The 128,501-nt window shown below is 49.4% G+C and overlaps 9 protein-coding genes across 15 annotated transcripts; 5 read left to right on the forward strand and 4 right to left on the reverse strand.

The window, feature by feature from the left end:
- The first annotated feature begins 28,967 nt into the window (after nucleotides 1-28,967).
- Slc46a1 (solute carrier family 46 member 1) lies at nucleotides 28,968-35,453 on the forward strand. The gene is made up of 5 exons (XM_028866886.1): nucleotides 28,968-29,275; nucleotides 29,618-30,470; nucleotides 32,137-32,220; nucleotides 34,306-34,462; nucleotides 34,926-35,453. Exons 1-5 carry the CDS (start codon nucleotides 29,048-29,050, stop codon nucleotides 34,981-34,983), a joined length of 1,380 nt encoding a protein of 459 aa, XP_028722719.1. The 5' UTR covers nucleotides 28,968-29,047; the 3' UTR covers nucleotides 34,984-35,453.
- A 1,599-nt stretch (nucleotides 35,454-37,052) lies between these two features.
- Sarm1 (sterile alpha and TIR motif containing 1) lies at nucleotides 37,053-64,402 on the reverse strand. Its single transcript, XM_028866887.2, has 9 exons — nucleotides 63,565-64,402; nucleotides 57,515-58,133; nucleotides 55,894-56,106; nucleotides 55,519-55,610; nucleotides 55,162-55,397; nucleotides 50,173-50,275; nucleotides 49,918-50,107; nucleotides 39,148-39,269; nucleotides 37,053-38,950 (listed from the first exon to the last, which is right to left on the reverse strand). The coding sequence occupies exons 1-9, from the start codon at nucleotides 64,029-64,031 to the stop codon at nucleotides 38,821-38,823; spliced, it is 2,172 nt and encodes a 723-aa protein (XP_028722720.1). The 5' UTR covers nucleotides 64,032-64,402; the 3' UTR covers nucleotides 37,053-38,820.
- Nucleotides 64,403-65,621: 1,219 nt separating this feature from the next.
- Nucleotides 65,622-68,776, forward strand: Vtn (vitronectin). The gene is made up of 8 exons (XM_028866888.2): nucleotides 65,622-65,904; nucleotides 65,996-66,115; nucleotides 66,195-66,551; nucleotides 66,635-66,774; nucleotides 66,938-67,094; nucleotides 67,230-67,382; nucleotides 68,010-68,372; nucleotides 68,584-68,776. Exons 1-8 carry the CDS (start codon nucleotides 65,712-65,714, stop codon nucleotides 68,691-68,693), a joined length of 1,593 nt encoding a protein of 530 aa, XP_028722721.1. The 5' UTR covers nucleotides 65,622-65,711; the 3' UTR covers nucleotides 68,694-68,776.
- Nucleotides 68,777-68,963: 187 nt separating this feature from the next.
- Nucleotides 68,964-71,646, forward strand: Sebox (SEBOX homeobox). The gene is made up of 3 exons (XM_037201178.1): nucleotides 68,964-69,015; nucleotides 69,976-70,108; nucleotides 70,175-71,646. Exons 1-3 carry the CDS (start codon nucleotides 68,964-68,966, stop codon nucleotides 70,935-70,937), a joined length of 948 nt encoding a protein of 315 aa, XP_037057073.1. The 3' UTR covers nucleotides 70,938-71,646.
- Nucleotides 71,647-73,491: 1,845 nt separating this feature from the next.
- On the reverse strand, nucleotides 73,492-78,759 carry Tmem199 (transmembrane protein 199). Of its 2 annotated transcripts, XM_028866889.2 has the most exons (6): nucleotides 78,473-78,758; nucleotides 77,153-77,226; nucleotides 76,034-76,123; nucleotides 75,170-75,212; nucleotides 74,855-74,967; nucleotides 73,492-74,359 (listed from the first exon to the last, which is right to left on the reverse strand). In XM_028866889.2, exons 1-6 carry the CDS (start codon nucleotides 78,681-78,683, stop codon nucleotides 74,264-74,266), a joined length of 627 nt encoding a protein of 208 aa, XP_028722722.1. In that variant the 5' UTR covers nucleotides 78,684-78,758; the 3' UTR covers nucleotides 73,492-74,263. The 2 variants fall into 2 exon arrangements, with proteins under 2 accessions (XP_028722722.1, XP_028722723.1); XM_028866890.2 differs by lacking the exon at nucleotides 76,034-76,123 and having other exon boundaries at nucleotides 78,473-78,759.
- A 56-nt stretch (nucleotides 78,760-78,815) lies between these two features.
- On the forward strand, nucleotides 78,816-90,330 carry Poldip2 (DNA polymerase delta interacting protein 2). Of its 2 annotated transcripts, XM_028866891.1 has the most exons (11): nucleotides 78,877-79,047; nucleotides 80,535-80,616; nucleotides 82,641-82,738; nucleotides 84,271-84,367; nucleotides 84,527-84,602; nucleotides 84,721-84,828; nucleotides 85,265-85,401; nucleotides 86,392-86,418; nucleotides 86,613-86,738; nucleotides 88,462-88,541; nucleotides 89,337-90,330. In XM_028866891.1, the coding sequence occupies exons 1-11, from the start codon at nucleotides 78,887-78,889 to the stop codon at nucleotides 89,449-89,451; spliced, it is 1,107 nt and encodes a 368-aa protein (XP_028722724.1). In that variant the 5' UTR covers nucleotides 78,877-78,886; the 3' UTR covers nucleotides 89,452-90,330. The 2 variants fall into 2 exon arrangements, with proteins under 2 accessions (XP_037057158.1, XP_028722724.1); XM_037201263.1 differs by lacking the exon at nucleotides 84,721-84,828 and having other exon boundaries at nucleotides 78,816-79,047.
- Nucleotides 90,331-92,743: 2,413 nt separating this feature from the next.
- Nucleotides 92,744-103,869, reverse strand: Tnfaip1 (TNF alpha induced protein 1). Its single transcript, XM_028866893.2, has 7 exons — nucleotides 103,714-103,869; nucleotides 98,205-98,523; nucleotides 97,057-97,226; nucleotides 96,591-96,680; nucleotides 96,462-96,514; nucleotides 95,546-95,741; nucleotides 92,744-93,465 (listed from the first exon to the last, which is right to left on the reverse strand). Exons 2-7 carry the CDS (start codon nucleotides 98,407-98,409, stop codon nucleotides 93,229-93,231), a joined length of 951 nt encoding a protein of 316 aa, XP_028722726.1. The 5' UTR covers nucleotides 98,410-98,523; nucleotides 103,714-103,869; the 3' UTR covers nucleotides 92,744-93,228.
- A 125-nt stretch (nucleotides 103,870-103,994) lies between these two features.
- Nucleotides 103,995-109,671, forward strand: Ift20 (intraflagellar transport 20). 5 transcript variants are annotated; one of them, XM_028866897.2, is made up of 6 exons: nucleotides 103,995-104,218; nucleotides 106,272-106,514; nucleotides 106,647-106,775; nucleotides 107,835-107,920; nucleotides 108,800-108,903; nucleotides 109,269-109,671. In XM_028866897.2, the coding sequence occupies exons 2-6, from the start codon at nucleotides 106,430-106,432 to the stop codon at nucleotides 109,348-109,350; spliced, it is 486 nt and encodes a 161-aa protein (XP_028722730.1). In that variant the 5' UTR covers nucleotides 103,995-104,218; nucleotides 106,272-106,429; the 3' UTR covers nucleotides 109,351-109,671. The 5 variants fall into 5 exon arrangements, with proteins under 5 accessions (XP_028722730.1, XP_037057160.1, XP_028722728.1 ...); XM_037201265.1 differs by having other exon boundaries at nucleotides 104,000-104,218; nucleotides 106,469-106,501; XM_028866895.2 differs by having other exon boundaries at nucleotides 104,001-104,218; nucleotides 106,272-106,501.
- A 97-nt stretch (nucleotides 109,672-109,768) lies between these two features.
- Tmem97 (transmembrane protein 97) lies at nucleotides 109,769-118,322 on the reverse strand. Its single transcript, XM_028866894.2, has 3 exons — nucleotides 118,122-118,322; nucleotides 112,157-112,301; nucleotides 109,769-110,808 (listed from the first exon to the last, which is right to left on the reverse strand). Exons 1-3 carry the CDS (start codon nucleotides 118,245-118,247, stop codon nucleotides 110,549-110,551), a joined length of 531 nt encoding a protein of 176 aa, XP_028722727.1. The 5' UTR covers nucleotides 118,248-118,322; the 3' UTR covers nucleotides 109,769-110,548.
- Nucleotides 118,323-128,501: the final 10,179 nt, after the last annotated feature.

Here is a 128,501-nt window from a genome sequence, read left to right on the forward strand (position 1 = left end):
GGATGACCAGGCATCAGCCATTACCTTCCGTTGAAGAGAATAGGCCCGAGAGTTTAACAAGCCTGGTTCCTCCTAAGCTTTCTTTAAGCTGTGCCTTCTACAGACAGAGAATGTGTGCAGGGGCTGAAATGTTAAAGAGATTAGTGCCCTTAAAGAGAAACCTTCCAGTCGGTCCTGAGATAACAGGAATGTGTCTTAAGGGCAAGACTCCAGTTGAAAGCTCCTGGGTATAACTCATCTGAAAACCTTTCATTTAAAGATATATCATTTGTCTTTTGATTTTGCAGGGACCTGGAGTTAAGAGATTGTCTTGAGTCTTCGAGGAGACTTTCAACTTTAGATTTTGGGACGGTGTTAGAACTATGAGACTGTGGGGACTTTTGAAATTGGGCTGGGTGCACTTTGCATAATGGAATGGCCACAAGCCTCTTGGGGCCAGGAGCAGAACACTAGAGTTGGAATGTGAGATCTCCCTGCAGGTTTATGCACTTGAATGTTTTGTCTCTAGCCGAGAGGACTGTTTGGGGAGATTGTGTAGCTGTGTGTGTATGACTAGAGGGTTAGAACTGTCCGACAGTCCTGGTCTGTCTGTTCCCCTGAGGGGTGGCAGCCTCACACTGCTGCCAGCCACCCCAGCTCCATGCCTTTCTCTCCTAACGGACTGAACCTTCTTCCCTTAAAAATGTCACTGGTCAGACATTTGGTCACAGCAAGGAGAAACTAACACATATGCACAGCGTTACTGCTGGATATTGCAGGAATTGTATTTTATGTTTTGCTGTTTTGTTTTGAGAGCCTTCCTATGTAGCCCTGGCTGTCCTAGAACTCACTGTGTAGTTCAGGCTGGCTTCAAACTCACAGCAATCCTCCTGCCTCAGTCTCCTAAAGGCTGAAATTACAAGTGTGTATCACCACACCCAGCTCCCATTTTTTCATTTGTTTATTTTTGTTTTGAGAGAAGGTCTCCTTATGTAGCCTTGAATTCATGTAATTTATGTAAATTTATTTAAATTTATGTAAATCAGGCTGGGCTTGAACTCATAGATCTGCTTGTCCACTATGTGCTGTGAATAAAGGCATATGTCAGTACACCCAGACATTTATTTATCTGACACAGGATCTCACTGTGTATCCATGGCTGGCCTAGAGTTCATTCTGAAGACCAGGCTGGCCTCAAACTCACGGAGATCCTCCTGCCTCTGCCTCCCTATTGCTGAGATTAAAGGTGTGTGTTATTTATTTACTTTTGGGAGGCAAACAGTGCTGTTTTTCACAGTGGCTGTGACACTTTACAATCCTTTAGCAGCATGCAGGGTTCCAAAGCCCCACATTCTCACAAATGCAGCATCCTTGTTATTTGATTTTAAAAACACCTTTATTTATGTTTATGTGAGGTACCCATGGAGGTCAGAAGAGGGTTTTGCATCCCCTGGAGCTTACAGTCAGTTCTGAACCACCTGACTTGGGTCCTCTGGAAAAGTAGCCAGCGCTCTTACCCTGTCCAGCCCCCCAATTTGACTTTTTTTTTTAAGGAGCCATCCTAATGTGTATGGGGAAATATTTCATTGTGGTTTTCTTTCAATTTCTCTAATGAGTAGTGGTGTTGAACAATCTTCCATATATCTGCTGGAGACACTTGCGTATCTTCCTTGGAGAAATGTTATTAAATACATAGAGATTTCTGTTGTTAATGTTAAACTGTAGGGGCTCTTCATATAGTTTAGGTATTAACCTCTTCTCAGATATACAAACAAAGATTTACCCTTGGTAAGTTTTGAATCCCCGGTTGCTGGGTATCCACTGCCACCGCCGCTGCCGCCGCCGATATAATAAGTCAAATCAAACCAAATTAATAAATCCATGTTTAATGAACAGAGCAAAGCAATCCAGGGTGACCCTTGGAAAGGCAGAGGAAGAGTCACATGGCAAATACGGCTACCAGGCCTTAAGCAGCCTGTAGGTGTGGTCTTGGGCAGCTCCAGGGAGGGGCTGGCTTTTGGTAGGCTTTGAGGGGGCAGGTTTGGGGAGAGAAAGATAGGGGACAGGAGTTGAGATGGAGCTTCTGTGGTGGTATTGTGTTCCCCAAAATATTGTGTACTCTAATAAATTTATCTGGGGTCAGAGAACAGACAGCCACTAGATACAAAGGCTAGAAAATGGTGGCACTCACACCTTTAATCCTAGCATTCCAGAGATAGAAATCCCTCTGGATCTCTGTGAGTTCAAGGCCACATTGGAAATAGCCAAGCATGGTGACACACGCCTTTAATCCCAGAAAGCCAGCCTTTAATCCCAGGGAGTGGTGGTAGAAAGCAGGAAGATATATAAGGCGTGAGGGCCAGAAACTAGAAGATTTTGGCTGGTTAAGCATTCAGGGCTTTTGAGCAGTAATTCAGCTGAGACCCATTCCGGATGAGGACTCAGAGGCCTCCAGTCTGAGGAGACAAGACCAGCTGAGGAACCGGCGAGGTGAGATAGCTGTGGCTTGTTCTGTCTCTCTGATCTACCAGCATGGACCCCAATAACTCGCCTCGGGTTTGATTTTATTAATAAGAACTTTTAAGATTCACGCTACAAGCTTCCACTAGAACATTCCAGTCTCTTTGGGTATATGGGTGCCAGGGGCTGAGAACAGAACAGCTCTCTTTCTTCCTTGTTTTTTTTCTTTCCTAAGACAGGTTTCTCTGTGTAGCTTTGGTGCCTGTCCTGGAACTCGCTCTGTAGATCAGGCTGGCCTCAAACTCACCAAGATCCTCCTGACTCTGCCTCCCCAGTGCTGGGATTAAGGGTGTGCGCCGCCGCTGCTGCTGCTGCCGCCGCCGCGCCGCCGCCGCCGCCGCCGCCGCCGCCGCCGCCGCCGCCGCCGCCGCCGCTGCCCAGCTCTCTCTTCCTTTCTTTAACAGGCTCTTACTGTAGAGGCTTCGGCCTCCCAGTCCTCCTGCCTCGGCCTCGGAGTGCATCAACACACCCAGCATTGCCTCCCCTCCTGCAGGATGTCTCACTCTGTTCACTGTTTCCTTAGAGACTCCTGCCCGGCTCTTTGGAGGCCTGTTTTCCCATTGAAACTTGCCTTTGATACTTATTTTAACCTAATCCCCCCCTAGCTTACCACAGTGAAAAGGCCAGGGAGCCGGAAGGACCTACGAGATTAATGTTGTCTTTCAGTCTTTGGGTCTGTGAGCCCGACTCGGTCCGCTCACTAGGCATGCGCACAGTTACTCCCTCATCCAGCGCTCATTCCGCCCAGGGACTAGCAGAGCTTCAGGATCCAGCAGGCTTGTCCGTCCGTGTAAGCGCGTGTGACTCTGGGCTAATCAGCCTTCCTGGGTTTCAATTCTGTCTCTGTGAGAAAGCTGACAGTGTCAGAGGCAAGGGCGGAGGACTGGGGGTGCAGCCCAGAAGAGAGCGCTTGTCTACCACACCCAGGGTATCTCCAGCACTGCAAAAAAGAAGAAAAGAAAAAAAAAAAACCCAAAAATCAAAAAAGCCTGAGATAGGCCCTCTGGGCCATCGGAAGAACCAGTCATGCCATGGAAAGGGTCTGCCAGCCTGTTTGTTTCTCAGGCCAGCACTGGGTAGATGCAAGCTTCCCCGGGGCCTTCTGACTGTCACGGTCAAGAAACGTATGCTAGGCTGGCATGTTGGTGCCCATCTGTGATCCCAGGGCTCAGAGAGCTGGGGCAGAAGGGTTGTGAGTTTGAGGCTAGCTTGAGCTAAACACTGAGACCCTACCTCGAAGGGAAATCCAAAACAAAAAGCCTTGATGTCTCCTGGAAATTCAATTATTTTTCTATGAGATCATCAGCTGTTGGCAAGGTAAGCAGAATCCTATCTGCTTTTGCCCTTGTGGCGATGGTGAGGAAGCGTCCCTCCAGTGAGAAGTTCTGACCTTGGCCGGGCGGTGGTGGCGCACGCCTTTAATCCCAGCACTCGGGAGGCAGAGGCAGGCAGATCTCTGGGAGTTCGAGGCCAGCCTGATCTACAGAGTGAGAGCCAGAACAGGCTCCAAAACTACACAGAGAAACCCTGTCTCGAGAAAAAAAAAAAAAAAAAAAAAAGTTCTGACCTTGAAGTTTTATGAAGAGTAGAGGGACTTTCCCCTAATGACAGCAGGCCTTGATCAGATTGCCCTGGGTGGAGGCAGAGATAAGACCAGCACTGCACTCGGTGAGGACAGGTCCTGGAGAGCTGCCGAGAGGAGTGGCCTTCCCCGCACTGCCATGTCCTGTGAGGAGCCTCTGGTCTTCAGTCTTTGCAGCCCAGGAGCAGACTCCAAGTACTCAGGCTGGGATGGGGAGTCCGGGGCTGAAGTCCTCACTTCTGACCTTGGCTCCGTGGCGTCTCAGAAGTCTCATTGGTGATACGAATATGAGAAAAATGCTAGGGCAGGTCTGCTGCCTGTGTGAGAAGATGCGAGAGGAGCATCCCACATACGAGGCTCCCGGGCATGCCGCATACGAGGCTCCCGGGCATCCCGCATACGAGGCTCCCGGGCATGCCGCATACGAGGCTCCCGGGCATCCCGCATACGAGGCTCCCAGGCAACGGCGGCCCCTTCTTCCTCCCTCCATCTCCTTTATTCTCAAGCTTCCGTTTACCGAGGTGTGCCCCCTCCAGCCTCCCTCAGGCTCCCGTGCTCATTACCACTGGCTTGAACAGGGCCTGGGCTTCTAGAAAATACCTCCCACCCGCTTTCCGCCGTGAAAACCTCCCCTCCCCCCAGAGCGCACCCTTGGCTCCCAGCCTCGTCTGACGTTCGGGCTCATCTTGACCGAAGTGTTTAGGACATACAGGCTGCTCTGATCTCTGGCACACACTGTCCTCTGGGTGGTTACATCTGTCCCTGGCATGTCCCCAATGGGACTGTGAGAGCCTGGGGAAGAGAGCAGGGCTCTGATTCACCTCTCTGGTAGAGGTTCAGTGTGTGCCGTAGCTCAGTGCCCTTGGAAGCCGAGTCTGGAGAATGTGGGTGCCAACTGACAGACGCACTGTGCATGGCCAGCAGATAAGCACACTGGACCTCCTCATCCACTGTCCTATACACAACACCCCCCCACACACACACATGCATAGTGACCTGCTTCCTTCAACAATAGTCAAAACAGGGCAAGAGACGCAAGTCGGTGCTAGAGGGCCTACCTATGAGGCATGGAGCACCGTGTTCAATCCCCGGCATCATAAGAAATTAAAACAGTATGGTTAAAGAAAAAGGATGCCCAAACTGGGTATGGTGGCTGACGCTGGTAATTCCAGCTCTTGAGAGAAAGAGGCAAAGAGATTATTGTGAGTTCAAGGACAGCCTAGTCTACACAGACATATAAAAATAAAGAAAAGAATGAGTAAAGGTCCAAGTGTAGCATCTTATTTATTTTGCAAAGCATATAGGTGTCTAGGGTAGAGGGCCTTCTTTCATCTGTGGGTCTGTCTCCAGCCTCGACACCCTTAACACCCTACACTCTCTGAATATGCTCTGAGAATTCTAGAATCCTGCTGGTGGGTGACGCCAGAGAGCATTTCCTGCCAGGGCTCGGATGATGAAGTCTCAAGGCTGTACGTTCTGGACTTGCAGCCCTCTCTCTCTCTTCTCTATTTTACGACTCGTGTAGACCGCGTCCCTGGTCGGGCTTCCTCCTCCCGGCTTCCTCGCCGCCCCGTGTTATATTGACTTCTCGCCGCCACAACTCTACAGTTTTATTGTCATCACGGAACAGAGAGGCCAACATGAGTGGTCCCGGGCCTCCTGCTTAGCCAGTGGCCTAATGGAGACTTGATCACCATTCTCCGCCATGCCTACAGCCTCTCCTGGGCGATGCCGAAGCCAGAAGGTAGCTGGGAGAGTCAGTTCCCACTCCTGGCCGGGAGTCCCATTGGAGATGGTAGGAGGCACCAACGCAGGCAAAAAGCCAGAACAGTGGCCTTCTGCCAGAATATGGCCTTGCTTTACACAGCATGTAAATAAGACCTCATTCTCCTAGGAATGCAGTAGGACAGCTCCCTGCCCAGAGCAATTGGGACCCAGCCTGGACACACCAGGGAGGCTTCTGCGCCCAGCGGGTTCCACACCCCAGCCTGGCACCGGATCACGCCCCCTGCTGGACTCCTCAGGCAACGCAATCCATCTACCTACTTTGAGAGCATGTTTACCTTCTCAGCACCTTGGCTGCGGGATAACGATAGTGACGTATATAAAGATTTCCCCCCACCTGAAACATCATTTTATGAATACCAAGGCGCTATTGAAATGCCTTTAAAGGGGATGGAGAGATGGCTCAGTGATTAACAGCACTTTTTGCTCTGCCAGAGGACCCAAGTTTGGTTCCCAGCACCCACATCTGCTGATTCCCAATCGCCCATAACTCCAGCACTAGGGGGATCAATTGCCTCTGATCTCCACGGTACTTGCACATGCATACACATCCACCCTAACCCCCACGAATAGACACACATGCATGCATATAATTTAAAATAACAAAAACAAACCGCACAATCCTTCATAAGAACAATTATTGCAATTTTTTTAAGACAGGCTCTCACTATGACTGGCTCACCCTGGCTGGCTGGGAACTCACTGTGTAGACCAGGCTGGCATCAGACTCAGGAGATCTGCCTGTCTCTGCCTCCCTGGTGCTGGGATTAAAGGTTGTACCACCATGCCTTGCTAAGATTTCTTTTTATTTCTTCCTTTTCTTCCTTTTCTTTCCCCTTATCTTTTCTATTTCCCCCTCTTTCTTATTTCCTTTCCTTTCTTTTTTGTGAAGTGCTAGGAATCTGTGTTAGGCAAGTACTCTACTATTGAGCTACCCCAGCATCCCTGGAAGTGAATCTCAGCATGTGTTTTAGAGGAGACATTCAAACCCTGGCACTTGGTACCAGCGTCACTCACATAGACCCATTCTCTGGTCCTCTCAGTGTTGACTAGCTGGAACACATTGCCATTTCTTTGATGGCCTTAGTTATATGCTTACATTTGGTGTGTCTGTATGTATGTTTAGACATATTCACACGTATGTGGGATTTATGGTCTGGGGCCATGTGCCACTTCACAATGGAGATATGTTCTGAGAAATGCCTTGTTACGCAATTCCACCACTGTGCAAACATAGAGCGTGCTTGCACAAACTGGGATGGCTATAATGTCACTGGGTGATAGAATTTTATAGGGCTGCTAGCTATAGATAACAGTGCCTGTTTGTAATCCCAGTGCTCAGGAGGTTAAGGCAGGCAGATTAGGAGTTTAAGCCCAGTCTGAGCTACAGGGCGAGAATTCTCAAACAAAACAAAAACCTTATAGGACTACCATGGTATACATGGTCCATCATTGACCAAGGCATCATTATGCACATACAGGGAATGGGTGCATGGCACATTGGTGCCCCCCCCCCCCGTGTGTGTGTGTGTGTGTGTGTGTGTGTGTGTGTGTGTGTGTGTGTGATGTGAATAGGAAGGATGTTTTTAATATGTTTGCATATGAGGATCTTTTTTTTTTTTTTTTAAAGATAGAATCTCATGTAGCCCAGGATGGCCTTGAACTCACTGTGTAATGAATTTATTTATGAACACTGGTGTCTATACTGTGTAGATACACGTGTATGTTAGATAACACTTGCATTTACTCATATATATTCTAGTGGCTTGACAAGTACTCTATGGGGACTCATTGTACTAAGGGAGAGAGAGAGAGAGATCCTGACAGCTTCCGGTGGCTGATAGGGCTGCCAGCGGCTCCAGTTTCCCTAGTTTTAGCATCAAAAGTCCTACACGCTGGGTCAGTCTTCAGTTCCAGGCAAACCTGGGTGGCTGGTCATTGTATATCTACACTGTTATGTTCTCTTATTGACCATGACAGAGTATCAGCCTTAGACGGGGTGACTCTGTGTCCACAACACGTCAAGGACACCGTGTATCTAGAACTCCCCAAGTGTCCTCCCTCTCGGCCAGCACAAATGACTAATGCGCTATGACCAGCGACAACTCCAACCCAGCTTTGATCCTCCTCCCTAGATAATAATTAAGGTGATCAATCATCAGATTGTCCTTGCTTCTTCATGATGCTCAGCCCAGAAGGAACTTGATTCCGGGAATATTTTTTGAAGTCACCCAGCACAATCCCATGCCCTGGAGTGACTCCATCCTAACTGGATTTTGCCAAGGTGTTCCACAGTTTATCATGCCCCAAAAGATGCAAAGGGCAAAAATGAAACAAATTCCCATATTTTGACAATCAGACCCTAACTTACCTGACCCTATTGACTTGTGGTACGTTATAACACCTTCAGAGCCTAAGTCCTGTGGACCCCTTGCCCCTCTTACCTGGAAGAACAGCCCAAGAAAGGCAACTGGTGTTGTAAATTTTACTACTTAATAAGGTAGTGAGATGCTCCCCTATCCACCCAAATATGATTCCACAGACAAGACCAAAGAACTTGCATTAACTGTGATTAAAAATAACTCCCATTAGCCTGCCCTCTGTGTCTGTCTTATAATTTTTTTTTTTTTGAGACAGGGTTTCTCTGTGTAGTTTTGGTGCCTGTCCTAGATCTCACTCTATAGACCAGGCTGGCCTTGAACTCACAAGATCCACCTGGCTCTGCCTCCCGAGTGCTGGGATTAAAGGCGTGCGCCACCACCGCCCGGCTCCATGACTTCTTATGTAGAAGGCCTCACTCAACCATTGGCTTCTCTGCTCGCAGCCACCCCTTCACCTAGAACTCTGATCCCATCTGGCTTAGTTACTTTTCTATTGCTGTGGTAAGATTTATAAAAGAAAGAGTTCATTTGGGACTTATGACTCAGAGGTTAGAGTCCATGACTGTCACCACAGGGAGTGTGGCGGCAGGCAGGCAGCGCAGTGTCAGAAAGGCAACTCATCAACAAGCCGGGGACAGAGACAGAAGACTGGGAATGGCACCAGTGTTGTGAAGCCCCAAAGCTCATCCCCCCCACGACACACCTCCTCCAACAAAACCACACCCCCCAATCCTTCCCAAACAGTTCCACCAAATGGGGACAAAGTAGTCAAACATATGTGCCTCTGGGGCCATTCTCATTCAAACCACCACACCATCTCCCCCATCTTCAACGTCTTCTTCTCCCTGTCTTACTTCCTCTCTCTAACCCACTCCTCCTTACCCAGATACACTCAGGTCATTTTATAAAACATTTTTTTTGTGTGTGTGTATCAGTGTCTGCCTGTGTGTGTACCTGTACACCATATGTGTGCAGTGTCCTTGGAGGCCAGAAGAGGGCATGAGGCCCTTTGGAACTGGAATTACTGGAGGTTGTGAGCCATCATGTCGGTGCTGGAATTGAACTTGGGTCCTCTGGAAGAACAACCAGTGCTCTTAACCACTGAGCCATCTCTCCAGCCCCTGTGCTCAGGTGCTCAGGGAACATAGAGAACAAGTGAAGCTGTCCCTCTCCCTCAGAAGACATTCTTCACCTTTGCAATGTGACTGAAGGAGACCCAGGCACCATCTAGGTACTTGTCTCCTCCCTAAGTCTGACCTGTCCCCAATATAATCTAAACTAGGGTTGATCCCTTCACCTTCATTAAGGAATCCAAGGGGTTCACTGTGACTTTGATTAAACTTGGGGAGAAATCTGTATCCTCCTAATAATTTGTCACATGGGAGGGGAAGTCCCACAATCTGGCCTTTAGTGCAAGCCTGGGCTGATGTGGTTCACACTTGTAGCCCAGGCTAGAGTCATTGTTACATCTGATAGGGAGTCCATCTTGTAGCCCAGGCTAGATTCATTGTATCCGATAGGGATTCCATCTTGTAGCCCAGTCTAGATTCATTGCTGTATCTGATAGGGAGTCCATCTGGTCATAGAAAGCCACTAACATAGAAGAATATTGGAGAAGGACCCTTTGAGACTACGTGTTTAACTATCAGAAGAAGTGGAAAAGTTTACATCAAACCCATTTGACAGTAATGAATCCTGGGAGTCATTACAGGGAGCTTCTAAGAACCCTGCTCTCTGCCATCCTAGGCTAGCTGAAACTGTGGCTAAGTGTGCTAGTCTGCACCCCAAGAACCAGGAATATTTAGCCATCCTGGCTTTACATTTTATATGCCAAGCCTCTCTGGATATTGGGCAGTGGCTTCCGAAACTAGGTTGTAGTCAGAAGTTTTCTCTGGTCCTGCCTGGCCCTGAGGCAGGACGAATCTCTCCCACCTGCATCCCGCAGCCAAGGTCTCAAATAAACACAACAGAGGCTTATATTATTCGGGTATATTATATTCAAACTATATGGCCTAATGACTCAGGCTTCTCACTAGCTAGTTCTTACATCTTAAATTAACCAATTTCTATAAATCTATACGTTGCCATGTGGCTTGTGGCTTACCAGTACTTTTACATCTTGCTTCTCCTGGCGGTGGCTAGCAGAGTCTCTTCTCTCTCCTGAGCCTCTCCTTTTCCTGTTTCTATCCTGGATTTCCCGCCTGCCTCTAAGCTGCCTTGTCATAGGCCAAAGCAGTCCATTTATTAACGAATGGGAACAACACATTCACAGCATACAGAAAGACATCCCCCAGCACTAGACTATGGACCCTGGATTCCTTTTCCCATTTTGTCAGACATGGTCTTCAAAGTCTTTAATAACCGAGAAGAACCTTGAAAGCCAGAAAGGTTAAACTAGAGACAGATGACAGGTCCAGTGTATGGCTACAGTAACCGCATGTTGCTTGACCCTCTCAGGCAATCCTAGAGTTCGGTCTAGCCGTCTCCCAGTTCAATCTGAGGGAAAGTAAACCACCTTTGGCTGAAGGACTATTTCCTTTTATTGTTGTGATCACTTGTAATTTCTCAACTGAGAAGGTCTCAAACCACCAGGCTGTAAGCCTTCCTGAGAGTCACATCCAGTATGCTAAGGGGAGTCCCCTGGAAGCCAGAATGTCCCCCTCTTTCCCGTGAGGGAAAGTCAACCTCCATCCAGGGTCCTTGCACTCTAGTCATTCCTGAAAAAGGACAGTTGCCCTGGACTTTGTTCCTAGACCATTAGGAGGTCAATGAGGAAGGAGATCCTCCAAAGTCTGGCAGAGCCCTGAGGCTATAGAGGGTCCCATACTCTCCATCTCTATGGATGAACCTTGAGTAACCTAGACGTGGTAAGGACCAAAGTTACATTCCTTATTGATGTCTCTCCTGAGGCCTGCTCACTGGTATTGGTGGCAAACCCCAACCAGCCTGCCTTACACTCCTTTTAACCTGTATTGTTGACAAAAACATCCTTATCCTTGTTCCTTTCTGGTCCCACTTAGATGCCCCATTCCCCTCCTGCATAGGAACATCATGTATAAACTTCAGGCTCATTTAAAACTTCCTGAGACTCCGAAGGTTCTTCTGTCACTCCCAACACCAAGTGCCCTGTCCTGTAGTGGCCTGGAGCTGTCTGGGGCCTCTTAGTCCCTCCCCATAGTGTCTACATCATCCATGTTACTCCTATGTCTGAGGCATCTCCAATCCTGGATGTTCATTTACAACCTCCTGCCACAACTGCCCTTACGGACCCTTCCAGCTTTCCTTGAAGACCCTGATATCAAAGCCTGAAATGTGGAAAGGCCGTGGCTGCTCTCTTGATCATGGAGATCTCTAAATTAACCCTGGGATATAGGATGACGGCATACCCATCCCATTAGGTCTTTGAAGCGCTCAACTTGAGGGCCTTTCACTAGGTCTCAGATAGCAGAATCAAGGCGTACCAGACGGTTCTCTTACAGACCCTAACCCAGTGGTTCTCAACCTTCCTAATGCTGCGGCCCTTTAATGCAGTTCCTCATGTTGTGGTGACTTCCCCAACCATAAAATTATTTTCGTTGCTACTTTATGACTGTAATTTTGTTGCTGTTATGAATCTTAATATAAATATCTGTGTTTTCTGGTGGACTTAGGCAACCCCATATGAAAGGATTGGTTAATCATCAGGGGTCATGACCCACAGATTGAGAACCACTGCTGTAGCACTTACTAGAAACCTTGACCAATCTTCATATCTGATACTTCACTTTCACCTATCCCTCAGCCCCCCTCCCCTACAGCATTACTATAAGGAGCCATTACTATAAGTTCACAATCCCAAAGGTGCTAGATTAGATGCCTTCCCAAGCTGAGGCTTCCTGGGTCACCAATAGCAGTAGTTTTATGGGGGCAGATAATAAATTTTTGGGGTATGCAATAGTTAGTTTCAGAGAGCATAGACTGTGGCATCATCCCTTTTCTGATGTTTTTGTGTCAATCTGAGAAGTAGAATTAATTGCCCTTACTGTGGCTCTCCAGCTAGGGACATGAATGAGACTCAACACAGATTCAGCTTATGCTCTCCATGGGACCTGAGAAAAGAGGAGGGTCCCTTCACTGTCCGCAATACACTAATCAAACAGGTCTCTGCAGTTTGGACCTTACCGGAAGGTAGGTATATATATTTATATATATATATATAACCCGGGTGGCCACTGTACACTGCAAGGCACCAGAAAGACCACTCTGATGTCTCTCCAGGACCCCTAGAGATTTGACAGGATAAACAGTCGCACAGCTTTTCTTCCTGGCTGCTTCAGCTCCCAATCCTATTATCCCATGTCCACAATATTCCCCCTAGTAAACACAAAAGTCCTTTTAGGTCAGGGCATCATAACCACCCAGAGGGACAATTATGACGCCCAGAGAACAAATTCTTTGGATCCTCCCAATGGAGGATTCTTTTTTCATCAGGCCATACACTTAAGGGACCAAAGCCCTCCAGATTATAACTGAGGCTCTCTTTTTTTTAAAAAAAAAAATCTATTTTTATGTGCATGTGTGAATACTTGCATGAGTTTTTTTTAATGCAACTATCATTTTTTACTATTATTTCGGGGCTTTGGTAACCCTTTTGCCCTTTGATTCAGTGTTTTCCTTTGTCACATGTTTTGCTTCAACAGCATCTTGAATTTATGCATATCAATTCAGTAATGGGCATTATCCCTTTCGGAATTCACACAGATGGACTTAGTTATCATTTTCGAAGACGCCTCCCAGGTCTTGAATTTCCATCTTGTGTGAAATTAATGCTTACCATGGTCTTCCAGCTAATCGGACGGACACCACACCGTCACTTCCCACCCTGCCTATATCCAAGTTGTAACTAGCAGTCAAACCCTCCCTGTACCTTTTAGGGATCTTTCTACCTGGGAGAGCTGTCCGGTTGATGTACCCTTCTATTTCAGTTTGCTTTCCAGTGCTACGATAAACACATAACCAACAGCAACTTGAGGAGGAAAGGGTTGATTTCAGCTCACAGGTTAGAGTCCCTCATGCAGGAAAGCCAAGGCAGGGACTCAAGGCAGAAGCTTGGAGCGGAAACCAAGGAGGGATGCTTTTCTAGTGTCTACCTCTTGGGAGCTAGCCAGCACTTTGGACAGCCCAGGCCCACCTGTCTAGGATGTACCACCGACAGAGGGCTGGCACTCCTACACCAATTAGCAATCAAGTAATGTCCTCATAGTCATGTCCTACAGGCCAGATCCTATGGAGGTAACTCCTCAGTTGAGGTTCCCTCTTCTCAGATGTATCAAGCTGACAACCAGGATTAGTCACTGTACCCTGCTTGTGGGAACAGGTATCATGGCAGGCATGGATAACAGAATAAGTGGACTCAGATTTCTATGTTTTGTTTTTTCTTTTTTCTTTGGTGGTGGTGGTGGTGGTGGTGGTTGTTTTGGGGGTATTTGATTGTTGGTTTGTTTTAGAAAGGTTTTCATGTAGCCCAGGCCGTTCTCAAGCTCACTAGAGAGCTAAGGATGACCTTGATCTTCGGATCCACCTGCCTCCACCTCCTAAATTCTGGGATTATAGATATGTCTGGCTTCAGATTAGCTTCTTATACTTCTCAAAAATTATTGGCTCAATTAGCTCTGAAACTAGACTGCATCTCAATAGCCTTCAAGACCCTTCAAGACCAGGCTGTGGTTCTTGTCTCAGAAGTACTCCAAAACTATGTGTTTTTGACATGCTTATGATGGGACAACATGTGTGTGCTTTTGGCATGCATATGGTGGCACAACATGCTACCTGCCTGGCCCTAGGAGAAGAATGCTGGGTCTATGCCAATCAACTGAAAACATAGTATGTGTAGTAGTTTGAATGAGAATGGCCCCCTACAAGCTCATATGTTGTAATGCTTGGTTCCCAGTTGGTGGAACTGTTTGGGAAGGATTTGGAGGTGTGTCCTTGTTGGAGGAGGTGTGTCCTTGTTGGAGGAGGTGTGTCCTTGTTGGAGGAGGTGTGTCACTGGGGATGGGCTTTCTAAAAGCCCATACCGTCCATGCCCAGTTAGCTCTCTCTGCCTCATGATTGTATCCCAAGATGTAAGCTCTCAGCTCCTGCTCCAGCACCATGCTTGCCTGCCTGCTGCCATGATGGTCAGAGACTCACCCTCTGAAACAATAAGACCCAACAAATTCTTTCTTGTTAAGTTGCCTTAGTCATGGTGTCTTAGCCCATCAGTAAAAAGGTAACTAAGACAGTACCAACTGCAGTTAAAAGACTAAAGATAAGAGAAAGCCTGTGAGGGAGCGTGCCTGAAAAAGGACACATAGAACAGGCTTTCCTGGTCACTGCCTCTCTTGGGTCAGCTCACTAGTCTAATTTTTTCTTTCAGCCCTTCCTGCATGATTGGCGTCTTCCAGGTTACAGGTCATTAAACTGCAGATCTCCAGTTGGTATTGCCTCAGGGATATCAGCTGTTCCTATCAACACTGGCGCCGTTTCCTACCATCTAGGAGCTCTTGACCTGAGATTGATGTCAGTCTTCTCTTCATCCTCTTAAGATATTCCCTCCCTCCCTCTCCAGAATATTACGCAAGCTTTTTATGACTGACAACTAACTGTAAGGCAGGGCGGCCATGCGGACCAGGGTCCTTCCGTGCTCTGAAGCAGCCACAGAAGAAAAACACTTTCATTGCTGCTCTGTCAAGGTAGGAGGTGGGATATAAAAATAAATAAATAAATAGATAAAAAGCTGAAAACAAGGGCAGAAATTTCCAAACTGTAATAATCAAACCCTGACACCGTGGAGCCTGACCCCAACCACTTGTCACATCTCATTCATACTCATGAAATACTCATTAGATACATCAATCTTTCTTTTCTTTCTTTCTTTCTTTTTTTTTTTTTTCTTTTTTTTTTTTTTGGTTTTTTTTTAGAGACAGGGTTTCTCTGTAGCTTTGCGCCTTTCCTGGAACTCACTTGGTAGCCCAGGCTGGCCTCGAACTCACAGAGATCTGCCTGCCTCTGCCTCCCAAGTGCTGGGATTAAAGGCATGCGCCACCACCGCCTGGCTCAATCTTTCTTTTAAAAAACGTTTTTTTATAGTTGCTCATGTGGAGGGGGGGTATGTGTGTGTGTGTGTGTGTGTGTGTGTGTAGGCCAGAGGACAATTTGCAGGAGTCAGTTCTCAGTTTCCACCACCATGTGGCTCCCAGGGATCCAACTCAGGTCATCAGGCTTGGTGGCAAGTGCCTTTACCCCCAAGTCATCTCATTAACCCACTGTCTCCTTCTTTCTTTTTTCTTTTCTTTTCTTTTTTTTTTTTTTTTTTTTTTTTTTTTGGGTTTTCGAGACAGGATTTTTCTGTGTAGCTTTGGTGCCTTTTCCTGGAACTCGCTCTGTAGACCAGGCTGGCCTCGAACTCATAGAGATCCGCCTGGCTCTGCCTCCCCAGTGCTGGGATTAAAGGCATGCGCCGCCGCCGCCGCCGCCGCCGCCGCCGCCGCCGCCGCCGCCACCACCACCAGGCTTCCACTGTCTCTTTCTTGACATCACTTTGGAAGACATCCTGGCTGACCCCGTTGGCTCACCTTCAAGGTTGAGTGGGTCCTTCTGAGCAGCAGGTCGGGGACTTTTTCTCAGATGGGCGTCACAAAGATGGCCACTAGGGGGCAGGCAAGAGCAGCTTGGGTAGGTCTGGCGTGGGAGAGCACTGAGCAGGAAGGAAGAAAGGAGGAGGTCAGGGAGGGGGGCAGTGGGAGGTCACAAGTCTCCTCCAGTGCCAGGATGGGGTCTGCCTTCCACAGACCACCTGCCACAGGGCCAGGGATGCAGGGTGTGGCAGACTGACCCGAAGTGCCCCAAATCTTCCATACTGTGGCTTCCTTCATGTCCAGAATTTGCTGGAGTCAAAACTAAAACTTTGAAATGAACATTAGTGGTTTCTTCAGTGAATACTCTTCTCACCTTCGGAAAACTGTGCCCTGCTGTGCCCACCACTCTGGAGAAACTGTGAGGAGACTGTCTGACAAGTCACTTGCCAAGGGGTGGCCCGGGACCCTGAGAGGCCAGCCTTCCTGTTCCCTGAGGACCAGGATCTCACAGCCCCTCAAGAGGATATTTTCAGACAAGTGTGATCTTCCGCCTTTATTGGAAGTGTGTCAGCACCAGAGTCAACTCCAGTGTCCCCCCTTCGCATCAAGTGTCCTTTTTTTTTTTTTGGTTTCTCAAGACAGGGTTTCTCTGTGTAGCTTTGCGCCTTTCCTGGAACTCACTTGGTAGCCCAGGCTGGCCTCGAACTCGCAGAGATCCGCCTGCCTCTGCCTCCCGAGTGCTGGGATTAAAGGCGTGCGCCACCACCGCCCGGCCGCATCAAGTGTCCTTAAGAACAGCATTTATCAGCCAAATGTCAAAAAAGCTAAATACATAGAAAAGCTAAAAATGGATGGAGGGCTGGAGAGACGGCTCAGAGGTTGAGAGCACTGGTCGCTTCCCGCCCACTCGAGGTCCTGAGTTCAATTCCCAGCAACCACATGGTGGCTCACAACCATCCGCAATGAGATCTGGTGCCCTCTTCTGACATAAAGGTGTACATGCAGATAGAGCACTCATACATAAAATAAATAAATCTTAAGAAAAAAAAAAAGATGGATGGAGAGGGCTTAGCAGTTAAGAGTGTTTCCTGGCGCACGCCTTTATTCCTAGCACTTGGGAGGCAGAGGTAGGCAGATCTCTGTGAGTTCAAGGCCAGTCTGGCCTACAGAGTGAGTTCCAGGACAGGCAGGGCTGTCACACAGAGAAACCCTGTTTCAAAAACCAACCCTCCCCCAAACCAAACCAAACAAACAAACAAACAAACAAACAAGAAGTGCTTCCTGCTCTTGCAGAAGACTTGAGTTCAGTCCCAGCACCTGTATCTGACGGGTCACAACCTTCAGGAGTTCCAGCTCCAAGGGCATCCTACACTTCTAGCCTCCTCATTAGTACACACCAACATGCAGATAAACACATACATATAATTTAAAAAGTATCTTAAAAAACAAAAGAAAAGCTAAAAGAGAAGGCACCATATACTACCCGGGTGCTGGTCCGGGCTGTGGTGTCTCTGACAGCTGTATGATTACAAAGGGGTCAGTTCTGGCTCTGCGGAGGGAGCCGAGGCCGGTGTAGAGACAACGGACTCACAGCTGTCCACTCACCAGCTGGGCTTGTGGCTTTGTGTCCTTTGCCTTCTTGCTATCTCTGGCTGGGTCTCAGCCTCAGAGATGCATCCTGAGGTGGCATAGGCAAGTTAGGCCTGCCTGTCCCTCCACACCCTCTCAGTCCTGCCTCTGGCAGAGGTGCTGATCTCAGCCTAGGCTGGGTTGGAGCTGCCTGCTGGATGCTCTCGGGGTGACCTCATGTGGGGGTAAGGATGGGGATCTTTAGCCCACTGTAATCTAATTTCTGTTCCTCCACTCCTCAGCACAGCTGCTGACACTTCCAACCTGCTCACTGGTGACCTCTAACCGGGTTTCCTTGGAACCCAGTCTGTCATTTCCCTCACAGGTAAATCCTTTCTTTGCGGCTTCTTCATCAATCTTTTCTTTCTTCCTCCACTCTGTCCATCCGGAAATGGCCCCCTGCCCAGGCTCCTTGTCACTTACCATATCCTTACAGGGCTCTCCGCTCACCGCCACAGCTGTACCTCGTATACGTAGACAATGCCTGCCCTGCCCTGTGAGCTCTAAGCACAGGTGACAGGAGCCCCTCCATCGGGACACAGCCCCTCCAACTATCACCAACAAACTAGGTTCCAAAGGCATCTCCTGGGCCCCCTGACCTCCTGAGTTCTCCAGCCTCACTGTCCCCTGGTGCTTTAAAGTATGGCAGCAGACCATGCTGGGCTGTACACCAAGGTGTTCCTTGGAGCTAATGAGAGTGACCTATATTGAGAAAAGGATGTTTCTTAGACCCTTGGAAGAGCAGCTTGGCATTATCAACAAAGCCCTGTCCAGCCCTGTAGATCCTTAAGAATCTATTTCCAGATCCGTCACAGCTCAGGGAAGGGGTGGTAGCGTGGCAGCCTGCAGTGAGCGGTCACTATATGAGTAGAAGCCAGTGGTGAAGGGAGGGCCCAGTGTCTTCCCAGCACCCACCAGCTATTGCTCCTGTTAATGTTGCCACTATTTCTGAGTTTTCAAGGGAATCCCTAAGGCTGAGTGTTAAAGGACTTAAAAAGAGAGAGATTGAAGGCATGAGCCACCACACCTGGCTCTGGGGAAGCAAAGATGGGTTGTAGCTGGAAGTTTTCTTGTGTTCTGCCTGGCCCTGCGGTCCCATAGTCATTTATAAAATAATCATTCAGAGGCTTATATTAATTACCAACTGTATGGTCTAACACAGGCTTCTTGCTAGCTAGCTCTTTCTTCTTAAATGAACCCATTTCTATTAATCTATGTATTGCCACGTGTTCCATGGCTTTACCTGTGTCCCATTACATGTTGCTCCTTAGACAGTGGCTTGGCATCTCCCCTTATTTTCCTTTTATTATCTCTCTTGGATTTTCTTGCCTGGCTCCATCCTGTCTTGCCATAGGCCAATGCAGCTTTATTTATCTCCTAATCAGAGCAACATATATTCATAGCATATAGAAAGATATCCCATAGCTTTTCCCCTTTTCTGTCTAATCAAAAAGGATGTTTTAACTTTAACATAGTAGTAAAATTATATATAAAAAAAAGTTATCAAGCAAAAATTATAGTTACAATATCTAGTCTATTTATATTTGCAAAATTAGAATATATTTTATCAGCTATCCTATTTTTGTGAGTCTAAAGTTTTTTCTTTTAGAAAGAGATTGGCTATGACCAATAACAATTTGTAACCAACCCCTAAACAAAGACAAACATCCATAATCCACTTTTTAAGAATGTCGGCATAGTCTTTTAGGCTACTTCCTGCTGATTGGGGCCACTGGTAGTCTTATGGGGACATAAAGAAAATTTTAGGATTATGGTCAAGTCCTTACTAGAGCAGTCTGTGAGGCTGTTTTCTCTGAGCTAGTTGCCTTAACGCTGTTCTGGATGTTGGATCATCTGGAGACATCTCAGGGGGTTGTCCTTGATGGAACCATATTAACCTGGAAGGAACCCACATCTTCTCATCTTCTGTAGAAAGAAAAGCGGAAACTCTTTTCCAAAGCAACATATCCTTAGACATAAGTTTTGAAGTCAAGATACCTTTAAAATATATATATTGGCTTAACTCAGCAGCCTTTACAATCAAATGTCTCTCTACAGTAAAAAATCCCAAAGACAACATAATCCAGACTCTCTGTAATTTCCATCTTTACATGGCTTATTACATTTTTGTATATTATTTTATTTAAGACTTTGTTTTATTTTTATGACTATCTATATCCCTTCTCTTTTCTCTCTCAAGCTTATGTACCTTTCTACGTATATTGTAAACTGTTTAGAGTTTTATTCCATCTGAATCTGTCTTATTGTGAATGTGTAATCATTGTTTGACCATTGATTTAAACTGCAGTGTGGCTAGGACCGAGGTGGTAGCAGCATTGGCTGCTGGCCCCTGTCCCATTAGGTTTTTTAACATGGCGCAGGTACCAACGAGTCAAGCTTATCTCCCCAATTCTGGGAAGCAGCAGTAAGTAGTATGCCTTGTTTTTAAGCCCGTGGCTGTGCTCCCAAGCTGGCAGACAGTGGCTGGAAGAAGCGTCTTTGTATCGAGGCCAGCCATGAGCTACGCGAATTAGGAAGCTGCTCTTGGCTTCATTTTATAACCTTTTAAAAAAAGCTTTCTCAGGTTTTTGGGTGGAAATTCTTGCTACCACGTTGGGTGCCAGATAGGTGGATCTTTGTGAAGTCAAGGCCAGCCTGGCATACATAGAGAGTCCCAGGACAGCCATGGCTGTGTAGAGAGACCCTGTCTCAAAACAAAGCCCCCAAACCACCTTTTATTGATTTACTAGTCTGTGTATAGCAGTGGTGCTAGAACACAAGAGGATGACATCTTCAGAGGGGGCAAAAGAAAACCGTTGCCAGCCTAGAACTTGGTACCCAGCAAAACCACCAAAGGTAAAATGAAAACAGCTTCAAACAGAAGCCAAGAGGATGCCATGCCGGAAGAATTATTCTACAGGACAAACGGAAAGGCATTCCTTCTTTAAGCTCAAGGAAGAGATTGTAGGTAGTCTAGCCAGGAGCTGAGAGGCAGAGCACTGAGGAAAGCTAGTGTGTGCAGAAGAGGAGAGGAAAGCCAAGTTGTTCATACCAAACCACAAGGGGCCAACAGAAAGGACCGAGTTGAGATTGACTACAGATTGTCAAGGGTGTATCATCTGGAGCAAGCACTAAAAAGAATTTTGAAAATGTCTCTGAGAAGCTAACCGAGGATGTACATAAAATGACAAAAAGTATCAAGAAACAAGAAAAGAGGAGTAAAGAAACAAAGAAGGTAGGGACCATTTGTCAAGCTCCAAGCCCGATGACATCAGTGATAAGATGTAGTTTATTCTGGAGCCAAATATTGGCCATGGCCCAAGAACACAGATTTAGATCACCCCAAATTCCGTGTTCCGACTTGGAAGGTGTTTCACACTTTTATAGTAACAGAACAAAGACGGTCACAAGTCAAGACAGTTTTTTTTTGTTTTTGTCTTTGTTTTTTAATACACTGGTGGACTCATCAGAGAGGTGGAGTACTGAGAAGATGGGGCAGTCCTCTATTATAGGTCTCAGATGCTGTGGATGACATCTTAGACTTGGCGTTGTTGAAGCCAGTGGTCTGCTGAGTTAATGTACTTCAAAAGGTTTGATCTGATAGTTATAGGATGTGTTAGATCGGACACAGGGGTGGGAAAGGGATGGCTAATAATGGTGGGTGGTGGTGTGGATAGCTAAAGATAATTATAGGCTCTGGATCAAATATGTAATCTGAAATTATATAATTAGGCTCTTGAAGTTCTGAACTCATCCTTGCAGACGTTTCTACCCCAGAACTTTTCTTACATTACAGTATTTCAGACGTGCACACAAGGTGAGGACTAATTTTGCCTAGGAGTTTTGTAGCAGGAATCTTAAATGGTCTTATTAATAAAAACAAATCCGGAGCCAGGTATTGGGGTGAATGCTGGAAGATCAGAGAAGCAGAACAAGCCACCGCTTCCTCACCTCACCAATTCCTCAGCTGATCCTGTTTCCTCAGACTGGATGCCTCTCAGCTGAACTGCTACAGCCTGAAAGCTTAACCAGCTCTAGTTCCTCATCCTCCTGCTTTAAATACCTTTCTGCTTTCTGCCATCAGTTCCAGGGATTAAAGGTGTGAGTCACCATGCCTGGCTGTTTCCAGTGTGGCCTTGAACTCACAGAGATCCAGGCTGATCTCTGCCTCTGGAATGCTAGGATTAAAGCCATGTGTACCACCATTTACTGGCCTCTCTATATCTAGTGGTTGTTCTGTTCTCTGACCCCAGATAAGTTTATTAGGGTGCACAATATTTTGGTGAACACAATACCACTACAAAGTTTGTCTTAGCGTTTCTATTGCTGTGAAGAGATGACCATGGCAACTCTTAAAAAGGAAACATTTAACTGGGGCTGGCTTACAGTTCAGAGTTTTAGTCCATTATCATCATGGCGGGAAGCAGGTTGGCACACAGGCAGACATGGTGATGGAGAGGTGGCTGAGAGTTCTGCATCTAGATTGGCAGGCAGCAGGAAGAGAGAGAGAGAGAGACACTGGGCCTGGCTTGAGCATCTGAGACCTCAAAATTCACCCCCAGTGACACACTTCCTCCAACAAGTTCACACCTACTCCAACCAGGCTGCATCTCTTAATAGTGCCACTCCCTATGGGCCTATGAAGGCCATTTTCATTCAGATCACCACAAAGCACAACCCAGAAGGGGGTCGCACTTGAAGGCTGAATGGAATCTAAATCGACCAAGCTAGATCAGATGGGTATTCCTGGTAAGGAGTTTGTGGTGGTTTGAATGAGAAACAGCCTCCATGGGCTCAGATATTTGAACATGGGTTTGCCCGCTGGTGGCACTAGTTGGTAGCACTGTTTGGGGAGGTAGTCCAGTCTAACTGGAGGAACTGAGTCATGGGGGGTGGCGGTGGGGGTGGGCTTTGAGTGTTTATCACCTCACCCTGCTTCCAGTTCTCTCTTCTTCCTGTTTGCAGTTGAAGATGTGGTCTCTCAGCTTCCTCTTCCTGCCCCTATGTGTGTCACCATGCCTGCCGGCCATGATGGACTCTCTCTGGAACCTTAAGGCAAAATAAATTCTTTTTCTCCCATGTGTTGCTTTTGGTCAAGGTGTGTTACCACAGCAACAGAAAAGCAGCTACTGCAGAGTCTACCACATACTAAAGCTTGGGATATAGAAAACCCTAAAATGTTTGTAGGGAGGCTACAACTGTACTCAGAGTCACTAAAAATCACTGTGTTGCGGAAGTCTCTCTAACTAGCGGCTGAAGCAGTCCTCATGCACCGGCCGCCTCGTTATACCGGGAGATCCCCCAGTCCCTCTCTATCTGCCTGCTGCTAAAACCTGCCTGCCCCCTGGCTCAAAAGCAGCATCCACTTCGCAAGGAAGGGTGAGTTCACAGCACTGAGCATGCGCGGTTGGGCCGGTTCCCTTCATTTGTCAAGCGACAGTTGCATTGGGGAGTCAGCTGCACTCATCTTTAGGTCTCTGAGCACGGGGCAGGCGCCCCAGGAAGTTCACAGTGATGTTCCCAGAGTCCACTTCTGCCATCCGGGGGCAGAGCATGTTTAAGAAGGAGGGCCAGCATCAGACTTTTAAAAGTTTGATTCTTTCCATGATAAAAACATGTTTACCTGAGAAGAATGGAAACTATTTTAAAACAAAGAAAATATTCTTACCTCACCTCCCTAACATTTCGCTGCTATGGCTCTGATCTCTATTCTGTACATTTTCTTTTTTTCCATCCTGGAACTTTTCTCATGAACAACTTCTCACATTTCCAAATATCATGTGTTACCTAAGTATTATTACAATCTCTCTGAATATATTATGTTTGAATATATCATTTTAATGGGACATTCTCTGAGTTATATATAATTATATCGGGTAGATTGTATGTGTTAGTGCATATATAATTATAATTCACTTGTCTCAGATAAACAGGTTGTCTGAAAAGTTTGTGTTATTGTTTTTTACTATTTATTTATTTATTTATTTATTTGAGGCAAGGTTTCTCCGTTTGTCCTGGAACTCACTTTGTAGACCAGGCTGGCCTTGAACTCACAGAGATCCATCCACCTGCTTGTGCCTCCAAGTGCTGGGATTAAAGACGTGCACCACCACGCCCATAAAGATTTATTTATTTTTATATGTGTGAGTATTTTGTCTTCATGCATATATTTATACCACGTGTGTGCCAAGGAGATTGGAGGAGAGCATCAGATCCCTTGGAACTGGAATTTCGTGTGGTTGTAGACGCCATATGGGTGCTGAGTCAAGAGGTCCTCTCCAAGAGCATCTACTGTGAGATAATCTTTTTGTATACTATAAAGATGTGTTTCTGCCTAAGGAGTTTTATGATTGGTTTAATAAAAAGCTCCATGGCCAATAGCTAGGCAGAAGAGGGTAGGCGTGACTTCTGGGCAAAGAGAGGAACTGGCTGGAGGAATCGAGGTGCACAGATTTTTGCCAGCCGACTTGAGCAAGTTGGACATGCTGTATCAAGGAGAAGTAAAGGGCCATGTGGCAGAATGTAGATGAAAAAAATATGGGTTAATTAAGTTATAAGAGCTAGTTGGAAACGAGCCTAAGCTAAAGGCCAAGCTTTCATAATTAATAATAAGTATCCGTGTCATTATTTGGGAGTTAGCAATACAAAGGAAGATTTGCTACAAGTATCAAGTGCTCTTAATCTCTGAGCCACTGCTCCAGCCCCGTCTACAAGTTTTTTGACTGCAATCATAGTGTTTTGGAGAATGTGGTATGTAAAGCCAACTTCCATGCTTCAGATTAATCCCCGTGGTTTGTGGAATCTGAGGATTTAAGAGTCTTGATGGGACACACACAGAAACCCTGTCTCAAAAAACAAAAACAAACCATGAGTCTTGGTGCAGGTTGGGCACCTTGTTTCTGGAAACATTCCCGTCCTTCAGCAGCATTTGTTCTGCCAGGGTCCTGGGGCCACTTTGGCAGTCTTGATTAAAATGAAGTTTTGAGCTGGACAAATCAAAACCTGCCTGGGCTACAGGAGGAGTGTAAGGCGAGCCTGGACAATTTAATGAGACTCTTGTCTCCAGAAACAAAGGGTAAGATGGAGGCTGGAGATTCAGTTCAGTGGTACAGCCCTGACCTAGCAAACTCAGTACTACCAAAAAAGGGGAGGAAAAATTATGTAATTTTGCTGATGTGTTGGATACAAAAAATAAAAGCAAAAATACCGTGGTTTCCATTCAGATGCTAGAGCATGTTAAGTCTCAAACCCGAGACAAATGGCTGAGGTACCAGGTTCTCACAGTCCCTACCAGTTACACACATGACTGGCATACCCCGCCCCCTACCCTAAACTTCTCCAGCCCACAGAAGGCTGCCCTTCCCCGAGCTGCCCTCCCCTATATAATCCAGCAGTTTGGTTACCTATCCTCTTTGGGCCTCCTGGCTGCTGTGCCTGGCTCCTCCTCCCCTCCCCCTCTGTCCTGTCGCCACATGGCTCAGGGTCAGGTCCACTCTGGACTCTGCCTCTGGCTGTGTTCTCTCTTTTATCTACAATAAACTTTCTTCTCCACCATACCTAGAAGCAGTCTGTTCTTTCCTTTTTATTTCTTTTTTTTCATTCAGGGTAGAGGTGTGTGTGTGTGTGTGTGTGTGTGTGTGTGTGTGTGTGTGTGTGTGTGTGTGTGTGACATATAGCACTGTGCAACAACCTCTCAGGAGGGCTTAGACTTTATTCAATTACTGGATAGGGAGAAATATTTTTTTTTAAAGATTTTTTTGGTTACCCCCTCCCTCCCACAATAGGGTTTTTCTGTGTCTGTCCTGGATGTCCCCTGCCTGCCTCTGCCTCCCGAGTGCTGGGATGAAAGGCATGTACAACCACCACCCGGTTTAGGACTTTTTTAAAAACATTTATTTTATGTGTATGGGTGTTTTGCCTGCATGTGTGTCTATGTATGTACCGTGTGCAGTGCCTGCAGAAGCCAGAAGAGGGCATCAGATCCCCTGGAACTGGTGTTACTGATGGTTGTGAGTCACCATATGAATGCTGGGGATTGAACCCCCATCCTCTGGAAGAGCAGCCAGTGCTCTAAACTGTGGAGCCATCTCTCCAGGCCCCCTATGGAGAAATCTTAAGACTGCTATCATGTACAGTTAAAACACCTGTCCTGCATCAGGATTTAAAAACAGTTTAAAAGGTTGAGTCCGTGTGTATGAGAGTTTACCTGTAGGTATGTCTACGTACCATGTGCATGCTTGGTGCCTGCAGCGGTCAAAACAGCGTGTCAGACCCCTGGAACTGACGTTACAGACAGCGAGCTGCCATGTGGGTGCTGGGAACCGAACCTGGGTCTTTTGCTAACTCTCCAGACCCCTTCATCACACTGCATGAGGAACATTTTGTGGGCCTGAGGACTTAGTTCAGTGGTAAGGACTTGCTGCTCAGCTAGTGTGAGGTCCCCTGTACAAGACATCGATAGGGGGTGGGGGACAGATGTTTTCGCACTATTCTCTTGTGTACCTTCTAACTATGGCTTCCAATTCTAACAGAGTCAATATGTAGACCTTCTGCTGCGTGATCACATCGTCCTTGCTCTGGGGATTTGAAAGGCAGGGTCATTTTATTCTCCCTGTCTTCCAAGTGGGTGGCTTCCTTCGAAGTACAGATTCTTGGACTCTGCCCTCCCCAGCGCAGCTCCACACCGACAGGTGTCTGCACGGCCCTGGGCTCCAGCTGGGGAGCCCTTTCTTCCTGACAACTTCAGAGCATCTACCATTCTGGTGGCTGGGGATACAGGCTGGGGATACAGTACCGAAGGACCCAAGATCCTTGCCGTCTAGGAAAGGGAGACAGACAGCAAACAGAGACAAGACAGTCATAACAATGCCATGAGAGGGAGTGACAGGAGGAGGGGGAGGGTGTGGCTGTCATAAATCACAGGGTCAGGTTACATTTTTAGCAGAGGTGGGGCAGCCAGTGACATGGACGTCTGGGAGAACAGCATTCCAGGCAGAAGAGGAGATGGCGGGTGCAGGAATAAGACTGACGGGCAAGTTGGAAGGGGACTGAGGAGGCCAGTGAAGGCAGAGTAAAGAGAGGCCAGAGTGGGGTGGGTGGAGCCGGGGGAGGGTGGAGGTGGCGCAGGTGGCTGTGGCTTGCAGGATGGCTTGGGTTTCACTAGTGAAGTGGAAACCACTGGATGGGCCTAGCTGTGTTCAAGGAATGTAGGCCATCCCCCATGGAAGGGATTGGTGAGGACAACCAGGCCATGGCTGAGATTCTGGCTGCTCCCTCCCTCTAGGCCATCTCCCAGTGGTTTGTAACTCTGCCCCCGCTGCAGGATGCCTCTGGGGGTGCAGGAAAACACAGGTTGAAGGCTAACTGAAAGGTGGACTCTGGCTAGGCAGCCACCAGGCCATCATCCATGCTAGAGTCAGGCTTTTCGGTGATCTGGCTGCCTCCCATGCTCCTGTAAATAAGTCCGCTAAACTCACCGGTTTGCCAAGCCAGACCTGGGCAGAATGGTTTACCAAGTGAAGCTTACCAAGAGTCAGAAGAGGCCTCCAGTCAACGGACGGACACATGGACTGAGACACACCCTGCCCCACTCTCAACTGAGAGACCCTGACCTCTCCTGACCTTAGCTCCTATCTAGGCAGTAGTTGCAAGGTTTTAGCCCAGTGGTTCCCCACCTTCCTAATGCTTTGACCCTTGAATACAGTTCCTCGTGTCGAGGTGACCCCCAACCATAAAATTATTCTCGTTGCTACTTCATAAGTGTAATTTTCCTACTGTTATGAATCATAATGTAAATATTTGACATGAGATCCCTGTGGGGCGTGACCCACAGGTTGAGAACCATTGTTTTAGCCAGTCTCTCTGTGCTGATCCCACTGGTAAAAGCTCTGTGTGGGCAGGGATATCGGGGAGCAACAGGATGGGGGTGCACACAGAGGCCTGATTATCTGAAGTAGAAGTCTCTCTCTCTAGAAGCCCACTGAGGGTTAGTTGGCACCCACCTATTCTGAGCCTTAGCCTCTCACTGGCCCAAAGATGAGAGTCACTGACTCTCTGCAAGCCCAGGCAGAGATGGAGCCACTCTCTACTCCAAGGATCAGGGCCCTGCGGGTCACACACGGACCCTGTTAGTTCTTGGGGACTTTGCTGACTCTGCTCCCAGGTCCCCACATGAGCACCAGAGGCCCCTATTCCTACCCTTTAAAGCGTCTGTCGTGGTTGGACTCTACACTGATCACTCAGTCAGGTCTGTGTCTCTCGCCCCCAGTCTAGAAGCTGCCAAGTCGGGGATTGGGGTCAGAGAACGGATGGGGGCGGGGCTTTGTCTGTTTCCCTCCAGGTCGCGTTCTCAGACCTCCACTGCACTCAGTAAAGACCCCAGATGAATGAACGAAGAAACGGTGGAGGAAGGGTGTTACTGTGAACTCCTTTCTCACAGGCAATAAAACAGAAGCCCAGGCAGACAGGAAGTCGGAGCGGCTCAGCCGCAGCGCAGGTGTCTGCTTTCTGGCCCAGTTCCTGCAGAGCACAGGGCTACCCAGGGACCTCACCCGTCTCCTGGTCTTGTCTCAACTCTGCTCCTCTAAGGGAACTGCAGAATCAGATGCCAGACCTAAAAGTGAAACTAGCACCAGGAAAGGCTCCCGGGCAGGAGCAGGGGCAAAGGACAACCTATTAGTCTTTAGCAATAGCTGACAGCTATTAAGGATATTAGCAAGTGGGCACACCTTTAATCCCAGCACCCAGGAGCCTGAGGCAGGAGGATCTCTATGAGTTTGAGGCCAGCCTGGTGTGTGTAAACAATAATAGCACTTCCGATGTACCAGAGCTCGCTGTTCTTTCCCAATACCTCTTCCAGACAGCTTTTCCTTTCTGTTTTGTTTATTTAGGACAAGATTTTACTATATCGCCTTGGGTGGCCTGGAATTCCCTGTGTATACAAAGCTGGCTTCGAACTCACAGAGATCCACCTGCCTCTGCCCCTGGCATGCTGGGATTAAAAGCCTGTGCCAACAGGCCCCGCCTCCACGCAGCTTTTCTTCCAGATAAAGTGTTCCAGCGCGGGCCATCAGGCTCTGGATGTCCTTGTACAGATGCCCTGTACAGCGCTCCAGACGCCACACGGCGGGCATACCCAGTCTTGCGCTCTAGTCCTGCGTACCCATTGATCTCTGGATTCGGATCACTGAATCGCAGGTCTATAAAGCTGCCATGAGATAATACACACTCAGAATTTCCGGGCCCAGCACAAAGTAAATGTTCGATAAATGTTAATTATTGATACTCTAGTTATTCTAGTTATTCTTATGAGTGTTCCTGGTTCCAGGAGGGACGGCTGCAGCAAGGCGATATCTTTGCGCTGTTTGAAGTGAGGTCACCCCACAGGGATTCTAACTCGACTACACCCAGCCTAGAGCACAGCGGGCCAAAGTTTTGGAGGCTGACATCTCATGCCCCGCCCCTCCAGACTTTAACTGGGAGAGGAGCAGGAGGCCTGCGCCGGCGCAGACCGTGCAGACCGGCCCGAGCCTCCCGCAGCTGGATCCGACGTGCCAGCCCCTCCGCGTTTGCGCATGGAGGGGCGCGTGAGCCCCGTGGGCTCGTCCCGCAGCATCCCCGCCGCGGCCGTGCTGTGCCGTGGCCCCGTGGAGCCTGTCGTCTTCCTGGCCAACTTTGCCCTGGTCCTGCAAGGCCCGCTCACCACGCAGTACCTGTGGCACCGGTTCAGCACCGAGCTGGGCTACAATGGCACCCGCCACCGGGGGAACTGCGGGAACCAAAGCGCGGATCCCATCATGAAGGTAGCGGGGACCAGAGTAGCTGTGAACGCGGAGCACGGCACGGGGCGGGGCCTGTGGAAGATGGGGTCCGTGAGAGGGGACGCACGTGGCGTGCTGGGCGGAGCTAGAGCCAAGGGGGCCTCCCCGGGCTGACTGCCTTGGGGTGCGGACCTAGAGAACGGCTGGCCTGGAGAGTTAATCTAAGTGCGGGGAAGGAAGGAATGCTTATCCAGGACCTGTTTTTACAAGTTCGAGTAACATTCCAAGAGGCTCAGGGCTCCAATGCAAGGCACCCTGTAGCTCCCAGGATGATGGTGGCTAACCAAAGTGAGCGCCTTCGCCCTGGCGATTCTGTCTTTACAGGAAGTGGAGACCCTGACTTCCCACTGGACCCTCTACATGAACGTGGGCGGCTTCCTGGTGGGACTTTTCTGGTCCACCCTTCTGGGAGCCTGGAGTGACCGCGTGGGTCGCCGCCCACTGCTGGTGCTGTCCTCTCTTGGCCTGCTGCTCCAGGTCGTGGTTTCCATCTTCGTGGTGCAGCTAGAGCTGCACGTCGGCTTCTTCGTGCTTGGCCGAGTCCTTTGTGCCCTTCTAGGAGACTTCAATGGCCTCCTGGCTGCTAGCTTTGCCTCTGTGGCGGATGTCAGCTCTAACCACAGTCGCACCTTCCGCATGGCTCTGCTGGAAGCATGCATTGGTGTGGCTGGGACCCTGGCAAGCCTTCTCGGGGGTCATTGGCTCCGGGCCCAGGGTTATGCCAACCCCTTCTGGCTGGCTCTGGCCCTGCTGATCGTCCTGACGCTATATGCAGCATTCTGTTTTGGTGAGACGGTGAAGGAGCCAAAGTCCACCAGGCTTTTCACGCTCCACCATCACCGATCCATTGCCCGGCTGTATGTGGTCCCATCCCCAGAGAAGTCCAGGAAGCATCTAGCCCTGTACTCATTGGCCATCTTCGTTGTGGTCACTGTGCACTTTGGGGCTCAAGACATCCTGACGCTCTATGAGCTGAGCACGCCCCTCTGCTGGGACTCCAAGCTGGTTGGCTATGGCTCTGCAGCCCAGCAGATACCCTACCTCACCAGCCTGGTCGGCCTAAAACTTCTGCAGTACTGCCTGGCGGACACCTGGGTGGCTGAGATTGGCCTGTCCTTCAACATCCTGGGCATGGTGGTCTTTGCATTTGCTACCACCACACCCCTCATGTTCACAGGTAAACTGAAAACGGGGTCATCCACTCATTGTCCTCAAATGTGGTTCAAGCCTTTGTCTTTGGACCCAGAGTTACACTCTCAGCCTGTACAGAGAAACCCCAGAAAAATAACATCTCTGATAAACAGAAAATATAGAGCATCAGTGGCCAAAGTAATTAATGCACGTTATCAACCATAAATATTGTCAGGAATGTAGAGCAAAAGACGAAAGCATGGCCCATAAGCTAATTGCTTTAGCCCTTGGCCTCCCATAGCTTATTTATAGTGTTCTTAAGCAAAGTCCATGCTACTAATGTCTTGCTCCTTGGCTCTTAGATAAGAATCACTGGGCCTCCCTTAAGAATCTTGTTTGTTTAGAAACAGTCTCAGACTTGGCCAGGTGATATTTTGTGTAGCTGAAGATGACGTTGAAATTTTGATCCTCCTGCCTCTACCTCCCAGATCCTGGGATCACAGGCATTAGCAACCTTACTCTGCCTTCTTTTTTTTCTCTTGTTTGTTAAAAAGCCAAAATCTCTAAAATTCCTGTCGACTCACTTCCTCTTCCTTCCCTTCCTTCCCCTTGCTCCTGCTCCCCTCCCTCTCCTGAGAAGAGGGGCAGCTGGCTAAGGAATGAAGTTAACTTCCTTTTTTTTTTTTTTTTAGAAAACTTTATTTTTATTTTATGTGCAGTAGTGTTTTCCCTGCATATCTGTGTGAGGATGCCAGATGTCCTGGAACTGGAGTTACAGACAGTTGTGAGCTGCCATGTGGGTGATGGGAATTGAACCCAGGTCCTCTGGGAAAGCAGTCAGTGCAAGCGTTGTACGCCTGTAGATCGCCGGATGCCACGGCCCTCGAAAGTGCTGAGATAAAGATGTGGCACAGAGGCTCGGCAGAATTGCAAATGTTGTACGCCTGTAGGTCGCCGGATGCCGGGAGCAAAGGAACTCACGTGCTATGTCATCAACAAGTGCCCTTCGCAGATGTCACTCCTTATCCCAAAGTGGCTGAAGCAAATTGTCACACAGGGTTAAACAACAGAGAGGTGTTCTCTCAGTACTAGAGGCCAGAAGTCCAGGATCAGAGTCACTGGGCTGAAATCAGAATGTCCCAGGGCGGTGCTCGCTCGGACACCAGGGGGAGAAGCTGTATCCCATCTGCTAGAGACTGGCCACATCCCCATCAGCTTAATGAAAAGGAGAGCTTCCCTTAAGGACCTTCCTGATTAAACCTGTAGAGACTCATTTCCCATAGAAGACAGTTCACAGGTTTAGGGCCTGCCTTCGAGGCTGTTAGTCAACCTCTCACACTGTAGAACCATCCTCCGCTAGAGGCCTGTGGTCTTCCTCTTACAGGCTAGGAGATGGTTCAGGGAAGTCTGTTAGACGAGGTCACACACACACAGTAAGTGATGGTAACAGGGTTTGAACTCAGGGCCAGCTCCAAAGCCCATATGCTCATGTTCTGAGTCCTGCTGTCTCCCTTCTAGTACCAAGTGGCCACCAGAGGTGTCTGGTAAAGCAGTTGGCAGGGCCTAGCTCTCATTTAGAAAGAGTGAACAGATGGGCAAGCCTGCAGAAAGCTGCTGTCTTTCCTCTTGGGTCCAACATCTGTCCCTCCTGGGCTGTCCCCCCCCCCCCCCGGCCTCGATCACTCTTTGCTGACCAGTGTTTCTCCCTGCAGGGTACGGGTTGCTTTTCTTGTCATTGGTCACTACACCTGTCATCCGGGCCAAGCTCTCCAAGCTGGTGAGCGAGTCGGAGCACGGTGAGTGTGTCAGGGTCAGTCTGTACCTGGTCCCTCATGTCCAGTGTTGCCTGGATGGGCTGTTCTGGTCAAGGATGGCCTGTCTTCTACCCTGGAGGAGGAAGTAGCCAAGACAGATGCGCTTCCACCACGTGCTCAGAGCTGGCTCGAGACAGATGCTGTGGATTTTTGTACCACAGAGCTAAGATTGCTATCATTAGAGCATGATCAAGTTTATCTCTTCAGACCTTATTTTTCCCATCTGTGAAGTGGGTGTGATGATACCAGGGTTTCCTGTTTTGCTGGGGTCAGAGTATCCAGGCCCAGAGGGAATGAGTGATCTGTGCCATAGGTTTTGTTGTTCCCAGCTGTCAGAAGAAGCAGAGGCCTAGAGAGTTACGTTGAGTTCTTCAAGGTTGCTCAGTAAATAATTGGGATGGGGATGCATGCATGTGTATGTATATGTACTCACAGACTTGTGACGTCAGTGTCTTAAGGAACATGGAGTCTCTGACTTGGGCAGTCTAGCTAACCACTTGGCCTGGTGGGTTTCCTGTCTCCACCTCCCAAGCACTGGGATTACAGGTGCCCACCACACCCACCTGGCTTTTATGTGGGTGCAGGGCATCCGAACTCTGGTCCTGGTGCTTTATCTACTGATCCAGCTCCACCCCACGCACGCACACACCTCCTGTTCTGTGTGTTTTTTTAAGAGCACTTGATCTTGTAGCTGGGCTTTCCAGCCCTGACTTGTTCGCGACCTGTTTCTTCATCTATGACATGAGACCTTTGTTCCCCTGGACGCTGGCAGGTCCTCATAGTCTGACAGTTGAGCCTCTGTTTCTATGAGGTTATCGCTCAGTGTGCAGCAGCTGGATGACAGAGCTGGGTTCAGGCTCGGGTGCTAAAATGCCTCCTCATTCATCCAGTATACTTTTGTTTTTATTTTGAAACAGGGTCTTGGTAAGTAGCCCAAACTGTCCTTGAGCTCAAAATCCTCCTGCCTCAGCTTCCTGAGAGCTGGAACGACAGTTGTGTTTCACCATGTATGCAGACAGCGGACTTTTTTTACCCAGCACATTTCACTGTACCCACTGTGGGAAAATAGCAGCCCCGCCCCTGCCCCAGGAGGCCTCCAGTGATAGGTACCCTTCATTTTTAAAATGACTGGCAGTCCCTGCAATAGCTCGTGTCCTCCGTTCACCGGAGGAGGAGCAGTGACCCAGAGACCCAGAAAGATAAGCTCCTCAGTGAGCACACAGCTGGGAGTGTTGGAACTTGGCATCGAATGATGCTTCCAAAGAGGGGAAGCCTGTCAGGCGTCCATTAGACTTCATCATGTGTAGAACTGGCAAGACTAGGCAGGCAAAAGCACTTGTCACCAAGCCTGATGACCAGAGTTCTCCATCTAGAGCCCACATGGGAGGAGAGAACCTGCCCCTGAAAGTTGTCCTCTGACCCCCACCCCCCACATGCTTGGCTCAAGTGACGCACGCACATGGGTGAATATGATAAAAAATACATTCTTAAAAGAAGTCATCATGGTGGTACATCCTCAAAATCCTAGCACTTGAGGCTGAGGCAGGAGGATTGCAAGTTTAAGGGCAACCTAAGCCACATAGTGAGACTATTTCTTAAAACAAACCAAGCTGGGGCTGGAGAGATGGCTCAGAGTTTAATAGCACTGGCTGCTCTTCCAGAAGACCAGGGTTCCGTTGCCAGCACCCACATGATGACTTACAGCCATCTGTAACTCCATTTCCAGAGAGTCTGACACCCTCTTCTAGTTCCCAAGGGCACCAGGCATGCACGTGGTGCAGAGTCATACATGCAGGCAAAACACGCATACACGTTAATGTTTTAAGTAAAAGGTACCACGCAGGCTTTTCTGTGAATTTAATAACAATCAACAGCTGTGTATCTAATAGCCCGTCTGCCCGGCGCTTCCCATGTATAACTTCATTGAGTCTTTACCACAGCACAGAGTAGGAGGCACAGGAAAGGGTGGCCAGTTGTCTCGCCCCAGGTCATCCAGCTGTGGGGGGTACTGCCCTCGTTTGACCCTGGGTTTTTCCAACTCTGAAGTGTGGTCTTGATCCCTCCCAGGTGCTCTCTTCTCTGCTGTGGCCTGTGTGAATAGCTTGGCCATGCTGACGGCCTCCGGCATCTTCAACTCACTCTACCCAGCCACTCTGAACTTCATGAAGGGCTTCCCCTTCCTCCTGGGAGCTGGCCTCCTCTTCATCCCGGCCATTCTGATCGGGTAATCGAGGGCCCTGGCCTTGCCTGCTCATCATGGTGTCTTACTTTCCTAGAGGTTTCCTCTTGCTCCTGCTCCCAACTCAAAATGGCAGCTTTGCTCCTGGAACCCTTGGCCTTTAGATAATGTCATCCAGGGCTAACCCTACCCCAGGCAGGTGGCTGCCTGGTCTTTTAGGAGCCATCTCCAGAGCAGTAGAGGGACATGCGGCGAGCGGTCAGGCTAACACTGCTGCTTGACAAGGCCTCTGGCTGCTTGTGGCTAAGCCCCAGGCTAGGCTGGACCCACTGAGGTCTTAGAGAGTTCTTCTCCAGAGCCCTCTGCCTGTGGACATTGTCCTATGCCTGTTGGCTTGGGGAGGGAGGCACCTGGAACTGCCCACCCATGTCATTCCCACGTCACCTCTCCAGACTGGGCTTGAGGGCTCCCCATGCCACTTCTGAACCATCTCTCTGGTCTCTCACAGGGTGCTGGAGAAGGTTAATCCACGTCCTGATTTCCAGCAGTTTCCTCCCAGTTCCTGATCTGCCAGAGGCCACGAGGAACAGTGGACCCACACCAGCCAGCCCTCTGAGGGCAGTACTCACTTTGGACAGGGTGCTCAAGCCGGTCGTGGGCACCACCTGGCCCCCCACTGAGCCAGACCCTGCGTAGGGTCAGGACAGGCCCACTCGGGGCAGGCTACAGGGAGCCGTTTGAGCCAGGGGTTTCTTCACCCTTTATGCCATTCAGCATTCAGCAGCCTCCAGAGTGAAGGAGACGGCACTTCAAGTGAAGCATGAGAACCAACCTCTGCTTACAGCCCATGGTTCTAGGTCCCTGATGTGTGCAGTGGCCTCCATTCAGCCCTAATGAGAAGTACGGTACCTGGGGGAGTATTGCCCCAGAGGGAGAAGCCTCGCCTGTGTTTGGGAATGAGCCCTTGACCCCAACACCCTTGACCTCAGCCATGTCACCTGTCACAGTAAATTGTCTGAGCCAGACTGAAGAGTCACGGGGCTTCGGGACTTTCTGTCTTTCTGCTCTTGGCCTGTTCGGCACAGCCCGGCAGCTGCTGGGCTGGAGTTCCTGAGCTGCCTGTGGGGTTGGTCCTGGCATGTCCCTCCAGGCTCCATCTTTCTAAGCTGCTGAGGGGTGAAGGGCTTGTGAGGCATCATCAGAGCAGCGGAGACACTTGGGGCCCAAGCCCTGGCTGCTCTTCCTGAGTCAGGTCAGGTGAGTCGCTCCCTGGCTGGTTTCATGGCTACGCCAGCCCCAGCAGGATCTCTCTGGGCTGCCGTTTTGCCGAGCAGGGCCGTGTGTGTGTGTGTGTGTGTGTGTGTGTGTGTGTGTGTGTGTGTGTGTGTGCTGAGACCATCCTTCCTGCTTCCGTGAGTGAATGGAGGTTGGAAAACCAGGACCCAGAGCTGAAAGGCAGACTCTGGCCCGTTGTGAAGCTGCTGTTTTTGGCAACTGGCAGTCTCCCCACCAAGCTGACCCAAAGTGTGTGTGTGTGTGTGTGGGAGGTTGTGATTCTTCACACTGGAACTATTCCTGAGAGCTAGATGCTGCGTCTGCACTTACCCACCTACCTACCCTGCGAGGCAGTTTCCTGGCTGGAAACCATGCAGGTAAAAGACAATTCTCCCAGGGAAAAATGAAGGCCCACTGAACTGTGGCGGTCCCTCCTTCCACACCCCTCCCTCACTGCCCCCCTCAGGCCCACTGAACTGCAGCAGGGTCCATCCTGCCTCACCGCCCCCTCTGGAGATGGAAAACTAAGCAAGAAACGTTCTTCCACGGACCCCACCACCGTGAGGCTGTGAGGAGGAAAAGGCTCCACTCTGGCACCTTGACCTTGAATAAACCTAGTGAAACCTGGGTCAGCACTCCTCCCAAACTGTCTGGTTACCAGGACCAGGGCCGTTCCAACAGCACCAGTAGCCTGAGCAGACCTGCACCATGGGAAAGAGGCGGGACCTCCATGGGATGCGTTAGGAAGCTCAGTTACTAGATGCTCTGAGATCCCTCCAGCTTCATGCCTCCCAGGATGAGATGCCTAGTGAAGGGATGAACCAACTATGGCTGGGTTTTTACCCTCTTAATGTCCCTGAGCAGCTCATTGCCCACGGGAGAGGGGTAGGTGGTGGAGGGTAGCGACCACCCTGATTCAGTCCCAGCTTTGGGGCAGCAGCTATATAGCCCAGCCAGGCAGAAAACCCGGAACCCACAGGCCGTGCAAGCTCGGGCAGCTTGAAGAGCCCCGTCTTGAGGTCAGTGTGGTCAGCCAGGCTTGGCAGAAGTTGAGGCCCAGCCGCTGCTCTGCCTGCCATCTGAGATGTGCCACACCGAGCACAGTGCCTAGCTGGAGGAGCCTTGGCGCTTCTGCTACCCTGGCTGGGACAGAAGGCTGCGCTCTGGTCCCCCAGGAAGACAGGAGGGGACAGGTTAGCAGAAGGCCAGATACTGGAGGCAGCGGTGACATAGGTCCCAAACAAAAACCCGATGCCCGGCGGTGGTGGCGCACGCCTTTAATCCCAGCACTTGGGAGGCAGAGCCAGGAGGATCCCTTTGAGTTCAAGGCCAGCCTGGTCTCCAAAGCGAGTTCCAGGAAAGGCGCAAAGCTACACAGAGAAACCCTGTCTCGAAAAACCAAAAAAAAAAAAAAACCCCAAAACTTCTTGAGTACTGCCCATGGGGACCTCTGGAGAGTGTGGACTGAAGACGACGTTTCCCCAGGGGGACTCATACACTGTATTGTCATTGAATTGGTCATCAAGGCCACCATTCCATCTGCCTCACCTCAGAATAGGATGTGGGGTTGGCACTGGTGATGGACCAGGACTACAGATAGTCACAGCCAGAGGCCAGCCACGACCCGTGGAAGAGGGGGTCTTTGGCAGGAAGGGGTCCCTAAGCCTGGAGAGGAAGCCCTTTGGCTTCTCTGACAATGGGGACTGAGAGCAAAGTAACCTGGCCACCTCCAGGAGAGGTGTGACCCCACGGCCTCCTGAAGGCAGTCGCAGGGTGGGGCCAGCTGACTCCAAGCTGGAGCCTGGGTGTCCTGCCCTCTTTGTGCAGTGGGGGGAGGGATACGGGACAGTCCTGCCCAGTTGTTTCTGTCTGCCCCTGGCCCAGCCTTTTCACTAAGACCCACCCTGTGCTGCTCAGTTCTTTGGGGCCAGGGAGAGGCTGCTACCCAGCTTGGGCCATAGCCTCTAGGATGAGTCTGGGGAGAACAGGTCTGGAAGCCGTGGTGCTGGGTCCCAGGACTAGGGCAGAATCCGGAGACTGCCACCAATGATTTGGGGACCTGGACCTATCATTCAGCCACTGCCCTCTGTAAAATTGGGGTGACAGTGGAAAAGGCTGCTGCGAGGATTAGGGACCAGAGTGGGGGTGGGGTTCGGAACATGGCAGGGACCCGTGAGGGCCTTGCATTAGCTCGCTTGGGAATCTGAAAACTGCAGCGTCTCGGGCACTTCCCAGATGGCCTGCTCTGAGTTTTGACAAGATTCCCAGTGGATGTGGACACACTTTGGCGGGAGAAACTGCCCCAGGAATTGGCCCTTGCCCACGGAGGGAAGGTCCTGCCTCTTTCCTGTGGTGCGGGTTCTGCTCAGGCTACTGGTGCTGTTGGAGAGTCTCTGGTCTCCTTCTCTGAACAAGAGGGTGAAAAGCCCCGTGTGGGTGACGAGCTGGGGAAGCCAGCTGGAGCAGGCTCGGCAAGAGCCTTAGGCACAGCACAGAGGTTTGGGCTAGGGTGGGCTCTTAGGGTCTCCCTGCACAAGCAAGGGGCCCCTTCTTGCACCAGAAAGGGCAGCGAGGCCAGGCACAGGGCCGGCTCAGATGCACCCTGACTCCCAGCATGGCAAAGGAGGCTGCCTAAAGAGGTCTGGCAGGGGTACCAAGTAGTTATAGAGCAAGGCCATGAGGCATCAGGAAGCCAGGTGAGCCAGAGGCCAGGCACAATGTGAGTGGACAACCTTTAGGGGATCCTCAACCCCAGATGCCTCCCGGGCCCATTGTCCTGACTCCTGCCAGAGCCTGCCAACCTCACCCTTCTCAAGCTGGCTGCTCTTGGGGCAGGAGATGGGAGAATGTCCTTCCCCTATCTTGAGGGTCAGGATCGAAGCAGGGACATGGCTCTGGATGGGAGTTGGAACAGGATGGCAGGGCCTGACAGAGGAATGTCCTCTCATCTCACCCCGTGCCTGGCATCTCTGGGTTAGAAGTGGGCCACAGGGAGGCAGCAGGGAAAGCCTTTCCCTGAGAAGAGCCTGGTTTGTCTCAGCCCAGGGCGGCTCCAGAGGAGGTACTCCTTTAGGGGTCGGGGGTCGAAGGAAGCAGGAGTCACGGCGGGGCGTGGGAACTGGGGCGGGTTAAGGCAGGCCTATTGGCGCAGCTCCCTCCAAACTGGTATCCGAGCCGCCAGAGGAGTCCTGAGAGGGGCGGCCCTGCAGGAAGCGGATGATCTTCTCGATGGTGGCCTCCTGGTACTCATGGGACCATCTGTGGACACAGAGGCCAAAGGGGTCAGAGGGTGGGCAGAGGCTGCTGTGGGCCAGTGCCATTTTCTTCACCCAGGTGCTGCCGGTGGTTTGGGTGGCACGTATGTATACACACACACACACACACACACACACACACACACACACACACACACCAGCTCCTTCCTTAACTCTCTCTCCCTAGGGCCCAGGGCTTACTTGATGCCGTTGAAGGTGAGTACAGCCTGCATGTCCTCAGGCAGTGCCTGAGGCTCGGGCCACTCGAAGCCATCAATGATAGGCACAATGTTCTTGCCACAGCTTAAAGCAGTCACAATCTCCTGGAGAAAGAATAAAAAAAGAGAAAGAGACTGTTGAGGTTTGATCTTGGATAACCCCCGAGAAAGCTCATGTCTTGGATGTTCAGTCCCCAGTAGACGGCGCTGTTGGGAAGTGGTGGAGACTTCAGGAGGTGGGGACTTAGTTGTATAAAGTAGGTCATGGGGGGCAGAGGGGTACCCCTGGTAGAGCAGGACTCTGCCCCTTCCCCACTCTGTGCCTCCCGGCCACTGTGAATGTCCTGCTTCGAGGTGACAGGGCCAAGTGGCCATGGATCCAAAGCTCAAAACCATGAGCTAAAGGAGGATATCCTCCCTTTCCTCCCTCCCTCCCTCCCTTCCTTTCCTTTCCTTTTTTTTTTTTTTTTTTTTTTGAGACAGAGTTTCTTTGTGCAACAGTCTTGGCTGTTTTTTTTTTTTTTTTTTTTTTTTTCTTTTTTGGTTTTTTCGAGACAGGGTTTCTCTGTGTAGCTTTGCGCCTTTCCTGGATCTTGCTCTGTAGACCAGGCTGACCTCGAACTCACAAAGATCTGCCTGCCTCTGCCTCCTGAGTACTGGGATTAAAGGTGTGAACCACCATGCCTGGCTCTTCTTCCCTTTTCTGTTGACTTTCTTGGGTGTCTCGTCATGTAATGGAGATCTGACTGACACAGGCCTCCATCCCACCCAACGGCCCTGGGGCCACCGTGTAGGAGAGGACCTTAGCTTGAGACTGAGTGTGGGCCAAAACACTGGTTCTGGAATGTACGCTGACTTCTCTCGGCTTTCCCGGAACTTCATAAACCTTTAGTCTTTATCCTAGGACAGGCAGGCTTAGAGTGCCTAAAGCTACTGGAGTCTCCTGGGTGTGTTTTTACTATCACAATGATCCTAGCCAGAGGCTGGATAAGGGGAAGTGGCCTAGAAAATTCCCGATGGGGGCTGGGCGTCAGAAAGATCATCCACAGCATGGGGCATAGGACTTTTCAGGGGGGCTGCGGAGTGAGTTCAGTGCCAGTAGCCACAGTTGCATCAGCCGTGCCGATGTCTACAACCTCCACACGCTCTCCTCAGCAGTGGGGTCTGAGGTTCAAGGATGGTACATAGACCATGGAGGTGGAGGCCCGCAGTCATGAAAGTTCCACCAGGCCCGCCTGCCCCTCATTTTGCCTCTCTTCCTCAGACCACTGTGGAGATGGATTTGTTTGTTGCTCATTTATTGTGTGTGGAGCCCAGAAGATCAAGAGTCCAAGATGCTGATCACTGGTTCGATTGTGACGGCTTCTTCCCTCTGAGAGTAAAAAAAAGTGTTTAATTTATTTTACAGGAGCCCTCAGTTGAGAGACTTGGACTTCTAAAGAGGTGCTGATGTTTTCAAAGAGATTGGACTTAAGTTTTGAATTTTAGGCAGTGGAATTTTAAAAGTTGGAATGTGACGCCAGGAGGCAGCGGCGGCGGCGGCGGCGGCGGCGGCGGCGGCGGCGGCGGCGGCGGCGGCGGCGCACGCCTTTAATCCCAGCACTCAGGAGGCAGAGGCAGGTGGATCTCTGTGAGCTGGAGGCCAGCCTGGTCTACAGAACGAGATCCAGGACAGGCTCCAAAACTACACAGAGAAACCCTGTCTCAAAAAACAAACAAACAAACAAACAAAAGTTGGAATGTGTTTTATACTATGATAGTGATATTAATGAGAACCTGGAGATAAACAAGAAAAGTTAGGGTTTTCTAGTGATGTACGACTGTGTGAAGTTGGCAAGAGCTAGTTGTCCCAGCTAGTTTGTTGTTAACTTGACACAAGTTAGAGTCGTCTGGGAAGAGGAGCCTCAGGTGGGAAAATGTCTCCATCGGCTTGGCTGTGGGCAAGTCTGTCGGGCATTTTCTTGACTAATGGTTGATGTGGGAGGGCCCAGACCACTGGAGCATTCTTCCATGGTCTCTGCCTCAGTCCTTGCCTTGGTTTCCCTGACGATGGACTTTAACTTGTAACCAAGTAAACCCTTTCCTCCCCAAGTTGCATTGGAGCAAAAGGTGTTTTGTCCCAGCAACAGACAGCAAACTAAGACAAATGCCACCACCCCTATTTTATACAGAGTCTCTCACTGGCCTGGAACTCACCAAGTAGACTAGGCTGGCTGGCCAGTGAGCCCCAGGGCTCAATGTAAGGAAAATCTGACGTCTCACTTCTGGACTTGACCTGGCTCTTAGAATTGAGTTCTATATCCTTAATGTGTTCTGCAAGGCCCTGCGTGTCATCCACAACCAGCCTCTCAAACTCCACCTCTGCACTGTCCTCTCAGCCAGAGCTCTCAGCCCCTTCCATTTTCTATCTCCTCTCCCTGCACAGGACCTTTGCACACGCTGTGTCCTCAGTCTCAAACAGGGTTCCCTCCTCTCTCACCTATATCCACTCACAGTTTTGGTCTGAGCTCAGTCAATACTTCCCCAAGGAACTTGCCTTCACATCTTGATCAAGTCAGAGCTCCCATTCGAATTCCCATGGGCTTTGCTGCTCTGTTGCAAACTTCAACTAATTTAGGGGTGATTTACTTCATATTTTTCTTCTCTGTGGTGCCACAGGTGATTAAGGGCAGGGGGTCATGCCTGTTTCTCATTAATCATACTTCTCAGCATCTTTCATAAAGCCCTGCCCACGGTCAGCTCTTCTTGACTACTGACTGGATGGATGAATGGGTGAAGCAATACACATAGCAGTTGGGGATGCATTCTGAAATACAAAGATTCAGGTTCATTTTGAATGGTAAGTCTGATTGTTGACTTTACTGGATTAAAAAAAAAAAAAACACCCAGTGGGTCCAAGGCCAGCCTGGTCTACAGAGCGAGTTCCAGGACAACCAGAGCTGTTACACAGAGAAACCCTATCTCAAAAAATAAAAAAATAAAAAAATTTAAAAAAGCAAAAAACAGAGGGCCAGTGAGATGCTCAACAGGTAAAGGTGCCTGCCACAGAGCCCGATGGCCCGAGTCCAGTCCCTTCCATGGTGGACGGGAAGAACTGATTCTTGTGGGTTGACCCCCACTTCCTCAGTGTGCTGTGTTGCATGCACTCATGTGCGTGTGCGTGTGCGTGTGTGTGTGTGTGTGTGTGTGTGTGTGCACATGCATGCACAAAAGCAATGCATTTTTAAAAATTACAAACACCCAGGGCATTAGTGAGGCTCATGCCCCATATTTATTCAATATAGTACTAGAAGTTCTAGCTAGAGCAATAAGACAACAAAAGGAGATCAAAGGGATACAAATTGGAAAGGAAGAAGTCAAACTTTCACTATTTGCAGATGATATGATAGTATACATAAGTGACCCCAAAAACTCTACCAGGGAACTCCTACAGCTGATAAACTCCTTCAGTAAAGTGGCAGGATACAAGATCAACTCAAAAAAATCAGTAGCCCTCCTATACACAAATGATAAAAGGGCTGAGAAAGAAGTCAAAGAAACATCACCCTTTACAATAGCACAAATAATATAAAATACCTTGGGATAACACTAACTAAACAAGTGAAAGACCTTTTTGATAAGAACTTTAAATCTCTAAAGAAAGAAACTGAAGAAGATATCAGAAAATGGAAGGATCTCCCATGCTCATGGATAGGTAGGATTAGCATAGTAAAAATGGCAATCTTACCAAAAGCAATCTACAGATTCAATGCAATCCCCATCAAAATCCCAATACAATTCTTCACAGACTTGGAAAGAAAAATACTCAACTTCATATGGAAAAACAAAAGACCCAGGGTAGCTAAAAGAATCCTATACGATAAAGCAACCTTTGGAGGGCATCACCATCCCCTGGCCTCAAACTCTACTATAGAGCTATAGTAATAAAAACAGCTTGGTACTGGTATAAAAACCAACATACGGACCAATGGAATCGAATTGAAGACCCTGACATTAATCCATGCACATATGAACACCTGGTTTTTGACAAAGGAGCCAAAACTATACAATGGGAAAAAAGAAAGTATCTTCAACAAATGGTGCTGGCATAAATGGATGTCAATATGTAAAAGATTACAAATAGATCCATATCTGTCACCATGCACAAAACTCAAGTCCAAGTGGATCAAAGACCTGAACATAAATCCAGTTACACTAAACTTAATAGAAAAGAAAGTAGGAAGCACTCTTGAACGCATTGGCACCGGAGACCATTTCCTAAATAAAACACCAACAGCACAGACCCTGAGCACAACAATTAATAAATGGGGCCTCTCAAAATTGAGAATCTTTTGCAGGGCAAAAGACACAGTCAATAAGACAAAAAGACAGCCAACAGAATGGGAAAAGATCTTCACCAACCCCACATCTGACAGAGGATTGATCTCCACAGTATATAAAGAACTCAAGAAACTAGACATCAAAATACTGAACAGTCCAATTAAAAAATGGGCTAAAGAACTAAACAGAATTCACAAAACAAAAATCACAAATGGCTGAAAGACATTTAAAGAAATGCTCAACATCCTTAATCATCAGAGAAATGCAAATCAAAACGACTCTGAGATACCACCTTACACCTCTCAGAATGGCTACGATCAAAAACACCAATGACAGTCAATGTTGGAGAGGATGTGGAGCAAAGGGAACACTCCTCCACTGTTGGTGGGAATATAAGTTTGTACAACCACTGTGGAAATCAGTATGGCGGTTTCTAGAAAATTAGGAATCGAACTACCTCAAGACCCAGCCATTCCACTCTTGGGCATATACCCAAGGAATGCTGATTCATACCATAAAGATACATGCTCAGCTATGTTCATAGCAGCACTATTTGTAATAGCCAGAACCTGGAAACAACCTAGATGCCTGTCAACGGAAGAATGGATGAAAAAAATGTGGTACATATACACAATTGAGTACTACTCAGCAGAGAAAAACAATGAAAGCATGAAATTTGCAGGCAAATGGATGGAACTAGAAAAAATCATCCTGAGTGAGGTAACCCAAACCCAGAAAGACAGTCATGGTATGTACTCACTCATAAGTGGATTCTAGATATAAAATAAAGAACAATCAGACCACAACCTATAGAACCATGGAGGCTATATATATAACATGGAGGTCCCTAGGATGACTGTGGCTTATAATAAATTTCGGTCTTACTCAACTACTGGAAAAAAAAATAGCCAAACGAATGGACACACATGAACTATGAACCAAAGGCTGAGGGGCTCCCAGCTGGATCAGGCCCTCTGAATAGGTGAGACAGTTGATTGGCTTGATCTGTTTGGGAGGCATCTAGGCAGTGGGACTGAGTCCTGTACTCATTGCATGAGTTGGCTGTTTGAAACCTGGGGCTTATGCAGGGACGCTTGGCTCAGTCTGGGAGGGGGGGACTGGACCTGCCTGGACAGAGTCTACCAGGTTGATCTCAGTCCTCGGGGGAGGCTTTGCCCTGGAGGAGGTGGGAATGGGGGGTGGGCTGGGGGTAAGGGGAGGGGGTGGGAGGGGGAGAACAGGGGAACCTGTCGCTGCTGATATGTAGAACTGAATGGTATTGTAAAATAAAATAAAAGGAAAAAAATTACAAACATCCAGGGCATTAGTGAGGCTCATACCATTGGCTGTGTCTATTAGGGTGTTTCTGGGGGGCGGGGAATAACTAAGCGGGGGACGAACTGCCCCGAATGTAGCTGGCACCATTCCATGGGCTGAGGTCCCAGACTGAGTACAAGGGGGTAAAGAAGAAAGCCAACTGAATGGCACCCCCTCTGCTTCCTGACTCAAAGGTGAGAGCTGGCAGCCTCCTCCTGCCCCCGACAGGCGTGATCTTGCCTCTAGGCTTCCCTCACCATGATGGATGCAATCCCTGCATCATGAGCCAATGAGCCTTTCCTCCCTGGAGGTTCTTGTCCAGTATTTGGTTACAACCTTGAAAAAAGTAAGGACTATGTGGCGTCTCTGGCACAGGCTCTATGACCCATGGCAGAAATAATGGGCTTTCAAAGTCTGTTTTCTAAATATGTAGAATAGGGTTAATGACAGTTAATGATCTTACAGGATTGTTGGGTGAAATAATGGCAGAATAATGGCAGCATTCCACAGCAAGTGGTTAGAGCAGGGGGTAGCACTCAAAAACTGTATATTTAAGGAGCCGTGGGGTGTGGTGGCTCAAGACTGTAATTCTAGCACAAGGGAAGGTGGGGGGGGGCTGGGACTGTGAGTTTGGGGCTAGCCTGGGGTATACATAGCTATAACCTATCTCCAAAAAGGAAAAAATAATTTTTTAAAAAGGAAATAATGGGCTCCTTCTCTGTAAAGTGCAGAGGGTAAAGCCTGTCCCACAGACTGTTCTGGGGACATTATTCCCTGTTAATAGTGATCTGGTAAGCACTTACCAAATGGGTTTTGCCTTTCAAGTCCCATCAGGGATGGGACTTTTTTAAGTGCAGTTCACTTGTGGGTTTGTATATTGATTAGCCACTAAATGTGGCTTCTGGGAAGGGAGTTTGAAAACCAGAGACAATTAGGCACAGCAAACAACCAAAGAGGATGACAGAGTCTTTGGGACAGAATCCAGGGAGCAAGCCAAGCTACCACCTGGAAGCTCCTTCCTTGCCAGGCTCAGTGGTGGAGCCTGGGAAGAGAACATTGGCGCTTTCACAGACTGGTCTCCCGGAGCCTTGGAAGGGACGCCAAGAGCAGGAGGTGTTTCCTTCCAAGCCCCTCAAACATGCAGCCCAGGCCAAGCCTTCAGAGTTCAAGTTCATCCAGGGCTGTGTCATCCAAGCCTAGCTGCCTCTTCTAAGCATCTGAGTGAGTCCTGGGTCTGCCACTCACTGGGGGGAACTTTTAGATATTTGCTCCCCGCCCCCCAGAATTACACAGAACCAGACAGTGCCATTGGTCAGACTTACAGCTTGGCCAATAAAGGGATAAAGTCACAGCGAAGCTCAGTGATCGAGTGTGTGGTGGTCTGAAAGGACATGGCTCCCAAAGGGAGTGGCACTATTAGGAGGTGTGGCCTTTGTTGGAGTGGGTGTGGCCTTTGTTGGAGGAAGTGTGTCACTGTGGAGGTGGGCTTTGAGATCTCACATATGCTCAAGCCACCCCCAGTGAGACAGACCACTTCCTGTTGCCTTTGGAGCAAGATGTAGAATTCTCCAGCACCAGGTCTGTCTGCACACTGCTATATTCCCCGCCATGATGATAATGGACTGAACCTCTGAAACTGTAAGTCGCCACCTCAATTAAATATTTTCCTTGATAAGAGTTGCCATGGTCATGGTGTCTCTTCCCAGCAGTAGAAATCCTAATTAAGACAAGAGTACTTGGCTATCAGGTCAACCCAGCAGATCTACATCAGAATCACTCATCCTTTGTTCATCACTCATTGGTCCAATTAGTCCATAAACTTTTAAATTAAGTCTCCTTTGTTCTATGCATAGTTTTAGGCTCCAGGGATAGGGCACAAACTCAGCAGGTCTGAACTCACTGGCATGAGAGACAATCCCCATCACCCCAGAAGTCTGCCTGCACCTCCACAGCATCTTCAATCACATTCCTGGAAGACATCTTCCTGGTCCCATGCCTCCTCCACAAACCAGGCTCCAGATTCAGCCCTCTGACATGGCTTCTGGGGCTCAGCCCTCTTTCCCACTGCCAATCTGATGGCACTCTGTTTTTCTCCTCACACTCACTGCCCTAGTACCTCCCCTGGTAAGATGGCTAAAAGTGATTCACTTGACTGGATCTAGAATTGGCTAAGAGACAAGCCTCTGGGCGTAACTGTGAGAGATGATCTAGATCAGGTTAGTGTTGGCCATGCCTGTGAGGGATGCTTTTGACTGGGTTAACTGAGGCAGGAAGAGTCATCCTGAAAGTGGGGGGCACCATTCCCTGAGCCTCAATCCCGGACTGCACAAAGGGGGGGTGGGGCGGGGGGAGGTTGGCGAAGAAGCCGAATCCACCGCGCTCTACTTCCTGACGGCAGATGAACTGTGACCAGCTACCTCAAGCTCCTCCTCAATTTCCTCACTGTGCTGGAACGTTCTCGTCAGCTGCAAGCCAAAGTGAACCTTCCTTCCTGGAGTTGCTTGTGTCTGGTACCTTGTTACACAACAATACAAGAAACCGCTACAACTGGCATGGGCTCTCTGCTTCCTAGGGCCTATGTGCGGGGATTTCCCTCACCTTTAGAGAACGTCTTCAGGGGTGTGTGCGCATGCGCGTGTGCGAGTGCGTGCACAGATGCATGTGCACACATGCAGCAGCGTGAGTATGGAAGTCTGAAGGCAACTTACAAAAGCCAGTTCTCTCCTTTCACCGTGTAGGATCCAGGACTCAAACTCAGGTTGTCCGGCTTGGCAGCCGGCACCTTAACCTGCTGAGCCAGCCCTCAGACCCCTTCTCGCTCCTTTAGACGCTCTATAGCCTGGCTTCATAGTTCTCACCTAGCAAGTGGGACCCAGTGAACGTGTAATGGTTAGCTCTCCACAGGGAGAAAACCCAACTAACCAACCGCGCAAACAAAACCCTCCAAGCCCCACTTCGTAACGGTTGCCGATTTCTTTGGTGTAAATACTCCCACCACGGCCAGTTTCAAGTCACCAAATGACACCCCTGGATGTGAAGTTCTCTCAATTATCTCTCAGTGTGGGGACTTGAGAGTAAATGGCCCCCAAAGGGAGTGGCACTAATGGGAGGTGTGGCCTTGTTGGAGTGGGTGTGGCCTTGTTGGAGGAAGTGTGTCACTGTGGTTGGTGGTGGGCTTTGAGGTCTCCTATGCTCAAGGCACACCCAGTGAAACAGAACACTTCCTGCTGCCTGTGGGTCAGGATGTAGAACCCTCAGCTCGTTCCCGAGCACTCCGCCTGCCTGCCTGCCTGCCTGCTGCCATGCTCCCCACCATGATGATAATGGACTAAACCTCTGGACTGTAAGCTGCCACCCCAGTTAAATGTTTTCCTTTATAAGAGTTGCTGTGGTCGTGGTGTCTCTTCACAGCAACAGAACCCTAACTAAGGTACTCAGGTCAGCTGAGTGCCCCCCACAATCTCAGTTCTGTCATCAAACATGGTACAGGTCTCGGGGAAGAGCAAGGGCTTTGAAATCTGTCTGATTTCCACACTACAATTACGCTGCCTCTCTGAGCCTCAGTCTGAAGCCTGTGAGTGTGTGACACTGTCTTATCCCAATTCTGCTCCTTCACCCACGCTGTTCCCTGCCTGGAGCACCTTCTCCTCCATTTGTCTGCATTCTCCTTTTTAAAAGTATGTATTTTATTTTAACTATGTGTATGGATGGTTGCAGGTACCTTTAGAGGGCAGAAGAGGATGCTGGATCCCCTAGAGCTGACGTTATAGGAGGATGTGAGCTGCCTGATGTGGGTGCTTGGAACTGAACTCCAGTCCTCTGTGAGAGCAGCATGTGCTTTTAACCACTGGGCCATCTTGCCAGACCCTCACCAGCATCCTTAAGACATTTCTCAAGCTCTGCTTCCTCCATGAAGCCTCCCCTGATCATTCCAGCCCTGGCTCTGTGTTTACATGAGTCATTGTGGGCATATTTTTACAGTGTTTTCATGTTTTAATTTTAATGAGACAGGGTCTTACTATATAGCTGATCCTGGCTGGCCTGGATCTTGCTATGTAGCCCAGACTCAAAGTCAAAGAAATGTACCCACCTTCTTCAGTTTCTCAAGTGCTGGGATTAAAGGTGTGTGCCAACACACGCAGCCCTATTTTTTATTTTAAATTATGTGCATTTGTGTCTATGCTTGGGTGCATATGCATGCTTGTGAATGTGAGGGGCATGTATGTGTGCTTGTGTGTGTGTGTGTGTGTGTGTGTGTGTGTGTGTGTATGTGTATGTGTACATAAGTGCAAGTGCCCTGGGAGGCCAAAAGGTATCATCAGATGGCCTGGGGTTGGAATTACAGGAGCTTGTAAGTGCTGGGAACTAAACCCTGGTCCTCCTCAATAACCACTGAACATTTTCTCCAGCCTCGTTGTCTTGTTTGGTCTTGTTGCTAAGAGACAAGGTCTTGCTGTGTTGCCAGAGCAGGTCTTGGGCTCAAATCATCATCCAGCCTCAGCCTCCTGAGTAGCTGAGTCTACAGGCCAGTGCCACAGCTTAGGCTCACTCTGGGGCATATTCTTGTCCTCAGCTGCCCAGAGGCAACAAAACCTCACCACAGTTGACTACTGCATCCCCTAGCCCAAGCTCCAGTCCCTACTGACTGATGCATGACTGATAATCTGTAGGTGTGCTATGGACCTGTTGTCTGTGCTTTCTGCAAGGGCTATTTCATCCTGCCATGCACTGGAGGTACAATGGTGAATTTAACAGATGTAATCACAAAAATTAAATTGGTAATAATGATTGCTACCACTACTGAGCAGTTCCTATGTGCCAGGCATCCTGCTGAAGGCTTCCCAATTTAGCCCTGTGAGTCCTTTTAACAATCCTAGATTAGTGGTCCTCAGTCTTCCTAATGCTGCGACCTTTTAATACAGTTCATAATGTCGTTGTGACTCCAAACCATAAAATTATTTCTGTTACTACTTCATAACTAATTTTGCTACTATTATGAATCATACTGTAAATATCTGTATTTACTGGGGTGTACAGAAAACAAGGGATGAGGGGAAAACCTCATCTCCTCCGCCCCACCCAACGTTTCATCACAGAGGCCCAGGCCATCACCTACCTTGTGCACCCAGTCCTTGCAGTCATGGTCCTGCATACATTTGTCCAGCGCCCCAGCAGATAGCACCAGGACAAAGTTTCGAGCTGCCATGACACTCTGGATGAGCTTGTCCTCGAACTTGCCGGCTTCCAGCTTCTCTACATCGATGAAGACGCTGAAGCCATGCAGCTGCAGGTGCACCTTCAGGAGGCTGCAGGAAGAGCGTCAATACCATGGCCTGGCCCCAAGCCCCAGCCACCTCCCCACCCCCCTCACCTGGCCAGCTGGGAACCCGAGCTCCTCCGGTAGCTGATAAAGACGTCTGGGGTGTCTCCGCTGGCCTTGCCACCGGTACAGGGCAACGGTGAGTGCAGCATTTCTGGAGCCAAGGAAAGAGACATTGAGGTGAGGGTGCACCACCCCCGCCACTCATCATGAGGTCTGTCATCTTAGTCCCCTGTCTATTTAAACTTCTCAGGCCAGTCTGGGCTAGGTGACTTGCCCCAGAAAGGGTCACTGAGATGGAGAGGTGGATCCTATGGGAAGGAAAGTCACCCCTTGGCTAGCCCTGGGCAGGAAGGGTCTGTGCTTTAGGGACACTGACATGAATCTCTAGCCTTACTTCCCTTCTGAACTGCAGACTAGCTTGGCCAGGTGCCCACAAGCGCTCCAAACTGAGCCTAGGTTAATCCCTTCCCCCTCGGCCCTTCTCTCTCAATGGCATCGGGAACCCAGGCTTCTGCCTGACATCTTAGTCAGTAAAAGCTGGTGCTCCTCAACTTAAAATGGTGTCAATGTCCTGAGAAACCCACGATGAGTATAAACTACTGCAAGGGAAGATGAACTGAATATACCTCCCGGACATCCTAGCCTAGGGGCCGACCTCACGGGGGCTCAGAACAGCCACATCAACCTGCAGGTAAGCAAACCCATCCAATACACACACATCCTCACAAAGATCTAGTTCCTGAAAACTGTGATGAAAGGGAAGAGCATGGCTGTGCTTCACGTCACCGTGAAGGGGGAAAACTGAAAACTGGGCGTGGCGGCATGTGCCTATCATCCCGGGGAGGTGGAGACAGAAAGATCACAAGTTCAAAGCTAGTCTCAACTATATAGCAAGTTTAAGACCAGACTGAACTACATGAGACCCTATCTGATCACATGCATGCACACACACACACACACACACATACACACACACACACACCGTGGGGGGGGCACATACACACATGGGGGGGGATAGAGATACACATACACACCAACACACACAAGACAGGGAGAGAGAGAAAGGGAGAGAGAGGGGTCACATTGCTGCAAGAGGGGATCACCTAATTCACTAAGTTCGTACAGGATTCTGGCTGCCAGCCTCAGTGCTAGGTGGGATACAGCAGTAAACAAAGCAGAGCAACTTCTGCCCTATGGAGCTGATGTGCGGTGCTCAGCACCAGGCACCTTGCTGTGTGGAGTCTCCCTTCTGTCTACTCAACATCTGGGACTCCTTCCTGTTGCAGATGTCCAGCACCAGCCTCCTCAATGGGCTCCTGTGGTCAATGGGCTCCTGTGGTAGTCTGAATGTTATTGGCCCGTGGAATCTCATAGAGGGTGGCACTATTAGGAGGTGTGGCTTTGTTGGAGGAAGTGTGTCACCGTGGAGGCGGGCTTTGAGATCTCATATGTTCAAGATACCACCCAGTGTCTCAGCCCACTTCCTATTGCCCTCAGGTCAAAATGTAGCCAGCACCGTGTCTGCCTGCACACGTCATGCTCCCCGTCATGATAATGGGCTGGATCTCTGAAGCTGTAAGCCGGCCACCCCAATTAAATGTTTTCATTATAAGAGTTGCCGTGGTCATGGTGGCTCCTCACAGCAATAGACACCCTAACTAAGACAGCTCCCCAAGCCATTCAGGATTAACCATCCTATTCCATGTGCCACCTCACCAGAGGGAGCTTCTGAAAACTGCCCTCTGAGTATGTCATTGTCACTATTTAAAAAAACAAAAAACTGCATGGGCCAGAGAGATGGCTCAGTGGTAAAGACACTTGCCACCAATCCCAGGGACTCGGGTGGACAGGAGAGACCCGAGTGACAAAGCTCTCTTCTAAACTCCACACATGTGCTACGGTGTGTTTGCCCCCCAACACTGACACACACGCACGCACGCACACGCACACGCACGCACGCACACAAATACGTGTAATAAGACAAATAAGATAAAAAAAACAAGGTATGCATGGACAGGGAATGTGGATCAGAAGAGGAGCATTTGCTCCTCATGTGCAAGGCCATTGGCTTGACTGTAATACCACACACACACACACACACACACACACACACACACACACACCCCAGACAATAAAACAGGAAAAACACAAACTGTGCACGGTGGCACATGCCTGTAGCCCTGGTACTGAGGAAGGGAGGAGGGTGGAGAAAGGGGGACCCTAGAGCCAGGTGTCAGCCAACTTAGCAATTGGTGAGCTCTGAATCAAGTGAGACCTTGTCTCCAAAACATAACATCGCTGTGGTGGCACAAGCCTCGAGCCCAGCAATGGGAGACAAAGGCAAGATCTCTGTGAATCTGAGGCCAGTCTTGGTCTCTTTAGTGAGTTCCAGGCCAGTGTGGCTACATAGTGAGACCCTGTCTCAGAAACAAAAAACAGTGTCAAGCAATAGAGGAAGAAGAAGACACCCCAACATTGACCTCTGGACTCCACATGCATTAACATACATGCACCCATGTGACATGCAAACAAACTATACACATATAAAATAACAAAACAGCTGAGTGTGGTGATGCACAGGTCGCAGCACTCGGGAAGCAGAGGTAGGCAGATCTTGAGTTCAAGGCCAGCCTGGTCTACAGAACGAGTTCCAGGAGAGCTGGGGCTAGAAGAGAGAAACCCTGTCTTAATAGATAGATAGATAGAATTAAAATAAAACCTGAAGACTGCGTGGTTCTTTATTCTTCAGAATAACATTTATTTTTGCCTTAGAATCTTATAGGAAGGAAGGAGGGAGGGAGGGAGGGAAGGAGAGAGGGAGGGAGGGAGGGAGGAAGGGAGGGAAGGAAGGAAATCTTAGCCAGGCAGTGGTGGCATATGACTTTAATCTCGGCACTTGGGAGGCAGAGGCCGAGGCATCTCTGAAGTTCAAGGCCAGCCTGTTCCAATGCTACATAGATTCTGTGTCCACAAATGAAACAAAACAAAACAAGGAACAGCAACAAAGGAAATCTTGGCGTTTCACTGGGAGCTACAAGATCAAGGCTGAGCTACTTTTCTTATGGCAGAAGAGACAGTCCCCAGTGCCATGAGGTGCTTAGCACGTTCTTGCTGAGTGGAAGGATAAAATGAATGGACTCATTTTCTAATAATATTCATAATTAACAGCACACACATTTGTCTGTTTATGATGCATTAAAAACAATAGGCTCAAATCCCAGTTGTCACTTAATGGCTTTTATAACCCTGGGAAATGTTTTTAAATTCTTTTATTTTCATTTTATTATCTCCAAAATTAGAACCTCGGATGGAAACTTTGATTACACAGGGTACATTTTTCCAAACACCTCAAGCTGGACACTGCCATATTTATTTTTCAAGTTCAAGTCTCTTTTAAAAAATATGTTTCCTTACATTTATATATTCATGGGGTGGGGTGCCACAGAGCGCCTGTGCAGGTCAGAGGGCAACTTGGAGGAGTGCATTCTCTCCTACTATGTGAGTCATAGAGATCGATCACAGGGCATCAGGCTTGGCAACAGGAACCTTTGCCCTCTAAGTCATCCCACCAGCCCTAAGAGCCTCTTTTTATTCTTTAAAAGTTTGTAAGAGTTTATTTAAATACTGAACTCCTACTACATAGGGTAGTTATAGAAATAAGTGGGTTATCTTTTTGTTTTTTGAGACAGGATTACCTTCCATAGCCCTGGATGGTCTTGGACTCCATGTGTATACCAAGCTGGTCTTGAACTTTCAGCAATCCTCCTGCCTCTGCCTCCCAAGTGCTGGGGTTACAGGTGCATACCTCCACACTCAGTTGAGATTATAGACTAAAAACTTACTGCAAGGGCTGGAGAGATGACGCAGAAGTTCAGAGCACTGGCTGCTCTTCTAGAGGACCCAGGTCCAGTTCCCAGCACCACCTGGTGGCTCACAACCATTTGTAACTCCAGTTACAGGGACTCTGGTGCCCTCTTCTGGCTTCTATGGGTACCGGAAGCTCATGAGGTACACATACTTACACACAAACACTCATACACATTAAAAAAACTGACTGTGATATTTGGGATACATCATTATTGACATGTAAGAGCTAGCTAAAGAGTCAATTGTCCAATGAAAACAAGTTAGTAAGGAAAGAAAGGCTGCCTGGCGGCGGTGGTGCACACCTTTAGTCCCTGCACTCAGGAGGCAGAGCCAGGGGGATCTCTGTGAGTTTCGAAGGCAGCCTGGTCTACAGAGCGAGATCCAGAACAGGCACTAAAGCTACACAGAGAAACCCTGTCTCAAAATAAATAAATAAATAAATAAATAAATAAATAAATAAATAAATAAATGGAAAGAGAGAGAGAGAAAGGAAGGAAGGAAGGAAGGAAGGAAGGAAGAAAGAAAGAAAGAAAGAAAGAAAGAAAGAAAGAAAGAAAGAAAGAAAGAAAGAAAGAAAGAAAGAAAGAGAAAGGAAGGAAGGAAGGAAGGAAGGAAGGAAGGAAGGAAGGAAGGAAGGAAGGAAGGAAGAAAAGAAAGGCTGGCCATGCCCTAGGCTCTGCTGGGACATTACTAGGATAAGCCTTCCCCCAACCCCCACCTCCCCACCCCAAACTACCAGTGCCCCACCAATGGCACCCAGGTACTGTCCTACCTGTCCTTATACTTGCTAAAGCTACCCCTGCCTGGCTGTCCTTCCTGTTCTCCCTGCCCCCACACATCCCTCAAAACCTGGACAACATCTCCTCCTCTCCAAGTCTGACCTTGGGTGACCAAGGTAGGCAGTGATTCCTCTGGGCTCCCATAGGAGTCCTGAAAACGCTTCCTACCGTGGCCGCCTCCTGATTGTACACCTCCTTCCTCCCACCCTGGTACCCATCTCAGGTGGAGGGCTTCTTAAGGGCAAAAGGCAGCAGACTCATCTTTACATCCTCAAGGCCAGTCTAACCTAGCCAGGCGCTCACTCCTCAGGGAGGCTGAGTCTCCAGCCTGGGGCGGCCCATCCCTTTCAGGACTGGAGCTGGAGTGGGCTTCCCAGGTGGGCGCTCTTACCTCGGGCTGCAGAGAGGATGCGTGAGCGATGCACCCCCAGGCGGATGCCGCAGTCCTCCAGGAGCTGCTGCTCTGACACTCGGTGCAGCAGGGAGCGGTCCAGGCCGCAGCTGACCAGGCCGTAGGTGTACTGGCGGAAGCGAGGGTCCAGGCTGCCTAGCCAGTCCGCTAGGTTGCTGCGGTCGCATGTAGCATAGTTCGCAAAGGTCTTGAGCTCCGTGAGCTCCCTAAAGAACCTGCCCAGGAGGTCGAAGATGATGTTACAGTTCTGATGCTAAGGGTGCTAAGGACGGGCTGGTGGCAGAGGGGGAGGCTAGCTAAGCCCCAGCTGGGTTGGACTGTCTGGGGGCTCCTTGCCTCTTGCGTGTGATGCTTGATTTCATGCCCAGGTCTGTCTGGAGTTCTTCCTCTGTGAGCCGTAGAAGCAGGTCACCATCTACCTGCTGATCCTGGGGGAGGGGGAGGTGTGAGGAAGGCTCCCCTCCCCCTCCCTCCGCCCCCCAGCGCAAGATGCAAGGGAAAGGAACAGGAGGTGGCGGTGGAGGCCAATGGGACTCTGAGGGTGGCTGACTGCGGGTTTCCCACCGCTAAGTGGCCAGGGTGGCGCTGCTGGCGTGAGCCCTACAGGGCACTCGGACGCCTGTGCTCAGGACGCCCCCAGGGGCCGCGCGCGCGCGCCCCTCAGGGACGCGCCCGTTTGGTGTAGGGGGAGGTGGCTGCCTGTGGCTCTACCCGAAAGTTCTCGCAGTACTGGGAGAAGCCGATCTGCTGCAGCCAGGTCTGGACCTCGGCCTCCTTCCAGCTGGCCACGCAGGGCAGGATGCGCCGGGGTACCTCCTCGCCCAACAGGCGCAGGGCACGCTTCGCCAGCGCCGACGTAGTGCCGTTGGTGGAGTAAGACACCAGGCGTTTCAGGCTCTGGATGGCACCGATGTCACTGAACACCTTGGGAAGGAGGATGGATTGAGGGAGCCTAAGGTTCCCAGCTCCCCAGCTGCCACAGGAAGTACCCAGTCTCACCTCTCTTTTCACTGAGGAAAGGCCCACCAACTGTCCTAGCCTTCATCACTAAGTCACCCGTGTCGCGGCCCCTCCTGCATCCCCAATGCATTTGCCCTCCGGAAACCCATCCACTCTTGATTAGGACCTCCAACTTCCTTGCCCATCCGCCCTAGGATAAAGTCTGTAGTTCTCAATATGACCGCCAGGTGGCAGCAGACCCTGAGCCCCACACTCCCAGCTCGCACATCTGTGGTGTTCTAAACCCTTAGTTTTTCTAGCCTGATTGTAACCCCACTAATTCATGGGAATCCAGATAGATCAACAACTCCGCCATGCATTCCACTGACTCCTCCAAAAAGTAAAAACGTGGTTCGGAGGGAGAAAGCCAGCTGCTCAAGGTCACAGTAAGTCGAGGGAGTAAGCAAAGGCTGTGGTTTAGATCTTGGCCCTGGGGACACTGAGGTCCTACCCCAAGCCTCTGTCCCCAGCTGCCATCTCGTTTCCAGGTGGCTCAGCTGCCCCCCGAAGCTTCCCGACTGGACATCAGCTGGACACCCGGAACTCAACAGGGCCGACTGGTCTTCCACTGTGATCTCTCGCCCAGTTACCGCCTCATGTTCATGGCCGAGAAGCACCGTCAGCCCCCTCACCCCGGTCCCAAGCAGAAATCCCTAACCTGTCTACTCCTCTCTGCTGTAGTCCACACTCCTCCCTTCCTCCACTCTCTTTGTCTCCCCAACACAACAGCCTCGGGCTACCATGATCACCCCCACTTCTACAACAGCCAGGTTGGTCTTTGTAAAACCTTCTCAGTATCTGCCTCTTGTCCCCAAAGGCCAAGTACAACTTTGAGTCTCACCTTCAAGGCCAAAATGACTGGTCCTTCTGCCTTCTGATTGCTTCACCTAAGTCCTTATAGTTTTTTTTTTTTAAGCCCTGGCTGGCCTGGAACTCGATATGTAGACCAGGCTAGCCTCAAAGTCACAGAGGTCTGTCTGCCTCTGCAGACATGCTCCATCATCGCTGTCTATTCACTTCATTCTTTTTTAAGATTTATTATTTATGCATATGAGTGCACTATTTGCATATTCTGAAGGACAGAACAGGGCATCAGACAGAACAGGGCCTCAGAACCCCATTATAGATGACTGCGAGCCACCATGTGGTTGCTGGGAATTGAACTCAGGACCTCTGGAAGAGCAGCCAGTGCTCTTAATTGCTGAGCCATCTCTCCAGCCCCCTATTCACTTCATTCTTACGAGTACTCCAAATCCCAGTTGCATATAGCGTCCTCTGAGACTCCTTCCCAAACGCTCTCTAACGCTTGAGCCGCCCTCCTCTAAACCAGTACCTTGGTCTTGCCCTGTAGGCTCTTGATGGCAGCCTCGGCGCACAGATAGAAAGCCCCGATGCACTGAGCCTCCAAACGGGATGAATCGAGCAGCAGCACCAGACTTTGCAGGTCGTCCGGCCCGCGCCCCTGGCTTGTGTCGCTGGCGTCCACCAGGCAGCGGGCGAAGCGGCCGGGGTCCAGCGACGCCACGAGCGGCTCGACCAGCGCTAGCGTGCCAGAGTGCTCGACTTCGCGCTCCACCTCCTTGTTGGTAGCCAACACCGCCACCGCCAGGCAGGCATGCAGCCGCAGCAGCTCGTCCTCCTTGGAGAAGGCGAGAGGGAAGAGCCACTCGGCGGCGCGCTTCTCCACCATGCATCTCTGCACCGCCTGGCCCCCGTGCAGCGCGCAGTTCGCCAGCGCCAGGGCGCAGTGGCGCAGGAGCGCCGGGTCTGTGCGGCGGCACCAGTACAGCACGGCGTCCAGGCCGCCCGCCGCCACCAGCCGCTGGCACGTCTCCTCCGAGTGCTTGAACATGTGCTCCAAGATGCCCGCCACGCTCCGTGACAGCTCCACCGGCTCGCGCTCCTTCGCCAGGTTCAAGATCACACCCAGGCCGATCCGCGCCACGCGGTCCCTGCCGGGAGACAGGAGAATGAGAACGTGGTGTGGCGGCAGTCTCCAGAGCTTGGCTTTCTCACGGAGGCCTGGCCCGATCTCTGGGCTTCACTAGTGTAAAAGCCATGGCAGGCAGCATTATTATTACCCTTTTTGTTCAGACTCTAACTTGTGTTTCTTCTCTTGTTATCGGGGAGCTCTAACCCGGCCACAGCCACCTCCTCCTTTACCTTCTTCCCAAAGCCGGCTGAATGCTCTATGGCCGACCCCTGGGCTCTCCTGGGTTTTTCTTTGCTGCTTTCTAATTGCAAACACCTCATTTCTCGACTTCAGTTTCCTCACCTCACGAACGGGAAAATAATACCTATCTTAGAAAAATATTATCAGGACTAACAAGATAATCCATAAAGAAACTGGAGAGGTGGCTCAGCCAGGGAGCACTTGCTGCTCTCGCAGTGAGGTCCAGAGTTCAGTTCCCAGCACCCATATCAGGGGCTTGGCTCACAACTGCCTGAAACTCCAGTTCTGGGGAACCATTGCTTTCTTCTGGTCTTGGGGTGCACCTGCACACACATGTACATACAAGCACAGAGGCACAATAAAGGAAATACATTTTTGCCGGGCAGTGGTGGTGCAAGCCTTTAATCCCAGCACTCGGGAGGCAGAGGCAGGTGGATCTCTGAGTTTGAGGCCAGCCTGGTCTATAAAGCGAGTTCCAGGAAAGGCACAAAGCTACACAGAGAAACCCTGTCTCTAAGAAAAAAAAGAAAGAAAGGAAGAAATTTTTTAAAAGATAATCCATAAAACTCAATAAATGTGAATTTGTCATTTGACATGTCACTGGACATACAACACTCTAAAAAAGCCTGTCCTTGAATGACTCCTCCCTTCATATTCCATGGCTGGTGTGTGCTTATTCATTCACTCGACCATATTGTTTGAGGACCTACTGTGTGCCCGACCTGGCACTAGAGAGGCCGACGTCAGGCAGTGATTAAGCCTGATGGTATCTTATTTAGCCCCAGCAAACAAGGCCAGCGGCAGACAAGTAACCAATGAGCGATCAAGTTCTCAGTAGTAGGGCACCATGCTAGCAAATTGGATGATGTCATGGAGGAGGGATGTGTCTAAGGAGATTCTATCTGGGAAATCATATTGAGAAACCTGCCTGCAAATAGCTAAGAGAAGAGCCTAATGTGTATGTGTGTGTGTGTGTGGGGGGAGCCAAGACAAAGGCCCTGCCACTGATAAGCTAGCATGCTTGAGGAAGAGAAAGAAGGCCAGAGATAAACAGAGTCTAACATCAGCCGGGAAGAAGAGAAAATCAGGAAGGGGTTTACTTTTGCATAGAGTGTGTAAGTAAATATCCAAACCAACAAAATGCAAGCACTCCGTAGCAAATGAGCAGAGTCTTGGACAATATATGAGGGAGAAAATCCAAAACCTAAAGGGACACTGCAGCGTTCCGGGTAGTCAAAGAATAGAGATGGCCTGACAGGTGAGCAGACACAGAGGGCAGAGGGTTGTGAAGGTCCTGAGCACTGCGGGAGGGGTGCCAGATGGATCAGTTAATCTGGGGAGCAGGCAATCTCTCCTAAAAAGAGTCCAACTGAAGGCACATGTGTAAAGATGCTTGACAAGGTGATATTTGTGAAGCAAGGAAGTTGGAGCCATGAATACAGAGACCAGGGGTAAGTGGACAGGTGCTCATCGCTGTAATAAATGATTGAGCAGATTTATAACATTGCAACAGGAAGGATCTTTTTATTTTATTTTTTTCCATATAGATCTCACTATGTAGCTTTGGCCATCCTAGAACTCACTATGTAGACCAGGCTGGCTTCAACTCACAGAAATCCACCTGCCTCTGCCTCCTGAGAGCTGGGATTAAAGGTGTGTCCCAGTACTTCTGGTATGTGACTTGAAGGATCTTAAGACCCTAACCTGGAGTTGGCAAAGGAAACATATTGTGCTTATATAACACAGCGCCATTTGTATAAAATAAAAATGCCTGTACTCAGAACAAATCTGGAGGTTTTACCACGCTGGGCACAGCAGCACACATCTGTAATCTCAGCTACTCAAGAAGTTGAGAATCACGCTGGTGGTGCACGCCTTTAACCTAGCACTCTGGGAGGCATAAGCAAACGGATCTCTGTGAGTTCGAGGTCAGCTTCGGCTATAGAGCGAGTTCCAGGATAGACAGGGCTGTTACACAGAGAACCCTGTCTCAAAAACCCAACCAAACAAATAAACAAACAAACAAAAAAAGAAGTTGAGAATTGAAAGCTCAAGGCCAGTACTACATAGAGAGTTGGAGGCGAGCTTAGGTAACTTAGTGAGACCCTGTCTCAGACAGACAGATAGACAGACAGACAGGCGGGGGATGTAGCTCAATGGCAAAGTGCTTGTTTAACATGTGCAAGGTCCTGAATTCAATCCCTAGCATCACAAAAGAGAAGAAAAGATCTCACTAGATACATGAAATATAGTCAGTCAAGGGTTGCTTAGGGATTATGTCAGGAGGATGTTAGGACGTGAGCCAGGAGAAGGGATCTTGCATTGTAGACACAGGTGCATGCACAGGCTTGCAGCTTTTGGAGAGCTGGTACCCCCGGGGAGCTAACCACACTCCCACATGCTAAAGCAGAGGGTCTAAAGAAAGGGTGGGGAAGAAAACAGTCCTGACCGACGACAGCCTCTTCAGCTTCCTCGAGGCATCTGTACTTTGTCTTTGTGACAAACAGGAAGCCACTGACGAGCTTCGGGGAAGGAGTGTCCAGTTTGTGTTTCGGCTTTAAGAAACTGACTGCTACAGGGAGGGTATGCCCCCAGGCAGATCCTGAAGGCCACCAGAGCAGCCAACAAACTGCTACTCTCCAGGCAGAGGAGAAGACTTCCTGTCTCACCTACCTCCACAGATGATGTCCCCTAGTCAGGCGATTTCCAAAGACTTAACAGGCAACAGAATCCTGGCTCTGTGGATGCCACGAGGACCATAGTGCACAGTGTACAGTGCATTGTACACTTTGTGTGGTCTGGCTAACCCCTGGACATGTCCTAAGTTCAGCAAAGCTTTGCTGACCTCGTCATTCAGCCTCTCTACAGCCCACCCCAAAGGAACAAATGGGTCCAAACTATCCATCCTGGAATCTGGAACTCAGGCATGCCTCTTACCAATGACAAAAACTAAGATCAGAGAGACAGTCATGCCAAACCCAAGGTCACAGAATTTCTGAGAGGTCTGTTTGCCTCCAGAGCTCAAGGTCCTTCATCTTGACTTTGGACTAGGCAAACTCTTAGACTATCGGGGCTAGAATGAGCCTAAGAACTCATCTCAGGATTGGAGAGTCAGTTCGGCAGTTAAATGCATTGGCTGCTCTTTCAGAGGTTCTGGTTTCAATGTCCAGAATCCACATGGTGGCTCACAATCCCCTATAACTCCAGTTCCAGGATATCCAACATCCTCTTCTGACCTCTATGTGTACTGCACACACATGGTACACAGACATACATGCAGGCAAAATATTCATAAAATGAAAATTTTAAAGAAGAAACCATCTCATCTAACACTCATATTTTCAGAGGACTAACCTAAGGCCCAGTGAAGTGAAAGGCTTACTTGGGAACATCAGTTCACAACTGGAAGTTTATTCTGACCTTAAGTCTTAGCCCCCAGCCCTTACCTTTTCCTATGTCCAGACACCTCCCTGAGGTTAAAGCTGTGTGCTGGTTATGAGAACTGTTAAATCACTTCCCAATTCTGTTGTCTGAGGCTGTAGGTCTGATGAGATGGCCATAATCTTTGGAGGTACACAGGCCTGGTTTCAAATTCCAGCTGCCAAGTAGGGGACAGTTATTTATATGTGACTCTACATATATGAGCAAACGCTTGTGTGTGCTCTGCCCCTCTCTGGAAGGACATACAAAAAGTTAGTTCAGTGGTTTTCCTCTATAGAGGAGGCTTTGCTGAAAACGTTTAGCGTTATACTCTTTTTTGCATGCTTTTGCATTTTTTGAACTTATGTGCAATAATTTTCTTTCCTTATGTTAAAAACAGTCTCCTCTATTATTCATTCAAGATTCTGTGGGAGGCCATTTAGCTTCCCCGAGGATATGTTCATTATATTCATCCTGTTCCCCTGGTGGGGTGGCCTGTGATTTAGAAGGCTGTTAGACGGTGCCCTCACTGGGTGTTATGGAACCAAGTCTGAAGAGTCCTGGACTGTTGACAGCTCAGGGATGAGAGAAAGTGATCTAGGATTCTGGGAAGGTGGCTGCAGCAATACCCCGAGGAAGACTAGAGCTGCCAGAATAGAATGGTAAAGGAGTCAGTGAGGAGGCTGATTGATGGGGGAGGGAAACATTCGGAAGCATAAACCCCCAGTGTGTCGTCCCCCCCCCCCCCCCCGCTGCCTTCCAGTCTTACCCCTGCACACCCTGGAAGAATGCAGAGCCCCTGGGTTTCTGGGGAGAGAGCATGAAGGCCACCAGGACTTGCGCCCTGTCCTTGGTCCTGAAGCAACATCTGCCTGTGTTTGGGGACTGGTACTCCAGCGGTTACTCTCTCAGAGCTCTCAGTAGGTGAAGATGGTCATTTTCGTTCTTGAAAACATATCAGTATGTTTGCATCCTGCAGTCCTGCTCCTCCTGGGGTGCTCTCTGCACCCACGTTCCACAAGTACTAGTTCTAGCCTCTTGTCCCATGTACCAAGCCAGCACCGGCCAAACTGGGCCCCAACACACTCAGCAAGCATCCACTCCAATTTGGGTTCTCCACATTCTTGCCCCTTCCCTATCAGGACACCAGATGAGAGAGGTAAGGCAAGCGGAACTTGACCTTGGGTCTCCCAACCTAAACTATTCTGTTCGTGCATGTCTGACAGTTACATTATTTCCACGTGATTGAAAACGCCAGAGAGAGAGAGAGAGAGAGAGAGAGAGAGAGAGAGAGAGAGAGAGAGAGAGAGAGAGAGAGCCCCTCGCTCATTTCCACAGCACTTGTGAGAGCAACGTGCTGAAACTGACTTTTCCAAAGATTCTGAGCTGAGAGCCTGAGATTTCGGCGAGAATTAGGAATGTGACAGCCTGTTTTGCTCTGGCACCAAAGGATTGGGAAAGTGAGCTCTCTGAGGGCTTCATAGTTCAGAGAGGTCCCAGGAGGTAGGCGAAGGATAGGCAGTCAGGTTTAGTCTGTTCCCACATACAGAGGAAGGGAAGGTGCCTAAGTTTCCTCTGCCCCACCCTCTCAATCCAGCAAAAAAAAACTTTTTTGTTGCTGATCAGGCGCTGCAGAATGAGGTCATGGCTGGCCCAGTGAGAGAGTAGCATAGAAGGGCACCCAGATACACGGGAGAACTATGGACTCAGGGGGCTATCAGCAAAGGGATGCCATCTCCAACCACATCCGCTGCCCTGGCCCCTCCACACCTCACGGCGCTTTCCCTCACCGGTTCTCAGCCACCAGGATCTGTTCCAGCAGGCGTGCGGCCTGCACGCGGGTCTCTAGCTCCGGTGCCTGCAGCAGCCGCAGCAGCAAGTCGAGGCCACCGTCCAGGCGTATCGCGTCGCACAGACCCTGGGCCACCTCGCGGCCCACGGCCGGCAGCAGCCAGGCCTCCTCTACCAGCTGGAAGACCTCGGCGAGGCCCGCGCCCACCGCCCGCGGCGCGCTCGCCTGCTTCAGCTCAGACAGCGCCTGCTGCAGCTCTGGCAGCGAACGCTCCAGGGCGCCTTGCACCTCGGTGCCCACCCCGGGCGACACTTCCCGAGACCCGCGGCCCGCAGCCCACCACGGGCTGGCGCTGCCATTCCTATCCGGCCCCGGCACTGTCAGCCGATCGGCGCCCGACCGTGGGCCAGACATGGCGAAGAAGCGGCACAGTTTGTAGGCGGAGAAGAGCAGCGTCAGGACCATGGGCGCTGGGCAGCGGGGGACATACCGCGCCTGGAGGGGCGGGGCCTGGCGGAGCGACCCCGGCCTTGGGAGGAAAAAGCAAAAACCAGGACCTGGCAAGGGCGCTGGGCTACAAGTTTAGAAGCAGGGGGAGGAGGGCAGCTCGGGGACGCAGCGGCTGGGGAAGGGGATGCTGGGAGAGGGAAGCAAAGGATGGACCCGTCGCGGGAGGAGAGAGACCCCGGTGCCAGGAACAAAGAGCAGCTTCGGCCTCTTGCTCCTTGGAGCTGAGATGCTCAACAGCAACCACGCCTCTGAGTAGCGGAGTCAAGGATTTGACGCCCCGCCTCTAGTACTCGCAGGCTCCGCCCCTGCCGCAGGCGCAAGCCCCACCCAGGCCTCACTGGCCCCACCTCCTTTCTCTAGTCGTCTCCCCTATGCGATTTGCTAGATAGTGAAAAGGGCTGGGAAGAGCGGTCCTCGATCCCCACCGCTCGCCCTGCCCCGGGTGATGTGGAAGCAAACCGGCTGAATGTACCCACATCCCTTCGGATGACTAAAGAATCGCAGTTGAGATTCTTAAGGTCCTTTAATGCCTGTTTCCACTTAGGCCTCACATGTCTGTAGGGAGTAAGGTTTAGTGCTTCATTTTGCCGCTGAGACTGCTGTGGCCCGTAGGGAAGAGACACCAAAGGCACAGTCCCCTGTGATTACAGGACAGGGAACTTAAGGGCTTCAAAAGCGTACCGGTGTCTGAAATTTGGCACAAAACCTGGCGTTCTGTACCAGTGAGCATCTTCTTCATAGAGGGATCACATTTGTGAGTCTAAAAATATGCCCAATCAGTCCATTCTTTATAGATGGGGTCACTGAGGGTGGGTTCTAGGGTGGTCCACTGAGGAGTCTTAGGCTCTGGGAATGGAGAGATGGCTTGGTCTTCAAGAGCACTGGTTCTCGAAGAGGACCCCGATTTGATGCCCAGCGCTCATATGGCAGTTCACAACTGTTCAAAACTCCAGTTGCAGGGTGTCCAAAGTCCACTTCTGACCTCCACAGACACCAGGCGTGCACGTGGTGTACACACACACACACACACACACACACACACACACACACACACACATCTAAAATTAAAGACAAGAATGGAGTCACTGCTTCCTGAGCTGTGAAACCCAGCTTGGAGAGAACCGTGCTTCCACAGGGAGAGGCGAGAAATGAAGCTTTGTTCTTTTATGATAAGAAAAGAACCTCCCGCAGAGGTTGGCAGCTCTCCACCCCAGGGCCCTAACTATCCACCTGGGACATGGGGGTAGGTGGAACAAACACCTAGTCCGGGATGCGCCTGAGCAAACACTAAATCAATAACTGCTGATGGGAATGAGTTGGAAGCTACTCAGGGCACCAAGCATTTTGTCTGTTCTAGCTCACGTAATCTCTCAACACCTGATGAGACCAGGCACCACGGTCCCATTTCATAAAACGGAAGGCTCAGAGACATTAACGTAACTGGCTCACAGGGTGACAACGCATGCTTTCTTCCGGCCTTCCCAACCCACCATGCTATCCCGGCTGCCCATGACCCTCCTGACTCTGGTCTTGGCGAGGGTTCTGTTTCCCAGCTCTCCTAGGGCTGGGGTTCTGGGAATGTGACCCTTTTGCTGCAGCTGTGTTTGGAGGAGGGGAATAGGGCTGGGCCGGAGGATGAGCAAACAGAGGCAGGAACCCAGTAAACTAGCAACTCCTCTTCAGTTCGATTCTTTTCTCAGGCGGGACGGCGAGACTCCAGAAGCTCCGAGTCCAGCTTGCCAGGCCCTCTACCTGAGGCCTGCCATGGCACCTCTGAGGCCCTTTCTCATACTGGCCCTGCTGGCATGGGTTTCCCTGGCTGACCAAGGTGTGTAGGGGTGATTGGTGGACATCTAGGGCAATGCAGGGTGGGAAGGTGGTCTGGCCTGGGCTGTAGAGACTGATATTGCCTCCCACAGAGTCATGCAAGGGCCGCTGCGCTGAGGGCTTCGTGGCCAACAAGAAGTGCCAGTGTGACGAGCTCTGCAGTTACTATCAGAGCTGCTGCGCTGACTACATGGCACAGTGCAAGCCCCAAGGTTCGTGCAGAGCCCGGGTGGGGAGGGGTGGGGGTCCCCTGTGCAACGGGAAACTCACTACTGCCCACTCTGCCTACAGTGACTCGGGGGGATGTGTTCACTATGCCCGAAGATGAGTACTGGAACTATGACTACCCGGAGGAGACCAAGAACGACACCAGCACCCGTGTACAGCCAGAGAACACTTCTCTACACCCTGACCAACAGCCCCAAACTGAAGGGACTTCAAAGCCGACATCTTTCCTCAAGCCCGAGGAACAGGCTCCTATACTGGAGGCAAGCACCTCAGGGCCAGAAGTGGGGCACCAGGAGGTGACCCCAAGCCCTGAGACCACTGATCAAGGGACCTCTGACTCCCCAGAGGAAGAGCTGTGCAGTGGGAAGCCCTTTGACGCCTTCACGGACCTCAAGAACGGTTCCCTCTTTGCCTTCCGAGGTGACTCTATGGACAGGTCTGGTGGTGGTGGTGGTGGGTCTGCCTAGGGTCATCTGCTTCTCACACAGCTTCCCCTCCTCTAGGGCAGTACTGCTATGAGCTAGACGAAACGGCAGTGCGGCCTGGGTACCCCAAGCTCATCCGAGATGTCTGGGGCATCGAGGGTCCCATTGATGCTGCCTTCACTCGCATCAACTGTCAGGGGAAGACCTACCTTTTCAAGGTACCAGACCCAAGTCTGTGAGTCAAGGTAAAGAGTATCATGGAAGGTGCTGGGAGCTGGGAGCACAAGGTAGCCAGGGGCTCCCGGAGCTGGTGACGGGATACGGGACTGCCTCTCTGTCCAGCAGTATGTCCTCACTCTTTTTGTCTTCCCTGCCCCTCAGGGTAGTCAGTACTGGCGCTTTGAGGACGGTATTTTGGACCCCGGCTATCCCCAAAACATCTCTGAAGGCTTCAGCGGCATACCAGACAATGTGGACGCGGCTTTCGCCCTTCCTGCCCACAGCTACAGTGGCCAGGAGAGGGTCTACTTCTTCAAGGGTACTCGGGGTGGGAGGAGAAAGGGCGGGTGGTGGAGGGGTCTCTCTCCTACGCTTCCCTGGGTCCCACCCTGCCTCGGAGCTGCCCAGCCTTAGTCAGACCTGCCCTTCTGACTCCTGCTGTCCTGCTCCTCAGGGAAGCGGTACTGGGAGTATGTATTCCGGCAGCAGCCCAGCCAGGAGGAATGTGAAGGCAGCTCTCTGTCAGCTGTGTTTGAGCACTTTGCCTTGCTTCAGCGAGACAGCTGGGAGGACATCTTTGCACTCCTCTTCTGGGGCAGACCCTCTGGTATGGAGGGAGCGCGAGTCTGGCTTCTTTCTCCAGAAAGCAGCTTTGGAGTAGGGCTGGACTGCGGTGGTGAGGGTTCCAGGGGGAGGGGACTGCCATGGCGGCACCATCGATCAGGAGCTGTTTGCTCTGGCTAGACTTTGCTTCTGTTGACTTTTGGGGGTGAGGCTTGGCTCCATTTGGACCCCATACCTTGAACTTTGCCTAACACAGCAGAAGGAGGGGGGCCGTGGATGAGGGGTTTGGGAGGGGGCAGAGACACAAGGGAATCAGTGGAGAGAGGGCACAGGAAAAAGCACTGGACAGGGAGTCTGAGGCCTGGGTGCTGGGTACTGAGTTCTATCATGAGCTTGTTGTGTGTCTTGGGCAAGATGAACTCTAAAGGTCCTGCTGGAGCCGGGCGGTGGTGGCGCACACCTTTAATCCCAGCACTCTGAGGCAGAGGCAGGTGGATCTCTGTGAGTTAAGAGCCCAGCCTAGTCTTCATAGTGAGTTCCAGGCTAGTCATGGGTACCTAGAGAGACCTTGTTTCAAAGAAAATAAATATATAAATAATAAATAAATGTCCTGCTGAAAAAAATCAAAGCCTGGATTCTCAAAGTTGCATTAACCCCTTCCATGCTACAGACGGTGTCAGAGAACCCCAATTCATCAGCCGGGACTGGCATGGTGTGCCAGGAAAAGTGGACGCTGCTATGGCTGGCCGCATCTACATCTCGGGCTCCGCACCCCACTCCCTGCAGGCCAAAAAAAAGAAGTCTAGGCGTCGCAGCCGAAAGCGCTACCGTTCACGCAAGGAGGGTGCCCGCCGCAGCCACAGCCGCAGCCGCAGCCGCAGCCTGGACTCCCGTCGCTCATCGCGTTCAATCTGGTTCTCTTTGTTCTCTAGTGAAGAGAGCGGGCTAGACGCCCACAACTATGATTATGATATGAACTGGCTCGTACCTGCCACCTGCGAGCCCATTCAGAGCGTCTATTTCTTCTCTGGAGGTGAGAGCCCCTAATATCCTGAAGCTGGCTTTGCCTGGGCCCTTCCGGCAGGCTCTGGTCCCTGGGTACTGAACACAGCCTGTAGATGGTGACCCTATCTGCATGGTTTCTGTTCCCTTTCACTTCGGAGAGAAACCCTTGTTTTCCTCCTTGGGACCAGCGACAGGACCAGGCAGGATCTTATATAGCCTCTTTCTGTTCTCTCTTTCAGACAAGTACTACCGAGTCAACCTTAGAACGCAGCGAGTGGACTCTGTGAACCCTCCCTATCCACGCTCCATTGCTCAGTATTGGCTGGGCTGCCCAGCCCCTGAAAAGTAGGAGTCAGAGCCCACGTAACAGAGCCGGGAGAAATTCATCCTTCAACCTTTTTCTCCCAGCCCAATAAAGTCTGTTGGCCCTGAGTTTCAGACTACTGTCCTGAATAGGGTGGGCAGTCCTGTCCCCTGGACAAAAGACAAGTGGGGCTCTCAGGACTGATTGAGGAGGGGCAGAGAAGACCCCAATGTGCTCAGGTGCTCTTCCTAAACCAGAAACACTGGGGGCTTGTGAGAGCTACCCTTCCAAGTCTCCCCCGCCCCCACGTTGAACATGAACTCCAGTCGCTGTGGTGATGACAGCAGTTACCCAGTCACCCTCTCAGGTGAAGCCTCTTTAACCATGGAGTTAACCAGGGCCTCTGAGGAGATGAGAAGCGAGAGGATGGAATTCAACTCAGCTTTGCTGTCCACTGTGCATCTAGAACACAGTTAACTTCTAAGCAACAGGGGGACAGACCTCCACAACACACACCTAATGGGGGCTTTTCTCTGAGGCCTCTGTCCTGGGCATAGGGTGGAGAGAGAAAGAGAGAAAGAGGGGGGGGTAAGGGAGGAAGGGAGGGAGGGAGGGAGGGAGGGAGGGAGAGAGACAGAGAGAGAGAGAGAGAGAGAGAGAGAGAGAGAGAGAGAGAGAGAGAAGGAGGAGGAGGAGGAGGAGGAGGAGGAGGAGGCAAGGACAGGAAGAACATTTACATACACCCCCTTTCTCATAGTAAAAAAGCTCAGAGGACCCTCACAGAAGGAAATGCTGTAAAAGTGAATGTCTTGGTGAACCCCTGGCTCGCCCGTGGAATGTTCCCTGGCTCCATGATCCTGGGTTTCAGGAAGCCTGTCTGGCCTTTAGAGGAGCCAGAAAGGGTTCTAGAGCAGCCCTGAGGGCAAGCTGGTGGTGGCAACTGTTCCCCAGCCCTGCTGACAGTAGGTGGCTCCAACAGCATCCTCATCCCACCCAGTTTCTCTGCCAAGTCCTCAGAGAGTGGGACAGGAATCCACCTACTTTTCCCTGAAGGTAGCCAAGACCAGGACACTGGGGGATCTTAGGGAGCATCTGAAGCCCTGGGAGCTTTGGGGAGGTAGAATTCTGTGGTTTGGGGCAAGGGTTTCACACGGTACAGGACTGAAAGCAGAGACTGCCAGAGGCTGAGGTTTGAGGAGGGAGGTGTGACCAGCTTCTTGGTGAAAGCTGGGGTGTGCACCAATCTGGTCCAACCTAGACCTCGATTAGCCCCAATCCTGCTTTCTCAACCTCCCTTGAGTGACCGCTAAGCCTCTTCCCTCTGGAGGCGGAGCCACGGTGCACTCTGAACAGCTTAAAACCCTAAGGCCTGAGTCTGGTGTGGGCAACAGCCCTGGCATGGCCCTCTGGCTCCTCGGCCTGTGCCAGCTCCATGGCCGGTCCTGTGGAGGCATCTCCAGGTGACCTGGTGGGGAAAGGGTGGGTAGGGTGAGGAAGAGCAGCAGGGTGGGATGGTGAGGGGTGAGGAGTGGAGGGACTGGGGTCACCGAGGCTGATCAAGGCTTTAAAGCCGAGGTTCTTGCAAAGGAGTTCTGGTTTGATTCATTCCTCCGGCCCACAGGCTGTGGGTTGGGTCCCCATCGGAGAAAGAGGACCACCTTCAGCGTTGGGCAGTTGCTGGAGCTGGAACGGGTATTTGCAGCTAGGCCCTATCCTGACATCAGTACTCGTGAGCACCTAGCCCAGGTAACTCACCTGCCTGAAGCCAAGATCCAGGTGAGCTGCAATAGCGAACTTCTGGGCTTCACACAGCGCCTCTTCTCTCTGGGATTCCTGCCTTCATATTCGGATTTCCGTCCCAGGACAGTGTGCTGGTGCCAAGATATATCCTTTCATCTTCCCTATCAGGTGTGGTTCCAGAACCGCCGAGCCAAGAGACTCAAGAGCAGAAAGCCAGGAGCCCTAAACCCTAGCCTGGAGCTTCCTCCCAACTCCTGTTGTCTTCCAGACACCCCCCAGCAGCCCTGGGACCCTGGAACACCAGGCCAGCTTCTACACCCCACCAGCTCTGCTCAGCATGCTTCAGCATGCCCACAGACCTCCTGTGTAGCTCCCAGCTTGGGTCCAGGGCAGAGCTGGGCAGGGGCTAAAGCTGCAGCCTCCTGGGGGCCAAGTGGGGCTTCAGGGGTTCACCCTTCTTTAGAGCAAATTGTTCCTCAGACTTCACTGGACAGCCTGTCTGACCTTATCTATACCTCAGCCATTGTCACCAATGTAGATCACTCCTAATTTGGGTGTAGAGCTTTTAAGTTTGGCTCTGGCTCTTGTAGCCCATTCCATCTCTCCTGGGATGGAGCACATAAGAGAACCCTTGCCTCTTTTTACACAGGAGTGTTCTCTAACAGAGTTTAGCTCAGAGACCCACCCCTCCACTCCCAACCTCCAGCAACCTAGTTGAAGGTCCTGTGCAGGGATTAGAGAGTCTAGCTCCTACCACCCAGCGCCCTGGTCATTTCTGGGGCATATGCCCATTGTCTCATCAGGAGGTACTGTCAAGGTAAGGGACCATGTTGTCAACCTCTATTGCCGGGCTTGGGTCCCCAACTCCTACTATCTTAGCTGATGATCTCTTTCCTCTGAGGGGCGGCCACCAGTCTGAGGACCCTGCCAGGACCTTACCTATGTGCCAGGGGAAGGGTACCGCTCCTAAGCTGGACTGCTGGGACACCCACCCTTTCATGGTTCAGGGCCCCATTGCCTGACTTCCTGCCACCTGGACAAATTAATCAGAACTTTGGATTTGAAGAGAAAGTGATATTAACGTTACAGAAATAGAAGCCCGGGTCTTAGGTTGATTGAATTTCCCCAAAGATCAGATTGGCTGTCCTCTGATGTGGGCTGTGGGAACAACCTGACAGATCTGGGGAGGGGGTATGGTAGCCTTGGGTTTTCCTATCACTGGCATCTGTAATACCAACTAATCTCCAAATAAAACAAAACTCTGTACTTTAATCTGGATTGTCGTATTGCAAATGAATGAGGGTGAGGCTTGTCTGCCTGGGAAGGCTATCTCCCACCACCAAATCCCTAAATAGGGCCAGGTGCCACAGACTGGGTTAGGAATCATGTCCAGGCTTCTGCTGGGATTAGGGTGGTTAATTAAAGGGCTCAAGCTCTCCCAGGCTCTGGGGACACAGTAGCTAGCTTGCATGCCAGAATGTTCCAGTTCCCTCCACCTCTGGAGCTGCTCTGGAGAGAAAAGCATGGAGTCTGCAATCAATCTCTGTTGGATTCAAACCCTAGCTCTGCTATGTGACTACACCTCCGAAATTCTGTCCGCAAAGCAGGGATGGAAACCCTTCCTGTCTTGGGAAACATGTAAGTAAGGAACTTCATGTGATGACACATGATTAAAAAACTCAATAAATGCTAGTTCCCTCTGCTCCACACAAGGAAATCATGAGAAACTGGTAAGAACCAAATTTCCTGTCCTCTGCTAAGCACCTCCTAGAACCTGGGCGCTCTGGATAAAATGTGGCAGAAAGTTGTTCCCTTTCCTGTGCTATGAACTGGCCACCTCATTCCCAACACTCTCTGCCTGTGCAGATGGAAAGATGCTTGCAGCTTGCCTCTTGCTTAATTACACACAAGGCATGAGCTAGATCTTGGCTTGATTATCTCCAGACACTAGCACAGTACCTGGCCCACTAAACTCCTCTGTAAGAGCTTGATGTCACTGAAGTTCATTGGCCTGTGGGGAGGGACTGGGATCAGTGGACAATTCCTCCCAACAAAGGACCCCAAGTTTACTGTGAAATAGATACCCTAGGCTGGTCAGTCTGCTGGAAGAGAGTCTGCTGAAGTCAAACCTCTAACATTTGGAAGGCTTTCAACTTAAATTCAGGTACTTAAGGATATGTAGGCAGCTGGCATACAGAGAACACAGGGACGTGAACCGCAAGTCGCCCCTCAGGTTTCAGCGAGGCTTTCTGACCCAACTCTAACAGTCCTGGTTATCAGAAACACTGTAAAACGCCACTTACACTTTCCTACACTCGACGCTTCTCCCTACTAACAGGAACTGATAAACATAATTGACAAAATGTCTACTATCTAGTAAGACTATGAGACAAGCTTGGGAAAACCATGGTCCAGAGATGGCTCAGTAGATAAAAGCCTCTGCTGTACAATCCTGAGGAGAGTCCACCGAAAGAGATGGTGCTGATCTACGATCCCAGCACTTCTAGAGAGAAGAGATAGGAAAAGGTAGACGGGAGTATGCGGTAGAATAACAGAAACAAGAGCCCCAGCCTCGACAATGTAAAGGACAAAAGGAACCCCTCCAAGTTGTCCTGACCTCCATCTGAAAACCCTGGCACATGTGGGCCTGTACTTACACACACACACACACACACACACACACACACACACACACACACACACACACGGCAACAGGAAGTTAAGAAGAGAGAGGCTTGAGGGGCTGAAGTGATGGCTCAGTGGTTTACAGCTCTTGCAGAGAATGGAGCTTCAGTTCCTGGTACCCACACCAGCTAACTCCAGTCCCTTCCATCCCCTCAGGCTCCTGTGTGCATATATAGCCACACAGACACATGAAAGGAAGGAAGGAAAGCTGGCAGGCCCAACAGACCTCAAAGACCTGCCATGATGGCATGTGCCTGAATCCTAGGACTTAGGAGGCAGAGGTGGAAGACTGCCATGAGTTCGAGATCAGCCAGAGCTATACAGCAAGACCATGTCACAAACAAGGGCAGATACTGAGCAAGTCTCAGAATTACAGAAGTTTTTGTGCTTTGTGCTCTTAAAGGACCTGAAATAAAAATACACTGAACACAAGAAATATTTATTGGATAAATAACATTTTTCAAGGGCCTTAAACAGATTATCTAACTTATCTACATTCTGGAAAGTGTAACATAACATAGAGACAACAAGACAATGTAGACATCTTTGGCTCCATTTAACAGAAGGACCATAGCTGATCATCTGATTTCTTTCAGCCTGTTTTGACTTCTGGAAGATGGCCTGATACCATTTCCTTTTCTAGAAAAAGTTAGCTGCCTGGCTTCTAGTTCCACCATCCTATATCAACTGGTTTTTCTCTTATTTATTTGATGCCTGTTTTCTGACTGGTTCTTCTCAGGTTCATGCCTTCTGCTTCCTTATGGTCTTCTGCTCAGGTACAGATCTTGTGCCAAGATAAGTGGATGAAAGATGCTGACTGATTTATGCACTTGGGCCAGTTCAAGGCAGTACGGCCCATTTGGGGAGAAGGTCTGGATTCTACTTACTTCTGATGGGAAAATCCCAGACTCAGCAGACCCCAGAATGGACCGCAGAAGGCAAATGGGCACTGGATTCAGGAGCAGTTACCGAGACCAGTTCTTCAGTTTTAAAGAAACACTGCTGTCTGAATCTCCTCTATTCTTCTCCAAGGAGACTGACAGCAGACATGGCTCCCCAAAGAAGAACTTGACTGGTCCTCTGACTAACTGGAGCGGAGTACAAAATGCTTCATGGATTGACGGAGAGTCAATGATGGGCAATGGAGACTCTAGGGCTCCCCAAACTTCTTCCTGACTTTGATGGTGAAGTTACAGCTCCCCCAGTTCACCTTCCATCACCCTCACCATGATGTACAGCTCTGCCAACCCCACCACCGAGGCGACGATCAATGCAGCCAGGACTCTCTGCCAGTGGGAAGAACCAGGTGTAGGTGATGCAGGCCAACACCCATACCTGCAGCCCTTAGCACTTCTAATATGGATGGAGATTCCCTATCTCAGTCCCTAAGTCAATGGTTCTCAACCTGTGGGTCACAACCTCCTTTGGGGGTCGAAAGACCCTTTCATAGGGGTCGCATATCAGATATCCTACATACCAAATATTTACATTATGATTCATAACTAGCAAAATTACAGTTATGAAGTAGCAATAAAAGTAATTATATGGTTGGGGGTCACCACAACATGAAGAACTATGTTAACGGGTCCCACTGCTCTAAGTTGTTGGGGAAAGGCAGCTCTTCAGATTATTACTTGCCCCCGTGACTACTGGAAAGCTAAATGTGTCCCCTGGTTGTTGCATAAATACATGCAACTGATAACCTGTGCAGTTTCACACACATCCTCCCTTTCCCATTAACCCCAGCAAGGGGCACTTTGTCCTGCCCAGTGCCTACTCACCGAAGCCATTTCTGTGAAGATGTACTGGCTTCCCAGGTAAGTGCAGACAAAGGCAGCCACCACCGTGACAATGAAGTTGAAGATGGTAATGACCAGAGCCTTCATCGATTTCACTTTGGAAAGCAGTTCAGAGAAGAAACATTAGGTCAACATTCTCAGGGAGACCCTATTAGCCTCACAGCTCCCCCATCTACTGGGTTCTTCTCAGAGACCAAGACTGAATATTTTAACCTTGATCCAAGAATAGTGGAGTGGAAAGCAAGGCCATGACCAGTCCCAGAGGGAGACTTAGCAGCCTGGTTCCTAGTACCTCACCTTGTTTTCCCAGGTCATTAAGAGTCCCCCCACGCTGTGCATCCTGGGAAAAAAACAAAACAACAAAAAAACTCAGGTGATTTCAGAATGAAAGCAGTTCAGAAATCCTCCTTTGCCAGTCTGGCCTCAGCCCTTTCTACTCTTCAATAGATTAATTCTGTCCTCTCCAGGGATTCTTTTTCTGGAAGTGGTATGATGCCTTCTAGATCACAAAAAGAAGGGTCCAGGCTCCCAGAACCCATCTACTTTTCTACTTTATAGCAGAAACATGCCAAATGAGTCTGTCAGTGGAAAAAAAAAAAAAAAAAAAAGCTACAGGTACACCTGTAATCCCGGCATTTGGGAGGCTGGACAAGAGGATCCAAAATTCAAGGCCTGTCTGGGCCACAGAGACCCTTCCTTGAATAAAGAAAAAGCTCCAAGGCTCATCTCCATTTCTATGCTATTTGAGAATTGCTTACCATCTAAGCCCAAGAGTCTCAGTGAACACACTGAAGATATGTTTGATCTAGACAGAACCCAGAGGTCTTTTATATTGCTGCTGTTGTTTGTTTTTTAAGACAGGGTTTCTCTGTGAAATAGCCCTGGCTGGGATTAAAGGCATGTACCACCATGCCTGGCAGAACATAGAGGTCTTACGGTTCTAGAACAGTATATAAACTGAGTTTGAATTCCCATGTTTTTCTTTTTTTTTTTTTGAGACAGGGTCTCACTATATAGTTCTGGCTGGCATCAAACTCAGAGATCCACTTGCCCCTGCATCAGGACTACTTGGATTAAAGGTGGGTGCTACTACACTCTGCTACTGTTGTTTTTAAAATTGCAACTCTATATGTATTTTCTGGTGCAGGAGTAGGCCCTTACCTGACAAGTGACATTTCGAGTGATCCGCTTATATTCCTCATTGGCTAGCTGTATCTTAATCTTCTCTAGTCGGGCAACTAGCTCTGGATTCTAAAGCAAAAACAACCACATGAGAAGAACGACATTCTTCTACATATTTCTTGCTGCAAATTATGTCATAATAATTGGTTCCAAAGTGCAAGGTATAGCTAAGAGTGCTAGGGGGTATCTGCATACTGCTTTGGAAAATGGGTTACTGGATCTCAGTTTTCCAAAGTTTTCAGGCAAGGCTTACTTCTCTGATTTTAGATTCCAAAATTTTTTGTTGTTGTTGTTTGTTTTTTCTTTTTATTTTAGATTCTCCTCCAGAAAAGGGCTTTATTTATTTATTTATTTAATTTTATTTTTTAAAGATTTACTTATTTATTATATATACAGCATATATGACTGCAGGCCAGAAGAGGGCACCAGATCTCATTACAGATGGCCGTGTACAGATTACAGATTTCCTAGTGCTTCACCATGTGGGTTCTGGGAATTGAACTCAGGACCTTTGGAAGAGCAGTCAGTACTCTTAACCTCTGAGCCATCTCTCCAGCCCTGTTTTTTGTTTTTTCAAGGCAGGGTTTCTCTGTGTATCCCTGCCTGTCCTGGAACTCACTCTGTAGATCAGGCTGGCCTAAAACTCAGAGATCCACCTGCCTCTGCCTCCAGAGTGCTGGGATTTAAGGTGTGCACCACCACCACTGCCTGGCCCCAAATAACGTGTGTGTGTGTGTGTGTGTGTGTGTGTGTGTGTGTGTATTCCTTTGTACATGTGCACACAAAGCCACAGTGCATGTGTGGCAGTAAGAGGAAAACCTTTAAGAGTTACCTCTTTTCTTCCACCATGTGGGTCCTGAGGACTGAGGCCAGGCTGCCATGCTTGGTGGCAAGTGCCCCAACTCGTTAAGCTATCTCACTGGCCCCCAAATTTTATTTATTTTTTGAACTCAGGGCTTTGTCAAGTACTCTTCCACTGAATCATATCCCAGCCATTCCAAATCATTAAAATACAATATTTCAAACACGTAAGTTGATTCATAAAATCTATATCCAACTCAGCACATAACTATTCTCACAAATATATCCCTTACATACCCGAGGAGGCTTCACAATCTCTTGAAGGTAGATTTCACTTCCTTTTAGGAGTTCATGAAGGTATAGATTGGAATCTGGGAAGAAAAAGGTTCCACATAATGACCCATGAAGCTGGAAGACCAAGTTCATAGAAGTGGGTAGCCCTAATTTTAACCCCCACCCCCAAAATGGCCATCCCTGTTAACCCATCCCTAGGATATATGTATGTACATACTTATATATTTGGAGACAAGACAGGCTTATGTAGATCAGGCTAACTTTAAGCTCATAAGGATATACCTGTCTGTCTCTCAAATGCACCACATACACAACCCCCACCCTTTTTTCTTTTTGGACAGGGTTTCATTTACCTCATCTAGACCACAACTCACAGTCCTCCTGCCTCAGCCCCTCAAGTGCTAGGATTTCAGGTGTGTGCCATGCCAAGCTTTATGAGCATTTTCTTTCTCTCTTTTTGTTTATGTATTCATTTATTTTTCTTCTTACTCAAGATCATTTTAAACTAAGAAAAATCTAGGAAAATTCCACTGAAGTATTTCCTAGTGCTTCACAGTTGACTTTAATTCTCAGTCTTCAATTATCCTGCCAGTGATAGGTTATTTCTGTGAAAATAATCTGTCCTAGGTAGGACTGGGTCGTTGTGATGCTAAGCACTCAGAGGGCACTATATTAGAGGATTTTTTTCTAAGGTCCTCTTTAAGTCCTAATAGTTGAGTATCTATTCTTTGCACTTCTGGCCAGGATATGTCAAGTCTGGCAAAACATGTTACATGCCTGTTTACCCTATTCCCTCCTTTAATAGATAAGTAAACAGGTTCAAGGAGGAGAAATGACTTCTTTGAAAGGACTAGAACTAGATGCGACTCTCAGTTCAGACCTTTCAACACAGTTTTTTTTGTTTTTGTCATTCTGTTTCCCTACCCTCACCCCTAAACGGGGGCTGGGGCGAGGAATCAGAATTCTCTACCCTTGCCTTTGAGATGAAAGAAAAATCACTAATTCCCAAACAGGAGAAACTCAACATGGTAGATACAACTGGGGTGGAATCTCGAATTCCTTAAAAGTCAGGTGGACTTAGGTGGGCCTAAAAGAGGACACTCAACAAAACCTGCACAAATACGTTTTGTCACACACGAGGCATTCCCACGAAAATTAAAATGTAAGTGGTGAACCTGGGGTTTTATGAAAAGGCTTTGGACTGGCTAAATGAGGACTTGGCAGGCACGCGAGAGTGATGGGGGGCGGGGGGAGGGGGCGGGAGGTTCCAGGAGGGATTAGATCTGAAAATGAGGCGGTGACTCTCGATGGGGGACCGCTCACTTCTTTCTCTCAGGTGTTGATGTAGTTCTCGGATCAGACGGAAGGGAATCAGGCGCCGGGGGCCCGTGGTGCCATCACTGCTCGTGTGTTTCTTCCCCAAAGCAGCCTCGAGCTGGGCACGCAGCTTCCGGGGCAGCTGCTCCCGTTCCAGTTCTCCGCCAGGGCCCAAAGCCCGAATCAATCGTTCGCCCCCAAGCAAGGAAGACGCCATTTCTAGCTTGCGCTCGGGTCAGGTGATCTCAGACGGGGACTTCCGCTCACCTGCGCCGGATGTAGCTGGAGGAGTCCGCGCAGCAGCGAGGGGCGGGCCGGGGGGCGGGGCCTAGGCGCGGGGCAGTGTGGGGCGGGGGCGGGACGCCGCCCCGCCGCGGGTCTGGCCCTGTGTCAGCAGCCGAGCGGGCGCTCGGGCCGGACATGGCTAGCTGTGCGGCCCGACGGGCCCTGACTGTGGGCAGCCGCTGGTGGTCTCGGTCGCTGGCCACGGCCCGAGGGTCGAGGCCGCTGTGTGCGGTCGGTGGAGCAGGGGCCCTGCTGCCGGTGGCTACAGCGACGTCGCGAAGGCATCTGTCGTCCCGGTGAGGGACGAAGCCAGGGGGCCAGGGAACCGGGCCCAGAATTTGGGGAGCATGTTCCTAGCCACTAAGGAGGCCAGGAGGCCTGACTCTGTGTGGGCAACCGGAGTATCACCTGAGAAAGGGTCCCGAGCAGGGAGCCGACATGCGCTGCTTGGGACATGTGCCAGGAGCAGAGAAGGGAGCACGGCCCAGGGCTCTGGCGGTGCAGGGCAGCTCCGAGGGAGAACGCTTCTTCAGCGAATCCTGCCTCCCTTGCTGGGGTCCCCAGCACCTGTAGTGGGCTGCCATTTAATCCAGCTACCGGGATTTTGACTTTGATCCCCAGTCACTATTGGGTCATGGCTTCTCACAAAAAGATGCCATTACGTGGGAAACAAGTCGATTTAAGTGGCTACCTTTGTAGGTCCTAGGTTTCTGTGTGACCTTGGGGAGACTGGTTTTGCCTATGTGACTTGGGAAAGAGGGTTTTAGGCTTGGGGATGGTGTAAACAAGGCCTTTTAGGGACCAGACAGGAGTGATCGAGTTGGGTATGAAGTTATCATTTTCAAAATAAAATCACAGTGCTTTGACTGGTCCATAGAAAAGTTAGACCTATTTAAAAAGGTAATTGATGGAACTGACCTGATAGTGGCTGAGAGAGGTATTTTCTATTAAATAATTCTTGCGTGGGCGCGGGGTGGGGGGGTAATGTAGAGAGACTTCAGTACTAAGTGTACTGTATGTTGTACTTTTGGGAATCTAGAGATGTTAAGTCCTGAGGTCAGGGTAAACACTGTTATAGTTTAAAGGGTAGATGGATGTGTAGAATTGGGAGAGTCATGCTATGTAGCCAGGTTGGTTCAGAACTTGTGATCTTCTAGCCTCAGCCTCAAGAGCTCTGAGTTTACAGACATGTGGAACCATGTTTGGTTCAGAACAATTTTTCAAAGTAGCAAATGACAGGTTTATTGAGTATACTGCAAGGAAGCAGTAGGTAAGAGCAGAAACAGAAGAACTGCTTGCCTCAGAACGAAGGCTTTTTGAGCACCTCTTACACACGAGGCATTGCTCTCAGGAAACAATAGTCTCCCATGGACTCAAGGCAGGGACACCAGTAAGTGAAGTGCAGAATTGGAAGGACAGTTAAAATGCTGTGGGAGGCCATGGGCATGGGTGAAGATGTACATTTAACCAGGATATGTAGGCATGGCCTTGGATATGGTAAGTGAAGAAGACAGGGAAAGTAAATCTGGAGTAGTTTGATCTAACACTGGGAGACTGGGAAAGGCTTCACCAAGTGGAGGCCGATGGCTGGGTCTTAAAGGAAGAAAAACAGCATCCTTGGCCTTCTCTTCCACTATTGTCCTGGCACCGTACCCTGGCCGCACCGTACCCTGGCCCCTCAGTGTGCTAGGGTTTTTTTGTTTGTTTGTTTTGTTTTTCCTGATGGAGAAGGACTGTTACCTTCCCAGCATTTCACTTGCTTATTCTTTTCCTTCCCCACTAGAAACCGTGCAGAGGGCAAAGTGCTGGAGACAGTTGGTGTGTTTGAGGTGCCAAAACAAAATGGAAAATATGAGACTGGGCAGGTAGGTATTGTGCTGGGTCAGCTCTCATTTTCATGGAATATTCTGTTTCTGAATGGAGCCAAATTCCGCCACAATGCTGAGTCTCAGTGGTGTTTTCTTCTTTGCATTTCACATCCCCTTCCCCATAGTGCTGGAGACAGATGCTAGACTCCTGGCCTAACCCCAAGCTTCCATTCTTCTGTTTGGTGGTAGACCAAGATCATAAATTTTGGTTTTGTTTTGAGGCAGGGGCTTCTGTGTAGCTCAGTTTAGCCTTGAATTCATTCTATAACCCAGGCTGACTTTGAACTTGCAATCTTATTTCCTTAATTTACAGAATCCTGGGATTACAGATGTAAGAAACCATGCTCAGCTCAGAATCACAAATTTTAAAAAAAATGTTTTACCCTGTCTCGAAAAACCAAAAAAAAAAAAGTTTTTACATTGATTTATTGAGAGAGAGAGCACCCATGCATGGAGATCAAAGGATAGCTTGTGGAAAGTAGTTCTCTCCTCCCACCATGTGGGGCTGGGATCAAACTCAGCTCATTAGGTTTGGTGGCAAGTGCCTTTACCCCAGTGAACTATCTGATGGGCCCAAAAGATATTTTACACCGATTTATTTAGTGTGCGTGCCTCTGTGTTAGTGCTGTGCATACCATGTGTGCATTAGAATCACAAATTCTTTAAAGATGAGGTTTCTGGAGGTAGGTGCACAGTACCATCTAATCTCATCGCTCAGAAGTGGGAGCAGAAGGAACACTTCAATTTTGAGGTCTAATATAGTGATGCTATTTGAAGATTCAGTCAGAGGCCAGCGATACGGCTCAACTGGTAAAGGCAGTTGCCGAGGAAGCCTAGAAGTAAAGGTGGAGGAGAGAACTGATTCCATAGAGCATCCTTTGACCTCCATACACCATGGCACGTGTACCCGTTCACACCTCCCCAAAATAATAATTACTGTTATTTAAAAAGATTCTTGTTAAAAATCTGTGAATTCGAGGCCAGCCTGGTCTACAGAGCGAGAGCCAGGAAAAGCACAAAGCTACACAGAGAAACCCTGTCTCGAAAAACCAAAAAAAAAAAAAAAAAAAAAAAAAAATTACAAATTAGGCTAGGCAGTGGTAGCTCACACCTTTAATCCCAGCACTCCAGAGGCAGAGGGAAGTGGATCTCTGTGAGTTCGAGGCCAGCCTAGGCTATAGAAGTGAGTTCCAGGAAAGGCACCAAAGCTACACAGAGAAATGTTGTTGGGGGGTGGGGATACAAATCAGGCTAGGGGTGTTGTTTAGTTGGTAGAGTGCCTAGCATGCTGGAAGCCCTGGTTTACATCCTGCTACACAAACCGACTGGTGGTCCACTCCTATAATCCTAACACTTGGGAAGTGGAGGTAGGAGGATCAGGACTTTGAGGTCATTCTTATCTACTTAGCAAGACTGAGGCCAGACTGGCTTATAAAACTTCAAACCCCCCTGAAACAAAAGTTCCATTGTAAGTAAGGGAAGCTATTTATTTTATTTGTATGCCTAAAATTTACCTGGTGTTATGCATGAGTGTTCTTTCTGGAGTTCACAGCTCCAAGAAAATGATATAAACATGGTCAGTAGGGGTTGGAGAGATGGCCTAGCAGTTAAGAGCACTTACTGGTTTTCCAGAGGACCTGCCTATAGCTCCTGCTCCCAGGAATTCAATGCTTCTGGCTTCCTTGGGTCTCTGCACTCACATACTCACATATAGATACATACACATAATTAAAAGTAAAATAAATCTGTAAGAAAGACAAATATAATCAGTGGCTCTATACTGGACTAAGAGGAGGGCAGGTCAAGGAAAGTTCCCTAAAGGCCAGAGGTGACTTGAAGGGTGAGGGATCAGCCCAGTGATGAGGCATGAGCATATTGCAGTTTGGGTTAAGTACAGAGTTTTCGGGGAAGACTGGCAAGACTGTTCTGTAGTTGCCTGTACCCATGCTGCTTCCTGGTCACGCCCCACCTGGAGGGATTTGCCGGACAGTGGACTCAGTGAGGTTTCTCTTTCCTCCTAGCTGTTCCTTCATAGTGTTTTTGGCTACCGAGGGGTCGTCCTGTTTCCTTGGCAGGCCAGACTGTATGACCGGGACGTGGCTTCTGCAGCTCCAGAAAAGTAAGTTTCCTTGTCATGCTTATGGTGTCCTTAGGTGGCCCCACTGGTGGCAGACATACTCAGTTGGGACCTCAGGGGTGAAAATAGTATCCTCTTGGGCTTTAGAAACAACCCCAACCATGGCTGGGTGGTGGTGGCACACGCCTTTAATCCCAGCACTCAGGAGGTAGAGGCAGGTGGATCTCCAAGTTTGAGGCCAGCCTGGTCTATATAGTGAGTTCCAGGAGAGCTAGGGCTACACAGAAACTCAGTCTCAAAAAACAAAACAACCAATCCAACCAGGCATGGTAGTGCACACTTTTAATCCCAGTTCTCAGGAGGCAGAAACAGGAGGATCTCTGTGAGTTCAAGGACAGCCTGGTCTACATAGTTCCAGGACAGCCAGGGCTATATAGAGAGACCTTATTTAAAAAAAAAAAAAAAAAAAAAAGCCGGGTGGTGGTGGCGCACGCCTTTAATCCCAGCACTCAGGAGGCAGAGCCAGGCGGATCTCTGTGAGTTCGAGGCCAGCCTGGGCTACCAAGTGAGTTCCAGGAAAGGTGCAAAGCTACACAGAGAAACCCTGTCACGAAAAACCAAAAAAAAAAACCACAATCAAATAGAAAAACTAAACAAAATAAAAAGAAATGACCCCCGAGTATTTCTCTGACACTCATACCCATGGAGACAGAGTGCTTAATACTAAGTATATAGGGTCTCTTGTGGCCTCCCAAAATGGCCTCCTACTGCTCTTCACTTTTATTATTTATTTACCTGCTGGTTTATTTTTGATTTTTGAGACAGGGTTTCTCTGTAGCTTTGGCTGTCCTGGAACTTTCTCTAGACCAAGCTGGCCTGGAATTCACAGAGATCCACCTGCCTCTGCCTCCCAAGTTATGGGATTAAAGGCGTGCGCCACCACCGCCCGGCAAGATTTTATTTTTATATAATGTGTATGAGTGTTCTGGCATGCATATCTGTGCACCACACTCATGCAGTGTTCCTGGAGGCCAGAAGAGGGTGTAGGATCCTTTGGAACTGGAGTTACCGACAGTGTGAACTTCGTGTGGATGCTGGAAACCAAACCTTGGTTCTCTGGAAGAGCAGCCAGTGCTCTCATCCACTAAGCCCTCCTTCCAGCCCCTCTTGTTGGTTTCTTGATGTCCAGTTGGAATCTTTCCATTAATCTCACATCATCCTGGAGTACATTCAAAGAAGAAGGAAGCTCCACTGAATGATCACAGACAACCCTGGGGTGGGAGAAGCACAGAGTCCTTGTGCCCTTGCGGACTCAGGTAGCAACTGGATTCTTTTGTCATGGCCCTCCTCTAGGAGGTGCCCAGAGAACGGTAACTGCATGGGTCCTGCAGGCTCCAATGTTTGCTCTCACTGGGGAGAGGCTAGCTGGAGGTGGCATTGAGCAGGTGCCAACCTGTGCCAAGGCCCCTTCAGATCATGAACCAGCCCATTTTGGAGAGGAGGTGTTAGTTAGCTGAGCCAGGTACAGCTTCCACTTCTCTGGAGTGATCTGAGCTGCTTCTCCTACCCCGCAGAGCAGAGAACCCCGCTGGTCATGGCTCTAAGGAGGTGAAAGGCAAAACTCACACTTACTATCAGGTGCTGATTGATGCCCGTGACTGTCCACATATAGTAAGTAAGCAAAGTGCCTGGGCCTGGGGTCCCTTCCATGGGGTCCCTTCACTCATTTAGGGACAAAGAGGGGTCAGACAGAGCTCAGGTCAGCCCTGAGCATCAAGGCCTCAGGACTGGGTAGTGGCCAAGAAACCTTTGAATCACCTTCTGCTTCAGTCTCAGAGATCTCAGACAGAAGCTGTGACCTTCTTGGCTAACCATGATGACAGCCGGGCCCTCTATGCCATCCCAGGTGAGGACCTGAGGAGCAGGGGTCTGCTGTGTCCCAGGGAGAGGAATCTGATGTCCTGTCATCTGCTGGGAGGGATCTTGGTGCTCTGAGTCTTACCAGCTCTGCCTCTCTGTGCCAGGCTTGGACTATGTCAGCCATGAAGACATCCTCCCCTACACCTCCACAGATCAGGTTCCCATCCAACATGAGCTTTTCGAAAGATTTCTTCTCTATGACCAGACAAAAGGTAATCTCTCAGGAAGGGAGGCAGGAAGGAGAAGGCCCTTTCTTGAAGCTGAGTATCAGACATACCTGGCAACTAGATCTAGTCCCATATCCCTTCTCACTTTCCCTGTGTCCTGTGTGGTCAGTGGTTTCTGTTTCTTTACACCAGCAGAAACAGGCTGGGGTGATGAGAAGCAATTCACAATTGCTAGACAGTAACAACCAGAGGTTCCAACGAATGCCAGGGCTCTTAGCTCCCGGTCCTTTCCCATGGTGTCATGCCCCTCAGGACTTAATCTCAGTAGCAGCCCTGCTCCTTCTTCCAGCCTGCTTTTGCTATGTGTTGGTCTCGTCCCCTTGGGCATAAACTGGGAAGGGGTTTCTGGGAGGGACAGTTGGAGAATCGGTGCTGTGCCTAGGACTCTGCAGGGTCTGCACTAACCTGCTGTCTCCCCTAGCACCCCCTTTTGTGGCTCGAGAAACACTACGGGCCTGGCAAGAGAAGAATCACCCCTGGCTAGAGCTCTCTGATGTCCACCGGGAAACAACTGAGAACATCCGTGTCACAGTCATCCCTTTCTATATGGGCATGAGGGTAAGTGCTCTCGTGGGCTTCTTCCCGCAAGACTAGGCCCCAGATTCTGTGTGGTATCCTTGATGTGATTGCTGGGATGGGGTAAGAGTGTATCTAATCCTAAACCCTGCCCTGTGGTTCTGCTCTCAAGTGCTCATGTATGGGGTGGGGTTGAGTAGCCTCTTGGTAATAATGGCCAGCACCATGACTTAGAGCAAGAAACCCACAGACCAGGAAGTAGTCCTCCATGCTAGCTCCTCATTCCCCCTTCTGGTAGAGGGACATTCTTTTTATTTATTTATCTATTTATCTATTTATGTATTTATGTATTTATGTATGTATGTATGTATGTATGTATGTATGTATGTATACAGCATATGTGACTGCAGGACAGAAGAGGGCGCCAGATCTCATTATGGATGGTTGTGAGCCACCATGTGGTTGCTGGGAATTGAACTCAAGACCTCTGGAAGAGCAGTCAGTGCTCTTAACCTCTGAGCCATCTCTCCAGCCCCCGTAGAGGGACATTCTTGTGAAAAAAAATATATACATATACTTGCCTAAATCAGTGTGGACTGATTATCACACTTTGTGTTTAGTAGTGTTGTGATCTTTGTCTTGCCTTACCCCAAGCTAGGCTTGCAGATACAAGTATAAATGGAAGACTTCCTGCCTATTAGGATTCAGTCATGGGGGATGTCAACACCCATCAAAGAATGGTCGTAAGAGGGCTGTAAGGATAACAGGGACCCAGGTGGCAGTGAGGCTGGTGAGAACAGAGCCATGTAGTGGATTTCTGTTGGCATCCAGCTCTGTTGGTTTTAACAGGATTGGAGAGGGGGCAGAGCAGGAAGGATTTGGGAGGCTGTTGACCATAGTTCTGTCACATTTATCACTGGTTCCCAGATATTCACAGCTTGATCAGTCTCTGCTACCTTGCAGGAATACTTCATTTGAGAAGTGTTGATTGGAACAAACTTAGTCTCATCCTCAAACCTTTTCCCCCTCTAGGAAGCCCAGAATTCTCACGTCTACTGGGTGAGTGTCTCCCTTGGCAGGAGCTCAGGAAGGGGGAGGTGTGGAGGCACGTGTTTGCCTCTTGGCCAGGGTGGATGCAGCCATCCACACTGTAAAATGTAGATGTCGGCCTTTGTTGCTTTTTACTCTGTGGAGTTCTGGATGGGCTGGCCCAAGCATTATTCTTCCTCACACATGAACTCTTTCCCTCACAGTGGCGCTACTGTATACGCTTGGAGAACTTGGACAGTGATGTGGTCCAGCTTCGGGAGCGGCACTGGCGGATATTCAGTCTCTCAGGCACCTTGGAGACAGTTCGAGGACGAGGGGTGGTGGGCAGGGTGAGCACCCTTGGGCCACTACGGCCTAGTTGCTGGTCCTGTTAGCAGGCCTGGGAACCTCGGGTATGTTTTCTTGGTCTCTGTTATGGACAGAGTGACATACTGAGTTGTCTGTGGTTAAAAATCTTACGACAGCCCTGTCGGGTAGCTTGTCTGTAACCTGTTTCATAGATGAAGAGTGAGACTTAGAAGCTAATTAATAAGGGACAGGGGAGCGGGGTGGTGGTGACACATGCCTTTAATCCCAGCACTCGGGAGACAGAGACAGGAGGATCTCTGTGAGTTCAAGGCCAGCCTGAGCTACAGAGTGAGTTCCAAGAAAGGCTCCAAAGCTACACAGGCTCTCAAAACAAACAAACAAACAACAAAAAAATAAGGGACAGGATGTAGTTGATAGAGTGCTTGCCTGGCATCATGTGTTTGAGCCCAGCACTACATTAACTAAGCATGGTTTTATGTGCCTCTAATCTTAGCACTTGGGATGTTTAGGGTCATCCTTGGCTGCCTGGGCTACATGAATCCCTATCTTGATACACATCCCTCTGGAACCCTGGTCTTCTCTAAGAGCAGCATGTGTTCTTTAACTGCTGAGCCCCTTTCCAGCCCCAAAGCTCAGGCACTTACTGCTGAGCAGCACATCTTCTAGTCTTCCCACCTACTCCAGCACTGGGGATCAAACTGAGGGCTTTGTGCATGTCAGGCAAACAATCCCGCTACATCATACCCAGATGACATACATGTCTTTTAAAACCCTGACTTTGTAGGAAATAGAAGGATCAGAATTTAAGGCTGTATTTTGGCTACATAGACAGTTTGAAGTCAGCTCATGTGTCTTTTTGCATTCATCCATCTCGTACTTCTTAAAGAGATTGGATTTTATATTACCAGGACAGGTACCTATTCTACCCTGTCCCTTGAGAGATTAAGTCACACGTAATACTAGTGTCATCCAGCACCACTGTTAGAAGACACTTGGGAAAGTGGGGTGAGAAGTAAATAGGGTTCAGACTGGGTATGTGGCAGTACCTGTATCCAGTACCCTGGAAACTGAGGCAGGATTATTGTGAGTTTGAGGCCAAGTTGGGCTACATGTCATGTTTTTGAAAAACCAAAAATCCTCAGTAGGGCTTGCCTTCAAATTTCTCAAAGTTCAGCTATATACTATATAACTTTGGGGCAATTTTTTTTTTTTTTTTAGACAGAGTTTCTCTGTTTAACAGTCCTGGCTGTACTTTGTACACCAGGCTGACTTCAAACTCAGAGACCTGCCTGCCTCTACCTTCCTAGTGCTAGGATCAAAAGTATTGCCACCATGCCTGGCTTGGGCAAATTACATAGCCCAAATCTGTTTCTTGTTGCTAAAGTAGGGATCACACAGTACTTCATGGTCACCAAGAGAATAAGATCTGTGGGCAGAGAGAGGGCGTGCTGTTGTGACTGGCACTTATTCATGAGAGTGAATGCAGGGAGAGATGTTGTCAGAGAAAGTCTGCCTAGCATCCTTCCGAGTGCTCCCAGTTTGTTTTCCTAGAGATAGACAGAGTAAGAGGCTCAGGCCACTGTCCATGCTGTGGGAGGAAGTACTGAAAGATGCTCATTGTAGATATGTTTTCTAGTGTGTTGCTTGGGTGAAGGAGGCATCTGGTCAGTATTTGGTAGCCCCAGGATGGAGGGAATGTGTTTCTGGGGCTTGGCCTGACCCATTTTGTCTGAATTCTTTCAGGAACCAGTGTTATCCAAGGAGCAGCCTGCATTCCAGTATAGCAGCCACGTCTCCCTGCAAGCTTCCAGTGGGCACATGTGGTGAGTGTGTATGCTGGAGTGTGTTGCTCAGCTCCCCAGATAGCTGCCAGTTAGAAAGTGAGAGCTGGAGCTGGGTGTAGGAGATGTGTATCTGTCATCACGGCACGTGGAGGACTGAGGCATGCTTGTGAGACCCAATTTCCACTCATGCCAACAGCACCAAAGGGAGAACCCTGGGCGGGCGGGCGGGCTGAGCTGGTGTCAGTTCAGCAGCGTGAGGTCACGAGATGGGCACAAGTAGGTGTTATTCTCTGCTGTGTGGACTGTTGGGTTTTTTTTTTTTTTGTTTTGTTTTGTTTTTTGTTTTTGTTTTTTGGTTTTTTGAGACAGGGTTTCTCTGTAGTCTTGGCCGTCCTGGATCTTGCTTTGTAGACCAGGCTAGCCTCGAACTCACAGAGATCCACCTGCCTCTGCCTCCCAAGTGCTGGGATTAAAAGGCGTGTGCCACCACCACCCGGCGACTGTCTGGTTTTTATGGTTATGGTTTGTGGGCTAAGGAATTAATTAGGTCCCAAGACTTGGGACTATACTGAATTGCTCGTGTAGTTGGGTTTCCCCCTTAATCTCAAGTACAGGTTGGCTGCTCACATAGTACGTATATCCAAATGACAGAATCTGAATAGCTGTGCTTTTGTGTGAGGCCACATGGGACTCTTGGATCTTTGGTTATCTTGTCATGAGCTAGGCAAACGACAACCCCAACCTTCCTCATCCAGCTGTGGCTGAATGCACACAGATCAAGAGGGCTTTCAGTTCAGCCCTTTCTCCCTCTAAAGCAGCTTCTCCAATCCGTAGGGGCACATTTCGTTTTGAGAGACCTGATGGCTCCCACTTTGATGTCCGGATCCCACCCTTCTCCTTGGAAAGCAATAAAGATGAGAAGACACCACCCTCAGGCCTTCACTGGTAGGCCAGCTGAGGTCCTTGAGTGCCCAGGTTGGCCCCTCTGAACAGCTCTTAACCCCTAATTGCTGCAGAACTCTAAATCTCTCCCTATTATGGGCCACAATGGGCCCCCTAATTTTGGGGTTCTTTTTTGGAGGGGATTGTAACTTTTCTTGGAAGACCCACATAAGACTCCTCCAAGGTTGGCCCCCGCCCTAGGCCATGCCTACACCATGTTCCAGCAAAATTGTCAGGGAACTCTGTTCAGTTGTCACAGGTTTCTGGAATGTGAGGTGTGGTCAGTAAATTAGCGCTCACTTGGCCACGATGGCCATTTTGTCCCCAGGGTCTCAGGCTCCCTTGTTGGTCCTGTGGGAATCCCTGGTTGCTTTCCTGCAAAGTCTCTTCTAGGGAGCTGCTGCCTCTGCTAGGATGTGTCTTCCTCAGAAGCTGGACATCTGCTGGGGGAACCGCTAACAGTGGGCTGCGCTGGACTAAGTTCTCAGTCTCTTCTTTACCCTCAGCCCAGTACAGAGGAGGCCAGGCAGCCAGCATTTAGGGTTGGAGTGCCTGACTATAAACACTGATTAGCCACCAGCCACCAGGCCTGGTTTCACTACGCCTGGAGAAGAGCGCGGCGAAACCAGTCAGGTTTCCTGGAGCTGTGGGCTTCTGAGCATTGAGCAAAAGTCTGTCAGGCATCCAGACCACAAGTGCAGGAATTCAGCCAAGCAACAGCTTAAGTTATGGACAGTGACCAAGCCGAGCCACTTCCAGAGCTTCTGTCAGACCAACAAGAGGCAGAACTGGGCTGCATCTGCACAGTTCTCAGGATCCTTCACCACTCTAGTCACTGTTGAGGCCCTTTCATTCTTGCATTATTAAATCTCAGTTCCAGTCCTTGTGAGCATTGTTCTTAATCTTCCACCAGGGGGAGTGTGGGGACTAATGAGTTCTCGGACCTACCTAGAATACAAGGTCATGGAGGGACCAGAAAAAAAAACTGAGCCCACAGCTGTGAGCTGGCCAACCTCTACTCCCTGGAAACATGGCTCAATACCATTGCAGTGTGACACAATTTTATTAGAAGTTAGTGTTTACTTCTGTCACTTAGGGTAAGCAACCAAGGACTGCAGGTATGCAGTAAGTAAGACACATTCTTTCATGCCAGAACCTGTGCTACCCTTCAGGTAGACCAGTCACATCCATCCCAAGTTCAGCAGAGCCCGTAGCTGGTGTCTGTTAACAGCTCCCAGTTTGACCTTCATCCATACTTGTGTTTACTCCCCTGGGCTGCTTGTGATCGAAAATTTCATCCTTCCAAGAGCCACTGTAGGAAGAGGACTGGGAAATCCCACAAACCCCTAAGCCACAGAGTCTAAGCAAAGAAGCACGATCACTTCAGTGTTAGTGTTTTTCTTAAACTAAGGAGATGTTTTCCATCAAAGAGGATGAATGCCCAAGGACTAGACACCACTGATATGGATGTCAAAGCACCAAGAAGAGGCTAAAGGGGATGAGGAGGTCAAGGAACAAACTGGAAATACGAGGCTATGGATGTCAAAGCACCAAGTAGAGGCTAAAGGGGATGTGGAGGTCAAGGAACAAACCGGAAATACGCAGCAGGGAGCTGGGAATCTGAATATTAGAGGGCTTCTTGGGGACAGCTGAGAAAATAGTCAGTGGCCTCATGCTACAACATTCCAAAGTCTGGGAAAGCCTCAAAGCCAAAGCCTAAATTTGGCCAAAAAATGGATTGTCATCTCACTTCCAGTGAGATCTGGAAGAACTAATAGCTGCTGATCACCAAGGTGCCTGACCTGAGCATCTTAGAGCTATCTATACATTCAAGATTCACATCAAAGGCTTGATTACTTAGTCACATTTCCCCTGCTCTATTGTGTCATGTCAGAGCCCAACCCTGGGCCTGACATCTGCCCATAGGCTCTGAGAGGTTAACTATGTGCAACCATTTGGCAATTATAAAAGTGGTCAAGGGATGAAGCTGACAACCTGTGTTCCTTCCTGAGCACTGCTGCTGATGGCCACACACTTTGTCAGGCTTGCAAACAGCTCTCTCCAGTGACAACATTCCTCTGGAAAGAATCCAGTTAAGAGGGCCAAGAACCAGCAAAGAAGGGGAGGAAAACCAAAGCCCAGAGGAATAATTCATGTCTAGTCTAGACCTTGGTACTTCTATGATCAAGTGACCCAAAAGAAATTTGGGCCTTTAAAAAGGCTTAAGTTGCCCTGGTTCCTATGTATTTGGAGCCTCATCACCAAACAGAACCACCACCAGAGCCAGAACAGAAACCAAAACATGATGTCAGGAGCTGGGCAAAAGTATGGCCAAGCCTGGGCCACATCTGTGGGCAGTACTGGCAGCATGGGGCTCCAAGAGTTTGCTCCACAGCCTCCTGCTGCAGCTTGTGTTTTGGGCCCGCAGCACAGCTTTTGATTTATGGACTGTGGGGAGAACATGTCTTAGAGCTGAGCATACCCAAGTATGAGACCCAAAGCAAACGATCGTGTTAGGTCTGAGTCAGTGATTTGGCCCTACAGGGGGTGAGGTATCTTTTCCCATAGGGAGCTATTAAAACCACGGTCTCATCTTGGGCATCCTTCCCTGTTGGGTGTTCTTTGGGCTGGCCAGTCACATTGACAAAGCCAAAGCTAGTCAGTTTGCTTTTTTCTTGAGACAAAGTCTCTCTATGTAGCCCAGGCTAGCCTGGAACTTTAACTACATAGCACAGACTGGTCTCAAACTTATGATCCTCCTGCCTCAGCCTTTGAGTGCTGGCATTATAGCATATGCCAGCACACCTGGCTAACTGCTTCTTTATCCCTTCTCTCAGATTCTGTAGGAGGGGATTAGTGTCAGAAAAAGCTTTGGGTCAAGGCAGAATAGGCTCCTGAATGACAGATATACAAAGTGCTTTAAAGATGAGTCCTAGGGCATTGAAAAGGGTGGAGTGTGGGGGCTGGGTGGGTGGGCAGGGACCTGTCTAGGTGGGGGCCTGGCATCCCGCAGGGTGACAAATGCTTAGTCCTAGGTTGTCTCTCATCAGACTAGGAACTAGTCATTTCCTAGAGACTTCGTGTGTGTGGCCGTACTGGGGATTGAACCCAGGGCCTCACTCGTACTAGGTAAGTATTCTATCACTAAGCTATGCCACTAGCCCTCTTTTTAAAACTTTATATTGAGACAGAGTCTTGCTAAGTTGTCCAGGCTAGCCTACAACCTTTTATCCTACCTCAGCCTCTCCATAGCTGGGATTATAGGCAAGGCCACCATGCTAACATCTAGATTTAAAAACAACAACAATAACAAAAAAAAAAAAATCAGGCCATACCTATGCTTAAACATCTTAGAAAAAAAAAAGGCTGCCCTTTCTGTTCCAAACTGGGTCCTTGCAGCCCCAGAAGCCTCCTTTCCAGCAGAACAAAGCTGTTCCCATGGGCCTCAGCTGAGGGACTGAAGGAGCTTTCAGCAGGGGAAAGGAGCACTCAGCCAAGGGCCCGGGGAATGTTCTTGGCAGGAGGTGGAAGTCAGTGCACTCACCCTGGAGCAGAAGTAGCTCCCTGTCGGGCAGGAAGTGGGGTGGCATCTGATGGGGGAGGAGGACCAGGTAAGACAATGTGGCTTTTCCTCTGCTGGGCTCCCTGATCTCCCAAGCAGGGCCTGGCTCCGCTACTTGCTAAAGCAGGCTCCCAGCTAGCAGGAGCAGCATAGGGTGGCCAATGGGGTGTGTTCCACAGGACAGCAGACATGGCTCCTTGTGCTGACTTCCTAAAGGTCTCATTAGTCTCGATGAGCAGACTGGTGGCCAAGTTGCCGGTCATCGTAAGTGCTATAGCGCTTGACGTGAATGCGGCGGACACGGTCCCGCAGTTCAAAGGTATCCTCATCTTCACTGGGGGAAGCCTGGCTGCGGCTCCGACTTGTGGCCTCTAGCAAGGAATTGTCAGGGACTCGAGGGGTCTCATAGAGTAGGACATTGAGTGTCTCCTCATAGATTCGGGCCTCTGGGAATTCCACCTGGGGAGAAGGAACAAGATGGAGTGAGGCTTCATTTCTCAAGGAAACAAGTTAGTGCTCTTGACCTTGTCTCTTCCATGAAGCCTCCTAACTTAGAAGTCAGGTAGCTGCCTAGCTAACAAGGGGAGCATCAGGGGACAGGAGAATATAGATTAACATACCCCCTGGATCCCTACCCCACTCCACAACTGAAGATTAGTATCGTAGGTATGTGCAGGTACAAACAACTCCATGGGCAAGGTGCTAGGTCTTAGGCCTGAGCTTTCTGGATGCAGTTTCTATGTGTGTAAAGTGTTATCAATTGCTTCTTTCTCTCTCTCTCTCTCTCTCTTATTTGTTTATTTATTTATTTGTTTATTTATATATTTATTTATTTTTAGGCAGGGTCTCCTTATGGCCCAAGCTGTCCAGACTCAGAATCCTCCCACCTCAGTCTTCTGGGTACTGGGATTCCAGGTTTGCCTGCCAAACTGAGCTAACACCTCTTGAGATTTGTCAGCATCAGAAGAAAGACATACATTCTTTAGCTCAGTGAATAGCCTGACACAGTAAACAACCAAACACATAATAAAAAGCAGCTGCTTAGCCAGGCTGGGTGGTACCCATCTGTAATCCCTGCTACCTGGGATGCTGAGGCAGGAGGATGGAGAGTTTGAAACCAGCCTACCTAGTGAAGTCCTGTCTCAATAAAGCAGTGGGGGCGCAGGGACGATGGCGCAGATGGTAAATTAAAGGTGCTTGCCACCAGGTCCTGATGATCAGAGTTTGACCCCAGGACCCAAATAGTGGAACCTAAATGGAGAGAAGTCTCCAGGCTGTCCTGTCTGTCCCCCACCCACACAGACAAATGCAGTAATAAAGAAGTCGCTCTGATAAGCAGTTCCGCTGCTTTTCTGATCCTGAAAGCCCCCCCCCCCAGGTTCAATGTGGAAGAAAGAGATCAGGACCCCAAAATTGTAGCACATCTGTCACACTGAGCTCCTGTGCCTTCACCTCAAGTGGAGAGAATGGCCCCAGCTGGGGTGTGACGGGGAGGGGGTCACGGAAGAAGAGAGCCCCTGGGGAGAAGAGAGGCACCGCCACCTCTGCTGTTCCTCAGGCCCTGAATCCTGCTCTACTGTCACAGCCTCTTGGCTTAACTCCATGTCACACCCCCGCCCCACACACCCACTGCCAAAGACTGCCACCTCACATAAGCTGCCCTTTGGACAGCCCGCAGCAGAGCACTCGGCCTGAGGCAGTGTGGCAGACTGGGGCTAAGGTTCTTGGGTCTGGACGCTTGAACCCTTAATTCCCCTTCACTTCCCAGATAATCTGCCTGGTACTCCACCCAGTACAACTCCACTGTCTCCAAGTATAGACTCTAGGGAGACACCCGCTGGCCTCTGCAGAAAGGGAGGAGCTGAGTATGTAAACTGTCCCTATGAAGGAATTCACACAGCTGACAATAGTGGAGTATACCTGTAACCCTAGTACTACCAGGCTGAGGCAGGAGGAAGGCCATGTTTGTGGCCAACCTACTAGGTTATGTAGCAGGCTCCAGCCTGCACTTGACTGACCCTGTTTCAAACAGAAAAAGTAAAACTGAAAGGTGACTTGTGTTCCTCTGCACTGTGAGGTCATTCCATAGGCTGGCTGCAAGAGCAGTGTTGAAGTGGGAAGCCACACTAGACTGCTGTTTCTGAGTCGTACCTTTGCCATGAGTCGGAGGCTACACTCAGACTCTCATTCCCATGTCTGCAAGCAGGAGAACAGACCGGTGTGGTTGAAATGGCTCCCGCAGGTCAGACAACTGAGAAGTGGTGGGGCCAGAACTGCAACTGAGTTGTGACAACCTCAGAGACCTGGTCCTTCCAGGACCCAGAAGGTTCTGGGTGGTCAGTGGCCTGCTTCTCAGCAGTGCTACCAGTTTCTGACCATTCCCAACCCCTCTGTTCTGGCTCTGTCCTACGTGGCACCATCATACCATGTTTGGGAAAGTCCCTGTGGCCCTTCGGTTGCTGTGGGAAGGGTGCACTAGGGCAGGACCAGTTCTCCGCCCTGGAGTCTGTGTACTCTGTCCCACAGAGGAAAGCCATACCTTGGTCTGCTTCTTCTCGGTGGCATACACGATGGAGGTGCAGCACACCTCTGCCAGCTTACGACCCTGGCCATAGAAAGACCAGCAGCAGATTTCATCACCAATGACGTCCTTGATGAAGAGCACGCGGCCATTGAAGCGCAAGGACAGCTTGTCAAACAGTTCAATGTTTTTCAGCAGGTGATCATCAGAGTTGCTGAAAAACCACAAGGGCCAGCAGGCCTGGAATGAGGTTCCAGCACAATGGAGGGCTGGTGGGACATTCTGGGTTCGCCACCCCCCTGCCCACCATGCTAAGATGAAGACAAGATGGAGGCAGAAAGGAACTTGTAGGACTGAGGCCTGTGAGAGACAAGGGTGGAACTGGCTCTCATTTACAGCAAGAGCACTCAGGGGAAGAATGACCCCTCCCCAAGCCTGGAAGAAGGGGTCCCTCACTGCTCTACAGGAGACAGCGTTCTTCTGCTGTGGGGTGGGTGATGCAGTGTCCACAGGGGACCACAAGAGCCTAGAGCCAAGCCTGGGTCTATCTAACCCAATCCTGGTTAGTGCGGAGCACAGGCTTCAGGAGGACTTGGTTTACGACTTCCTAGCACCCCTCTCCACCACCAAGACAAAGGGGATGGAAATCCCTGGCGTGCTCCCGATATGACACGTTACAGGCATGCTTCACGTTTTATCATCTACAGCCCAACCAGGCTGTGTAACAAATCCCCAGGGCCTTGTTCTGTCCTGAGTTCCCTTCTATTTCTGTTCATTGCCCTCAGCAAAGGTGGTTTCAACACCCAGCTCCGTGTTAGGTGTGTCGGGAATCTGAATTCCCTTGGCCTCCTGCCCAGAACCGGCTGGCTGCTCAGCCCTTGGGCTGCTTCTGCCACCCTCCCCGGGCCCTCGCGGAGACAGATGCCCGCCGTACCTGGTGTATGAGTACTTGTTATTGCTCCTGTTGTACAGCAGCTTCACCACAGGCTGTGAGGGAAGAAAGAGTAAGGGCTCGGCCAGGAGCCTGGGGTCCCCAGGCCGAGGCCCTCAGAGTGCCCAGTACCTTTGTGGAAGATTCGATGAGCCTGTCCTCCTCTCTCAGGGATGTGATGATGGGGATGTTGCACACAGGCTGGTAGGAGTCTTTCTTGTCCTGGGTGACACACAGAGCAGAAAGCTGCCTTTAGGATCTAATGCTGGCCAGGTCCCTCCCCAGGCCTTCGGCCACAGTCACCCCCTGCCTGGTAAGGAGGTCGACAGATCATGACATTCTTGGTAACAGATACTGCCAGCCAGTAAGCAGAGAATCTGGAGCTCCGCCATCTAAGCGAATGGACTAGAGGCCCAGCCTGCTTGTGCTGCCGTGCAGGAATACTTAGCAGCAGTCTGCGGGGCCTGGGCAGCACCTCATTGTTCTAGCTGGATCTGGACTCATCAACCTCATTTCCAACACAGCTTTACAGGAGCCAAACCTAATGTCCCCAGAGGGACAAGTCCCAGCCTCATTAAGCCACCAGCTCTTCCTGTACCTGCAGTGCAGTCTGGCACATGTTCACCAGCCCTTGAATGAGGTAATATTTTGCTTCAGCCATCAATTCCTGGATCTCTTGCCGGTTTTGAGGGAGGGTGATGGTGTCATCTCGGAGATAATTCAAGATGGTGCCAAAGTGCTTTCCACATCTGTCTATGAGGATCCAGCCTAGAGATTTAGAGGGATCCCACAGGATTACTGTTAGCCTCCAGCTGTGTCTGATGCAGGCAGAGGCCACCTGAGAGGCAGGCAGGAAGCAGCATGCAAGGAAAGGTGCTACATGAGAATGCAGAGCCCAGGCCAGGGATGCAGAGACCGAGGCCTCAGGTCTGTGCTGCTCTTCCTATCCGGAGTCCAGGAACTCCTGTGTCCCTGAGAAGATACAGGTCTTCAGGGCGCTGTGGAGGACTGGATGTCTAAGCTTGGGGGTACTCAGGTCTCCCAGGTAATACAGAAATCACCAGTCTGCTTACCTTTTGCCCACTGCCCAGGCTGTACTGTGTTTATGACAATCTTACTTATTTGGATATATATGTCAGCTTTTTTTTGTGTGTGTGTGTAGCCTTAGCTGTCCTGGAACTCACTTTGTAGACCAGCCTGGCCTCGAACTCACAAGAGATCTGCCTGGCTCTGCCAAGTGCTGGGATTAAAGGCGTGCGCCACCATGCCTGACCCATATGTCAGCTTTTGAAACAGGATCTTGCTAAGTTATCTGCGTTAGCCTCAAATTTGAGATTGAACTGTGTCAACCTCCTGAGTGTTGGGATTATAAACATGTGCCAGCATTCCTGGATTCTATTTGGAAAAAAATATTTTTTTTTTCTTGAGACAGTTTCTTGTAACCTAAGGCTGGCTTCAAATTCCGATTCTCCTGTCCCCACCTCTAAGTACTAGTGCTACAGACGTGTGCCACCACACCCAGCCTGGATATTTTTTAAGTATGAACTTTTTCCTCTAGATGATACATAGACATACAGCATTCTGTGGACAATTTCAAGGAATTCTGAAGCTCTGTTAAGACTTGTAAGAAATGAAGAGGAAAAGCTACAGATTCTGGATCTATTGAGCTTAAGCCCTGCCCTGAAGTCACCTCAGGCTGCCCCTCCTCCCCTCCCTTGCCCAGCATGCCCCGATATAGTGGCTCACCTTCTTTGTCGGTCAGCACCTCCATGCGCCCACTGAACATGGCCTTGAGCATGGTGTCATGCCGAGTGAGGGCCCGCACCGTAGTGTAGTACAGGGAGCCGCCCACATTGAGCTGCACATACTTGTTGCCCAGCCCGCCTCCCTTGAAGCCACTTATCTTGGGCTTGGCCCCTGAGGCTGGGCACAGACAGGTGTCCCCTGACATCTCCCGCTGCAGGTAGATCACCACACGGCAGGAGGTAGGCTTGGAAGGCTCTGCCGTGGTGGAAGTAGTCACGAATGAGTGGCCCACAGAGGCCAGGGCCTCATACTCTCAGTGCTGGAAGCAAGAGGTAGAGAGAACACGGAAGTCAGCAGAGTAGAGGTCACAAGGGAGGAGGGGACAGCAGTAGGAACTCTGACACAGTTTACTTCCTAGATAAGCCCATGCACTCCCAAGCAGAGGCTGAGTTCCTGGCTGTGCTGGTCAGTTTTCTGTCAACTTGACACAAGCTAAAATCATCTGGGAAGAAAACCTTAACTGAGAAAAATGCCTCTATCTATTGGCCTGGAGGCAAGTCTGCGGGGGCATTTTCTTGATTAATGATGGGGGGTGGGCAGTGCCATCCATCCCTGGGCAGGTGATCCTGGATGGTGTAAGAAAGCAGGCTGGGCCGGGGGGTGGAGGAGTGGCGGCGCACACCTTTAATCCCAGCACTCAGGAGGCAGAGCCAGGCGGATCTCTAAGAGTTTGAGGCCAGCCTGGTCTACAAAGTGAGTTCCAGGACAGGTTCCAAAGCTTTACCGAGAAACCCTGTCTCAGGGGTGGGGGGCGTAGGGGGCGGGTAGCAAGCAAGCAAGCAGGCTGGGCAAGCCAGTAAGTAGCATTCCTCTATGGGCTTTGCTTCAGTTCCTATCCTCAGGTTCCTGTCACCAGTTCCTTCCCCAACTTCTCTCAGTGAAGAACTGGGACCTGGGACATGTGAGCCAAATAAACTTTCCTCCCTGATCTGCTTTTGGTCACATGTTTTATCGCAGCAATAGAAGGCAAATTAGGATCCTGGGTGACAGCAAGAATGACCCCTACGCTGTTCTCACGGTACCAGGAGCCAGGTCTGGGGGCATAAACTCCCTCTAGGCTCAGCTCTGCTTTGAGTTGCAAGGAAAACCCGTAGAACTAAGAGCCAGATAAATAGATCACCCTGGGATCCACCATACAGACTTCAGAAAATGTTTTCCCAAGACTCCCAGAACTCCAGACTTCTTGACTAACCAACTGGGGAATGTAGCCAGCCTAGGAGTTTCCCAGGAGCCAGAAGGACAGGATACATTTCCTGTCTCAGGAGTAGCCCGCTCCAAGACTCAGGTTAGCACCAGCCAAAGAAAGCCTGGGTCTAGGAAGAACACGAGTATGGTTCTAAGAGAGGTTGGAGAGGGCCAGCTTTGGAGGCAGCCAGCCTGGGAGCTTGGCAGGGGTTACCTGGGCTCCCACGGGGTTTCCTGACCTTCCCCTTTCTTGGCATCAGCTTTGCCCCAAGTTCCTGTAATTGTCACCATTTTGTCAAGGCAGAACACAGGAAGGCTATTTTGCTGCTTTTTCCTGAAAGCCCTATCTCTCTTCCTTTCCTTCCCACCAAGAATGGGGAGAAAAGACATGATGATAATACTAAAAATGATTAAGGAATGTAGAAAGTAAAACTAACAGTTCAGAAACCAAAGAAATGATTAAAGGAAAAGTTGGTTTGTGCTCTTGGCTTGCATTCTGGTTTTGTTGTTGTTATTTATATTCTAAATTCTTTTTTTTTTTCTTTTTTTTAATGTGAGTGATCTATCTGCATGTACAACTTTATGCCAGAAGAGGGCATCAGATCCCACTATAGATGGTTGTGAGCCACCTCATGGTTCCTGGGAATTGGACTACACAGAGAGACCTTGTATCAAAAACAAACAAACAAACAAATTATGTCTTTACTGAATGAGTACAGATTTACTGTGGCTAACATTTCCTAAACATCACAATGTAACAACTATTTGTATACATATAGATATAACTATTGTGTCATACTTCATACATTTACATAGTATTAGATATTTTAAATAATCCAGAGATGACAGAAGAAATTCAGGATGTGCATGGATTATATGTAAATATGACAACACTTAATGTAATGGACTTGAGCATCCTCAGATTTGGGTATTTGCAAAGAACCTAGAGTCAATGCCACACAGACATGGAGGGATAATTGTATTACAATGATGGTGATAATGGTTTTTTGAAACAAGGTCTCTCTATTGTGTACCCCTGATTGCTCTGGAACTCGATATGTAAACTAGGCTGACCTCAAATTCACAGAGCTCCACCTGCCTCTGCCTCCACAGTGCTGAGATTAAATGTGTGTGCCACCACCCTGGCTGTAATGTTGTGGCCAAGGGTGGTGGTTCACACCTACGATCCAGTACTTGGAAGGCTGAAACAGTCTGGACTACAGAGACCCAGTCTCAAGGGAAAAAAGAAAGACTAAGTTGTAGTTTAATGTAGAATGCTTGTCTAGCATGTATGAGCTCTAGGTTTGATTCCCACTAGCATAAACTAAATATGGCAGCTCTTGCCTATAATCCAAATATAGGCCTGTGGAGGCAGAAAGACCATGAGTTTCTCAGCTGCCTAGAGAGTTTGGGACCAGCCTGGGATACAAGAGACTCTGCCTCAAGAACAAACAAACAAAAACTCTGACTATTATTAGGTACTGTGAGGTACAGTGGTATACACCTATAACACTAGCAAGCATTCAAGAAGATGTCAAGTCCAAGCCTTGCCTGGATTACAGAATGAGACAGAAGCCAACCTGGGCCAAACAGCAGGATCTCTGTCTTTAAAAAACAAAAGAATATAGCAATAATAAAAAGTCACATACTGAAGAGGTGGTTCAGCTGTTGTGAGCACCAGCTGCTCTTCTGGGGGACCTAGGTTCAATTCCCAGGCTGACATAGCAGGTCACAACCATTTGTAACACCAGTTCCAGGGGATTCTGATGCTGTATTTTGGCCTCTATGGGCACTGCACATATGGTATACAGATAATATGAAGGCAAAATACCCATACACATAAAGTAAAAAAAAAAAAAAAAATTTAAAAATTTAAAAACATAAAAATAATATCAATAATATTCATTCACCAAAGAAAAAGTATCATAGCTAAACTCACTGCATGTTAAGTATGTGGCAGGGAATATTCCAGGCATTGGGTATATATTTTATCTCAATAAAGTTGTCATTTATTATGCTCCTACTATGTGTCAGACACTGGAAATAGAAAAGAACAAATACAAAAGAGTCCTGCTCTCATGGAACTTAACACTCTACTAGAAGAAGACAGACTAGCTGGACATAATGACACATGCCTTTAATCCTAGTACTTAGAAGTTCCAGGCTAGCCTGGCGTATGTAGTGAGTTCCAGGGCAGCCAAGGCTATGCAGAGAAACCTTGTCTCAAACAAAAACAAAAACACAAACTAGAAGACAGACTATAAACAAGGACAAAGAAGCACACAGTTATATAGGCGATTGATGTAACTGAGAATATCAGCATGACCTGAGAATTATCAGGCTGAGGCTTGAGACCAAGGGAAGATGGCATTTCAGCTAAGGTCCGACAGTGTATTCTAGACAGCAAGTGCAAAGCTCCTGTTTGAAACAAAGTTTAGAGGCAGAAGGGATGGCTCAGTGGTAAGGACATGTATTCCCCTTGCAGAAGACCCGGGTACAGTTCCCAGCACCCACTTATCAACAGGCTCACAATAATCGAACTCCTGTTCCAGGGGATCTGGTACCCTCTTCTGGCCTTTGCTGCATGCACACGGTATACATATATACACTCAGGCACACACATGTACACTTAGATTTTTTAAAAATGTAACAAGTTTTATGGGGCTGGAGAGATGGATCAGCAGTTAAGAGCCTCCCAGACGACCTACGTTCAAGTCATAGCACTCATATAGTGGCTCACAGTGGTCTATAACTCCAGTTCTAGGGGATCTGATGCCCTCTTCTGGTCTTTGTGGGCACCAGGCACAACATGCAGGCAAAACCACCACACACACAAATTGCTAAAAAGGAACAAGTTTTAGGAAGAGTAGGGACATGGTAGCTGGTAGACAGGAAGAAGGGGAAGGTGGTCTGATGGAGAGCCAGAGAAAGCCAGCACTACGTGATCATGAAGAACTGGGTTTTATGTGAATTAAAATATACTTTGGGAACTGACTGGAAGGCTTTAAGCAGGGGAGTGATACGATCTGATTTTATAGTCTCCACGGACAACCGGATGCTGTGTAGGACTGCAAAGGTGCATGAGAGGAAGTGGAAAGATCAGAGAAAGCAGCGGTCTAGACAAGAGATGATGAAGGCATGGGTCACAGAAGCAAGGCTGGAGACAGAAACAGAAACCCCCAAAGTGGGATCCAACTCTTTAAATCCCAGAACACTCGGTGGATTACTGTTAGCCTCATGCCTTACAGGTGAAACCCTGACTGCTGTTCCTCAAACAAGAATGGCACACTTTTAAGTATTCAATATATATCAGCTTGTTAGACTAAAACTGTTCCTGAAAAGCCCTAGGTATGTGCCTGGAATGGTCCGGGGAAAGGCTAGGGTGGTGCTGTGTGAAGTAATACATCCTTTTGGTGGCTTATTTGCTTCATTGATGGAATACGCATGAAATGAGCCCCAGGAGACTGACAGTAAGTAACACGAGAATGCTAGAATGGTGAGCAATTGCCCTACCTCAAAAGAAAAAAGTCGACCCTTAACAAGTTTTAGCAAGTTCCTCACACATTTTGTGTCCAATCCCTATTTCCCCCAAATCAAAGGAAGCACAAACATACACGTTCTACCAAATCAAAGAAACTCAATGACTAGGCTTGCCAACGGAGGAAATAAAATCCGGAGCTGATCTATTCTTTTCCTACAAAGCAGCCACTTTAGAGTCCTGGGTGACGTCAGATCAGATTCCACCAGGCCAATGAGTTCCAAGAGTCCAGTGGCAGGTGACGCCCTAGAAAGAAATTTCTGAGAGGACGAAGTTTCCACCAACAGCCTCGGTGCTCTTCCCTCTGGACTTCGCCTATGGATCTCAGGGATCCTGAGGCTAGGGACCTACACGTGTCTCTAAGAGAACCTCATGGGAAGCAAAACAGAACAAAGGGCAAAAGATCGCGGTGGTGTAAAGACGGGGTCCTAAAGGAAGGACGCGATGGACAGCCAGAGGGTGGGAAGGCTGATTTTGGCTAGAAAGGTCAGAAATCGTGGGAGCGACTCTTAGGCTTCACCCAAAGGGTCCTCCGTGGAAATGAAGAGATAACCCACCTCTCTCCCGCCACACCCCTCCTCTTCTGGGAAACCGAGATCCGTGGTGCCTGCCACCCATGCCCAGGAGAGGACCTGAACTCTATCCCCGCGCGCCGCCCCGTGCCTTTTGCCCGGGGCCCGGCAGGTCCTGTCCTTTCCCTCTGCACTCAAAACGTCTGGCTCTCACCGTCCGCGGGGGCGCCTCTCCTCTCAGCCGAGTGGCGAGCGGACTCCGCGCTGCCTCTGGCCTGTGGCTGCTTGCCTGCAATCTCAGCTGTGAGCTCACATCCTGCGCCCGCCCGCCCGCCGACTCCGGAGCTCCAGCCCAGCCCTTTCGGCTCGAGACACATTACTACAAGGCCCGGCATGCACAGCGCGCGGGCAGGCGGTGGAGTCGGGCATCCGCTGAGGTTTGGCCCCTTTCCGCTTCCGGGTGTGAGAGCACATCTACTTCCGACGGCTTCCGGCGCGAAGGCCTCTGGGTCTCGTGGGCAGTGACCGCTCCTCTCGGGTTGCCTCTGTTTCCCAGCGGGCACTGCGGGGTGGGCGGGTGCCAGTGGTTTTGGTGTCCGGGGTGACGTGTGGCTAATAGGTCCCGTATCCGTGGCAGCGGCCGGTTGCGGTTACCGGAGAGAGCTTTCCACTGACAGTCATCTGGGCCGCCGCAGCGCGCCGCCGAGGCGGGTCGGCAGGTATGTGGGGATCTGAGGTCGGGGGACGCGGTGGACTGGGGACGAGGGGAGGCCGACGTGGCCCCGCGCCGAGACTTGGCAAGCCCAGGCCGAAAGCGGCGGTGTCCCACCCTCGGAATTTTTAAGAGAGCGGGTTTACACCCAGCTCAGCCCTAGAGCGCGCGCGGCTTCCTGTGATCTCACCGGGAAACCGAGGCTCGGACATGACAGGAGGGTAGCGTAGTAACGACAGCCACGTCCTCTGCCCAGTGCCTCCTGACTGTGCCAGCCTGGCTGTCCCCACACCCCACAGCCCCAACTGTTCTTAGTGCCTGCGGATCGGGGAGAGCCAGGGCGCGCAGAGCCAGTTACCGCCCTCGTGCTTAGGGAACTTAGTCCCCGCCCCGGGCCATGTTTGCGGGGGAAGCTGGGGGTGAGGTGGGGATCTGTTAGTCCCCTGTGAACCATTTCACTGCAGCTCTCTTTCTTACCCATCTCATTCATCTGTCCTTTCCGGCCATACACTCGGTCCAATCCAGATTCATGGCAATCGTGTTTGGCTCTTTTCTTCACTCGTCTCCAAACGGCTGCATTAAGCAATCTGTTACTAAATTCTATCGACTCAGAAAACATCTCAGCTCTGAATTCGTCTTCAGCTTCAAGTCTTTTCTTCTGTTACAGCCTACTGTTTCCACATTGATTCATTCCGCAAACATTAACGGAGTGCCGCTTACCTGCAGGCAACCTGCTTAGATGCTAGGCTCACAGTGAAGAGTCTGGTAGGTGTGCCTCTGTGCCGCTGTTCCCTGTTTCCTCCGGTTGGCTGAGGCAGTGAGTGATCTTTCCAAACCTGGTCGATGAGCACTGCTGGCATCCACTACCAGATGTTACACCATTATAGAAACCCAAGTTCATTCCTGGGACTTGTCCAGCATTTAACACCCACTCCAGTGTTAAGTCGACTCTTGTCGTTTTGATCACAACAACCTTTGTGTCAAATTCTAGCTTCAGGATCTTCCCATGTGCTTTTCCCGCTGCCCAGAATGCCTCTCTCCCACCTTCTCTTAGAAGATTTTTTTGCACGTTTAGGTCTCCTGTTATTTTTTTCTGTAGGCTTTTGTTAACCTCCCTCTGCCCACTGAGTTATGGTCTCCTGCAGCGGCTTCACAGAGTACTGAGCACGGTTCCTCATATTCTTTTTTGTTTGTTTGTTTGTTTTTTTGTTTTGTTTTGTTTTTTTTAGAGACAGGGTTTCTCTGTGTAGCATTGCGCCTTTCCTGGAACTCGCTCTGTAGACCAGGCTGCCCTCGAACTCACAGAGATCCGCCTGGCTCTGCCTCCCGAGTGCTGGGATTAAAGGCGTGCCCACCACTGCCTGGTTCCTCATATTCTTATCAGTTTGTGGTTATTTGCTTCCTGTCTGTCAAGAGACATTGCGTTCACTCTGTCCTTGGAGCAGGGATTCCACAGTTTTTTGAACAAAAGCATGCAAACTCAGGAGGTGCTAGAAGTTGGAATAGGTGTGTGCATCCTCACATTATATGAACTTTCCTGTGGCACCTGGTCCAGTTAATCCCTGGTAACTCTTAAGTACTCAGACTGTTTGTCTAAAGAGAACAACACAACAAGACAGGTTTTGTTTTGTTTTTCTGTGTGTGTGTTTGCTTTTTTGAGACAGGGTCTTAAGTAGCACAGGATAACCTGGAACTTAGTATGTAGCCCAGGCTGCTCCTAAATTTGTGTCTGTGGTCCTCTGGCACAAGTGCTGGGATTAGGGTCCTGCCTGACCATAGCTGGCTTTTAACTCAAAATTTTTAATTCACCCAGACTTGTTATTTTGTTTTCTTGTGTGTGTGTGTGTGTGTGTGTGTGTGTCATATCAGTGCGTGTGTTTGAAAAGCTTTTTGGGGTACGTAAATGGGGATTTATAACTGTGCTTATGGCTCACAGCTTAGGCCAGATGCACCTAAGTGAATTGCTGTTTTCATTTTTTTTCTCCTGTTGGCTTAGTGATATTTCTGTAAAATCACCTAATGTGATAGTTTTTCAGGTTTACATGTCTGTTTTCCTCCAGCTAAACTGTGCTACTCCAGGGCAGGCACCATGTTGCATTCATCTTTACACCCAGCATCTAGCAGTGTTGGCATGTAGTAGGCACTCAAGCAATGTGTGTTGAATGAACGATGCCTGTGACAAGCAACTGGACTTTACTCTTTCCTGACCCTTGCTCCTATGCCATACCTCCTGACTTCCACTGTCACCCCTTCAAAGCAGGACTTCTCTAGGGAGCCTCAAGGGAAACAGGTGAGGCTGAGAGGTGGAGGCAGAGGGAATGGGGAGTGTGAGGAGGCTTGACATTGGTATCTGGGGCCTGGAGTGGGGTGAGGTAGAGCCTGGGTTATCTTGGGTGTCTGGGATGAAATTCAGGCTGGGGCTGATTTCTTTGCAGCTATGGCCAAGGACATCTTGGGGGAAGCAGGACTGCACTTTGATGAGCTGAACAAGCTTCGGGTGTTGGACCCAGAAGTTACCCAGCAGACCATAGAGCTCAAGGAAGAGTGTAAGGATTTTGTGGATAGTGAGTATCATTTGGAGACACGGTGCCATTCTGCTTGGGCAAATCATTACCCCACCTTGACCGTCAGTCACTCTTGGTCTGCAGAACAGAGTTGCTTGCTACCTGGATTTAGCCTGCTTTCTGGATCCCATGCATACCCAGCCTTCTCTGCTTGCCCTCTTAGGCTGCTATGGAGTCCCACATTTAGTCCCAAGCAACACATTGGACTGAGGGAGAGGGGGTGGGCGGTTTTAGATGAACAACCTTAAAATTTATGATAGAAAGTTAACTGGAGGTGGGAAGTGGAATTATATATTCCGATTTGATTTCTTGGTACAGTAGTCTTGGTGGCAGGATCTGTGTTATTTGGAGTTAGAGGTGGTAACCGAGGTCTCCAGGAGCAGCTCAGCACAGTGGTGACCTTTGAACCTCAGATCTCTAGGAGGCCCCTTTCCCAGCTGCTAAGCCAGCCCAGTGCCAGGGGAAAAGCCAGATTAAGCTGGAGCAAGGGGTTCTCTTTCCCTTTTTTGAAGGGTTCACTATGTATGTTGTGTGTTGGCCTCGAACTCATGATTCTCCTAACTCAACCTCCCTAGTACTGGGGTTTCGGGCCTGAAGCAAGAGATTTATGGGCCATGGTTTTGTGACAGGTTTTATGGTATCTGTTCCCAGTTTAATGGTTGCTGTGTGCTGTGGGCCACTTCTCTGGCCTAGTTTCATAAAATGAAATAGGGTTCCAGCATACCAAGAGCACTGGAAAAAGTGAATGGGAAATGGGGCACCTAAATGATGTGAGCTTTCTACCAGCCTGGTTACAGGTGGGGATTCTCACACCACCTTTTATTGAAACCTTGTGTTGAGTCTTTGGCCAGTCCTTTCTGGGAGAGGTAGTGTTGGGTCCACCCTGGAGCTCATGCTCAAAGTCTAGCTCTGGTACTGGTCCCTCTTCTCTAGGGTAGACCAAATGGTGGCAGGCTTAGGTTAGTAGGCACCAGGCTGCTGTAACACAGAAGGGCAGTTAGCTCTGCCCTCCCTCCTTCAAGGAACACTAATGAGAATGTTTTGTTCTTCCCCTCAAAGAAATTGGCCAGTTTCAGAAAATAGTGGGTGGTCTGATTGAGCTTGTGGATCAGCTCGCGAAAGAAGCGGAGAACGAGAAGATGAAGGTAAGATCAGCAGTTGGCCTTGGCCAGGAACCCTGCTGGCCTCATCTTTATTGTAGGGCTGGTCAGCTCATTTATTTAACACAGGTGTTAACAGATGTTTAAGACTGATTTCATGTGGTGGATGAATGTTTGTCTGCATGAATGTCTGTGCACATACATGTGCTTGTCTAGAAGCCAGAAGGTATCAGATCCTCTGGAACTAGAATTAGAAATGTTTGGTTATGGTTGCTGTGAGTGCTGGTAGTTGAACCTAGGTCCTCTGCAAACACAGTTGGTGCTTTTAATGACTGAACCATTTTTCCAGTCCCCAAATTTTTAGATTGATTTATGTGCCTACATAAATCAATCTGTGACTGTTTTGCCTACGTGTATGTATGTGTACTACGTGTGTGCCTGGTGTCTATGCCCTTGGAAGTCAGAGGGTGTTGGATCCCCTGGAACTGAAGTTATAGATACTTGTGAGCCGCCATGCGGGTGCCTGCAGAACTGAACCTGGCTCCTCTCCAAGAGCAATCAGTGCTCTTAACCACCAAGTCCTCTCTCCAGCCTGGCCAGTGCACCTTTGTTACTCCTTCTGATCTTCGTGGTAGTACTGGTGGGTGTTTACCCTCCTTTTATAAATGAAGACATGAAAGATTGTCTGGTACAGATGACTTTGTAAAAGGCATCAGTGATGCCTCCCAATAGGCCACTGCATACACTTGCAGACCAGACTACTTCCTCTTGCCATTTTTCACCAAGCACTTTGGGATCAGTGGGTTAATAGTCCTGACTAGCCATTAAAACCACGGGGCTCCTCTCTTTCCTCCTTCCAAGTGGTCTCTCCATCTTGGAGGACTTTTGAGTTTAAACCATGCCTTCTTTGGCAATGTTTCTTAGGCCATTGGTGCTCGGAACTTGCTGAAGTCCATAGCAAAGCAGAGGGAAGCCCAGCAGCAGCAACTGCAGGCGCTGATAGCAGAAAAGAAAATGCAGCTGGAGAGGTAAGCACACCCTGAGCCTGTGCTCAGCCGCAGGCTCCGTTCCCTTCTCCGTCCGCTTGTCTCTCTGCATCATTTCCCAGGTGGAGCATGTCACTAAGGATCTTGTAGATTAAATTACATTTGATAAGAACAAAGTGGGGACTTGGTTAACTCCAGACCTCCCATAGTCTGAGCACTGGCTCCTGTGCCTTCTCTAGGGATGGAGCGTTCTCCTGGGGGGCTCTAAGGAGGGCTTTGCTCATTTCACACTCACCTTGACCCCATAGCTCACCGTTTCTTGCAACTGTTTAAAGCTCTATACTCTCAAAGAATTGTCTTGTTTTGATTTCATTCTTTTCAGGGTGTCTAACAATTTTGTTTTTCAGGTATCGGGTTGAATATGAAGCTTTGTGTAAAGTAGAAGCAGAACAAAATGAATTTATTGACCAATTTATTTTTCAGAAATGAACTGAAATTTCCATTATTTATAGCAGGAAGGCAAAAAAGCACCCAAACAAACAAACAAACAACCTCTGTACCATTCCAGTGACTTGACTGATGACCAAGTATGTCATGGCAGTGTATAGGAGGCAGTGTTGCCGTGTGGGGTACCTCTGGGGCAGCTGGGAAACAGTGCCCAGCCACAGTGGCTGGGCAGCACAGGGCCCCACCTCTTGCATTCTCAGCACAAACTAAGCAGCCTGTCAACTTTGATCCTTTCTCTCTCTTTTTTTTTTTTTTGTAAATTCAAAAGGCTCTCAATGAAAAGCAATAAATACCATTAGCAAATGGCGTGGTCTTTCTTCTCTGGTGCTGTGTGTGTTAGCACCCCCTCTGAGAACTCAGTGTTCTTCTAACCCCATCATCCACACAACAAACCAGGCAGTGATCTGCAGCTACCTTTATTTGGACCAGACATACAAGTCAGACAGTAATAACCACAGCCATGTGGCTTGTGTGGAAAAACAGCACTGCTGAGCACCCACCAGTCTTGTTTCTGGGGGAGAGCACGGGGAGAGCAGACACACACTGGGACAGCCACTCTGGAGAGCAGGGAGGACCAGGCAGAGAGGGGGACAAAGCTGTCTGCTAGGGAGCCCAGTGGTGTGAGACGTCAGAGTTGGGAAGTACCAGTACTAGCAGGGTAACCGGAAGACAGGGTGCCCTGTGAGTGGCCACCTTCCACCGTAAACTATCTCTGGCACAGACTTGTGCTACAGTATCTTTCTCCCAGAGGTGGAGGCACAGGCAGGAAACCATGGTAGTTTTTCATGGATGTTAAGGAGACAGAATTTGTGACATTCAAGTGGCCTGAAACACCCATTGCTCATCTGTTGACTAGTGATCAGCTATAGAGGCCGAGTTGAGGATTTAGTTAGGTATGTGCATTCTAGGTCAGGAGCTAACCGGCTTCTTGTCTGCCCGTTTTTTAGCAATGCTGTGGCAGAACTTGGGCACCATTTTGTTGGTCCCCATTCCTGCTGATGGCCTGTTCAGTCCTTGGAAGGTGGGGGCTTGGCATGGTTCGGGCCACTCTCTTGTTCTTGTGCACTATACTGTTGGTGTTTCAAATGCTGCTGAAACATGGCTTCACAGCAGTTTTTCTTGTAGTGTCCAAAAGGCAGCTGTGCTGTGGGATCTCCCCTGCCGGGCTAGTGGCTGTGCCTTATTTTTTCTTTCTTTTCTCCTCATACTTGTAGTAAGGGTTCCGCAACATGAACAGGAAGAGTATAAGGGGGATTATTAAGTAGGGGGCATAGACACCTATAAGGGTTAGTCGTTCACGGAAATTCTTGGGTCTTTGTCCTTTGAAAGCAGCATCTTTGGAGAAATCCTCCAGTAGAAATGTACAGAGGATCGGAATTAAAGTTGTTATCGTATGGACTGCATAGATGATTGCAGGGATTCGGATCCACCGGCAGCTTCCTGAAGCAGAGGAAGAAAAAAGACAATTAGGTTAAAGTCGGGTCGGGGGATTCCCAGGGTGTCTGGGACACACTCTATCCCATCCCTGCATGTCTGCTCCCTCTCAGCTTGATGGTTCTGCCTCCTCTTGATGGAAAGTCAGACTGCACACATGAAAAACTGGATGTGTTATACCGCTCAACAGGCAAGCATATGTGACAGCTAGGACCCACCCAGCTCACTCAGGGTGAGGACTGGCGTACAGCTCAGGAAACAGGAGCAGCAAAACAGCTGGCCAGTCTGATCTAAAACACAGCAGGAGGGGACCCTGCCCCAGCACTCAGAAAGGATCCACATAGGGGCCAGGCGGTGGTGGCGCACGCCTTTAATCCCAGCTCTCGGGAGGCAGAGCCAGGTGGATCTCTGAGTTCAAGGCCAGCCTAGACTACAGAGTGAGTTCCAGGAAAGGCGCAAAGCTACACAGAGAAACCCTGTCTCGAAAAACCAAAAAAAAAAAAAAAAAAAAAAAAAAAAAAAGGATCCACATAGGCAAGGGTGCTCAGCTGGATCCTGGGCCTAGAAGATGCTAGTGGGAAGTAAGCTTTCCTACTCTATGAGTTTAGTTTCCAAGGATGGACATGGCTACTTCATAAAGGCATGTAGACATAATTTTTTTTTTTATTTTAAAAAACTTTTTTTTTTTTTTTTGAGATAGGGTTTCTCTCTGTAGCTTTGGAGCCTGTCCTGGAACTCACTCTGTAAACCAGGCTGCCCTCAAACTCAGAGATCTCTGGGATTAAAGACATGCGCCACTATCGCCCGGCAAAACTTATTTTCTGGCTGAGTGTTTTGCCTACATTTATGTTGTGTGCAGTGTCCCTCAAGGCCAGAAGAGGGTGTTGGATCTTCTAGAACTGGAATTACAGACAGTTGTGAGCTGCCATGTGGGTGTTGGAAACCAAACCCAGGTCCTTTAGAAGAGCAGCCAGTGTTTTTAACTGCTCAGCCATCTCTTCAGCCTCTCCATCAATCCAGGAATAATTTTTAAATGAGAAATTAAGCTCTTCAGGGATTGGCTCGATGCTTCGAGCTTATAAGACAATATACTGTCCTAAGTGGAGGCAGGCCACAGGTAAAGAAACTGTACGTGTATATGGTGGTTAAAAGGAACAAGCTTCTCCTTGGCCTCAGGTTTCACACCATGAGAGACGTCTAAGTAACTGAGGCAGCCCAGCTTACAGGACATGAGCTGAGCCACATTTAATGTCCCTGTGACATCTATGCTAGTGGAGACCAGATCCTTCAAGCTACAGGGGTTCACTCCTCCAAGAGATTTCTGAGCAAAACTCACATTTCCCACACTACTGACCTTTGAAGAAGGCGTATGCTGCAATGGGGAAGAAGGGCAGCTGGAACACAAGCTCACAGAACACGAAGGACTTGAACCACACTGGGGGGGCCTGCATCAGAGGATCTTTGAACTCCTTAGAGTACCACCGCAGCAGATTGCTGAACTGGAAAAAGACAGGGTCCTGGTGAGTACTGCCACGCAGCCTGCGCAGATTCAGTGGCTCCAGTGAACCAAGATCCCCAGCCAAGAGTCCCCCTGTGCAGCCCTGGTGGCAGCGGTATCATACCCAGCTGGCTCTCATGACATCTAGACCAGTGGTTCTCACCTTCCTAACACTGACACTTTAACAGAGTTCCTCATACTGTGGTGACCCCCAACCATAACATTATTTTGTTGCTACTTCATACTGTAATTTTGCTACTGTTACAAAATCATAATGTAAACATCTGATATGCAGGATATCTGATATTCAACCCCTGTGAAAGTCATTTTACATGCCTCCCCAAAGGGGTTGTGACCCACAAGCTGAGAAACTGGCCTAGGTGGTCATTAATAAAAACTTACTAGTCATAATTCCCATGTTACCTTCTCTGCACAGTAAGCTTTCATGGGCTCTTCCAATCTAGTCTTAGTGCTGCTGTGCATTTGTTCCTAACTCTGTGATAGCACAAACCTAGGTATGTTACTGAGGAGCTGTGGTAACTGCCACTTAGGATGCTTTTCAGGATGTTTACTAAGTGAAAATGACATTCTGCTAACATTTCTTGATAAGGAAATGAAAACCTATCCTGACGTTTTCCTTTTCACAAATGTACATCTAGATTCCTCAAATACAGAAATTAGTTGAATTTTCTTGGGGGCTGAGGTTGAGGGCAGAAGAGAAGTAAATCTAACCTCTGTGGAGACATTTCTATCCTAATATTACAAATAAATTTACTTTCATTCACTATCTTCAATCTTTTTTTCTTTAGAAGACCAGCTGGGTATTGGAACTACCCCAAGTACACAGCATCAAGGTTCTGGCAAGGCCTGAGTCTGCAGTCTGGGAATAGCTCCAGCCTCACACTTGAAATCAACCTAACAGATCAAACTATGCAGGTCCACGCTGACTGGTTACAGACAGCAAGAGGCGGGAACCTGCAGCTGCCCCCTCTGCCGGAGAGGAGCCAGAAGCCTAGGGGCCTGGAGGCTACTGCCAAAGGCCTGTGAGACTCAGCATCCTGAGCAAGGTCATCTGCAGCTGTATGTCTGGGCTATATGAGGTCTTGTCTCAAAAAGGAAGCAAATTAAAGTGACAAAACATAGCTTGGAAATAACACGAATGCACCTTCAAAGGTGCAACTCCAGGGTGTTTATCCTACATGGGAAACCTAGGGCGATTTTTTGTGTTAATTTCTAATCAAAAGATAAAGGGTGTGGTAGCACCTGGCAATCCCAGCACTTGGGAAGTGGAGGAAGGAGGATCAGGAGTTCAAGGCCAGCCTAGTTGGAGGCTAGGTCTGGGCTACAGCCCTGTCTCCAAAACAAATAAAAAACCCAAGCAACAGCAAAGACAGGCTAGCTACTGTGGAACAGAGGTCCTTACCACGAGAGCTTTTAAGCAAGTGCCCAGAAACACTGTTGTGCTGGAGTCACAGACATCAGCACGCACAGCTTTCCGATGTGAAACTGGATTCTTGGCAATACCCTCTGCGTCCTCCTGAGCACTTTTCAGGGCAGTAAGTGAAGGTTAAGTCAGCCCCCCCCCCCCCCCTCAGGACACTACTTCCTCATCTGTAAATTGAGCAAGTTAGACTAAATGGTTCTTTCCTTGTGCATTTTTTCTTTCTTTTTTTTTTTTTTTTTGGTTTTTTGAGAGCAGGGTCTCTTGTAACTGAGACTGGCCTTGACCTCCTGATCCTGTTTCTCAGGTGTTGGGATTACAGATGTGCACTACCACACACAGCCTTACATCACTACTTGCTTGGCAAGATTCACTTCAGAGTCCAGTGTTGACAGGCAATTCTGCCCATTTGAATGTCACCAAACAGTCTGCAGGTCTAGACAGATGTGCAGGACTGCAGTGCTGACAGACAGGGTAGGAGCAGTCTAGACAGATGTGCAGGACTGCAGGGCTGACAGGCAGGGAAGAGCGGCAAAGCTGACAACCCCACTCCCAGTCAGCTGGAGCCCACAGGGCCCTGCCACCTGCCTGGTGCCAGAAGAGCCTGGACAACGAGTGGCCAAGACAAGCGGAGGGCCTGCGAGGGCAGGAGCTGGGGGCAAAGGGCCCGGCTCTGGGCAAGGCCTGGACACCAGCACACTATTTCTCCATCTAATGAGACAGTGCTGATGCCCCTCAGCTGCGTTCAGATGCAGTCAATTCATACATGTGGCCTGCAGACAGTGGCTAGCACACAGGAAGGCCTGTGTGTGGTAGCTGGTTAGTCCACACCCAAAGATACTCCAGTTTAACACGACCAAATCTAAGCATGCAACTGCTCGGCATTTAAGTGCTGCACCCCAGGGTTTAAAAGAAAAAAAATTTCTATTTACACTACACCCTACCTGGAACACGTGGTCTTTCTGAACTGGTCTGCTACTGAATCCTGCAGAACCTCATTTAAGATTAGGATAGACTGCTTTTAGATCTACGGGCTCACACATTTCTCTTATTTTCACAGAACTGGTTCACTCATTTGCAAGAGATTTCTACAAGATGCTTCCTTTCCTTTCTGTTTGAACCCAAGCTCAGGTCTTTAACTATTTCATAATGGTTTTTAGCCCACGTGATTTGATTCAAACAAAGTTAAGTTTGCAAATTTCGGCCCAACCACTGAGGCCTTCCACATTTTTAGGGAAAACCCCTAGATGAAAAGTTTTAGCTTTTTATAATTGTTCTTTTGGGGGTGTGAATTTGGGCTTCACTGTTTGTTTTAGAGACAGTCTTGCTATGTAGCTTAGGTTGGCCTTGAGCTCAGTCATCTTTATCTCATAGCCTCCTGAGTGCCACCAAACCGGTTCTAAATTCAGGTATCATTCAAGACAAGAGGGAGCAGGGTATAGACCTTCCGCGGCAGGGGGCCCAGGTGTATGCCTTTACTAACCAACAATACAGACACAGTTTTTGGTCAGGACATTAAAAAGGCAGGGCCAGCACGATGGTTCTGTGGCTAAAGTGCTTGGTGCCCAAACCTGATGACCGAATCCACTATCCAGAACTCCTATAAAGATGGAAGATGAGAACTGACCCTACAAATTGTCCCGTGACCTCCACATAGGCATGGTAGCCTGTGCTCACACACACAATGATGGATAAAGTTTCAAAAAAGGCAGGAGAGGGGACAGAGCTAAAGGGCCAGACAGGAAAGCCAGCACCCATGACTCATGACCCATGCTACATCCCTAGCCTGAAAGCTGATAAAGGTTCATCAGATCCAATATGAGATTGGGCACAGTGACAATAAGCCTTAAATCAAGCATTTGGGAGGCAGAGGCAGGAAAATTCTGTGAGTTCAAGGCCAGCCAGGTCTAGATATTGAGTTACAGGACAGCCAGAGCTACACAGTGAGACACTGTCTCGAAAAACAAAAATAAAATAAATTTTAACTGGTGGTCTGTATAGGGCTGATCATATTTTAGTTGTCTGGGGAGTGGTGAGCAGGATGAGGACTAGCAGTCAGGAAAAAAAAACAAGAGCTGTCAGGGAAGCGGAGGCAGCTTTTGAGTAGGGAGACCCTATCTCAAAAAGCCATCACTCTGGCGGTTCATGCCTGGAAACCTTGTACAGCTCACAGTGAATGCTTTGGGTCTGAGGCTAGCCTGCGCTAGCATGAGATAACCTCTCTCTCTCTTTTTTCTTGCTTTTTTTTTCTTTTTTTCAATACAAGGTTCTTCTGTGTAGCCCCGGCTGTCTTTGAACTCCCTGAATGCTGGGATTAAGGGCATGTTGTCGCCACCTTTGTGGATAACCCTTTCCAAAAAAAAAATAAAATAAAATAAAATAAAATAAAAACAAGTGCTGAGGACAGTGCTGAGCAAAGCCCTGGGTTTTATCTACACTGCTACCAAACCCCGAAGAAACGGCCATAGGTGGCGCCCTTTCTTCAGGCTGATAGCTAGTGCAGCTCTGACGGCCTCTTAGGTTCTCAGGCCCTTCTGTGGCAGCAGACTGACGGCACTCAAAGGTATCATGTCCTTACCATGCCTAACAGGCCCACAGATGTGTTAGTCAAAGGGATCTTGTCCGGGGTTACATGGCGGGCCTTAAATGTATTACACGTGGCCTTAGAAAAGACGGGGGTTTGTGAACACGGATGAAGTAGCACTCTGACGGCTGACCGGCGGAGCCGGAAGTGAAAGGGCCACAAGCAGAGGTCAAGGGTTAGCGCTCAGTGGCTAGACTGCATGGCAAGTGTGCCCTCGGCTCTGCAAAACAAGCCCCGAGACACGGGCAGCGTCACAAAGCTCCAAGGTGCAAGGCGCACATCCCCCTTACAGCCTGGGACCACCATTTTAAACTCTAACCTCCAGACAGCCGAAGAGCACATCCCGGGCAGAGTAAGCCATTTTAACAGCGCGTTAGAGCAGTGATACAAAACGACACGACTTGGATACAGACACACAGAGTGTTTCTTGGTGCTGGGATTTGAACTCCGGGCCTCATGCTTGCTGGGCAAATGTTTTCACCAAGGAGCCACACCGTAACCCCACAATTTATCTTTGAGTTTACTGTCTAACCTATTCTTTCAGAGCTGTGGCTGCGGTAACCCTAGTTACTGCCCTCCTGCAAGGTACTCAATCAACTGTTACTTTAAGGGAAAAAGAAGTTGGAGCCATAGAGCCCTGAACATGCCAAGATACTCAGGCAGTTCTTGGAAAAGCCAAGTGCTCTTGCTACATACTACCTACAGTTTTCCCATGGAAGAGGTCAAAGGCCTTTCTAGTTATGTGGTTCCACAAACAAACCAGAGACTTAAGGGGATGGGGGTGACTCTGCTGATTGTGTCCCTCCTAACCTTGGGTGAGTGGCAACTTCCAGTGATGGAAGCTACACAGACTCCCCTCTCAGAGGACACAAGGTACATGCAATTTTGCAGACACCATTGAGAATTCGTGGATTTCAGATTAACAACTGCCTTGCAAAGAAGAAACATTTAAAGAGCATTTCAGGGGCAAAAATCAAACCTTTTGGTTGTTCCTTTCTTTCTCTCTCTCTCTCTCTCTCTCTCTCTCTCTCTCTCTCTCTCTCTCTCTCTCTCTCTCTCTTTCTTTCTTCAAGACAGGGTTTCTCTGTGTAGCCCTGGCTATCCTGGAACTCACTCTGTAGACCAGGTTGGCCTCGAATTCAGAGATCCTTCTGCCTCTGTGCGCCACTACCGCCCAGCAGACTAAATCTTTAGGTGGATAAATCAGTCTACCTGCAGTTTGGAGAAGCATGCAGCAATTCCCTGGAAGGTTACAGATTCAGATAAAGCGGGGAGACCCCTCAAGTCTGGGCCAAAGGATGCAGCTCACCTCCAACCCAATTCAAATAGCCTACCTGAAAAGGCATTTCCTCACCTCTCCTGAAGCTAGATCCAGACCCAGGAGTGATGTATGAATACCACGCAGACTAACCAAGGGCAAAACCCTTCAGACAGGCTTGATTCTACTCGGGTTTTTTTCCTCTAGGGGTTACACTGGACTTTTAAAGCCCATCCAAACACAACTTGAACAAAACCCAACAGGTGACAGACTGGTTCACCCAGGCAACTTCCCTCAGCCACCGGCCGGAGTTGGAACAGTGGGAGCGAAACACACCCAGAGGGCAAAAGGTTTGCAAAGGTTTGGCGACTAAATGTAGCTCGAACCCAGGATCGCCCGAGTGCTAGGCATGCACCCTACCACTGGGCTGAGCGGTACAAAGCGCTGGTCTTTGGCTTGTCAGACCCAGCCTGGGCCCACGTCAGGCACCGAGCCCACGGAAACCGCGACGGCCACGTGGGGACCCCCGGGCCCTCACCTCCTGCGGGTACAGTTCGGGCGGCAGCACCACCTGCAGGTCGATGAACAGCGTGACGGGGATGTGCGAGACAAAGTAGAGGCCCAGCAGCCACTCGACGCAGCGCCTGGCGGCCGCAGCCCCCATCTTCCGTCCCGTCGGTTGGGATGCGGCTGACACGCCTGCGCCCGGAGCCCGCGACGTGGGAAGAAGCCCGGCGCCCGCGCTCTGGGCCGCGAGGGCCCGCCCCCGGTCTACGCAAGCCGCGCCCATTGGCCGAAGGGACACAGGAGCGGCGCGCGAGTGGGCGGTGGCCCCAGGGGCCCCGCCCATTGCCTGCCCCGGCTATAGTTTGAGCGACGGCTTCCCAACTGTTCCCATTGGCTGCTGGTCGCGCCGCGCGACGGGGCGGGGCTCGAGCCATCCACGTCGGCGGGTTCGCGTGCGTGGTGGTGTTCCCTGTGCCGCGTATCTTTCGTTTAGTTGGGTTCTGTTCCGGATCCGGATCTGCGGCCCGTGGAGCTCCCCACGCAGTGACGGTGCCGGAGCGCCGCGAGACTGGCCTTCGTGCTGGCTCCAAAACCACGAATAACGAGCTTCTATCCTGGTCCCTGCCAGGCTTGGGACAAGATGGGGGGCTGCGGTTCACTGAGAAGAGGGGGCACGGGGAGTGGGTTCAAAGGAAATTCAGTTTGGGCTTGCAGACACTGAGCGAGGTTAGGACTTGGGTGTTGCTCAGTGGTAGCGCACTTGCCCAGCGCTCAAGAAGTCCTGGGTTGTTTCACCTGCACGATTTGAAACAGACTCTTTCCTTCCTCCCCCGCAAAAAAAGTGCTGGCAATGGTGGACCTCAATGAGGTCTAGGCCAGCCTGGTCTACGTAGGAGTTACAGGCCAGCCAGGGACAGAGACCCTATCTCAAGCCAAAACAAACAGACCTTGAGTGGGCTGCAGCACCTGGGGGAGCACGCCTAACCGGCAGTTGGAGGAACCTGGCTGACTCGATTTGTAAGACAGCGATCTAAGGGTAGAGAGCAAAGTGCATGTAAGATGTCTTACAGAAGCTCCAACCTCGGGGGCCATGGGAGGAGGCGGCCATGGGAGGAGGCGACAGGAGAATGTGGTCACAGGGAGGAGTGGAGCGGCCGCATCGCAGGTGCCTTCGCAGGCACCGTATGGCTGTAGAGCAGTGTGAATCAGGAGGTGGGGAATGGAGTCTGGGAGTGCAGACAGCTGGTCATGAAGGGGTGGAGAGATGGACTCCAACTTGTCCTCTTTCTTTTCTATTTATTTTTTGAGACAGCCTCTCACTACGTGGCCCTGCTTGGCCTGCAACTGGCTGTGTAGACCAGGCTAGTATGGACCTCCCAGAGCTCCACCCTGCCTCTACCTACCAAGTTCTGGGATTCAAGTCTATTGGCACCATGCCCACCCCAGCATGGCCATTTCAATGAAGGGGACGACGGTGTTTAAATGAGCTGGACTGTGGTGGCACACGCCTTTGATCCCAGCTCTTGGGAGGCAGAGGCAGGTGTATTTCCCTGAGTTCCAGGACAGCCTGGACAGTCAAAGCTGTACACAGGGAAACCCTGCCTCAAAAGACACAAAACATGTTTAAATGGGTTCAAAGTTTCTGCCCCCAGAGTAGGAAGAGAGGGCAGAGGTTAGGATTAGGCCAGGTAGTCTGTGAGCCCCAAGGGTTGGCAATGTGGAAGTGGGTGGCCCTTGACTTGAAGACTCCAGTCTCCTAGACTGCTCCCGTGTGGGGTCTGCTCAGGAAAATGATGTTGGATGCACCAGGGAGGAGGTGGTCAGGAAGATAAAGGTGATCTGAAGAAGGTGGACCAGCGTGGCTGAAGTGATCCAGTGTGGGACCCAAGGAGGGTAGGGAGAGATGAGGCCATGGGCGCTGGGGACTGGGAGAAAGTCGAGAGGCAAATGGCTTAGCCCTGCTGAGCAGCCAGCCGGCCAGGAGTCTGGGATGTTCTGCCTTTAGAGGGAAGGTCTTTGGAGATGTGGCCTATGGACCAAGTACCCAGTGCCACAAGGCACTAACAGGGACGTGGGTGAGGGCAGAGATGTGGCCTTGGGGAGCAGGAAGGTTGATGACCTGGCATCAAGTAATGTGGGAAAATGAACAGCCTGTGTTGGGGGGAAGCGAAGGCCCAGACAAAGCCAGGTGCCAGTTTCTGAGGTGACTGCTGAGGGGGTGGAGGACAGGGAGGAGGGTGGAGAGAGAACACAGCGGCCTGCAAGGTCTGAGTAGCTGACTGCTGGAGCCCGTTTAGGCTTTACCCAGCAGATCCGCATAGAGGATGATTAGGACCACGGGCCGGAGTGCAGGTGTCTGAGATGGTCTGCACTTGGCTGTGCTGGGGGAGGAGGTCTTTTGCTCCACCCCTTGGCATTCCTTTAAAAACCCTGGGGCAGAGCCAGTCAGGGCCCGATGGATTAGGATCCAGGCCCTCTTGAGGCTATCCTGTATTTTCTGTCTTATTCTTCCCCCCTCTATACTTCTAACTAATACTTCCTGCTGCTTCTACTCAAGAGCACTCTGGGGAAATGTGGGGGTGAGGGACGGCCCCCCACAGATGACCATTTGAGAACAGGATTCCTCTCAGGTTGGCTTGCCTAGGCCCTCGGGGTCAGAGAATGAACGTTCAATATCCAGAACCTTTTAGAGATGCTCCAAAGTAGTTTTTCTAAAACAAAACAAACGAACCCAAGACAAAACAAAAGGCCAACACCAAAGGAACTTCAGGCCACCTGAGGAGAGTCTGTCTGAAGAAAGGCTTTCAGGAAAAGCTGTTGCCTGTCCTCAGCTCAGGCCTCTTCCACGTGAACAGCCTCCTTCCATCTCCAAACCATCTATGTGGATGTGAAGTCCTTGGAGGGCCCAACACCTCGTGAGGAAACAGACTCAGTGTTTGTCCAGGTCACGACGTGCAAGGCAAGAGTGGCACCTGCCTCCTGCCCAGACTCATCATGGTGGGAGTGGTCTTTAGTTCAGGCCTTCCCTCCCTCCCTTCTCCACAAGAGTCCTCTCCAGACCAGGCCCAGGAAAGGCCTGGCCAGGTTGGGGTCACTGTGCCCAGCTATATTCAGAAAAGGGACTGGCACAATGTGCTCTCTTCCCAACACTCAGAATAGCCCTGAGGAGTGGCCCCACCCTGTAAAGTGTGAGGAGTGCAGACCCCTGTACCCCGTCCCAACTGTGGCTTCCAGCTTCCGGTTTCTGCCCAGGGAACATGGCAAGTGAGCAGCTGTCTGTGTAACAAACCCAGCCAAGTTTGTTATCTACAGATAAAGGTTTCGAGGCCAAGGCTTCCAGCCGAAGGCCCTTCGTCTAAAGTATCACCCCACCCCAGCCATGGTCTGGTTTTAATTTTAGTGGGAGAGCAGAGGTTCTTTTTCCTTATTATTTTTTTAATTTTTGTTTGTTTTTTGAAATAGGGTCTCTTTATGTAGCCCAGGCTGTCCTGAAGTTCACACTGCAGACCAGGCTGGCCTCCAACTCACAGAGATCCACCTGCCTCTGCCTCCCGAGTGCTGGGATTAAAGGCACATCACACCTGGCTTTTTTTTTTTTTTTTAATTTTTGAATTAAAAGGTTTGTTTTTTAAAATGTATTTTTTTCCTTTTTTAAAAAATTTATTTTACAATACCATTCAGTTCTACATATCAGCCATGGGTTCCCCTATTCTCCCCCCTCCCACCCCCCCTTACCCACCTCCTCCAGGACAAGTCCTCCCCCGAGGACTGCGATCAACCTGGTAGACTCAGTCCAGGCAGGTCCAGTCTCTTCCTCCCAGACTGAGCCACGTGTCCCTGCATAAGCTCCAGGTTTCAAACAGCCAACTCATGCAATGAGCACAGGACTTGGTCCCACTGCCTAGGTGCCTCCCAAACTGATCAAGCGAATCAACTGTCTCACCTATTCAGAGGGCCTGATCCAGCTGGGGGCCCCTCAACCTTTGGTTCATAGTTCATGTGTTTCCATTCATTTGGCTATTTTTTTTTCAATAATTGAGTAAAACTGAAATTTATTATAAGCCACAGTCGTCCTAGGGACCTCCATGCTATATATATATAGCCTTTATGGTTCTATGGGTTGTGGTCTGATTGTTCTTTATTTTATATCTAGAATCCACCTATGAGTGAGTACATACCATGACTGTCTTTCTGGGTTTGGGTTACCTCACTCAGGATGATTTTTTCTAGTTCCATCCATTTGCCTGCAAATTTCATTGTTTTTCTCTGCTGAGTAGTACTCCATTGTGTATATGTACCACATTTTTTTCATCCATTCTTCCGTTGATGGGCATCTAGGTTGTTTCCAGGTTCTGGCTATTACAAATAGTGCTGCTATGAACATAGCTGAGCATGTATCTTTATGGTATGAATCAGCATTCCTTGGGTATATGCCCAAGAGTGGGATGGCTGGGTCTTGGGGTAGTTCGATTCCTAATTTTCTGAGAAACCGCCATACTGATTTCCACAGTGGCTGTACAAGTTTACATTCCCACCAACAGTGGAGGAGTGTTCCCTTTGCTCCACATCCTCTCCAACATTGGTTGTCATTGGTGTTTTTGATCGTAGCCATTCTAACAGGTGTAAGGTGGTATCTCAGAGTCGTTTTGATTTGCACTTCTCTGATGATTAAGGATGTTGAGCATTTCTTTAAATGTCTTTCAGCCATTTGTAGTTCTTGTTTTGTGAATTCTCTGTTTAGCTCTTTAGCCCATTTTTTAATTGGACTGTTCAGTACTTTGATGTCTAGTTTCTTGAGTTCTTTATATATTGTGGAGATTTAAAATATATTTTAAACTATCTTTAAAGATTATTTGTTGGGGCTGGAGAGATGGCTCAGAGGTTAAGAGCACTAGCTGCTCTTCCAGAGGTCCTGAGTTCAATTTCCAGCAACCGCATGGTTGGCTCATAACCATCTATAATGAGATCTGGTGCCCTCTTCTGGTGTGCAGGCTTGCTTCCAGACAGAACACTATACATAATAAATAAATCTTCTTTAAAAAAAAAAAAGATTATTTATTTATATTATTATGTGTGCTATGAGAGTGTTGGATCCCCTGGGACCAGAGTTGCAGACAGTTGTGAGCTACCACGTGGGTGCTGGGAATTGAACCTGGGTCCTCTGGAAGAGCAGCCAGTGCTCTTAACTGCTAAGCCATCTCTCCAGCTCGTTTGTTTCAGGATAGACAGGGTTTCTCTGTGTAGGCCTGGCTATCCTGAAACTTGGTATAAAGACCAGGCTGGCCTCGAATTCGGAGATTCAGCTGCTTCTGCTTCCTGAATGCTGGCATTAAAGGTGTGGACCACTACCACCTAGCAAAAGTTTTTTTGTTTTGTTTTTTAAATCTTTCAATCTCTGTCTGTCTGTCTGTCTCTCTCTGTGTATAGGGCACAGGCATGTGAGTACAGTGCCCACAAAAGCTGGAAGAGGATGTAAGATGCCCAGGAGCTAGAATTGCAGGTGGTTGTGAGCTGCCCACTGTGGGTGGTGGGAATTGAACTCGGGCCCTCTTCAAGAGCAGTATACATGGTTCACTGGTGAACCATCTCTCCAGCCCTAAAACTGAAATGATTAATTTGAGGAAGTCACTCATGTGGCCCTGGAGAGACTGGAGGAGGGGCATACAGCTGCTCTGCAGTCACCATGGTGTCAGTGACTTCCCTGTCCCCCTGGGAAGAGACTGTGCTTAAGGCCTTTGTAAATTATTTGAATACCAGGCCTTTTACATTAAAAACAACAACTAAACACAGCAAAACACCTCACACGCTGTGTGGAATCAGTGTATCCAAGTCGACCTAAGTGTTGTGATACATAGACACTGTACAGTGATGAGTCCCAGATGTGTGTCACTAACAAGTGGGAATTAATTCAAATACGGCTTCAGTGTTCTGAAAACCTTAGTCAGCGGGGAGCCGAGTTATTGGACTTACAAAAGCTAGCCGAGAAGTACACGACTCTGCAGCCTTACACTTACTAAAACCACAAGCAATGGTTTTCTCTACTAAATATATCAGCAACAAAGATCCTTGAAAAGTTATTTGTAGGCCAAGCATGGTGGTCCATGTCTAATCACAACACTTGAGAGGCAGAGGCAGGAGAATCGGGAGTGCATGGGCATACATACTTGGCTACATGGCAGGTTCAAGGCCAGTCTAAACTACACGAGACCCTGCCTTTAAAAAAAGAAAAAACTGGGGCTGGAGAGATGGCTCAGAGATTAAGAACACTGGCTGCTCTTCCAGAGGGCCTGAGTTCAGTTCCCAGGATGGCTCACAACCCTCTATATAATGAGATTTGGTTCCCTCTCTTGGCATGTGGGCATACATGCAGGGAGAATGCTGTTAACATATTAAATAAGTCTTAAAAAAGAAAAGTGTGTGTGAGCCGGGCGGCGGTGGTGGCACAAGCCTTTAATCCCAGCACTTGGGAGGCAGAGGCAGGCGGATCTCTGTGAGTTCGAGGCCAGCCTGGTCTCTAAAGCGAGTTCCAGGAAAGGCGCAAAGCTACACAGAGAAACCCTGTCTCGAAAACAAAAAACAAAACAAAAAAGTGTATTATTTGAGACGAACACCTCAGTGCCCCCTAGTGGTAGGAAGGGAATTCTGGCATAATAAGTACCCTAGGTGGAGGGGGCGTGGAGGAGGCTGGCTTTACTCATTGACAGCAACTGCAGAGCTTTCCTCTGTCCCTGCCCCGCTGCCCTGCACTTAACCCACACCTCCCTCCTCACCACAGCAGCACCTCCACCTGTGACTGTGACACTCGGGCTCTGAGAGCTTGTCCCTTTCCACTTCGAGCATGTCCCTCTTCTGCCCCACCCAGACTGTCCCCTTGTGTCACTGGGAAGGAACACGGTGCAAGGTCTGATTTGAGAGGTTCTGGTGCTCTGGAAAACGTGGAGCCCTGGAATACTGCTGTGGCCCACACCGACAGATAGACTCATACCTCAAAACGAAACCATGAGGCAGGCATTCACACCAAAGGGCAGCCATTAAACCAGAGCTAGGATCCTGCCAATGCTGGAGATTCGGCACGGGGTATGCAGGAGACCAAGAACCATCTCCTGAGCCCCCTGGTTTCACCAGGGCCGCTGGGGCTGGGTTGCCTTGAGAGGTCATCTTTTTGTGTCAAAGAATCGGTGTGTGGGGGCAGATGGGCAGAGCTGGCAGGGGCTAACCCTGAAAGACAAAACTATTTTGTCCTTAGCTCTTCTGGAGTTAGGCTTTGAAAGCTGCATTAGCCAGGGCCTGGCGGTACATGCCTTTAATCCCAGGAGTCTCAGCACCGGGGAGGCAGAGAGGCCTCTTGCTCATCAAATAAGCACTTTACCACTGAGCTCCACCTGCTAATGCAGCTTTCTTTTTCTTTTCTTTCTTTTTTTTTTTTTTTTTTTTTGAGACAGGGTCTCACTGTGTAGCTCTAGCTGGCCTGGAACTCAGTATGTGGACCAGACTGGTCTTGAACTCATGGAAATCCTGTTGCCTCTCAAGGGCTGGGATTAAAGATGTGTCACCATAAGTAGTTTCCAGCATTAGACATTTTCAAAGTACATGGGCTTCAAGTTTCAAGTACCTTTTGGTGGTGGAGGTGAACTCGGCGGCCCATTCCTTTATGAGCTGCCCCACCCCCTCCCAACTTCACATCTCCCTTTTTTATAGCTCACCAACTGTGCTGACCACACACACCAGGGTGTATACCACACTGCTGAGAGTCGTCCCATTATGCCCAGAAGATAGATCCACTCTGGTCCTCCCCAACCTCTGGCTCTTACAATCTTTCCAGCCACCTTTTCTCAGTGGTCCCTGAGCTTAAAGGTGGTATGAGGAGGGAAAGGAGAATGGAGAGAGAGGGTTCCGTGAGGAGGGGGATGGGAGGGCAGGGTGGAGGAGGAGATCAGGAGAGGGATAACCAACACTGAGGACTTTTGAAAAAGCCATACAGAAGCCTGTTTTATAAGCTTCCTGAATATATATGGTGGCATATGCCTTTATTTTTAAAGATTTATTTATTCATGTATATGGGTACTTTGCATGTATATCTGCACACCGGAGGAAGGCATCAGGCAGTTGGGAGCTCCCCTGTGGGGGCTGAGAATTGAACTCAGGACCTATTGGAAGAGCAGTGAGTGCTCTTAACCACTGAGCCATCTCTACAGCCCCTGGCACATGCCTTTAATCTCAGCACTTGAGAGGTAAAGGCAGGCAGATCTCTGTGAGTTCAAGACCAGCCTGGTCTACCTAGTGAATTCCAGGCCAGCCAGAGCTACAAAGTGAGACCCTGGCTCAAAACAAACAAACAAAAAACATACATACATTCATAAAAGAGTTTAATTGAAGTTACCTTACACAGAGGATAAGAAGCCGCATGTTGCCAAATAAAAAGCCCCGTGCCAGGTATGGGATACCTTCCCTTCAGGTATATCTTTAGGGGTGTCCTGGGAATCCCCAACACAACACAGGCTGTTCCCACTGCTCTTGGTTGTCCACCAGAACTTGGTGAGACTATTGCTGAAGACACCACACACTTTGGCCACAGGACATGGAGAAATCAAGTCAGTACTGGCCAGGAAGCACCCACCTTACTGGCTAGCTGCCACAGCACCAGAAGGCGCTAGGCAGGCTGCCAGGGGGTGGGGCAGTAGCAGTTAGCAGTCTGACTCAGCTGTGAACCCTGTGAGCCGCACTAATGACCAGTGTGGCAAGATATGCCAATGGGTACAATAGCGGCCGGCAGGGTCTGGGATGACCAACCACTGTATTAGATTTACGGCCTGTCACCCAGGAAGAGGCCGGGCACTGTAAATTTATCCAAGAATCCGTGGTTGGGGAGCTCACATGCCCCAGGGGTGAACCCACAGCTACTATTCTGCTGCATGGACAGAACATCAAAGTGCCCTCTCTGTATCTCTACACACACACACACCGGTTCAGCTCTCAGACCTCCGCAGAGACGTGTCTTTGTGCGGTAGACATCGGAGATCCTCAGGCCTCTGTGTGTGCCACCATGCCCAGCTTTTATGTATTTACTTTGTGTGTGTGCGTGTGGTCGTGTGAGGAGGACAATGTTCTCTTCTACCCAGTCGACCCCAGGGATCCGACTCGGGTGGCCAGGCATTGCCGCCCACTGAGCCATACCACTGGCCCCATTTGTTGTTGGGCTTATTTGTTTTGTTTTAATCTTTTTCTCCTTTGGCTCTTTGCTCTTTTGGGGGGCCCCACCACCCAGCTCCCAAATAAACCACACTCGGAGGCTTATTCTTATATTTTTGGTTGTGAGCCTAGCCTTTAATGGCTGAGGCATCTCTCTATCCCAAAGCTTATTCTTAATTATAAATGACCGACTTTAGCTTGGCTTATTCTAGCCAGTTTTTCTTAACTTTAAATTAACCCATCTACCTTTTCTTACTTCTGTATGTCTTACTTTCACTCTTACTCTGTGGCTGGCTCTGTGGCTGGCCCCTAGCATCCTCCTCTCCTTGTTCTCTTGCTCTTTCTTCTTCTCCCAGATCTTTCCTTCTATTTATCCTCTCTGCCCGCCAGCCCCACCTATCCTTTCTCCTGCCTTCCTATTGGCCATTCAGCTCTCCATTAGACCATCAGGTGTTTTAGACAGGCACAAGAACACAGCTTCACAGAGTTAAACAAACGCAACATAAAATAATGCAACACATCTTTGTATCATTAAACAAAATGTCCCACAGCATAAACAAATGTAACACATCTTAAAATAATACCCTACAACACCCATTAGCCTCTATAAACATCTAGAATATAAGTAGTTCAGGCTTTGCTGGCCAGCCTCTATTCAACCTACTCTTCTGCCTTTGTGTAAATAAAATCATGGACAGGATTGGAAGAGTAAACATGGCCATGTTCTAATTAAGCCTGATCAAAAAGTGGTCAGCTTTCACCTGTGCTCTTCACGGTCAAAGCCTAGTGGCCATAAAGAAAGAGAAAAGAGAGCATGGAGGGAGTCACACGTGGTTCTAAGGCCTTGGCCTGAAAGTGGCAGAACATCTTCCCTTCCCTCAGAGGTTATTTACATACCTGACCACATTTTGTCACTAGGGGGCGTGGAAATCCAGACTAGCTGCACGGCTGCAGTCCATAAACTCCCGGTAGGGGGCAGTTTCCTATGCAGAAATTTTGGTGACTCTCATTATGTCTGAATCTGCTTGAATCTTAGAAAAAGGTGTGCTGGATAAATGGCAACATTAATCAATTATTTCTCAACTAGGAGCAAATGATGGGGCAAAGACCATCAACAGATGTCACTGTGTGTCACTTGATGAAGAATAAAATGTGATCTTGAAATATTTCTCCACGTGGGTGTGGTGCCCAGGTCTGTAATCCTAGTGCTTGGGAGGCGGAG

Source organism: Peromyscus leucopus, chromosome 8b, assembly GCF_004664715.2.
Source record: "Peromyscus leucopus breed LL Stock chromosome 8b, UCI_PerLeu_2.1, whole genome shotgun sequence".
Taxonomy (NCBI): Eukaryota; Metazoa; Chordata; class Mammalia; order Rodentia; family Cricetidae; genus Peromyscus; species Peromyscus leucopus.

Excerpts from the sequence above, each read along its gene's own strand:
- Slc46a1 (XM_028866886.1), top strand. The coding sequence starts at position 29,048 with ATGGAGGGGCGCGTGAGCCCCGTGGGCTCGTCCCGCAGCATCCCCGCC. Across the intron at positions 29,276-29,617 it reads GCGCGGATCCCATCATGAAG|GAAGTGGAGACCCTGACTTC; the intron begins GTAGCGGGGACC and ends CTGTCTTTACAG. Across the intron at positions 34,463-34,925 it reads ATCCCGGCCATTCTGATCGG|GGTGCTGGAGAAGGTTAATC; the intron begins GTAATCGAGGGC and ends GGTCTCTCACAG.
- Poldip2 (XM_028866891.1), top strand. The coding sequence starts at position 78,887 with ATGGCTAGCTGTGCGGCCCGACGGGCCCTGACTGTGGGCAGCCGCTGG. Across the intron at positions 82,739-84,270 it reads GCTTCTGCAGCTCCAGAAAA|AGCAGAGAACCCCGCTGGTC; the intron begins GTAAGTTTCCTT and ends CCTACCCCGCAG. Across the intron at positions 84,829-85,264 it reads TCTCTATGACCAGACAAAAG|CACCCCCTTTTGTGGCTCGA; the intron begins GTAATCTCTCAG and ends TGTCTCCCCTAG.
- Ift20 (XM_028866897.2), top strand. The coding sequence starts at position 106,430 with ATGCCATACCTCCTGACTTCCACTGTCACCCCTTCAAAGCAGGACTTC. Across the intron at positions 107,921-108,799 it reads CGGAGAACGAGAAGATGAAG|GCCATTGGTGCTCGGAACTT; the intron begins GTAAGATCAGCA and ends AATGTTTCTTAG. Across the intron at positions 108,904-109,268 it reads AAGAAAATGCAGCTGGAGAG|GTATCGGGTTGAATATGAAG; the intron begins GTAAGCACACCC and ends TTTGTTTTTCAG.
- Sebox (XM_037201178.1), top strand. The coding sequence starts at position 68,964 with ATGAACTCCAGTCGCTGTGGTGATGACAGCAGTTACCCAGTCACCCTC. Across the intron at positions 69,016-69,975 it reads TTACCCAGTCACCCTCTCAG|GCGGAGCCACGGTGCACTCT; the intron begins GTGAAGCCTCTT and ends TTCCCTCTGGAG. Across the intron at positions 70,109-70,174 it reads TCCTGTGGAGGCATCTCCAG|GAGTGGAGGGACTGGGGTCA; the intron begins GTGACCTGGTGG and ends GTGAGGGGTGAG.
- Sarm1 (XM_028866887.2), bottom strand. The coding sequence starts at position 64,031 with ATGGTCCTGACGCTGCTCTTCTCCGCCTACAAACTGTGCCGCTTCTTC. Across the intron at positions 50,108-50,172 it reads TCGGGTTCCCAGCTGGCCAG|CCTCCTGAAGGTGCACCTGC; the intron begins GTGAGGGGGGTG and ends CTCTTCCTGCAG. Across the intron at positions 39,270-49,917 it reads GCAAGGACTGGGTGCACAAG|GAGATTGTGACTGCTTTAAG; the intron begins GTAGGTGATGGC and ends TTCTTTCTCCAG.
- Vtn (XM_028866888.2), top strand. The coding sequence starts at position 65,712 with ATGAGCAAACAGAGGCAGGAACCCAGTAAACTAGCAACTCCTCTTCAG. Across the intron at positions 65,905-65,995 it reads GGTTTCCCTGGCTGACCAAG|AGTCATGCAAGGGCCGCTGC; the intron begins GTGTGTAGGGGT and ends TGCCTCCCACAG. Across the intron at positions 66,116-66,194 it reads GGCACAGTGCAAGCCCCAAG|TGACTCGGGGGGATGTGTTC; the intron begins GTTCGTGCAGAG and ends CTCTGCCTACAG.
- Tnfaip1 (XM_028866893.2), bottom strand. The coding sequence starts at position 98,409 with ATGTCAGGGGACACCTGTCTGTGCCCAGCCTCAGGGGCCAAGCCCAAG. Across the intron at positions 96,515-96,590 it reads TCATCGAATCTTCCACAAAG|CCTGTGGTGAAGCTGCTGTA; the intron begins GTACTGGGCACT and ends CTTCCCTCACAG. Across the intron at positions 93,466-95,545 it reads CCGAGAAGAAGCAGACCAAG|GTGGAATTCCCAGAGGCCCG; the intron begins GTATGGCTTTCC and ends CCTTCTCCCCAG.
- Tmem199 (XM_028866889.2), bottom strand. The coding sequence starts at position 78,683 with ATGGCGTCTTCCTTGCTTGGGGGCGAACGATTGATTCGGGCTTTGGGC. Across the intron at positions 77,227-78,472 it reads TCAACACCTGAGAGAAAGAA|ATTCCAATCTATACCTTCAT; the intron begins GTGAGCGGTCCC and ends TTTTCTTCCCAG. Across the intron at positions 74,360-74,854 it reads TCTTCACAGAAATGGCTTCG|AGAGTCCTGGCTGCATTGAT; the intron begins GTGAGTAGGCAC and ends TCCCACTGGCAG.
- Tmem97 (XM_028866894.2), bottom strand. The coding sequence starts at position 118,247 with ATGGGGGCTGCGGCCGCCAGGCGCTGCGTCGAGTGGCTGCTGGGCCTC. Across the intron at positions 112,302-118,121 it reads CCGAACTGTACCCGCAGGAG|TTCAGCAATCTGCTGCGGTG; the intron begins GTGAGGGCCCGG and ends GTCTTTTTCCAG. Across the intron at positions 110,809-112,156 it reads AGCATACGCCTTCTTCAAAG|GAAGCTGCCGGTGGATCCGA; the intron begins GTCAGTAGTGTG and ends CCTCTGCTTCAG.